The sequence below is a fragment of the Euprymna scolopes genome, chromosome 18 (genome assembly GCF_053919585.1).
Source record: "Euprymna scolopes isolate OS-2025 chromosome 18, ASM5391958v1, whole genome shotgun sequence".
Lineage (NCBI taxonomy): Eukaryota > Metazoa > Mollusca > Cephalopoda > Sepiida > Sepiolidae > Euprymna > Euprymna scolopes.
Window position 1 is genome coordinate 133,325,104 of NC_136499.1, and position 144,179 is coordinate 133,469,282.

Here is a 144,179-nt window from a genome sequence, read left to right on the forward strand (position 1 = left end):
AGATCATATGGAATCACTGGAAGAATTCATAACGTAATTAAATCCTTCTTAAGTAATAGAAAAATCAAAGTTGTCCTCGACGGACGTACATCCAAACAATATGACATAAATGCGGGAGTGCCTCAGGAGTCTATCCTTGGACCTCTATTGTTCCTGATATTCATAAATGACCTCCCTGATAATATTGTTTCGGAGATGGGTATATTTGCCGATGACACCACAGATATGAGGGGAAAACAAATGAACACATATCCAAGAAAATGGCAGAAACACTAGAGGATGACCTCCAATCCGTAGTGGAATGGGGACAAAAATGATTGGTCACATTCAATGCTGCTAAGACTAAGCTTGTTTCCTTCAATAACTACAAGAAACCTTCACTACCACCAATAGCAATGGCCAAGAACACATTGCCTGAAAGTACTTCTTTTAAACTCCTCGGCCTAACGTTTACAGGGAATATGAACTGGAATAGATACATTGAGAGCATTGCCAAGGCTGCTGCAAGGAAGGTTGGATCCATCTACCGTTCTAGAAAACTACTTACGCCTGCCAGTATCCTATACCTCTATAAGGCAACCATTCGCCCATGTATGGAGTACTGTTGTCACATCTGGGCTGGTGCATCTGCTTCTTGTCTCTCGCTCCTGGACAGGGTTCAAAAAAGAGTCGCCAACCTGATAGGTCCTGAACTGTCATCTAGGCTTCAACCTCTGTCCCATCGACGAGATGTTGCATCCCTCTGCCTGTTCTACAAATACTTCAATGGTGAATGCTCTGACGAACTGCAAACACTTGTACCTCCCGACGTAACTACCCCCGACAAACCCGACAAGCTACTAAGTCTCATCCCTTTACAGTGGAGATCCCTAGGTGCAAGAAAGCCTTTTACTCCAATAGTTTCTTCCCCAGAACTGCGGGTCTTTGGAACTCCCTTCCGGGATTCTGCTTTCCCAACTGCAATGATATGCAGAAGTTCAAGTGTAATGTTAACAAACATCTTTCTACTCTTCTCCCTTCATAATGACCCCGCTAATTAATTCCCTAATAGTAGCCCCCTGCTTCAAAGTGGCACTGTGCCTTGTTTGGGGTGAAAATTGAATTAAAAAAAAAAAATGTCCAAATTAAAAAAAAAAACGGTTTAAGGATCAGTGTGGAGATGTGTTTTCAAAATAATATCCAGCCTAATTCGCACGCAACGCGCACACGATGCACAACACCCTTAAGTTTGAAACATACAGTTATCGCCTCTTATTTCCAGCAGTTGTATGCTTCAACCAATAGGTCGCGATATCGGCCTCCTTCCCCCCCTCTCTCTGTCTGTATCTTACATCTGTGGCGCCAAGCGGCATGGGCGCGTTGAAAATATTATCTTTACTTTTCTTGTTAAACATGTCTTGTACTAGTTGCCCGTAATAAAATCACACGCTTTGTAAGTTACTCAATTAGAGATTGTTGTCTCTTCATTTGTAGTTCATCTATGAATGTTACTTTTCGACGTGATAGACAACATTAAACGACGTCCACTACAGCATCACTTCCACTAATCTTAGTTACAATACGCTACTGGTGATGAATTATCTTATTTCGAATTTGAAGAATTAGTAATAGATATGAGAACCATGTAGATGTATATAGGTTCAATGGATATACATACACACACATGCATATATATACAAATTATAAACACACACAAATACACATATATCGATATATATGCTGTATTGTCAGGTTTATATATAACTGTGATTATGTGTGTCTAGTGTATATGTGTTTTTGTAATCGATGCTCATGTATCGTCTAGTGGTTAAAAGTATAAGGACAATTACTTTTCTTTGTATATGGGGTGTCTGTACGTGTCAATATGTTGCGTGTATATCTAATAGTCTTTCTATATGTATGTGGGTGTTTTCACATAGTCACGACAATAATGAACGGGACAATACAACGAACAGTCTTTAAAAATGACGAATAACACCCTTGACACCTGCTTGACACCCGACATGGCTATATAACTTATTCATTGTTTCCCTCTCATCTTGCGGCAGACACCTGAAATAAAGGCATCTTTTTTTCCGAATAAAATACCCAAAATGCCAAGTTATCATTTCCAGATCTTTATTTAAATGTTCCACGTCTCGGGGTTTGCAGCTCTTAATGTCTTAATATCCTTTCTTACATCTTCCTTACTTAGTCCGTAGATGCTTTCATCAGACCACAGAGATAACCCCTATCCGCTAACTAATCAAGGGGCTGGCTACTACACAACCAGTCCCTTCGACTTCCCGTTACAGATTACGCAGATCAAACCACGTTCATTCCTTTAATAATCACAGTAATGAAAGAAAGAAACATCATTAACTACTTTAAAGATGTTAGTCAAAATCATATGCTGAAGGCTCTAAATCCTGTCGATTTTGCATATCAGTGGCAGTAATCATAATTACTTCTTAAGTCTATTTCTTAATATGCATACAAATATAAACATTACATCCTGGATTTTATTTGAAAAATATAGAGAAAGTGTTGTTATAGAGTGGAGAAAAAGAAAACGAATTAATATAATGTTGCATATGGAAGGGACAGATCCCAGTAATTAGAGAATCGATGTAAATAGGATTGAAAATAATATTTATTATAAGGAAGAGGATGGAATCGAAGCCAGTATTCAAGAGTTGAAAAGAATACATATCGCAATTGAGATGCAATCCTAGGAATGTGGAGAATTGTCCATTGTGTTAGAATAACGATACAACTAGAGGTCAAAGTTAGGACAATGGAAATCAATTTAGGAATTTTCTTTGTTGTTGCCAAAAAGCATGTTGGATGGATATAAAATCCACGTGAAAAAATATTTACGTGTCTGAGCACGTTTTGACGTCACAAAGAAAGATAGTATCAATATATTCAGTTAAAAGGGTTCGAAATCAGACAGAGTTCAGAGACACAGCTGGGAGTTACAGCTAGGAGACTCGGGAGAGAGGAGAGTTGCGTTAGCTAAGCCCTTTTGGAAGCGAAGTAACAAAAAAGGTAAAGACAATTTAATTCTGCAAGGAGATCGAATCCCTTATCATCATCATCATCATCATCATCATCATAAGCAGCTGGAAGAATAGTCTGTTGTTTTCGGGGTAAGGCAATCGACTTACGGTGTTGGCTAGAACCATTTCGTTACCAAATCTGCACATTAGTTCGTACACGTAGTTCTGGATCTTCTGTAGATCTTCGTTAGCCGGTGTGGTGACGAATGCAATGGTTTAGCACATATTGTAACCAGTGGCTTATGGCCTGTGATGACGGAAAAAGATAAGTCTGGTATCACTGAATAGAATACACAATTGCCAACATCTCTCGTTCGATGTTACTGTATCTGGTTTGTGTATCAGTTAATGTTTTGCATCCAAATGCAACAGGTTTGCCATCTTGAACCAGTGCTACTCACAAGCCTTTCTGCGAAGCATCCAACTTCAGTGATATTGGTTTAATCTGATCACAATATAAAAGGCATGTATCATTGGTAATCATTTCCTTGGGCTGATCGGAGCACATTTGATTGTAAGGATCCCAAATCCATGACGACTGATATTTTAGAAACCACGCAAATGGTGGGGCATTTTAGCAAAGTTTAAAATATATGGTGAAATATTATGTAGTAGGCCCAGAAAACGCTGTAATTCCCGTTTTGTTTTGCGGGTTTTTATGTCGCGCCGCTTATCTGAGTTTGATTTAATTCCAGTAAAAATGTATATATTACAAAAAGAAAAAAGATATTGAGTTGCTTTATGAAACACTTCTTACTGTCGAATACATGAATGTCTGGTTTTGGCTGTTCGAGCTATGAGATTCTGCAATTTTTTGTCATAGCCCGCATTGTTTTGGCCAAATATGCTAGCCATGCAATCTAGGTATTCGAAGATTTATTCCATTTTTGCTTGGAAGGTATTTTGTGAGACATTGAAATCAAACAGTAGACGCTTCCAACATACTCATCCAAACGGTTTCCTGTGGATTGTGAATAGTTGTGATACCTCATCCAAGTGGATCGACCAGTATCTCGTTTGGTATTTAGTTTACTGGACACCTTGGTTTTTGCAAGGACTGAGTGTAGCTTCTCCACTGTCGGTATTTAGTGCAGATCTCTTGAGACGGATGTTAAGTTTCTGTGTGTCACTGTATATTTGGAGGGATCGGTCTTTCTTTGAGCCGTTGAACAACTGTAGCATTTGTCTGTGTGGTCCTTAACTTTCCAGAACACATTTTCCTCAACGAAACTGTTAATTACCTCCTTCAATTTGTTTTTAAGTGGATACTAAATTTGTGTGTAGGGTCGATGAAAGGTTCTGCATTTTTTAGTAAGTGTTTAGTAGGTGGTCGACTTAAAATGTTCGAACTGCTTGGGAAATTGTGATATTAGTTTGTTGTTATAGAGATTGACGTATTTAAAAACGTTTTACATGTGTCTCGAGAAAGATATGTTATTTTTCTTTATAAAAATGAAAAATATTAAAATATTTATTTCATAATAGTATACATAATAAAATAATAATTAATAATATAATATACGTATTATAATAATTGATAACATAATTAATAAGTAATAAATAATTAATTATTAATTTTATAATAAGAAAATAATAATAGTATAGTAATTCATCATATATTTGTTAATTTGTTATAATAATTAATAACATAAGTAATAATTAATAAATTATTAATAATAAATAATCAAATTAAATACAGAATATATATGTTCTTTTTACTTAATTTTAAGAATAATCTAGGAAGACTCTCGAGAGAACAGGAAAGTGTGTTTTTTTTCAAATTAACAACAATTTAGAATACTCAGAAAATTCTGTATAAAGGAAGTGCTGCTCGCAATCGACTAAGTTTTCGTAAACAGTTGTTAATATGTGAGCTAACGACTCGTTCAAACTCCGACAATGTTTCTATGACGTCGTTCCAGCCGTAAGAAACTTAAAAAAGAGCATTCCTAGCATTAAAGAAAGAACTGAATGTCAAGTGATTATCGTGGTATCTAGGTTCCTGCTTCCCTGACCGTACTGACATGCAGAAGTTCAAATGTGATATAAACAGACACTTCGCTACATAGTACTCCTTAAAATTATGTCTTCCGTTTTCCTCTTTTCCAGCTGTCTTCAAATCCAACGTAAACAAGTTCTTGATGAGCCGTTCCACTTAAGTTAACAAATTTACCGAATTTCCATTACTAACGATTATTATATTGTTCAATTCACAACTGTAAACTATTCAGCCCTTATCCTCGAGTGGCCTCTTGGCCTTGATAAGTGATGATGCCTAGATTAAAAAAAAATGTCCCAGATAGTAACTCCCACATCAAAGTGGCACTGTGCATTGTTTGGGGAGAAAATGCAATATAAAAAAAATACAGTTTTTAGTTTTACAAAAACAATCATGACTGATCTGAAACTTTCGTCAGAAAATAAAACGAAGAGATAGTTATATATATATATATATATATATATATATATATATATATATATATATATATATATATATATAAATATAAGTTACAATAAGTTTACCATTTTGATTACCTTAGTAAACTTATTGTAACTTATATATATATATATATATATATATATATATATATATATATATATATATATAAAAGTTACAATAAGTTTACTAAGGTAATCAAAATGGTAAACTTAAAATATATTATAAATATTAAAGAGTTAATATTTACAAGTAAAATAAACTCAGCCAGATATAAAAAGCTCAATAAAACCGAAAAGGAAATAGAGCTTATAATATGAACAAATGATTAATAAAATATGTTAAAAGACATCTTGAAAAAGAGTTAAAAACATATTTAATTTTAAAAAAGGAAGCACAAAAAAAAGTGCAAAAGGAATGAATTCCAAATCATTAAAAGAAAAGTACTAGAGATAATATTTGAAACACGTCTGTCAAGGCTGGATGAATCAAAAAGATTTAAGGCTTAAACTTTTTTCCAAGGAACTCTGCCTTTTGGATGATTTTGGACCATTTGGAATTTACCCAGTGGATTGAAATTTTAAATTCGACCGTTTTGGATTTTACCATTTTTGGATTTTTACTCTTCACCGGACTATCCATTCATGTGAAATCTTTTTATTATTTTTCTTTTGCCTCCTGTTCCCCTTACCTCACCCTTTTTTTAACCAAGTAAGATCTTTGACTTACTTGTAGTTTCATTAAATACTTTTATATGCAAAATCCGATCCTGCATTTTGCTAATTCCTGCCCTCTGATGAGAAGGAGAGTATTTCTTCGAAAATCCGCGGATTAAGGACTATCCACTTATCTTGTGCTTCCTTTTTTAAAATTAAATATGTTTTTAACTCTTTTTCAAGATGTCTTTTAACATATTTTATTAATCATTTGTTTATATATATATATATATATATATATATATATATATATGCACACAGGAGATTCAATCAGAGGGAGTCAGACTAGGCAGATAATCGGAGAGATACTGTGTTGAGATCGACAGGAGTCAATCTTTTGAGGTGTCCTGGAACCATCCGGGTGGACAGTGGGTGAAAGATGTACAAAACAGCAGAGAAAAGCGTGCCAGCTCCTACGTTTCTGATCTAAAATGGAACACACATCAAATATTTTGCCAAGATACCTGGGAAAATGATTGAATAACCCTACCGGTAAAGAAGGTTTCTCACTGCCGATACAATCCTCTGTCTTTATAAGAGACGTGTACGCTCTAAAATGGAGTAATGTTGCAACATATGGACAGGAGCTGCTCGGCGCGCCTTATTCAGTCTTGATAAACTCCAAATTAGCTTCGAAACCTAGTAATTCAAGCCCTTTTCTCTTCTCTGCAACCTTTTTCCCACGGAAATAACGTTGCGAGCCTGTCTCTCCGCTATCTTTTTTTTTTTTCATGCAGTGCTCAACTGAAGTCCAATCTATGATTCTTCCTTCCCAATGTTTCACAAAAACATTCGATTAGCTACAACCACTATATAAGATTTTCCCCACTCTCTATCTGTGCCTAGATCTAAACCCAGATTCCATGAACATAGCTTCTTCTCCAGAAGTCCCCGTCTGTGGAACACTGTTCCGCTGGCCTGCTGGTCGCTTGAATACAACATAGTAGCCTTCAAATCCAATGTAAACAAGTTCTTGTTGAGCCATTCCCATAAATACTCAAATTCTACCAATTTTGCACAATTGACGATTACTAAACTACCGCCTTACATTCATTAACACTTATCCTCGAGTAGCCTTCGGGCAAGGATAAGTGATGACTCCTAAGTAAAAAAAAAAAATTCTTTTATATACACAAATTATAATATTTTTGTTTTGATGGCTTTAAAAATTGTAGACCATAGATCTCCTGTTGACAAGAAATTAGTGGTTATTCCTCAATCATTTTCGGATCGTATGGATTTCACGCAGTCTGATTAACCAACGATCACAAGGATACGTTTTTCATTCAGTTCAAATTTTTGCATCTTTTACTAGAAATAATAACGTTTCCATTAGTGATGGGACGATTCCAATATTTTTCTCGATTCCGATACAATTAAGAATTCCGTTTCAAATTTTCACTTCCCATACAATTACCGATTCCGATACAGTTACCGACTCCATATTTTTTAAATTGCTAAATATTTAGTTATAGAGTTATATTGCAGGAGTGTGGATTACGGTAATAACTTTCGTAGTATGTGTATATATTTTTGAAAAAGTCAAAATTCACTGGGCGTTATCTGTGGATTTTAGTTTTACTGAAAATTTTAAATTTATAAATATTTATCATTATTATCAGTAATGGAAAAATGAATTTAAACAAATACCAAGTTTAACGCCCTGCGGTCGTTTGTTCCACAAACAGACAGTTCTCAGAAATAAACTTTTGTCATGAAATTTTAGTTTAGCTATAGGCACAGACAGAAGATGAAGGGATTTATTGACAAGTGTTTTAGCTTGACGTTTCAAGTATTTTAATATATATATATATATATATATATATATATATATATATATATATATATATATATATATATATATATTATATAAATAGTTTGTTGCAAATATATATATATAAATATTTGCAACAAACTATATATATATATATATATATATATATATATATATATATATATATATATACATACATACATATATAGTTTGTTGTTAATATTTGCAAAAACAGGAGACCATAGATTTAAACTCACTTATGCATCTGCTATAAAAAACGATAGAGCAGAGATAGATTCGTAACATCTCTTCTGTGAGAAAAAGTAAGTAGGGAGGCCAAACGGTGTTATTCCACGTTATTTCGTAGCCTGTCATGACAGGAGACGGTGCTCATCCCCAGACGTTGCAACACTACTCCTCTAAGGACGTGTTTGGCTATTGTATAGGTAGATAATTGCATCGGGGGTGAAAAAATTTCTTAAGCAGTAGAATGATCCAACGACATTTCAGTGGCCTTGGCAAAGGTCTTCTACTTCATTTCAGGTCAAGAATGAAAGTCAGTCCCAGAAGTTTGTCAAAGCAGTGTGTTTACTCAAGAGAAGGTGTCAATCCTGGGCCCAACTCTCTTCCTGATCTACATCAATGACCTCCCTAAACACATACTTAAATCATTCGTTGACATCTATGCAGATGACACGACCATCTACAGCAACACATCAAAGGCTGTAAATGACAAAGTTCTCTCTGATTCTCTCTCCTCTGATATCGAGCGCGTGGTTCAGTGGGGGAAGATGTGGCTGGTTACCTTTAATGCATCCAAAACGAAACTCCTATCCTTACATCATCAACGCTCTGATCCCTATCTGGCATCAATAGTGATGGATGGCTCTCGTCTGGGTGAGGCCCCGTGTTTTGACAAGCTTCTGGGTTTGACCTTTACTCCTGATCTGAAATGGAACACGTACATCAAGTCTGTTGCGAAGGTCGCTGGAAAGATGGTGGGATCCTTCTACCGCTCCAGAAGATATCTCACTACTGATGCAATTCTCTATCTATATAAAAGCCAAGTACGTCCAAGGATGGAATACTGTCGCCATATCTGGGCAGGAGCTGCTAAAAACAGCCTATCTTGCCTTGACACTGCCTGGTGATCACTGTGTAAAAAAAAAGAAGAGATGTTAATTTCAATTAAGACCAAGTTGTGATCAATGCACAAGTAGGGAAACGAGATGTGTGCTACCAATTTAATGCCTATATGGACCATCTGCGCCACCTCTTTGTTTCCCAATACAACTCACACATAATAAAATTCGCATGTAATGACAAACAATGAAATTAATCAATGAATAATACATTCATTAAAGCAAGTCACACGTTCAAGTGTTCGTGACAAGAACATGATGTATGAGCAGGACTTCGTTATAAAAACCTTTACCCTCCTCGCCATTTAACAAACCTGCAAAGAAGAAACCTCCCAAGACGAACTGCATATGTTAAGCACTATTTAAAAAAGCAACGATACATTGAGACGACCAGCAATTCGCATTTCAGGTAGAGTGCACCATTCTTTCCTTTGATTAAAATGATTGTTTAAAATAACATTACAGCTGGCTGTCGGGCATCAGTTTGAAATAGTATTATCGTCGATCTGTCATATTTCCATTTGATATAGCATATTGTCGGTCTTTTAGGATAAAAGTTTCGCATTTTCGTTGATGTACCAGGTAAACTTTGAAGTAGCAGAGTCTAAAAAAAGTTTCAAATTTAATAGGTCTAGCACTACCAGTCAGCTTCCAACCTCTGTCCCATCACCCCAATGTTGCATTTCTTTAACTGCTTAAAAGTACTTTAATAAAATGTGTTCTGATAAATTCAGAACACTGGTGCTTCCCTCAAGATACACACTGCACAGTGGCGGCTCGTGCATGGAACTGTGGGACTGCAGCACCCCCAAGTTATTTCTACACAATATTAATGATAAAATTAAAAATAATACGTTTGTTTATTATTATTATTATTATTATTATTATTATTATTATTATTATTATTATTATTATTATTATTTTATTTTTTCTATGTGTACATTATAAAATCATTAACTTTAATGTCGGTATCTCCAAATTTATATAATAACAAAAATAAAACTTGCTTGAAGCTGTTAAATTCACAGTTACACTTTCTTAATGAAATTCTCTTGTACGCATGCGCGGATTAGACGCTTTAGGCAGCCGAGGATGCTGCTTGAAGAACTGTCGCTTGGCGCAGTTCCGTGTCGTGAAATTCGTTGTTTGCTTAGAGTGTGCGCCTGTATAAATATGATAACATTGTTATTGAAAAAAAAAAGGAGGTTTACTTATATTTTTTAAAATTATTATTAAAATCTGCACATAACGTGTTCTTGTACATAAAATATTGTGCTTTTTTTTTTTTTTAAATACGCACACTTTTAGCGTTGGGATTTAAGTCGGTAGCAGACGGAAATATATAATATGCAGAAACTGTTTATTTTTATTTATTAAAAGTATTCGGGAATTTAGCAGTGAAGCTAACACGCGGCCAAGAGTAAAAACCAATTATACAATAAATAAATTTTACCATAAAAATAAAGTTACTTTTCCATCTACCTGCCTTTTTGTTTGCTTCTTTAAAGTAGTTTTAAATGCTATTTATTTTGCAACAACTAAACTTTACAAAAACAACTGTTTATATTTTTTCCTAGAAGCAAAAAAGCAAAGAAACAGTTTATGTTGAAAATATATTTTAGTTAGAAATCTTTTTAGCGTGTATGTTTTAGATATAAAAAAATTAGCATTTATTTGCCTCCGACAAGGACAATGTTAGAAGTTTTACACTTTGAAAAATGGATTTTTTATACAAGATTTTTTAATTAAAATGTGTTTGTAAGTAAAAAAAATAAAACAGTTTTTTTTTTTAAATAATTATGCATTTTTAAACTTTACATTGAATTTGTGGGTTTGTATTACTGTACACATAGATTCGAAAAAGTTGTCAAAAAAACAAATATATAACAAATAAATGTTATCAAAAGCAAGATAAATTACTTTTCTACCAAACTGGATATAAATTTCGTGTTTTTATTAAATTTAACATGTTTATTCAGCTCAAAAAGCATATAGTGTTTACCGATGTATTGGAAAATTTAAAATGGCGGCCGACTCTCTCTTTAACACAATACATCGGTAAACACTGTATGCTTTTCGAATTTATGTGTACAGTAATACAAACCCGAATTTGTTAGTAGATGGGTCAGATAATACGCATTAAAAAAAAGTAATTAGAAACCCTTCTGGACTGAGACAATTTTAATTTTTTGTTTTTTGGGGAAGAAAGCTACATTAAAATTCGATGTTTTATAATGCTTATATATGACATCCTATTTTCTTATAATAACTATCCACTTTATGTCGATCTTTACCGGCATGGGAAGGTCAGTAAATAGCCAAATTTGTTCTTTTTATCTAAAAAGCAAGTTGTTAAAAGATTTGTAAATAAAATTTTGTATCTTTAAATATTTTTTTTTGTTTGCTCAATATATAAAAATGTAAACTGTTTTATTTTGCATTTTATTTACAAATACGTTTTGTTATAAATACATCTTTAAAAATAAATCTTGTAAATAAAACTGTTATTAAATAAAACGCTATTTTCAAATAGTAAACTCCTAAATTAACACTCGTAGGGAGGCAGATAAATTTCAAAGTTTTTCTTTTCTTTTTTTATAAAAAATAAGTTATTTTAAAAAATGTTTTTCGTTTGTTTGCAAAAAAAAAATAAATAAATAAAAACCCCGCAAACTTTTATTTAATCTGCAAAGGAATAAATATATATATTATTTTTATTCTGTAAAGTGTACATAATTTAAAAAAAATCTTTTTAATAAAAAAGTTTTTGCGTATTATCCATTTCTGATTGATTATTTGTCTTTGTTATATATTTTAATATTTATTTGAATGTTTGTTTATTATTTGATTAAATATTTATTTATATATTCGAATTTCTTTACACGATATTAAAAAAAATACGTAAAATTTTTGAAGCAGCACCCCCACTAATCTCGGGCACGAGCCGCCACGGACACTGCACACAAATTTGATAAACAGCAACATCCCACGCTTTTACTGTCGAGGTCCCTAGTTGTTGGAAATACGTTTACTCTAATACTTTTTTTCCCTCGGACTGATCAACTTTATAATTCACTCTTTTCTTCCTGTTTCGTACAGAAATTAATATATATAATGGGGGCAGATGTATTATTGCTCAACTCTCCACAGTTCTCTGTTAGGCACGATCCCAAATAGCAGCCTCTTACATCCCAACTGGCAAAATGCTTGATTTGGGGTGAAAATGAGTAAAACAAGCATATTCGACAATCTATTTCGGCTAAATTTGAAATAGCATTTCGTCTGTCATATTTTAGTTTTAGTATTTTCGTCGGACGATCATGCTTCCGTTTTAAATAGAATGCTGTAGATTAGTCGAGGATTGGTTGGTTGGTTGATTGTTTTTGTTTTACGGCATATCAACCCTTTTCGGGTTATTTAATGCCGAATCCAAATATTTTGAAGAAAATTTTTTTTAATATAATATATTTGTTGTTTTCACGTCGGTTTCTATTCAACCCATAGTTGGGACCTTAACAGGTACTACCACTCCGGGTCAGAGTGGACCTGGGAGCAATTGTAATTAAAGGGTGGCTCCACACTCCCCAAAGCCCACAAGCTGGGGCCTCACCACTGGATATAGTTTAAGGTCATATCCAGGACCCCCATTGAGGGACTTTTACCCTTTGCAGGGGGGCAGTCGGCGTATTCTAATGCCCCACCGACAGGGCCGGATTAGTCGAGGAATCTTTTTTAAATTTTGTTAAATTTTGTAAAAATATATAACCGCTTGGGAAATTTTTCGCTTTTCTAACGACCACTCTGTGGATTTAACAACCTATGGCTGATTTTATACAATTATTTTACATAATGGCTTGAATTTAAGTTTAACATCCAAAAGTCAAGTATCATGGTTCAATTGTACCCTAAAAAGCTACAATGTCATTGAACGCGCCCTTGCCATATCAAATAACCTTGTTGATTTTATCTGCCCGGTCCTCCTACTTGTGAGGTGATAAAACTTATCTAATGCACTTGTGCTGTTAGGCTGTATAAGATGTTAACTTTAGTCAAAATCGGCTGTTCCTTATTTCATAGGATTTATTTGATTACTGATACTCATCGAGGACATTCCGATATAAAACTTATCCAAAAACACTGCCAGACACATAAAGTACATTTGTGTGAAATTTCAAAACAATCGGCCCAGCCACAAGGAACGAAACCACACACATACAAAGTGCCTATTATATATTGTCACATACTCCTTAAATTAGAATTGTGTTTTAAGAAGAAAATGTAAAATTTTAATTTTAGGCCGACGAAGAGTGTATCGTTTTTTTTTTTTTTTTTTTTTTTTTTTTAATTATCGCCGAACCTACAATGAGAGAAAGAGAGAGTGTAGGAGAAGACAGAGGAGGATAGAGTTGAAGAAAACGTCCAACAGATATCAACACCACCTCAACCACTTGAGGATGAGTTAGCGAGTTGTCGAGGTCATCCAGTCAACACACTTTCTGACCCCTTTTAGTTCCGAGTACCAAGCGATAAAAGTGAACAAAGAAAGAAGGAGATAGGCAGGCAAAGTACGGAGAAGAAAGAGAGAGAGGGAGAGGGTGAGGGAAGGGAGAGGAGAAAAGAGACATTTTTTTCGACACACTCGGCAAAGCCGCCGTGCCGAGCGGGTGTGGAAATATCCCATCCGATAGCGAAAGAGAAATGGAGGCGAACCTTACAAATCAACATTTGAGTTGCGGACAAGTGTATAAACAGACGTTGAAGATAGTTTTTATTCTGAAACAACCGCCCGAAACTAAAAAAAAGTAAAAACTTTTAAGACCTCTTTATCTCTCTTTCTCTCTCTCTCTCTCTTTCTCTCTCTCTCTCTCTCTCTTTCTTTCTCTCCCTCTCTCGTATGATGAATTGGCGATTCCTTTATTTTGCCATTTTTTCTGTTGTTATCTATTGATATATTTTTCGTCGGCATTTTCAGACATTAGTGCAAGATACCCCTTCCACATTTTCATAATTTGTTTTTTTTTTTCATTTAATCTCACCCCCCCCTTTCTACCATATTCTGTTTTTGTAATAAAATTGATTTAAACTTTACTACTGGTGTTCGTGTTTTCGTTGCTTTCATAGGTTGTTCGTTCGTCAATTTTACATTTTCCGGGTTTCGAAAGAGTCTCCCTATTTCTGTCTTGTTCGGCAAGATATATAGAACCCAAGGGACATTTTGTCATTGTTCATTTGTTTTTCGTAAAAAGTCTTATACATATTTTTTGTTACCATACGTAATATATATATATATATATATATATATATATATATATATATATATATATATATATATATATGTGTGTGTGTGTGTGTGCGTGTGTGTGTGTGTGTGCGCGCGCGTGTGTGTGTGTGCGCGCGCGCGTGTGTGTGTTTATTTATTTATTTATTCCAGATTAAAAATAATTCGAAAGTAAAATACCATTGAATTTCAACGAGGTTGTTCAAAGTGCACAATGTGTTAAGCAAGAGATAGACGCTGGAGTGGGAAGGGACAATTTATCAATTTATCATTGCGGCTAGACTAACCCCTTTCCCTAGCCTGGGATTGAACCTACAACCATCCCATTGATAGTCGGCACTTCTAATCTCTTCCGTGGAAATATATTTTTCAATTATACTGCGCCTTTTATTTATAATAATCCTTAATTTATGAAGTCCGATGTAATTACAGAGCAAATAACAAATAAAAAACAAATATTTATATTCCAAATTTCATAATGTTGACCATCTTCCAATTAATTTCTGTAAGTACATTGACATTCACAATTTTTGACAGCCTCTGTTTCGTAGAGCAAAAGCATTCATTTAATTATTATATCAATCTATGAATTTATTCTAACCTTAACCCCTGTGAAGAAATAGCCCCTATCAATCCATTAAAAGAAAAGAAAATGCTTATGGGCATGTTTACAAAATTCGAAAATTGGGAGAGAAGTTGCAATTACCTTTTATTTGGTCCTTTATTACACTATTTTCATTATCTCTCTTTATCTCTCTCTCCCTCTCTCTCTCTCTCTTTCTCTCTTTCTCTCTCTCTCTCTCTCTCTCTCTCTCTCTCTCTCTCTCTCTATATATATATATATATATATATATATATATATATATATATATATATATATATGCGGGGTACAAAATTTCATTATTGCAATCATGACAGGAAGACCCGTTTTGATTTTCATGATTAAAAGTGGGAAATGAGAAGAAAAAAATAATGGGGGAGGCCTCACTTTTCATACGCTGGATTGAGGAATTTCCTTTTTTATTAATAAAATCGAATGAATACGTTTCAAATAAAATGATACGTTAAAAATAGATAGCGATATAGTGTATTAGAAAAAAAACAAAACGGGATAAACTATGTCTAAAATAACGATACGTATATCACCTTGAAACTGATCACATTCAAGCCTTAGGGACATTTTCTCTGTTTGGAGAGAGAAGGCTTCTTCAAGCGAACGTGGATAATCTCCAAGATCTTCAGGTGATTGTTCGAATGAGCACGACTCAGAATAGTGAATGAATTAGTGCTAAAGTTCGCGGTATATGCCGGGTTTTAAGCAAATGTTCAGCTATAGAAGACTTTGATGTGTTAACAAGAACGTCCGTTGGTAGTTAAGAACAATTCCTAATTTTGCTAGGTACGTGCTGTTGAACTCTATTATCAAGTCTTAACAACGTCCGACCCACGTAGTCAGCACTGAAACTACATTTAAATTTATAAATTACATTATTATTATGGTGAGAGGGTAAAACGTCTTTGCGTCAGGATACCATTAATGGTTTCGTAAAGAACACAACACGTACATTTGAAGCAAAAAAGCATCTTTCCACTGTTGAGCTGATTTGGTTGCAAATTTCTCACTAATTGATCCTAACCACGGTAAACGAATATAAATCGGACATTTAGTCACCGTACTGATTTTTATTTGGGCTAAAAAGAGTTATTTGCTTTTTGATGACTGACCTAATCACATCGAGGGATACCCATTATTGGATAATGTGTGAGTAATAATTTTCGATTCTTCATCTAATTTTGTTTATAGAACAAATCATAAGGGTTCGATGCGTTAGGGTCCAAATTAAACTAATATTTCGTTTGGGGGGGGGGGCAAAACGAATCCCAGCATGTATACACTCCTTTAAACCTGGGTTTACGATATATTGATGTAAGTTAATTTGAGGGAGTTTTTGCTACCAATACATCAAGGAAAACTAAAGATGAATTACACTCTGCTTCATACGTATAATTTAAAACAAGATGCATGCTATTTAATAAGGAGAAATATGATTTGCCTCCATTCCATTATTAAATAGGCAAAATGTGTCGTCTACATATCTAAAGTAGACTAAGATTTTATGGGTCCAGATAATAACTGTTTCTCCTGGAAACCCACGAAAATAATCGCCATTGTTGGACCCAGGCCTGAGCCCATTGCTACCACATCTATTTGCCTATACATAACATCGTTAAAGCTGAATTCAACAGATGTAGTGACAATCAATAATCAACCAATCAATCAATTTATTGAGGTCAATCAATATATCGTAAATCCACGTTTACAGGATTGCGTCTGATCTCCATTTTTAAATTTTAAATTATCAATCACATTACTTTATATATATATATATATATATATATATATATATATATATATATATATATATAATGCATCGTTTTTGTGGTTGATTTGCAAGAAACGGCGTTGATTCAATGAAGTAACATTCGATTTTAGTCTTCAGCATCAACTTGTTTCAAAAACGGAACGAAAATTCAAAAACGGAGAACGACATTGCCATGAAGAAGTCAATATTATTCAACACGTTTGTTACAACGGTTTTTCTGGTATGTAACTCTACCTTTCTTATCTTTTTTTTCTTCCACTTCCACGTGACTCTACTTCCTTATTTCTTTTATTTTCATTGTTTATTAGCTTTTTTAGAATTAAAGCACGAATTATTATGTTTTTACAACGAATCTCACATCGATAAAACTTTCATCTAGTAATTATATCCGGTTGTAGCATGATTCCTGGTTTTGGTCGTAAGTGCTACCTAGAACATAAACACAATTTTATAAATTAATAATTGGAGAAATACGAAATTTTATAATAAAATATTTGTATACAAGAAATAATTCAAAAATAATTTTTTTCAATCATTTATACAAACGCGTGTTTTGTGACGTCAGTTGGGTTTGTTGTCCCTAGACAAAATGTGTATAGGGCAGATATACACGCATTTGAGTATGTGGTAATGTGGAATTGTGTATGTGTGTGAATTTGCATCATCGCAACAGCCGCTTGCCATTGACACCTCGCTGGCAATGACCATTGGTCATCACGGAAATTGGGGTATCAATAAGCTTCCCTAAAGTTCCAGTTCTTTCCGCACTCATGAAGTGGAGATTGTGTTAGTGCTTTTTCTCCTCTGTCCCCCCATCCACCTCGGCCCTTCTCTACTATTTGGTGTGGTGCCAGTTTATGTTAGCACTACATTTGGGGTATTATTATTATTATTATTATTATTAGTAGTAGTAGTAGTAGTAGTAGTAGTAGTAGTAGTAGTAGTAGTAGTAGTAGTATGCCGGATTTGTGGTACGATTTGTCGTAAGACCTCAGAGTCAATTGCGTACCTTGCAGCAGGGTGCAGTGGACTGACCCAGAGAGAGTACCGCAAAAGATACGATCGCATGGGACTCCGGATATATTGGGAGGTGTGTAAGAGGGTTGGGGTGAAGTGTACTGGAAAATGGTTTGAGGAGGTGCGTGATGAAGTGAAAACAAGTGAGGATGGCAAGGTAGAGGTACGGTGGGACAAAAGTGTCATAACGACCAAGCAATTAGAACATAATCGTCCGGATTTGGTCGTCATTGACAAGGTCTAAAAAACTGGCAGGTTGTAGACTTTTCAGTACCCTTGGACAGGAATGTGAGAGAGAAGAACGAGAAGTGGAGCAATTATGCTCCATTGCCTTGGAGATAAAGGTTTAAACACAATAATCCCGGTCGTAGTTGGTACACTAGGAGTAGTATCAAGTCGTCTGGAAGGACAATTGAAAAAACTACAAATCCCCGATGTTTTAGGTGGCCTACAGACCACTGCAATTATAGGTGCCACCAACATCCTTAGAAAAACCCTTGGTCTTTGAAGCTCCTGGTTTGAAACCGGGATTAAGGGAAATCCTCTGGAAATGAATCCCATCCCTTTCCAGAGAGACGTTGATAAACGAAATCAGAATTATTATTATTATTATTATTATTATTATTATTATTATTATTATTATTATTATTATTATTATTATTATTATTATTGTCGTCACATTTTGTGTCTGGCTATTTTTATTACTGATTTTATTCTGATATGCAGATGATAACAAATGAGCATAGCCTTTCAGTATCATCTTTTCGCAGGCTTTCAACATTTTCCGAGAGATTCTGGCGGTTGCCAACAAGGCAGTCTTCTGCAGTACTCCAACATTGCAATTTATCCTTCTAACAGAGCACTGTTCTTCCACGTGTTCTTTATTTAAGAATTCCGTTGATTTGAGATGCAATCTTTCCATGCAAGTTGGTAGTGTTTTTAACTATTATCTCTTTAAATCATCCTGTCCGAAAGCCTTCTAATTTGGAATTTTGGGATTGACTGCTAAATTTCTCTTTGCTTACTTTTCCCACATCTTGAGATATTTGTAGCTTTGTATTTCATTCTTCACATCCTCCACAAATCAAACTCCTTATGTTTCTTTTTCACACGCCAAATATTAGCCAAAAATTTTTTTGCACGCTTCTGACTTTTGAATTTACGAAATTTGATCATCTATTAAGTCCTTCGCTCTTTCAACCCTCTTTCAAGTTCACATTCCTTCTTAATTTTTTACTCATTTTTTACTATTTTTATTATTATTTACTCACTAGGAGTATCATCAAAGATTTATTTCTCTTTGAGAACAATTTGTGATGTTCGTTAGAGTTTGAGTGACAACAAGTCTCTCCAGATTTCCAGTACTCTCCATCTCTTTTGAGAACCTTTGCAGATCAATTTTGTTATCGCAAAACCGCTTACCATTGATTTCTCGTTGGAAGCAGTGATTGGTCTTCATTGGAATTTGGTTGTCGAAAAGCCTCACCATAATCACAGTCCTTTTTGTGCTCACCCAGAAGAGGTCTGGCGACTGCTTTCTCTTCACAGTCTTTTCATCCTTTTTGGCCCTTCTCACTTATTTGGTGTGGCGCCAGTTAGTGAGGACATACGTACATAAAAAAGGGATGAAAGGCAGTGGCAGAGAGGGTTAACTTACAATTATACACTTTTAATGCATTATTATTATTATTATTATTATTATTATTATTATTATTATTATTATTATTATTATTATTTACAGGTAATTTGCAATCAGGCCAGTGGTGTTACAGGTGAGACTTTTCTATTTTCATTGCAATGTCGGGTATAACACATTTACTGTAGACGATGGGAGAATATGTACAACTAGTATAACTCTCATCGAAGCTAGTCACTTTGTGTGTGTGAGTTCCTTCTTCAAACAGCTGAGCTTATCTTTTGCAAATATCACACAAATATAATTTATATGTCTGGCCGTGTTCTTAGATATGTTTTACACAGAAATTCATCCAATAAGTATCGAAAATCGAAAAAATCCGATCTTTAAAATAGATTTTTTTTCTTATCAATGAAAAAATAATTTTTACAGGGGAATTTTTATGCATTGCACTTGCAAAGAAGATAGTAAAATCTTAGCAACGATTTCTTGTTAAGAAAAAGAATTATTTACGTAGCTCAGTTGTAGAAAATTCGACTGTAGATTGAATGATCCCGGGTGTACCTCACCATTTTATTTTATTTTTTTTCTTATCAATGAGTTCAATTTACGATAAAAGAAGAGACAACATTTAAAAAAAAAACATTTCGTCATTTGTATATATTTAGAAATAAACATTAATCAAAAGTGACTTTTCTAGACGATTAATCCTCAAACCCCAATATCAGCTGACATGATATTAAAGGAAAACACAGACGGAATTTGATGAACCATATTATTATTATTATTATTAATATTATTAATATTATTATTATTATTATTATTATTTTATCGAATTAGTCCAGAGGGCAAATTATTTCTCGTACATATAATAATCAATAGAAAATTGATTCTCTAATAATACATACGCAATTTTCATAAATTAAAATATGTTTATGCGTATTGTACGACCGGGTAACGCAAGGCGTCCAGCTAGTATATATATATATATATATATATATATATATATATATATATATATATATATATATATATATACTACACCGATGAAGACTGAAGGATCGGTCGACAATTATGTACTTGTAAAAAAAGTTTTTCATTTTTTTCATAACATTATTTTGTATTCCTGCACGTCACCAATTGGAAACGAATAAAGAAAAGTTATAAGCTTTTATACTTTTCGTATTCTTTTTTTATACATTTCCTTATATATATATATATATATATATATATATATATATATATATATATATATATATATATATATATATATATATACTAGCAATCGGTGCCCGGCGTTGCCCAGGTGTTTTGAAGTGTATGCTGAGGAAAAAAAAACGGTCAATTTTTTTAAACTTTGACCCCTATTATGACCTCTTAACATTTATTGTTTAGGGATCAAGTAAAGTTAATAAGTTAGATCCATGTCCAAGGAATCTATATATAAAATATCACGTGTTTAGACCCTAAATTGTAGGAGGAGTTTGGTAGAGTTCTCAAAGGTCAAATTGTTGAATATTGACAACTTAATCGCCAAATTTCTGTTGAAAACCTATCACATCGATTTTCCCAAATCTCCGTACCCTGTATATCAAATTTCGAATCTGTAGGCTTAAAATTGACAGAGTTTTAGCGTAGGGAAATGTACACAGACGCACAGACACACACATACACTATCACTTATATATATATATATATAAACATAAACATCATATATATAAGGATAATAGTACGCCATATATATAACAAAAGACCATTATTTACTGAAGTGAAAGGAAAACCCGGGGGAACTTTACCCAAAAATAAATCTATATTATTTTGTGTGTATTGATAGTCTTATCAACACCCCTTTTTTCTATTTATTTAAAAAGAAAATACAACTTTGTTATTTATGAGTCGTGGAATTGCATTCATCTACAAAAGATCTAGCTAATGTGCATATTTTTTATCGTTTTTAATTAATTCCCTATTAGTTTTTTTTTCGGTTCTCTTATACGATGATCATCTTTATTTAACTATTACGTGTAATTATATTCATACAGATATTCTATATGATTTATATTTGCGTAATATTTGCGTAGAAATGAAGAAAATCAAATTTACTGTGTATTTATCGTGTTGCCATAACAACGTGACGTAGCCAAGGACGGTAGTGGACGTGAGTGTGTGTGCGTGTGTGCGCGTGTTTTCGTGCTGTGTTTATATTATGCATATTGTTTCGTATCTTATCAACTTCTTCGAATCTATGTGTACAGTAATACAAACCCGTTTTTCGAGCTGAATAAATATGTTATATTGAATAAAAACACGAAAAATATATCCAGTTTGGTAGAAAAGTAACTTATCTTGCCTTTGATAACATTTATTTGTTATATATTTGTTTTTTGACAACTTTTTCGAATCTATGTGTACAGTAATACAAACCCGAAATGAAAAGACCACGAGTGAACGCGCGTTTTACATAAAAATAAGTATTTTTAAATTTTAACTTTCTAACTTTAAAAAAAAGTTTAAAAATTTTATCAGCCGGCATAATTTATTTTTAAATATTGAAAAATTTCAGGAAAATTAATTGTTGCTAGATTTTCAAAACATTGTTTTCGTGTTGTGTGTACGTGTCTGCGGCTAGCACCAGAATGGCGGCCGTGATTTCGTAGGTTGGATTGTAAGATTGTGTAAGTTTCGTATTTTTTTAATTTGTAAATAACAAGTTATGAAAAAATTAAACCCTTCCAAGATGGACAATAAATAAAGCCATAATATTTTATGGTAAAGGTAAGAGCGTAGGAACCATAGTTTTTTAGGAGATGTGATTATTGGATTAACCAATCAGAAATCGTCTGTGGCACACACATCTCTGTTTTTATATATATATAGGTGTTCCACTGAGACCCATTTTATCAATGGTTGGTTCAGCACAACATTCTTTGGCTCAGTGGCTTGTAGAAATTCTGCAACCTGTGCGTGAGCTATACACCACGCATTGTATCCCAGATTCCTTTCGGTTCGTTGATTGTGTACGTGGGTTGGATTCTAATGCAGAGACGTCTTTCATGTGTTCATTTGATGTCTCTAGTCTTTTCACCAACATACCGTTGGATGAGACTATACGCATATGTACCGACGCTTTATATGATGGTCACCTGACTGCTCCACGGTTTTCTAAAGAGATTCTTATTGAACTCATTTTAATGTGTACGAAATCCGTGGAATTTAGTTTTTGTGATATTATGTACTGTCAGGTTGACGGGGTTTCAATGGGGAGTCCGTTGGCCCCAACTTTAGCGTATATTTTCGTCGGGTATTATGAATCCGTTATGTTTCATTCTACATCTAAACCCACTGCATATTTCAGATATGTTGACGACACTTTTGCTATTTTTCCTTCGCAAAGTGATGCGTCGACATTTTTTAATAGGTTGAATTCTTTACATGGGGCTCTCAAGTTCACTATGGAAAGTGAGAAGGACAATTCGCTTCCTTTCTTGGACGTTCTTGTCGAACGCTCAAGGGGGGGCTTTCTCACTACAATTTATAGAAAGCCGACATTTACTGGACTATATGTGAACTGGTTGTCTTTTGTACCTAAATCACGTAAGGTCGGTTTAATTAATACTTTGGTACATAGAGCCCTCATGATTTGTTCGCCTAACAGATTGGATGTCGAACTCGATAAGATCAGGGAAATATTCATCAATAATGGTTATCCTGTTGACCTTATTGATGATTGTATTTTCAAAAAGGTTGCGGATTTTAAATCCCCTAAAAAGTTTGGACCCTTGAAATGCCCGGTTTATTTGAAATTACCGTGGATAGGGGAGGGGAGTAATATAATTTCAAAAAAGATTCGAAGAAGTATTTACGATTGCTTCAATTCGGTGACCTTGCGTGTGGTATATACTACGAGATCTGCTTTTCCGTCTTTCCGTAAGGATAGTTTGCCTTACATCCAAAATAGTAATATTGTATATCAGTTTAAATGCCAGTGCGATGCTGGTTATGTTGGGCGAACATCCTTGCACCTTTTGACTCGTATAAACCAGCATGTTCCATCGAAGATCAGACAAGGGAGGATGGGGTTCGGAGGTCTCCCTCCTTCTGCAGCCTTGGACTCTGCTATTGGCCAGCATTTGGTTGACAACCCATGCTGTGCCGATAGATATAAAATAGATTGGTTCGAGGTGCTACATAGAGCGGACTCCAAAAACCATTTAAAGATTTTGGAGGCTGTCTCTATTGCGGTGCGTCAACCTTCTTTGTGCCGGCAAAAAGAAACATCTAACGCATTGTTTCTCTTTGGGGAACTTTGAATTTTTTCTCCCGCTTTTTTTTTTTTTTTTTTTTTTTCTCCCTCGTTGTGCCAACATTTTTAATCGTTTTTTTAAACGTAAATAAATTTAATTAATGCCCCCGTACGTTGGCACATTAAATAAGTTCCCCTATAGAACTCTTTATTTTCGCCACAATATTATTTAGATTGCTATCGATTTGCTCCTGAAGAGATGATAGCCGAAAGAGCTCTCGAGAAACTGCCGCCTACCATTTTATTTAAAACCATATATAAATTCTGTACCTCTAAACATTTATTTAAATATTTACGGAAGAGGTATACACACCAACAAATAGAATTGTGTAATAATATTGTAAGATTAAGGAGTAGAATTAGATCTACCAATCTCTCCTTAGCTTTTTTGCGTTCCTGTCTGCAACAAGATGTAGCCCCAGCTTACATTAGTAAACGTATTGCTGCATCTAAAGTGAAGCCAAGTTTGTCTATGGAGCGTGCGTTTATACGTGACGATATGAATAAGTTGATGGAGAACCTTGAGACGTACATTAGTAATCGTCATCAACTTTGGTCCGTAGTTAAGGGGTTCCTGTCCTTTTGTGATTTTTTCCGTTTTTGCAAATATTTATCTATCGGTGATCAGTTTGCTAGGCAAAATGCTTCCAAAGATAATAGTAAACACCTTGCTCTTCTGGTTCGCAGAAGATATGGGTGTGAACCCACTAATGGAAGCAAACATATTTTCAATTTTTCAAAAACGGTCCTTACAGAAATTGAAAATAAAGTTTTGTCTAGGGGCTTAGATTTTTGTATTCCCCCCACGAGTTTAAATAAAGAGAGAACACTTTCTGCCTTTGAAGTTTTGTTCTCTCAACTTAGACATAATGTGCCTAATTCCCCAGAAAAAATTGTTGGGATGAAATCCAATTTAGTTGCCTTAGCTCACCGATATAGTAACATTCCTGTTGATCATAGCGACTTTGTCTGGAACATAACGCAATTTAAAACGATGAAAGCGTTAAAATCTAACACCGATATTTATATGTGTAAACCAGACAAAGGTGCAGGAGTGGTGATTTTGGATAAATCCGACTACGTTGAGAAAATGGCAGTGATTCTCAATGATAGTTCGAAATTCCGTAAACTCGGCGCTGTCGAGGTGACGGATAATACTTGCAAGAACGAGGCTAAAATGCAGAGACGTTTACTTGCATTATTTAAAAAGAAGGTGTTTTGCAAGGATGTGTATGACAGGATCAGGCCCTCTGGGTCACAGCGTCCCAGAATGTATGGTCTCCCTAAAATCCACAAGCAAGGTGTTCCACTGAGACCCATTTTATCAATGGTTGGTTCAGCACAACATTCTTTGGCTCAGTGGCTTGTAGAAATTCTGCAACCTGTGCGTGAGCTATACACCACGCATTGTATCCCAGATTCCTTTCGGTTCGTTGATTGTGTACGTGGGTTGGATTCTAATGCAGAGACGTCTTTCATGTGTTCATTTGATGTCTCTAGTCTTTTCACCAACATACCGTTGGATGAGACTATACGCATATGTACCGACGCTTTATATGATGGTCACCTGACTGCTCCACGGTTTTCTAAAGAGATTCTTATTGAACTCATTTTAATGTGTACGAAATCCGTGGAATTTAGTTTTTGTGATATTATGTACTGTCAGGTTGACGGGGTTTCAATGGGGAGTCCGTTGGCCCCAACTTTAGCGTATATTTTCGTCGGGTATTATGAATCCGTTATGTTTCATTCTACATCTAAACCCACTGCATATTTCAGATATGTTGACGACACTTTTGCTATTTTTCCTTCGCAAAGTGATGCGTCGACATTTTTTAATAGGTTGAATTCTTTACATGGGGCTCTCAAGTTCACTATGGAAAGTGAGAAGGACAATTCGCTTCCTTTCTTGGACGTTCTTGTCGAACGCTCAAGGGGGGGGGCTTTCTCACTACAATTTATAGAAAGCCGACATTTACTGGACTATATGTGAACTGGTTGTCTTTTGTACCTAAATCACGTAAGGTCGGTTTAATTAATACTTTGGTACATAGAGCCCTCATGATTTGTTCGCCTAACAGATTGGATGTCGAACTCGATAAGATCAGGGAAATATTCATCAATAATGGTTATCCTGTTGACCTTATTGATGATTGTATTTTCAAAAAGGTTGCGGATTTTAAATCCCCTAAAAAGTTTGGACCCTTGAAATGCCCGGTTTATTTGAAATTACCGTGGATAGGGGAGGGGAGTAATATAATTTCAAAAAAGATTCGAAGAAGTATTTACGATTGCTTCAATTCGGTGACCTTGCGTGTGGTATATACTACGAGATCTGCTTTTCCGTCTTTCCGTAAGGATAGTTTGCCTTACATCCAAAATAGTAATATTGTATATCAGTTTAAATGCCAGTGCGATGCTGGTTATGTTGGGCGAACATCCTTGCACCTTTTGACTCGTATAAACCAGCATGTTCCATCGAAGATCAGACAAGGGAGGATGGGGTTCGGAGGTCTCCCTCCTTCTGCAGCCTTGGACTCTGCTATTGGCCAGCATTTGGTTGACAACCCATGCTGTACCGATAGATATAAAATAGATTGGTTCGAGGTGCTACATAGAGCGGACTCCAAAAACCATTTAAAGATTTTGGAGGCTGTCTCTATTGCGGTGCGTCAACCTTCTTTGTGCCGGCAAAAAGAAACATCTAACGCATTGTTTCTCTTTGGGGAACTTTGAATTTTTTCTCCCGCTTTTTTTTTTTTTTTTTTTTTTTCTCCCTCGTTGTGCCAACATTTTTAATCGTTTTTTTAAACGTAAATAAATTTAATTAATGCCCCCGTACGTTGGCACATTAAATAAGTTCCCCTATAGAACTCTTTATTTTCGCCACAATATTATTTAGATTGCTATCGATTTGCTCCTGAAGAGATGATAGCCGAAAGAGCTCTCGAGAAACTGCCGCCTACCATTTTATTTAAAACCATATATAAATTCTGTACCTCTAAACATTTATTTAAATATTTACGGAAGAGGTATACACACCAACAAATAGAATTGTGTAATAATATTGTAAGATTAAGGAGTAGAATTAGATCTACCAATCTCTCCTTAGCTTTTTTGCGTTCCTGTCTGCAACAAGATGTAGCCCCAGCTTACATTAGTAAACGTATTGCAGCATCTAAAGTGAAGCCAAGTTTGTCTATGGAGCGTGCGTTTATACGTGACGATATGAATAAGTTGATGGAGAACCTTGAGACGTACATTAGTAATCGTCATCAACTTTGGTCCGTAGTTAAGGGGTTCCTGTCCTTTTGTGATTTTTTCCGTTTTTGCAAATATTTATCTATCGGTGATCAGTTTGCTAGGCAAAATGCTTCCAAAGATAATAGTAAACACCTTGCTCTTCTGGTTCGCAGAAGATATGGGTGTGAACCCACTAATGGAAGCAAACATATTTTCAATTTTTCAAAAACGGTCCTTACAGAAATTGAAAATAAAGTTTTGTCTAGGGGCTTAGATTTTTGTATTCCCCCCACGAGTTTAAATAAAGAGAGAACACTTTCTGCCTTTGAAGTTTTGTTCTCTCAATTTAGACATAATGTGCCTAATTCCCCAGAAAAAATTGTTGGGATGAAATCCAATTTAGTTGCCTTAGCTCACCGATATAGTAACATTCCTGTTGATCATAGCGACTTTGTCTGGAACATAACGCAATTTAAAACGATGAAAGCGTTAAAATCTAACACCGATATTTATATGTGTAAACCAGACAAAGGTGCAGGAGTGGTGATTTTGGATAAATCCGACTACGTTGAGAAAATGGCAGTGATTCTCAATGATAGTTCGAAATTCCGTAAACTCGGCGCTGTCGAGGTGACGGATAATACTTGCAAGAACGAGGCTAAAATGCAGAGACGTTTACTTGCATTATTTAAAAAGAAGGTGTTTTGCAAGGATGTGTATGACAGGATCAGGCCCTCTGGGTCACAGCGTCCCAGAATGTATGGTCTCCCTAAAATCCACAAGCAAGGTGTTCCACTGAGACCCATTTTATCAATGGTTGGTTCAGCACAACATTCTTTGGCTCAGTGGCTTGTAGAAATTCTGCAACCTGTGCGTGAGCTATACACCACGCATTGTATCCCAGATTCCTTTCGGTTCGTTGATTGTGTACGTGGGTTGGATTCTAATGCAGAGACGTCTTTCATGTGTTCATTTGATGTCTCTAGTCTTTTCACCAACATACCGTTGGATGAGACTATACGCATATGTACCGACGCTTTATATGATGGTCACCTGACTGCTCCACGGTTTTCTAAAGAGATTCTTATTGAACTCATTTTAATGTGTACGAAATCCGTGGAATTTAGTTTTTGTGATATTATGTACTGTCAGGTTGACGGGGTTTCAATGGGGAGTCCGTTGGCCCCAACTTTAGCGTATATTTTCGTCGGGTATTATGAATCCGTTATGTTTCATTCTACATCTAAACCCACTGCATATTTCAGATATGTTGACGACACTTTTGCTATTTTTCCTTCGCAAAGTGATGCGTCGACATTTTTTAATAGGTTGAATTCTTTACATGGGGCTCTCAAGTTCACTATGGAAAGTGAGAAGGACAATTCGCTTCCTTTCTTGGACGTTCTTGTCGAACGCTCAAGGGGGGGCTTTCTCACTACAATTTATAGAAAGCCGACATTTACTGGACTATATGTGAACTGGTTGTCTTTTGTACCTAAATCACGCAAGGTCGGTTTAATTAATACTTTGGTACATAGAGCCCTCATGATTTGTTCGCCTAACAGATTGGATGTCGAACTCGATAAGATCAGGGAAATATTCATCAATAATGGTTATCCTGTTGACCTTATTGATGATTGTATTTTCAAAAAGGTTGCGGATTTTAAATCCCCTAAAAAGTTTGGACCCTTGAAATGCCCGGTTTATTTGAAATTACCGTGGATAGGGGAGGGGAGTAATATAATTTCAAAAAAGATTCGAAGAAGTATTTACGATTGCTTCAATTCGGTGACCTTGCGTGTGGTATATACTACGAGATCTGCTTTTCCGTCTTTCCGTAAGGATAGTTTGCCTTACATCCAAAATAGTAATATTGTATATCAGTTTAAATGCCAGTGCGATGCTGGTTATGTTGGGCGAACATCCTTGCACCTTTTGACTCGTATAAACCAGCATGTTCCATCGAAGATCAGACAAGGGAGGATGGGGTTCGGAGGTCTCCCTCCTTCTGCAGCCTTGGACTCTGCTATTGGCCAGCATTTGGTTGACAACCCATGCTGTGCCGATAGATATAAAATAGATTGGTTCGAGGTGCTACATAGAGCGGACTCCAAAAACCATTTAAAGATTTTGGAGGCTGTCTCTATTGCGGTGCGTCAACCTTCTTTGTGCCGGCAAAAAGAAACATCTAACGCATTGTTTCTCTTTGGGGAACTTTGAATTTTTTCTCCCACTTTTTTTTTTTTTTTTTTTTTTCTCCCTCGTTGTGCCAACATTTTTAATCGTTTTTTTAAACGTAAATAAATTTAATTAATGCCCCCGTACGTTGGCACATTAAATAAGTTCCCCTATAGAACTCTTTATTTTCGCCACAATATTATTTAGATTGCTATCGATTTGCTCCTGAAGAGATGATAGCCGAAAGAGCTCTCGAGAAACTGCCGCCTACCATTTTATTTAAAACCATATATAAATTCTGTACCTCTAAACATTTATTTAAATATTTACGGAAGAGGTATACACACCAACAAATAGAATTGTGTAATAATATTGTAAGATTAAGGAGTAGAATTAGATCTACCAATCTCTCCTTAGCTTTTTTGCTTTCCTGTCTGCAACAAGATGTAGCCCCAGCTTACATTAGTAAACGTATTGCTGCATCTAAAGTGAAGCCAAGTTTGTCTATGGAGCGTGCGTTTATACGTGACGATATGAATAAGTTGATGGAGAACCTTGAGACGTACATTAGTAATCGTCATCAACTTTGGTCCGTAGTTAAGGGGTTCCTGTCCTTTTGTGATTTTTTCCGTTTTTGCAAATATTTATCTATCGGTGATCAGTTTGCTAGGCAAAATGCTTCCAAAGATAATAGTAAACACCTTGCTCTTCTGGTTCGCAGAAGATATGGGTGTGAACCCACTAATGGAAGCAAACATATTTTCAATTTTTCAAAAACGGTCCTTACAGAAATTGAAAATAAAGTTTTGTCTAGGGGCTTAGATTTTTGTATTCCCCCCACGAGTTTAAATAAAGAGAGAACACTTTCTGCCTTTGAAGTTTTGTTCTCTCAATTTAGACATAATGTGCCTAATTTCCCAGAAAAAATTGTTGGGATGAAATCCAATTTAGTTGCCTTAGCTCACCGATATAGTAACATTCCTGTTGATCATAGCGACTTTGTCTGGAACATAACGCAATTTAAAACGATGAAAGCGTTAAAATCTAACACCGATATTTATATGTGTAAACCAGACAAAGGTGCAGGAGTGGTGATTTTGGATAAATCCGACTACGTTGAGAAAATGGCAGTGATTCTCAATGATAGTTCGAAATTCCGTAAACTCGGCGCTGTCGAGGTGACGGATAATACTTGCAAGAACGAGGCTAAAATGCAGAGACGTTTACTTGCATTATTTAAAAAGAAGGTGTTTTGCAAGGATGTGTATGACAGGATCAGGCCCTCTGGGTCACAGCGTCCCAGAATGTATGGTCTCCCTAAAATCCACAAGCAAGGTGTTCCACTGAGACCCATTTTATCAATGGTTGGTTCAGCACAACATTCTTTGGCTCAGTGGCTTGTAGAAATTCTGCAACCTGTGCGTGAGCTATATACCACGCATTGTATCCCAGATTCCTTTCGGTTCGTTGATTGTGTACGTGGGTTGGATTCTAATGCAGAGACGTCTTTCATGTGTTCATTTGATGTCTTTAGTCTTTTCACCAACATACCGTTGGATGAGACTATACGCATATGTACCGACGCTTTATATGATGGTCACCTGACTGCTCCACGGTTTTCTAAAGAGATTCTTATTGAACTCATTTTAATGTGTACGAAATCCGTGGAATTTAGTTTTTGTGATATTATGTACTGTCAGGTTGACGGGGTTTCAATGGGGAGTCCGTTGGCCCCAACTTTAGCGTATATTTTCGTCGGGTATTATGAATCCGTTATGTTTCATTCTACATCTAAACCCACTGCATATTTCAGATATGTTGACGACACTTTTGCTATTTTTCCTTCGCAAAGTGATGCGTCGACATTTTTTAATAGGTTGAATTCTTTACATGGGGCTCTCAAGTTCACTATGGAAAGTGAGAAGGACAATTCGCTTCCTTTCTTGGACGTTCTTGTCGAACGCTCAAGGGGGGGGGGGCTTTCTCACTACAATTTATAGAAAGCCGACATTTACTGGACTATATGTGAACTGGTTGTCTTTTGTACCTAAATCACGTAAGGTCGGTTTAATTAATACTTTGGTACATAGAGCCCTCATGATTTGTTCGCCTAACAGATTGGATGTCGAACTCGATAAGATCAGGGAAATATTCATCAATAATGGTTATCCTGTTGACCTTATTGATGATTGTATTTTCAAAAAGGTTGCGGATTTTAAATCCCCTAAAAAGTTTGGACCCTTGAAATGCCCGGTTTATTTGAAATTACCGTGGATAGGGGAGGGGAGTAATATAATTTCAAAAAAGATTCGAAGAAGTATTTACGATTGCTTCAATTCGGTGACCTTGCGTGTGGTATATACTACGAGATCTGCTTTTCCGTCTTTCCGTAAGGATAGTTTGCCTTACATCCAAAATAGTAATATTGTATATCAGTTTAAATGCCAGTGCGATGCTGGTTATGTTGGGCGAACATCCTTGCACCTTTTGACTCGTATAAACCAGCATGTTCCATCGAAGATCAGACAAGGGAGGATGGGGTTCGGAGGTCTCCCTCCTTCTGCAGCCTTGGACTCTGCTATTGGCCAGCATTTGGTTGACAACCCATGCTGTACCGATAGATATAAAATAGATTGGTTCGAGGTGCTACATAGAGCGGACTCCAAAAACCATTTAAAGATTTTGGAGGCTGTCTCTATTGCGGTGCGTCAACCTTCTTTGTGCCGGCAAAAAGAAACATCTAACGCATTGTTTCTCTTTGGGGAACTTTGAATTTTTTCTCCCGCTTTTTTTTTTTTTTTTTTTTTTCTCCCTCGTTGTGCCAACATTTTTAATCGTTTTTTTAAACGTAAATAAATTTAATTAATGCCCCCGTACGTTGGCACATTAAATAAGTTCCCCTATAGAACTCTTTATTTTCGCCACAATATTATTTAGATTGCTATCGATTTGCTCCTGAAGAGATGATAGCCGAAAGAGCTCTCGAGAAACTGCCGCCTACCATTTTATTTAAAACCATATATAAATTCTGTACCTCTAAACATTTATATATATATATATATATATATATATATTTGAACACCTCAAACCTTTTATATATGTACATATATATAAATATATATATATATATATATATATGAATAAAATAAAGCAAGATATAAACGATGCTTTAGACGTTATGTGAATAAAAAGGAAAAACCTAAAAGGGTAAAAACAAAAATAAAATCAACGTTTCGTCCCTATTTCAGGGGACATCATCAGGATTTCTAGGCGAGAATGTATAGGAAGACGGTCATATCACATGCGAAAGAGAAGTTTAGTTCTCTCTCCAGTACAGAAAGAGAACTAAACTTCTCCTCTTTCGCATGTGATATGACCGGCTTCCTATACATTCTCGCCTAGAAATCCTGATGATGTCCCCTGAAATAGGGACGAAATGTTGATTTTATTTTTGTTTTTACTCTTTTAGATTTTTCCTTTTTATTCACATATATATATATATATATATATATATATATATATATATATATATATATATATATATATATTCAACATGAATAAAGAGTAAAACAATTCCAAATACACGGAACATAGAATAGAGAGACGTTCGCTTCGCATGTAGTACAGCTTTTAAAATGAAAACGCGTTCATAACGGCACAAATCCCCAACGTTCATGACGACGACGATGATGGCTGTTACGAATAGGTGAATTCAACATAAATAAAAGAGTAAAACAATTCCAAATACATAGAAGATAGAATATTCGTAACAACCATCATCATCGTCGTCATGAACATGTAGGATTTGTGCAGTTATGAACGCGTTTTCATTTTAAAAGCTGTACTACCGGCGAAGCGAACGTCTCTCTATTCTATGTTCTGTGTATTTGGAATTGTTTTACTTTTTTATTCATGTTAAATTCACCTATCCGTAGAAACCATCATCATCGTCATCATAAATGCTCTTTCATATATATTCTACATGTACGTGTACGTGTACGTGTACGTGTATGTGCATATGTATGTACATGCGTGTATGTATGAATGTATTGTGTATGTGCATGTTGCGTAGGTATGTTTGCGTGCACCTGTCTGTATGCATGCTTGTATGTGTACGTGTATATCTGTATTCCGATATGTGTGTGGTGGGCGGACTCCCAAAAGCCCTGTTAAGGCAACCTCTCTGGGTGAAGCAAATCTCTGATTTAAAAAAAAAAACAACATAAAGCGGGAGACCAGTACCCGCAATAAGCTGGTCTGCAGTTTGATTTGTTGTTAGCTATCTTGCTCATGCTTGTTGCTGGATCTCAACATTTTGAAACGAGAGAGAGACTTAGCTGTCGTACAAAGCTAAAATTCTGTAACATCATCTTTGTATAGGTACTTCCTCAGGCATTTGTCTACAAAAATTGTCCGTGGTAATGTAAAAAGTGTCACGTGTGTAGCCCTAAAATGCTGGAAGCATGTAATAATTGATCTGCCATTATTCTATATATGCATATGTGTGTATTTATGTATGTATACATATTAATATATGTACTAGTGTATGTATGTGTATGTATACCTATTTGTATATGTATGTATATATGTATGTGTGTATATATTTTTATTTATTTATTTATTTTTGTGTATATATGTTTATGTGTGTCCGTATGTATATACGTATATATATTTGTGTGTATGTATATGTATATGTATATATGCATATATATGTATGCGTATAAGCGCATATATATGTATGTGTAGGTATATGTAGGTAACTTTATGTGTATGTATGTATATGTACATACATGTGTACGTATATGTATGTATATATATGTATGTATTTGTATATGATATTATATATGTGTATGCATATATATGCATATGTGTGTGCATGTGTGTATGTGTATGCTTGTATGTATGTGTTATTTGTATTGTGTATGTATGTATGGATGTATGGATGTGTGCATGTGTGTATATTTATGGGTATGTATGCGTATATATGTGTGTATATGTATATGTATATATGTGTGTGTATGTATGCCAAGGACCGTCTTCAATGTCATGTCTGCTTGAGCGTGTGAATTCGCTGGCAGGACTAATAAAAAAAAAGGTTATCTTCGGGCTCATGGACTTTCAGTGACTGAGGGAGTGGCACTCGTCTGACAAGACGTGTCAATCATCATATATATATATATATATATATATATATATATATATACATATATATATATATATTAGAGTTTACATGTTCAAATTTTATTAAAAAAGAATCATTTTGCAAAATAAAAATGCATTGTTTGAACCAAAGAATACAATGTTTTAATTAAAATCCTTAATCCATGAATTGTCAATGTAAGTACATCTCCTCAGACAAAAAACTAGCAAAATACTTATACTGGTTCGAAATTATTTTGCTAAATAGCACGTACAGAGAAAATATTCAAGATGAAATGATTTTAACTGATATAGAGAATGGATTGTCTCATAGGAATATTCCTTCCGTTATTTTATAGGACTTGAAACCACTAGATTCACTAATCTGTAATCTAATTTATTTCAATACATTAATATATATATATATATATATATATATATATATATATATATAAAATTCAAATGATCTTGTAACGATGTATGTAACCCACTTTCCGGTTTACGACATCCGGTTGCGCATGCGCGCATTACCTGAACACTGAAATATTAACGCTATTATTTCGAAATTGATATTTAACATGGGATGAGTAGGGTTTAAAATAACTTAAACGTAATACAGAAATGAACGATGTCAAAAAAAAGCAGACAGTATTTACAATTGTTTATTTGGATAATTTAAACGCGAAAATACAAAACAAAAGAACAATTGGGACGTTGAAGTATTTACGTTATTATTTCGCAATTATTATTTACCATGGGAAGAGTGGAGTTTAAAAAAAAACAAAAACAAAAGAACAATTGGGACGCTTAAATATTAACGTTATTATTTCGAAATTAATATTTAACATGGGAAGAGTGGGGGTAAAATAACTTAAACGTAATACAGAAATGAACGATGTAAAAAAAAAGCAGATATATCAAAATTTGAATTTAACTATAATAAATATTATGGTATCTGTTCAGTGCACATTTACCTATAAGTATGGTCAACCACTTATAATTAAGTAACTGTAAATTTTGTTTTTAAAAAATAATCAATGATAATAAACAGAACGACTCATAGAAATCTATCTATATTCTTTTTTCATTTTAATATACTTTACTAGAAATGTTTCTTCTGTTATGTAAAAAAAAAACAACTATTTTCTTTATGTCACAAGTGTCACGCTCATACATGAATTCCATAGCTAATATAACATACTGACCCAGCGGGTCACGGGTAGTCTAGTATATATATATATATATATATATATATATATATATATATATATATATATATGTGTGTGTGTGTACATATATATATATATATATATATATATATATATATATATATATATATATATATATAAATGTTTAGAGGTACAGAATTTGTATATGGTTTTAAATAAAATAGTAGGCGGAAGTTTCTCGAGAGCTCTTTCGGCTATCATCTCTTCAGGAGTAAATCGATAGCAATCTAAATAGTATTGTGACGAAAATAAAGAGTTCTATTGGGGAACTTATTTAATGTGCCAACGTACGGGGCATTAATTAAATTTATTACGTTTAAAAAACGATTAAAAATAAATAAATAAATTTAATTAATGCCCCGTACGTTGGCACATTAAATAAGTTCCCCAATAGAACTCTTTATTTTCGTCACAATACTATTTAGATTGCTATCGATTTACTCCTGAAGAGATGATAGCCGAAAGAGCTCTCGAGAAACTTCCGCCTACTATTTTATTTAAAATCATATATATATATATATATATATATATATATATATATATATATATATAGCTTATAGTATACTATGAAAGAGAAATAACTTTATCTAATTCGAAATTCGCTCCAGAACTTTCTCCTTTTAGATATTATACCTAAACAAAACTAATTAAATAAATAATAAATATCTATATAAATAGTTAAGTACAGTTAAAAAAACAAAAAAATAAAATAAATCAATAGAACACTATCCAAGGGAAATAACTCTACTTATTTCCTATATTCGACACAGTGTGTTATTTCTTAGGATTCCACCGGATTAAACACAACGCAACGACCAATATGTTTCCACATGTGTGCGTCTTTATTCTCCACTGCAAACATAAGTCGTCACAAAGGGATTAAATCGAAGCGGTGAAAACCCTGGTTAGTTCCTCATGCAACATCCTTCCTCTTCTCAAAGACAAGAAAGTTTAGTTTTTTTTCTAATTTTACCTTCATATTGAGGTCGATCTGTTATATGTCTCTTCTGTATCCTGACCTTCATTCCTGGGTACCGCGCTCTGCACTTCATATGGTTGGTAGATCTATTATGTAAGTGTGGGTACATCTGCAGTTTTTTCAAGTCCACCCTATTCCGGGGATATAATTCCCCATCCACTTTTACATGATATTACCGCTCATCCAGTCTCCGCCATACGATTGCCTTGAAAATTCCTAGCTACTAAACTGAGGCCCATTATCAGTTACCACATGATCTGGTATTCCATGTCGTGCAAAATGGAGCTTAAGTTTTGTTAATATTGTCTTTGCTTCTGTATTTTGAAGATGATCAATTTCCTAGAAGTTGCTCATATAGTCAACAGTACAGAGATAGTCTCTATTTGCAAAGTTTAAAAGGTCCCACTTTCGCCCAGGGTCTGTCAGGAGCTTCATGTACCATTAATAGTTCGGCTGGATTGGCTACTACGTATTTTCTTCCTGTGGAGCATTTCGAAACATAGTCTCTGATCTCACTGTTCATATTTGGTCAATACAAGTCTTCTCTTGCCCTTCTGCAACATCCCTCTATTCATGGGTACGTGGAATGCAGCTTTTTTTTTTAGCATACCCCGCTGGGTCATCGGAACCACTACCCGATTACCTCTGAAAATTAACCGATCTTGTACTGTCATTTCATTTCGCATACTAAAGAATGGTCTCACCTCTGGGTCAAAATGCATCTGGCCATCTTTCGACAATTACTTGCTGCAATTGCTGCATGCTTCTGCTTTCCTTTGTAGCTGAGCGCAGTTCAAGCAGCCTTCTCTCTGTTACAGGAATATATTCAGCCTCCTTGATATCATCTTTATTGTCCATGTACTCGCTGTTCACTCTCTGGATGTATGCTCTTGATAGTGTGTCTGCAAGGAACATTTTCTTACCCGGATTGTACAGAACGGTAGCATCATAAGCCTGTAGTCGCATCAGCATGTTTTTTTGGCATTTTCCCATTCTATTTTCATGATCGCTTTTAATGTCCTATGATCGGTTAGTACTGTTATCCGTTGACCAAAAGTATACTGATGAAACCTCTCACTAGCATAGACTACTGCTAGCAGTTCTTTTTCAATTTCTGCATATCGGGTTTCTGTGTCGGTCAGCGCACGGCTGATATAGACTAGGGGTTGACTTTCTTGCAGTAGTGCAGCCCCAATACCGTTCTCACTTAAACCACATTGAATGACCAAAGATGTGTAGGGGTCATAGTATCTCAATACTGCTGCCTGATTCACTAGCTTTTAAATTTTTCTAAAAGCCTCTTCATGACTTTGGGGCCACGTCCATGACACATCTGCCTTCATTAAATTTCGAATTGGGTCCGAAACTTTGCCCGGTAATTTACAAATCCAACCAATCGTTGCACGCCTTTTACATCTGTTGCGTATGACATCTATTTTATGGTTTTTATCTTCCCAGGATCAGAAGGGAAACCCTCACTGGTTATCATGTGACCTAGGAAAGATATAGATGTTTGTTGTAGCTTCAATTTTCCAGCATTTAATCGCATCCCACGATCACGACATCTGTGCAACTGTTTCCTGAGTTTTATGTCATGATCAACTGTTGCTTCCCCCATTGTTTTACCCTTCCCAATTACCAGAGGATCATCTGCTTTGTTAATCACCCCTTCTAACTCAGATACATTGTTAATGAGGGTCTTTTGAAATATTTCTGGAACTGGAGCAATCCCAAATTGTAAAACTTTCCACCGAAACAGACAAAATGGCGTAGTAAATGTTGTCAAGCAATTGCTGGCTTTATCCACTTTTACATGCCAAAATCCATCTCGTAAATCCAGGGTGGAAATTCTTTGCTGTCAGCCAGTTCTGGCAGTAAATCATTCAGTGTAGGTAGCTGGAAATGTTCCTTTTTTCAGAGCTTTATTTAGTGGTCTTGAGTCTATGCAAATCCTTAGATTTCCATTTCTCTTCACAACCAGTGCTAATGCACTTACCCACGGAGTAGGCTCACTGACTGGTTCGATAACTTTCTTTTTAACCCGTTTTTCTAATTCGACTTTTAATTTGTCTTTAAGTGCCACTGGTACTTTTCATGGTGCTGCTGCATTTGGTATTACACCATAGATCCACCTCCAAACGTACCTCTCCCGGTAATTGGTCCAATTCCTCCTTAATTACCGCTTTGAACTCGTTTATAACGCCGTCCGAGTTCTGGCTGCTGAATTCATCCACTTGGGAAACTTTGGTGACTATTTTGAAATGGTTCTGGTTAATTGTGATGAGTTCCATCTTCTGAATTAAAATCCTCTTTCACAGTGACAAACTTGACTGCGTATTTTTGTTCAGTTTTGGGGTTTATCATTTTGACTCGACACTCTGTTAATAGCTTCACTTCTGCTCCATTCCACATGACAAGCGTCTTATTTGAAGGCTCCAGTGGTTTCCCCAACACGTGCATCTCATTCAGTATATTTACTGATGCTCCACTATCAAGCTGAAAATAATTGGCTTTCCTTCCACCATCATTTCCGCTTTTATTTCCTCCGAACTCACAGCATTAACCTTTTCTTTAATTGTTACATTGTCTACCTTTCCATAGTCTGAACAACTACCGTTATCGTTTTCCTGGTCATATTGTTGTGTTTTGACAGTCTGCACCTTCTTTTTTCTTGATAATTTGCATTTCGTAGCAAAGTGTTTTTTTTTTCTATTACAGTTATAACATGTCTTGCCAAATGCAAGACATAGCTCTTTACTCGGTTCATGTCGCAGTGCACATGCCTTACACTCTCTCTCAGTTTTTGGCAATGTTTTTTTCTTGGGTTTGAAATCCGCTTTATTCACTTCCTAGCGCCATAGGATTCTAGATTGTAATGTCGCATTTTTAGACAGTTTATAAATGTCAATGCATCTTTGCAAATCTAACTGTCTTACTTTTAATAACTCAGCTTGTCTCTAGGGGTTGTGTATTCCCAGCACTACTTGATCTCTGAGTACTGAGGGAACGCAATTGTAACAAAAATTGCACGTTTTTACCAACGTGCGAAGCGCCGTAATAAAGGATTCTACGGTCTCTGATTCTCTTTGCTTCCTCGTGTGAAAAACGTACCGCTCGTAGGTTTCATTTGTTCCCCCAATAGCATATTTATCAAACGCCCGAATAATTTCGGTAGGCGTTCTTTCTTCGGGCATTGAAAATTGAAACTCATAGTACACTTTCCAAGCTTCGTCTCCCAACGTGTGGAGCAAAAGTGTCGTTTGATATTGTACTGACGACCTCGTCAAATACGTAATAATTGCATAGTTATGCCATTTTCATTTGAATAACTTCCAGTTCGCTGACAAATTCTCCTCCATACATAGGAGTGGTGGTGGTCTTATGCCAGTTCCTGGTCTGTTTATTTTATCCATGGCCACTTCCGATATTCTTCTCTTTTTTTTTCCTTTGCCCGGCATATGTATAAATTTAAACAAAAAATAAAACGTTACTTATCGTTTTCCCCCCTTTTTTTCTCTTTATTGGACGTCGTTTTATACCCACGGCTATCACCATATGTAATTTCTTAGAATGCCTACGGATTAAACACAACACAACGATCGATATGTTTTCACAAGTGTGCATCTTTATTCTCCACTGTAAACATAAGTCGCCCCAAGGGGCTTAACTCCAAACGGTAACCCTGGTTAGTTACCGATGCAACACACAGTTGTTATTTCCCTGAGATATTAGCACTTAACAATACAGAAAGATAAGATAATATTCGTACGTACGTCTGCATACGTCTAAGTAGAGTCATTTTGTTATCTTTTGACTCTAGTTTCGGTTTCTCCATTTTGATGTTTTTTAAACATTCAATTAGAGTAAAGGAGAAAAAATATTTTCCAAGTGTTTTTTGACATATTTCTTCTTTAGCAATATAAGTTTAAATTTATATATATATATATATATATATATATATATATATATATATATATATATATATATTATAAGATCAGGGTTGTAAAGTATAATTTTACAAAAAGTTTTTATTACTCGGCAGAATACTTCAAAGCAAAGTGCTCTTTAATCCGCGGAGTTTCAAAGAATGCTATTTCTTCTCATCAGAGGAAAAAATTGTTAGCGCATTAGTAAGAAAGTCACGTTAAAAGCTTTAACGTTTCTATGTATTTGCTGGTTGCTGCAATTGGGTGAAATTTAAATTTTTATGATTAGTAGTCACAAAACTTCAAAAAACATAAGATGTAAATATGTAAAACAGTTCATGTGGACAATTCATTCAGAGTTCAATGTTACAATAAAAATAACTAACCGTGTTAAAAGAAGCTCGGTGTAATGGAGGTTAAAAAATTGCAGGTAAATGAAGCAGCCGGTGTTCGCCTCAATGGTTGAAAAATGAAAAACAAAGCGTCAGAAACTAGAGTTCAGAGAGTTTGAAGACAGCAAAAAAAAAAAACGCTTCCATTTTGGCTGGGTGGAAAGTTTAGAGCGATTAGTTAAAAAAAAAAAAGAAGGGAAACGTAGGGTTAAATGTGGACCATGCGTTGTCATGTGTTGTGGACTTGTGGATATATTATATATATCTCCCAGTCGTATAAAATATGAAAAATGAATTGAATTAAGAAAAGAACGAACAACGCGCTTATTGAATTAAGCGAACTAGGATTTATTTCATTAAAAAACAAATGAAAGAAAAGGGTACAGCACGTGTTTAGTTTGGCGTGCGTCTCTCGTTGTTAACTGGTGAGAAGGAAAGTCAATTGTTGTAGAGAGAGAGAGTGAGAAAGTCAATCCAGTTTGGCGTGTGTTTCGTGCAATTAGCTGGTGAGAGGGAAAGTCTATTGTTGTAGAGAGAGAGAGAGAGAGAGGGGGGGGCAATCCAGGCCATGGAGATAGAAAGCGTGTAAGGTGTACGTACTGTCTGTTGACTCTTGCCTTACACATAGTAGTAGGTCACGTGACGCGCACGGGCGCACGCGCCCCGAAAGGGAGCGGATGGTCCGTCGAACGCTCAGATCGGGAGCTGAGTCGAAAAAGGAGGAAACAGCTCAGGTCTCTTGCTTTTATAGTTGTTTCTGGTGGTCTTTTGCGCATGTGTGGATTTCCTTCAAAGGGGAAGTGACGTTGCCCATGTGTGCGTACGTGTGCGTACGTTAGCGTGTGTGTGTGTGTGTGTGTGTGTGTGTGTATGCACGTGAATGTGAGTGTATGTACGTGAACATAAAATATATCTACGTGTGTGTACGTGCGCGCGTATGTTTGTGTGCGCGTATGTGTATGACAAGAAAAATGGCTTGAGATGTGAACGTGTGTTTTTGTTCGAGACTAGAAAGGGCTCGTACACATGGCAATGATAGTCAGACGAGTGGAAATGAAGCGGACAGATACAGTTTGACATCTGGAGTCGTTAAGGTAAAAAAGGATTAAAATGATAAAGAAGGGAAATAATTAGGAGCCATAATATCGACCGTAATGGTAAAAAGACCAATAAGGGCAATGATAAAAATTAGTGTGCGGGGATGTATTCCTAGCAAGTAGGGGTATCTTATATAGACAATGGATTAGACGTGAATTAGCGAAAGGACTTTTATTGAAGTTAATATCAGCGTTTGTATAAGGAATAAAGAAATAGCCCACTGGCAAGAATACTATAGTGCAAGGAGCTAAAAAATAATTATTATGAGTAAAGAACTGAAGAAATGGGTGACTTAATATACAAGGGATTTACTATATCGCATTGCCTATGTGAAGGGAAAATAAAGAAAATTACAAATAAAGATGGGGGATCACTGCAGTGGGAAGCTTGACGGTATAGCAGGCTGTGGAGGTTGAGTGATCTGGAAGTTGCTATATTTATATTTGGCTGTATGTTTACATTGGAAAATCAGCTCATTTTTTGTGTTTATTAAATTTTTACCTGTTGGGGCAGTTATTATACACACTGCTTCGGATAAGCATAGTTGGCATGATTTGGAGCCTGGGGTATAGGATTTAGACTTTTTAATGATATCCCATTTAATAGATAAATTATTTTTTTCACATCTAAGTTTGCTGATTAGAATCTTTAAAGATGTACCCTGATTGATATCTGTACTAGTTTTTTTGTTTTGTTTTGAATAAAGAAGTGTGGTTGGATATTTTCAATTTTACGAAAGTGGAAGTAGAACTGATATAAGTGTAAGATTTGTGAGCCGAACTATTGGTATTGGCAGCATTGTTGAAAGGGGCCAGGGTTGGTACGGGAAGAGCTAGAAATAGAAGGGAATAATTGGTTCATCTGGCCGGAGACTGTTAATATAGCAGTAATTGCGCCAACAAAAAATATGCTTTTTATATGCGTGGTTGCCAAAAGAGCACCTTTAAAGTTGGCGCAATGACCCTGGACTTGGCGCAATGACTTGGCGGACAATGTATGGTTATATATATATATATATATATATATATATATATATATATATATATATATATATATATAGAGAGAGAGAGAGAGAGAGAGAGAGAGAGAGAGAGAGAGAGGGAAGGAGAGAGAATAAATGACAAAAATTTATATTCCAAAATTCATGATGTTGACCATCTTATAATTCATTCCTTTAATTCAGTTGACTTATACCATTCTTGACAGTATCTCTTTCGTAGCGCAAAATCAATCACTTAATTATTATATCAATCAGTGAATCTACTATGCCCTTAACTCATCAGAAGAAATAGCAGCAATCAATCCTGATGGGATCTTTCTACCGCTCCAGAAGATATCTCACTACTGATGCAATTCTCTATCTGTATAAAAGCCAAGTACGTCCAAGGATGGAGTACTGCTGCCACATCTGGGCAGGAGCTGCTAAAAACAGCCTATCCTGCCTTGACAGAGTACAAAATAGACTTTGTGGTTTAGTGGGGGATTCCCTTTTCTCTTCCCTGCAACCTCTCTCCCATAGAAGAGACGTTGCGAGCCTGTCTTTGTTTTATCGTTATTTCCATGGCAGGTGCTCGTCTGAGCTCCAATCTCTCGTCCCCCCTCGCCAATCTTTCACGAGAAACACCCGTCTGGCTGAAACTACTGTCAATAATTTCCCCACTCTTTGTCTGTGCCTAAATCCAAACGTAGATTCCATGAGCAAGGTTTCTTTCTTAGAACTGCACGCCAGTGGAACTCTCTGCCGCTTGCCTGTTTCCCACCTGACTACAACTTGGACGTCTTCAAGTCCAACATAAACAAACTCCTGACAAACCGCCCCTTTAAGTAAGCCACTCTATCAAAACCCCAAATACTAATGATTACTACAATACTATCTCATTGATTACTGTACACGCAATAAACCTTATCCCTGAGTGGTCTTCGGGCCTTGATAAGTGGTGACCCCCCCCCATGTAAAAAAATCCGTCAACAGGAATTGAAATGTGATTTGACATGGAAAAATCCGAAAATTAGAAGAGAAGCTGCAGTTACCTTTGTATTTTTCCATTATGCCATATTGAATTTTTCATATATATATATATATATATATATATATATATATATATATATATATATATATATATAATGAAAATAATAGAAATAGTATCCTGACAAAATAAAGAAATAAAAAGGAACAAACCGTATTATGTGTTCATCAACGTTTCGTCTTTATTTCAAGACTTCCTCTGGATGAATGAGATTAAGAAACAAAACAAAAAAAAAAACACCAGTACAAAATATTTGAAAATGTTTCACATGCAAAGTTTTCCGTTTTTCTGAAATAGGACAGCGTCACACTTTGCACGTGAAACATTTTCAAATATTTTGTATTGGTGTTTTTTGTTTCTTAATCTCATCAATCCAGAGGAAGTCTCGAAATAAAGACGAAATGTTGATGAACACATAATACGGTTTATTCTTTTATATATATATATATATATATATATATATATATATATATATATATATATATATATATATATATATATATATATACCGTACATTGGGATAATTGCGCCAAGTCCGGGGTAATTGCACCAACTTTAAAAGTACTCTTTTGACAAACATGCATATGAAAAGCACTTAGTTTAGTTGGCGCAATTACCCCATAGTATGGTATATATATATATATATATATATATATATATATATATATATATATATATATATATATATATATATATATATATATATATATATGTATGTAAAAGGAAAAGAGAAAGATCAATTCCGTAAAAGGAGACTTAACCGGATAATGCCGAGCTCAACAATAATTTTTGGAGCTTATATAATAGGACAACAAGAGTATGAAATGAAGACAGAAAACTATATATAGGTAGATATAGAATGGATCAGTTATTGAATAATGGAATACAGGCCGCCGCCATTCTCTCTTGCTCCTTCTGTCGGGAGACACTATTTATTGGCAGAGGGGGATTTTCTAAATTACTTTGAAGCGGAAGAGGGAGGGTTTCTTTAGCAGTTTTGTTTTAAACTCATGTTATGGTCATGGTGGTATGCTTTCCATCTAACGTTGATTATGAATTTATTGATAGCTGCTATTAATTTAGAGATGTAGGATTTCCGGGATGGGGTAGGGATGTTTTTGGATGAGAGGGGGATGTATTCCTTATTAAACATATCTGGAAAAATCAAATAAAGCTCAACCAAGAGGGAGCTTATAATAGCTCGATAAGTAGCCTATTGTTTAACCATCAGAACACAATACATTGTTTTTATACACGTCTAATCCTAACCCTAAGCAGGTTACGTATCGAGCTGTGACGAGTTCGATCTTTGTTAAATTTTAGCTATGCTGACGACAGGTGATGCCCAGAAACACTCGTGTCCATGTATAACTTTTATGTGCGTAAAAATATTTAATAGATATTTGAATAAAATGGTGTTGCCGTTCCCCATATGCACCTTACACGCTTCCCCTAAACCCGTGCATTTTGGGGTGTTTGTTTTCCATGTATGCTAACATAATTTGACTGGGCCACTATTATCTGACAGGTTTGAGGGTACCAGTTTGACAGTTTCTCTGGCTGCTGTATTTCGACCGATAGTACAGGTGCCCTAACTCTTTGTTTTCCTAGTTTTGTATATGAATTACAAAATATCTGATATTTCCCCCAAACCTCTGGCCTTGAGGGAGGGGAGACAAAAACTTGTTCCAAATGATCTGGAGATCTGATCCCTCCACGTTTTGGTTTTCATACATAAAGTAAATTTCAGAGTGTATAAGGATGATTTGATACTGGAGATATTCACAATTGGATCCTATTTTAAAAATAGTAGAGATATAACATATGAGAAATATTTCGAATCAAGTCTCCCTTTGCTGTTATTTCAGAACATTTGAAACCATAACAGCAAGTTTTAGTCTCCCGTCTATTAAAGCAATAGGTTTTGTATAATAGGTTTTTATATACTAAATTATATACAATCTCTCACATTCTGAAAATCACACACACACACACACACACACACACACACACACACACACATATATATATATATATATATATATATATATATATATATATATGATTTTCAGAATGTGAGAGATTGTATATAATTTAGTAAATACAATCTCTCACATTCTGAAAATCCTATCATAAGTTGCTCGCTAGGTTAGCATTGCTGGATGCCATCGTCCTTTCGAGTTAAAACTCCTACTTGTGAGACATCGGCTTGGAGTTATTAGCTGGTTGGATGACCGCGTCCCTTGTTGAGAGGAAGTAGGTTCATTTCACAGTCGGATTTCGGCGCGGTTTGCTTGATCTGTGTTGGTTAATAGAAATTGTTGTGTGCGGGGTGTTTGCTCAGTTGGTAGAATGCTTGCCTGGCATGCAAGATGATCGGGTTTCGAATCCTGAGTTCGGATGTGCCCAAATAAGTGCGTAACTCGAGTCTTGGACTTCCAGTTCTTTGACTGGCATGGCTCTTGTGGGCAGCGACGTTGTTTGGCTGTGGAATTTATAATATATATATATATATATATATATATATATATATATAGGGAGAGAGAAAGGAGTACGAGGAGGAAGAGAAATATATAATTAGAAAAGGTTTTAAATATTGAACCCGCATAAAAATTTATAATTCTTTTATTTTCATAAATATAAGCCTAATATTACTAAAATATATATTTTTTCGGTAGGAGCCGAATTAATTTGTACAGGGAATCCGATAGATATGGTGTTTATCCTCGATTCGTCAAAAAGTATTATTTACATGGATTTCAACAGGCAGTTAGAATTCGTCTCATTCATAGTTAACCACAGTGACATCGGCTTGGGTCCTAAACAGGTGCGTAAAATTTGCATTTTCATTTTTAAAAAGAAGTACTCTTAATACAAAGAATTAGAATATTCGTATCATTTATTGTGAGCCACGCGACATCGACTTGGGTTTTTATAGTTAGCTGCGCTTGGCCGTGTAGTGTGGGTTAGCCCTGTCTAGCCATGTAGTGTGGGCTAGCTTTGTGCTTAGCCGTATAGTGTGGGCTAAGTGTGTGCTTAGTCGTGTAATGTGGGCTAATTGTGTCTAGCCGTGTAGTGTGGGCTTACTGCATGCTTAGACGTGTAATGAGGGTTAGCTGTGTGCTTAACCATATAGTGTGGGCTAGCTGTGTGCTTAACCATATAGTGTGGGCTAGTTGTGTGCTTAGCCGTGTAGTGTAGGCTAGTTGTGTGCTTAACCAAGTAATGTGGGGTAGCTCTATTTGGAAGCCCTGTGCGTGGGTTTATTCGAGATGCTCCATAAGGATCATGGAGGTGTGTAGTTAGGTATGCATTAATTGCATATTATCGAATCTACAATCCTAAAAAGATATAAAATAATTTTCCAGACTTTTTTCTTATGGGCAATTTTATTGATAGTGCACACATGAAACAGTTGTTCCCTTTGAAGTAATCTCCTTCGGTTGCAATGCATTTGTTGTACACTTCAAACAACGTCTGGTCCTGGATATGACCTTAAACTATATCCGATGGTGAGGCCCCAGCTTGCGGGGTTTGGGGAGTGCAGAGCCACCCGTTAATTGCCTTTACTCCCAGGTCCACTCTGACCCATAGTGGTAGTACTTGTTAGGGTCCCAACTATGGGTTAAATAGAAACCGACTTGGAAACAACAAATATATTCTATTAAAAAATTTTCTTCAAAATCTTTGGATTTGGACATTAAATAACCTGAAAATAGTTGATACGCCGTAAAACAAAAACAACCAACCAAACAACTCCTGGAAAGCTCCATAAACCTCCTCTTGTATGAGCATGTCAATGACCATCATCACTGCCCCTCTAGTCTCCTCAATTATTTTATAACGACAATCTCTAGGGTTTTCCTTGAGATTAAGGAATAAATAATAGTCACAGTGAGCAATGTCTGGACTATAAAGAAGATGAGGAACTGTCTTGATGCCCATCTTGGTCAAATAGTCTGTGAGAAAAATGGAGTTCTAGAGTGGTACATTCGCACAAGTCTTCAGCATCTTCAGTTTCCCGCGAATACTTTTGTGTACAGGCATACAAACTCTGTACACGTATAGATGCACGGCGGTCTTTATCCATGAAATTCTTTATTTGGCCAATCAACTTTGATGTTCTGAAATTTCACACCTCTCATCACCTCTAAGAGATTACATGACTTCCTTGAATCTCTTATGTCATTCAGAAACTGATGCTCGATTCATGCAAGATGGTCCAAAAGCAGTCTGAAGGGTTCCATACGTTTCTGTCTTATTTTTCTAAGTTTAAAACAGAATTTTATTGCATATCGTTCTTCTAAAGTGTCCTCACGTCCAGATTGCATTTTCAAAATTCACCAGTTGTGACTATTATGCTTTATTAAGGTGTATTCCAATTCCTGCTATAGCTGTTCATTTCGATCAGAAATCATAACAAGTGGTTAGTCATCTCATAAAATATACATCAATAACATACTAAATTTTCAAGAGTTTGCAACAATTTTAAATGCCTATGCAAAGAGTCTGGAAACTTGTTGGAGGCACCTCGTACATATGTATATTTTTTGCTGTGAATACTCTTAATTTTTTTTTTTTCTCTTTATTTTTGTTGTACTTTAGGTTCGAGTGGGAGTTATAACCTTCGGTGACAAAGCAGTTACTAAAATCAACTTGAAAGAATCCGTGAATAAAAAAGTATTGAATGAAAAGATTAACAAAATAAATCAGGCTCCCGGTGGAGGGAACGCTGCGGATGCCCTCAACAAAATGAGGAATGTCATGTTTCAAAGAGAACAGGGTGCGAGGTCGGGTGTGAAACGAGTCGCTATAATTCTCACGAACGGTTACTCAACAGATCCAGTTGCGACCCGTAAAGAGGCCAAAGCATGCCGGGACGAACACATCGAGATTTTCGCCGTTGGAATAGGAAAAATAATCTTATTTTCCGATTTATACTTTATTGTCAGTAAACCGTCGATCGAATTCGTATATATGGCACCAAACAATAAAACCCTGAAAAACATCAGGAAGAAAGTTGCTCAACTGGCGTGCAACAAAGGCGGCTGTTGAATAGAACTGTAGAATTTCAACATCCTCCGGTTAGTTTTGCTCAATGCTGTTCAATATTATCGAAAGAATAAAGAAAAATATTAAAATGTCTGTTTTATTGTTATACTTATTTTATTCTGTTTTTTTTTTTTCGTGTGTACACTAGCAGGGAGACACGACGTTTCCAGGGATTTAATGATGGTAAATGAATGTTTCACACTCCCATGTTTTTATTGTAATTGAAATTGATGAAATTTCCATTTTACAATCAAATTGATAGATTGTCTACTCTAGTTGCTGCACCGGGAGGAAGCGTCACATGCCTCTTGCAGTGACTTCGTTCACAATACATTGCACTGTAGAGAACCTACTGTTGATTTTATAAAATTATTTTATATATTATGGCTTGAATTAAAGTTAAAATTGCAAAAGTTAAGCATCATCTTTAATTGTGCTTTAATCAGAAACATTCATTTCGAAAACGCCCCTGTCATATCAAAGAACATACTGTTGATTTTATATTTCTTCTCTTTTCAGCTTGTGTGATAATAAAACTTCTCAAATTCACCCGTGACGTTAGGCTGTGCAAGGATTTAACTGGCCCAAATCAACTGATTTTTCTTTTATTTTCAATTATTGATTATCGATACGTATCGAAGACACTTCGATACAAAACCTTTCTAAGAACACTACTAGGCACATAAAGTACCTTGTTGTGAAATTTATAAAACTCGATCCGGGCCGTTTTCGAGTCCATAGGGAAACAAATCAGATACACTGACGCACACAAAGTTTCTTTTATATAATAATAGAGATTTATCTTTTGTAAAAGTTTTCCTTTATGTTATTACAGCATTATTGTTAATCCGTTCTGTGCGCGTTCTCTAGACCAACCGATCTGGAACATTTGTTTCTTTATGTTAAGAGTAAACATGTTGAACATAGAGTAAGCATGTTGAACGTCATACCTAACCTTCAGATCGTATCGTCGTGTTATTTATCGTAAAACTGTTTTATTTTCCAAACTTCATGTCACTTCGATCCGTACTTAGTGTTACCCTTTAAATGTTTACATTAGTTAAGGTAATCGCTCTCCCATAAAAAGGTTATACATTATGTAACTCTATGACAACCAAAAAGACGATTTTAAAATTTGAAACACGAAATTATGCATATATAAATTGTTACGAGAACAAGTCCCCTGTTCTTGTAAGTAAAAATGAGATAGGAGACCGAGAATTCGAACCTGGAAAGCTAGGTTTGGAATTAAGATTCAGGAGAATTCCGATTGTTAGTTTTAAAATAAATAGCAGATATGTTTGTTTGAAAATAAATTCGATTGTTTAATTCGATGATTCAATTCTGTTTATGAAAATTAAATTGAAATAAGGTTATCTAGAAGCGAACAATAGAAAATAAAAAAAACATATTGAAAATAGGTAAAACCAAAAATAGGTTAGAGAATTCTTGTTTGAAGACATGTGTGAGCAGTGCACGTGAGTTTAGACCACGTGAGTCGAGCACATGCTCGGGCATGGGGGAACGAGACACGTGAAACATGTCCAGGCCATGGGATCGATGCACGTTTTTGACAATGTGATGACGTCATGACTGGAAGATGAGTTCTCAATACAGGGCTAGTTTTTAGAACAGAACGGAGAGAGGATCGGACAGAGTCGGACAGACAGAACTGACATTGGTCAGAAGGAATCCATCTTTGGAAGCGAAGGGTTAGAAGTTGAAATCATGTAGTGACTTTGAATTCCTTGATGTGAAATCAGTGACCGGTCGAAGAAATAATGGACGTCATCATTTTGTAACTGTGTCTTGTGTTGTATCATTCTACCAAAACAAAGGTAAAGTGAAATTGTATTTATATGAACTTTGTGTATAAACCCCATCCTTAAGAAATGTGTCTCCCTCAGCTATCAAGAAATAATGACTGTCCCCTCATGTTATAAAAGAACTGATAACCTTCATCTCTAAATATATGTAATAGACACATTCACAGAATGTATAAATGTATCTCGTCTATATATCTCCCCTCATCAATACAAATGCCCCCATCCGTCTCTGTATTAAAATGTACCTCGTCTCTCTCCAATACGCAACTCGTATGATATAATATCTCTCTCTAAATATGACACCTATATAACAAAATTAGCTATGTGAACATAGCGAGTATTTTTACCTAAGCATTTAAGTAAACTACATTGTTTAATCAACCTATGAATACCTTATTTGTCATTTAGAAAAGGAGAACAAAAAAGTTCTATTCAGTATTCACAGCATGATTGGCGATATGTCTGGCGCCACACTCGTTTTTCTCAAACTCGTTATTCGTGACGTTATGCGTCATATCACCGACATGCCTTTGTTTTACTTTACTTTGTATCTAATCTAATCTTACATGACATCCGCCCAGGTTATATTTCCCTAGGAATTACTTTATTCCCCATACTTCGAGTCACTTCGATCTGTACTTAGTGCGGCTTTTGTCAAGGTTAATATTAGTTGATGTCATCACTATCCGACACAGGACCATTTACATTCCGACCTGTTTAATTCAGTTCCAAGAACTCAAGTTCCGATTTTTTTATGTCTGGTTGGGGGCGAAGACTCGTTGATATGCAAACCAATACATATCAAACTAAATCCCCTCATGATCTTTAAAGATCATCTTATTAATCCGTCCCAGATCGGCAATCACATAAATTTCAAACACCGCAAGATACTTCTAGCTTCACGAACACCGCTAGATACTACTTGCCTAACGAATAGATACTATTTGCCTTACGAGCACGGATAGACTACTAGTCTCTCGAGCAACGATAGATACTATTTGCCCCATGAGCACCGATAGACACTACAAGGCTTTCGAGCGTCGCCAGATTTTATTAGCTTCTCAAGCAATGCTAGACTTTAGTAGCTTCTCGAACACATAAATGTCAGTTGAATCGTAATTCTCCATTATACGACGACAATAAGAAAAAGTCTAACTTGAATCACATTTCAATATTTCCATTTCTCGATGCTTTATATTTTCGAGTTCGATTCGAATCGTTTTAATATTTCGATTTTTTTACGCTTTCAATTTTCAAAGTTCGACACGAATCGCTTAATATTTCGATTTTTTAACGCTTTCAATTTTCAAAATCTGACGCGAATCGTTTAATATTATCATTTCTCGTCGGACTTTGAAAATTGAAAGTGGCGAGAAAGGGGAAAGATTAGACGATTCAATACGATTAATTACAAGCTGTTCTTGCATAAAATATAAAGCCGAAATAGCTTGTAATTAATAATAAAAAAAAGATTGTTGGCAAGGAAGGACCATAAAGGAAAAGGATAAAGAAAAAATGGCTTCTCCTACTATTTATGTACTGATGGTCACGTGAGGTAACAAGAGTTGAGGAACTATGTAAATGAGATGCAATCGGTTTTTAAAATTTAAAAAAAACTGTGTTCCAGAGAGACAGAGAGCGTGTGCGTGTTTGGCAGAAGTAAGTTCTGACAGATGTGCGCTGGTGTGTGATACCAAGAATTGCGAGTAGGAGAACATAACGATAGAAAAATATTTCTTTGGACTTTACTTTCTAACTATACCAATATATTTAACTGCATAAATCAGCTGTTAAACACGTAAATCTGTATTCACATTTTGCGATCGCGTCGTCATAGGAATTAAGTTTATGTAATATAGAGTTAAGTTTTGGGCGTTGCGTTCGAAGGATCGAAGAGAGAGACTCGTTTTGAGACGCTGGAAGCGGAGTCAAGGCAAGTCTTCATGATGTAGTAAAATGATATTTGTGGTTCTGACAAAGTATTTCGGCCATAAATAATAAATGTATGTATGTTTTTTTTTTAACCTGGTCTTCGTGTTCGTCTTTTAAACTCAGGTACGTAATTTTGTCTTGTGATCACTAACACAAAGAACATTGTCCTCCCCTCATATATGTGCTCCCTATCATAAACATTAACTCTTAAGTATATAATGTAATGACACAAACAGCCATTATCCAACATATACGCGCATATTGGTCCTATACGTTATCTTGGCCTTCCCTTCTATACTTCTTCTGCCATGTAACATCTAGTCTCTCTTCTGTGATCCCCGTATACTGTTTGGTGCCGTTTCAAAACCCCATTATATTACATAGCCCCGTTTTTAATACCCCGCTACCCAACATACACCCTTCCTCGTCCGCAGAAATAGCAAGGTGTCTGTGATATGATCGATTTCATAAAAATTTGATTTTCTTCTGTGAAAAAAATCTACTGGATCAAATTTAGCGATTTTTTAATTAGAAATCTATTCCATAGTACAAAAAATTGTTGTGATGCAATGGTTTCAAAACTGTTTACAATGCACCATCTAATTCTCATGAATAATTACCTTGATTCGATCTCTTTTCCTTTCTTTTATATTTTTAAATGTTCACAGAGAGTCTATGATCACCTCTGTAAATCATACGGAAGTTTAACGTCCTGCGGTTCCACGGAGAGACAGTTCTTGGAAATAAATATTTCTCATGGAATTTTCGTTTAGCTATAGGCACAGATAGACGGCGAGGGAAATTATTGATAATGGTTGTAGCTAGACGAGTAGTAGTTGTTGGAAAAAATCACTAGAGGATGACCTCCAATCTGTAGTGAAATGGGGACAAAAATAGATGGTCATATTCAATGCGGCTAAGACTAAGCTTGTTTCCTTCAATAACTATAAGAAACATTTTCTACCACCAATAGCAATGGCTAAGAATACACTGCCTGAAAGTACTTCCTTTAAACTCCTCGGCCCAACGTTTACAGGGAACATGAACTGGAATATATACATTGAGAGCATTGCCAAGGCTGCTGCAAAGAAGGTGGGTTCTCTCTACCGTGCCAGAAAATTACTACGTCTGAAAGTATCCTGTACCTCTATAAAGTCACCATTCGCCCATGTATGGAGTACTGTTGTCACATCTGGGCTGGTGCATCTGCTACTTGTCTCTCACTCCTGGACAGGGTTCAAAAGAGAGTCGCAACCCTGATAGGTCCTGAACTGTCATCTAGGCTTCAGCCTCTGTCCCATCGACGAAGTGTTGCACCCCTCTGCATGTTCTACAAATACTTTAGTGGTGGCTGCGCTGAGATGAACTACAAGCACTTGTACCTCCTCGACGTGACTACCCCCGACAAACCCGACAAGCAACTAAGTCCCACCCCTTTACAGTAGAGATCTCTAGGTGTAAGAAAGCCTTTTACTCCAATTGTTTCTTCCCCAGAACTGCAAGTCTTTGGAACTCCCTTCCAGGATACTGCTTTCCCAACTGTACTGATATGCAGAAGTTCAAGTGTAATATGAACAAACATCTTTCTACTCATCTCACTTCATAATGCCCCCGCAAATTGTCCCCGATAGTAGCCCCCTACTTCAAGGTGGCACTGTGCCTTGTTTGGGGTGAAGATTGAATAAATATATATATACATGGTGACCTAAAAAAAAAACAGAGGACATTCAATTGTTTTCCTGAGCATTTTACAGTCAACGGAGAAAAAAAAGGCCAAAGACCCTAGTATTTTGATATGATGTTTTGAATATAATAAACTAGTTATGACCAAAGTTTCATTTCCTTCGGACAAAACACTAAGAAACGGTGTCTAATTAGAGTTGGTGCCCGTTTTTTTTTGTTTTGTTTTTTTGTTTTTTTTGGTCACCCTGTATATATATTTTGCAAAAAAAGTAGACCATAGATTTAAACTCAGTTATGCATCTGCTGTGAACCTAACGGAAAGACAGAGATGTTTGCAACATCTCTTCTGTGAGAAAAGGTAAGTAAGGAGGCGAAACGGTTCGTTTCCACGTTATTTCGTACCCTGCTATTGCGGGAAATGCTGCTCTCTCCAGATGTAGCAATAGTACTCCATCTTAGGACGTATTTGGCTATTGTATAGGTAGATAATTGCATCGGGAGTGAAAAAACTTCTTACGCAGTAGAATGATCCAACATTTCTGGATTTTTGGCAAAGGTTTTCCACTCCGTTTCAGGTCAGGAATGAAAGCCAGTCCTAGAAGTTTCTTAAAGCAGTGTGCTTGCTCAAGAGGAGGGCTGTTCATTTCTATTAAGACCAAGTTGTGATCAAAGAGCACGTAATGAAACGAGATGTGTGCTGTTCCTACCCATCCAATTCCTATATCAACTATCTGCGTCACCTCTTTTCTCCTCAATCCAACTCACACATAATAAAATTATCAAGTTACGACAGACAATAAAATAAATAGTTGCATAATACTTTTATTAAAGCAAGTCACACGTTCAAGTGCTCGTGACAAGAATGGTGATGCATGATCAGGACTTCGTTATAAAAACCTTTACCCTCCTCGCTATTTATTAAACCTGCAAAGAACAAACTTTCTAAGACGAATTGCATATGATCAGCACTTGAAACATTGACGCGACCAATAATTCGCATTTGAGGTAAGATGCACCATTCTTTTTATTTTTTATTAAAATAATTGTTTGAAATAGCATCTTAGCTATCTTATCGCCGGTCGTATTTCAACTTGAAATAGCATATTGTCAGTCTGTCATGCTAAAGGTTTCTCATTTTTATTGGTATGCCAGGCTAAACTTCGAAATATCAGGATCCAAAAAGAGTTTCGAATCTAATATGTCCCGCACTATCGGCCAAGCTCTAACATCTACCCTATCGCTCAATGTTGAATCTCTATACCTGTTTTACAAGTTCTTTAATGGAATGTGTTCTGATGAACTAAAGTCACTTGTGCCCCTTCGAGGTAAATACTGAAGATAAACTTGACAAACATCAAAATCCCACTTCTTCATTGTTGAGATCCCTAGCTGTTGGAAAGTCTTTTACTTTATTAGTTTCTTCCCTGCTGGACTTGGGATTTCCTTTCCGTTTTCTGTTTTCCTGGCTGTACTAACCACAGAAATAAAAATATAATGTGATCAGATGTATCAGTGCTCAACTCCCTACAGTTCTCTATTAGGCATGATCCCAAATAGTTGCCTCTTATGTCCCAATTAGCAATATGTCCCAATAATTCTCCTTTTCTTCCTCTCTTCTTTTTTATGTTTCTATTTTTTCTATTTTTATTTTGTCTCCATTTTGTTTTCCATTTGATTTCCATTTACATTAAATGACTGGCATCGAATTAGACGAGAGGTCTCTTATTGCCTGACGACATCTTTTAAGACAAAAACAGTAGATTTATTGTAGCAACTTATGGTAATTGTGTTTACCGAAATTGAGTAACATAATTATATATATATATATATATATATATATATATATATATATATATATATATATATATACATTTTTATTTGTTTTACGTACGCATTAATATGTCGCTAGATGTTCATGAACATAGGTCGGTAAGCAAGTTACAAGTAACTTGAGACCTTTTCAAGCGATATTGCTTATAGACACCTGGAATTATATATATATATATATATATATATATATATATATATATATATATATATATATATATATATATATAGTAGCAAGGAGACCCAACATTGCTCAAGATTGAATAATAATCAGCGAATGTTTCTTATGTTCAATACTTTTATTGTCATTTAAATCGGTGAAATTTTCCATTTGACACACAAATCGATTATTCTATATATAGGAGACCCCCCTCCACGCTGTGTACCGAGAGGAAGTTTCAGATTCCTCCCCGCAGTGATTTCGTCTACAATATATTATAGTCTACATTGCACTGTAAAGAACTTACTGTTGATTTTATACTATGACTTGGTGGGGGTCACATATTCTGAATCACGCCATCAAATATGACATGACCTAGTCCGGTTGGTAACAAATATGAAGAATCTTTGATCACGAGCACCAATTATGATATGTACAAGTCTCGATCCGCCCAGTCACTAGAATCTATAGTATCCTGAGTTGGACACCAAATATGACCTTCGTGATCCGCTCACGTTGTGTTAATTAATCCAAGTCACAGGTCACTTGGTCTAAAAGACCCAAAGGGCTCTTAACCGGACAGTTCCAGTTGCCGGTTATTTATATGGCAAAAACATAATTACTCACTTTGCGTCTTGCTGTGCAACTATTGTAAAAAAGAATACTCGTCCACACTGTTTGGGTTGCGGCTCAGTCGTCTAAAGGTTCACTCGTTCACATGGTATGTGTTGCGTCTCTGGTGTATATAAGATCGCTATAAAAGATCTTCGCAAAATGAACATTCTAAATACCCATCTAACTGAAACTACTATATATAATTTTCCCCGTTCTTTATTAGTGCCTAAACTTAAACGTAGATTCCATGAACAAAGCTTCTTTCTTAGAACTGCACGCCTGTGGAACTCTCTTCTGTTTCCTTACTTTCTAACTGACTACAATATGATCTTCTTCAAGTCCAACATAAACAAGTTCTTGAAGAGCCGTCCACTTAAGTAATCCAATTTACCAAATTTCCACTACTAACGATTACTACGATATTGTCCCCTTGACTATCATGCACTCATTTACCCTTATCCCCGAATGGCCTCCGTGATAAGTGATAACTGTAAGCAACAAGAAAAAAGAAACGGTGTTGATTTCATGAAGTAACATTAAATATTGTGTCTTCAGCATCAACTTGTTTCAATAACGAAACTAAATTCAAAAGAAGAGAACGACATTGCCATGAAGAAGTCAACATTATTCACCACGTTTGTTACAACGGTTTTTCTGGGATGTAACTCTTTCTTTCTTATCTTTTCTTTCTTTCATTTCGTCGTGACTTTACTTCCTTCTTTCTTTCCTTTTTCATGATTTAATATCCTTTGCTACTTTTAGAATTAAAGCACGAATAAACATTAAATTGTAATATTGCATTTTCCTTTTCCAATCAATCACACATTGATAAGCCGCTCGACTAGTAATCGTACCCGACTGCGGCGTGGTCCCTGGTTTTTATACAGACTATCTTGATGCATCTGTGTATATACCCAAGCCTATTCCTGGTTTTTGTAGTAAGTGCTACCTAAAATATGAATGAAAAGTTGGAGAAATATGACATTTTCAAACAAAACTATTCTAACTTTTTTCTAATTTTTAATTCAATTTCCGTATTTTTCATTCAGTAGTTTGTATTTTTTGTCTTCCTCGCACCCAATTGTTTTCTCAATCATTTTTCAATCAAGGTAACAATCTTTCTTGATTTTTATGTCATCTTTTATTATCTCATCATTATTTACTCACTAGGAGTAGTCGTATTGACCAGCATCAAAGACTTTCTCTCTTTGAGAACGACTTGTGTTCTCTAGAGTGTGAGGGACGTCTCTCCAGATTTCCAGTACTCTCCAGCTCTTTCGATAACCATTGCAGGTTAATTTGCATTATCATAACAGCCGCTTACCATTGATTTTTTATGTCAGCGACTATTGATCTTCACTGGACGTTTGGTCGCAATAAACCTCCTCAAGGTCGTAGTCCTCTTTGCACTCATCCAGCAGAGGCCTGGCTTATGCTTTCTCTCTTCGGTCTTTCCACCCCCCACCCTTGACCCTCCGTACTTATTTGGTGTAGCGCTAGTTTGTGGTGACATACCCACAAAAGGGAGGCGAAATCAGAGCACAGAAAAGTTGATTACAACTCAGATTATTATTATTATTATTATTATTATTATTATCATCATCATCATCATCATCATCATCATCATCATCATCATCATCATTATTATTATTATTATTATTATTATATTGCTCACAAGGAGCTTTCACACAGGTCATCAAAGATCTCTTTGTCCTCTGGAAGCTGAGTGAAAACATGTCTTCCCAGGTTTCAAGTACTCTCCATCTCTTTTGGTAACATTTGCAAATGAATTTACGTTATTGCAGCAGCCGCTTACTATTGATTTCTCGCTGACAGCGACCATTCAGTACCGCTGAAATTTTAGTGGCAATAAGCCTCCCCCAGGCCCCAGTTCCCTTCGCACTTGTCCAGCGGAGGTCTGGTCAGTGCTCTCTCGTTGGTCTTTTCATCCTCCTTGACCCTTCTCGGCTATTTGGTACTACTCTTTTGAGGCGGCAACGATGGGCCAATGGAGGAGATGGGGGAGGGGATAGAGAACTTATAGATACGCTGTTTTCTTGGTTCCATGTAACACCTTTTCATATTTTGCTTCTGCAGCAGTTTGACTGGTCCGTTCACTGCGTATTTTCTCCGTTTTTCCTTTTCTTTAATATTCACACTGTAGTCAGTTGGAACAGCAAAGTCTATTATTTGATAGGACTTTTCTTTCTTGCTATTACGACATCCGGTTTTCTTGCTTAGATGGGTTTATCTGTTTGTATGTCCATTTTCCATAGGATTTTGTGATTCACGTTTTCAAGTATTGTTGCCGGTTTATTCTTGTACAGATTATTATTATTATTATTATTATTATTATTATTATTATTATTATTATTATTATTATTATTATTATTATTATTTACAGGTAATTGGCAATCAAGCAAGTGGTTTAGCAGGTGAGCACTTTATATTTTCATTGCAATGCATATTTGTTGAGTGTGACACTAACATTTACTGTAGATGACAGGAGAATATGTAAAACGAGTTTAAATCTATTCTAATAATAAACATATATGATAGATTCGCAAAAGCGAATATATATATATATATATATATATATATATATATATATATATATATATATAAGCGAAAATGTGTGCATGTATGTATGCTCGCTTTTTCTGTATGTCCAAGACAGGATTTTTTTTCGGTGGTCTCTCGAGGCCGTCGCTCATTTTTAAAACTTTTTATATCACGTCGAAATCATAATATCTACGAGTTACGGACTGGGGGCGCGTGTGTATTTTATTTGTCCGACTCTCGAAAGCTAAATATTTTCGATCGGCGCGTGTAGATTTGCCTTTTTCGTATAATAAAAGCGAAACTAATACGAAGGTTTTTACATCGTTCCCAGCACGATTCGCCAAAAGCAATCAGCTTTGATCAATGCGGTGTTTTCCTTATATCAGACAATTGCTATTTAATTTGGACAATCCCCTTTCTATGGGGAGCTGGTTTCCCCCACCCCAACATCTTGGGGAAACAAAAAAAAATAAATAAATAAAGCGTTTCCGCGGTAAATAAAAACTGCCCCACGGTCAAAGTTGACCTCATTAAGTCATTAAAACGGACACCTGCCAATTCTAAATGCTTAAAAAAAATTCAAACGTGTTTCCGTTAGTATTTCATGGTGGCGCAGTGGTGAACGACGCACTTTTTTTTTCACACTTTAATTTCCAACTTTGCCTCAAAGGTTCGGGTTCGATCCTTCATACTTACCTACCAAAACTTTTTTATTTTAACCCCCCCCCTACACAAACACCCGGGTGCCCACACACACCTCCAAACACCCGGGCAATGCCGGGAACCCCTGCTAGTATATATATAAAAGGCAAAATTGCCGTACGCGTTTTTGTATGTCCAAATAAGGCCTTTTTCACAGTGGTTTTCGACGAGGTTAATTTATTTAGAAGTTTCCTTATACTTCCTAGATTATAATATCTATGATTTGCGAACGGACGTCATCTCGACATTTATTTTGATCGACTTTTAAAAGATCCCCTCTATTCCGTCCTTTCGCATGTTTGCTTTTCTAGTGGGGTGCCCGGCGTTGCCCGGGTGTTTGGAAGGTGTAAAAGTTTTGATAGGAATGTAGGCTCAAACCCGAAGCCTTGACGCGAAGGTGGACAAGAAAGGGAGAAAAGAGACTGGTATCTTACCTGCTCGGCAACGAAGAGAGAGGAATGAAGCGTTTTATTTTAACAATTAAAAAAGTGAAATGACAGGTGCGTGAATTTAATGAGGTCAAACATCACGCCATATGAGGAAACTTTATTTTGGCTGCAAACCATTGTCTGCGTTTCCCTCCAAGATGTTGGGGAAAACCTCCCCATAAATAGGGGCGTGTCAAAATTGATAGCAGTTGTCTGATATGACGGGTTTAGGCCGCATCGATCAAACCTCATTGCGTTCTGGATGTCCCAACCACGAGTGCCAGGGAGGTTCATTTTGCTACAGATTCAGTTTCGCTTATATATGGAAAAACCAAATAAACACGCGGAGACTAAGAAATACTGCGAAAATAGTGTGTAAAAGTCGGACAAATAAAATCTACACACCACGCCCTTTAGTAAATCTTAGATATTATAATCTAGGTATCATATAAAAAGTTCTACGAAAGACTAACCGCCCGGAGCGCGTTCCCCCTCCAAAAGCTTTTGCTGAATATACACAAAAAATGCACACACACACATTTTCGCTTTTATATTAGCGAGGGTACCCAGCGTTTTCCGGGTGTTTAGAGGTGTGTGTGTTGGGAGCGGGGGAATCAAAACAAAATGGAACATAAAAAATAAGTGAAGTAATAAACCTGTTTGAATATTATATATATAAAAAAAACAAAGTTAAACCTTCTTAAAAAATCGTAAAAAACAGCGAACGTGATGGAAAAAATACGAACATTATGCAAACAAACGATATTAAAATTTCTTTAAAAAATCGGAAAAAAAAAACATTGCCCATATTGAAAAAAAAATACGAACGTGATGCAAAATGAACGAGTTTAAAACTTCTTTAAAAAAATCGAAAAACAAAAATTTAAAAAAAAAACGTGAAAAATCGCATAAATAACCTTGTTTCAATATGAAAACTTTAAAAATCGAAAAACAAAATAATATTATATCACCGTTCGAACTTGCAACCATAAGATAATGACGCCGGTCCTTTACCCACTGAGCTAAGAGCGTGTCAGCGAAATTGAACCGGTTTTTTATAAACTTTAAACTAATTCAAGAAACAACGCTTTTTGCGCATGCGTATTTGGCTATCTTGTCATATAGGAACGATTTTTGCTACCCCTCCCTGTAGAAAAGTGTCAAGTTGAGAGTGAAGGAATTAATGCTTTTAGCCAACTTTTCAATATTTGTCGTCCGAACGATCGAGTTTCAAAATGATATCAATCTTGTGAAAATCCGTTGCCTCTGTCGAAAGTTTTTGCGAGACATACAAACACACACATACACAAACACTCACACATTTTTCCTTTTATATATATATAGAAGAAGATAAAGCGAAAGTAATCGAAGCGAATGAGATCGCCGGCCTTCCCGGCCGGAACGTCCAAAAAGGCAATTAGCTTTGGTTAATGTGGGGTAAACCTTTCATATCACACAATTGCTATTAATTTGGACACCGTCAAAGATCCCCTTTTCTTGGAGGAGCTGGTCATCCCTCACATTATGCATGACCTCGTGGGGAAGCAAATAAATACCACGACAAAGGGGAAAGCTTAACTGGCCTCTGTTTTAATTCTACATAATTTAACTCAGAATTAACACACACGCGCGCGCACACACACACACATATAATCTAGCTGATGGTGACCGTTATATATTGTATATAGTTTAAATCTCTCAAATTATTAGGTTCACTATAAAAATCGATAGAGAATTGTCTCTATAATAACAAATGCGTAATCTGTTGTAATTAAAATATCATATTTAATGGCCGGTCGGCATGCTAGTATATATATATATATATATATATATATATATATATACTAATTTCATAATTCTTTTATATACATATATATATATATATATATATATATATATATATATATATATATATATATATATATATATATATATAAGAATTATGAAATTAGTATGCGGATTCTATTGTTTAAATCTTTTCTAATTATATATTTCTCTCCATCTTATTTATCTCTCCCACACACTCTCTCTCTCTTTATATATATATATATATATATATACATATATATATAGTCATCGACATACAGTCCTGTTTCGTTGTATCACAACTCATCAGTGCCGCTAGACTAGCATCTCTCCCAAGCCAAGGATTGAACCTAGAACCGTCGTGTTGACCGTCGGCAGTTCTCCCACTTGACCATGGAATTGACGCCCGTAAATAACCCGTCGGAATGTCTATTTAATTAGACACCCGCCACCACTTCTATAGAGCTCAAATCGCATGTTCATAAACAAACAAACAACGAGCTTCGCATTTTCAGCCAATTAAGTAGCGGGTGAGATTATTTACGACAGTGCTCTACCCAAAGAGGAGGGCTTAAAATATATTCATAGTCATCGGCATACAGTCGTGTTTCGCTGTATCACAACTCATCAGTGCCGCTAGACTAGCATCTCTCCCAAGCCAAGGATTGAACCTAGAACCGTCGTGTTGACAGTCAGCAGTTCTCCCATGGAATTGACGCCCGTAAATAACTCGTCGGGATGTCTATTTAAATAGACACCCGCCACCACTTCTATAGCGCTCAAATCGCATGTTCGTAAACAAACAAACAACGAGCTTATATGTATATATATATATATGCAGCTTAATTGCCATATATATTTTTATGTGTGTAGCTTAATTGCCATATATATTTTATAACTTACTATATCTATAATACAAGGTGTTTCAAAAGTCTTGGGAACATAAAGATTTTTAATAACTCAAAAACTATTAGGAGTTAAAAAATGAAATTGGTACCGTTGGAAAGGTTAAAGTTTCAAGTTTTGTGGGGAATCTTCAAACTTGCTCAATATGAGCACCATTCGTCACACGGCAGACATCTAGTCGATAGTCCATTTCCTGCCAAACGCGTTCCAGCATCTTGACGTCAATGGTTCCCACAACTGCCGTTATTCGAGCCTTTAGTTCGTCAATATCTCTTGGAAGGGGCGGCACATAGACTTGTTGCTTGACAAAGCCCCAAAGGAAAAAGTCACACTCAGTACCCCATATGCGAGTGCTATGCTTGTTAACTTTGCCATTCAGATAGAAGGGTCGCCTCATCGCTAAAAACAAGCCGGTCATCAAAGCCGTTATCTTCCAACTTCTCTTGCATTGCAATGCAAAAGTCACGGCGAAGTGGCTTATCAGTGTCCTTCAACTTTTGGACCAACTTGAGCTTGTAAGGTACCATTTGCAGTCGTTTCCTTAAGACACGCCAGACAGTTGCTGGAGCAAGCTGAAGTTCCCTGCTGGCTCTTCTCACTGATTTACGGGGGCTCTGCTGAAAGGCTTCCGGACTTGCTCAACTGCATCTTCTGAAGTTGAAGGGCGACCTGTTCGATTACTTGGGCACAAACACCCATCTTTCACAAATTTAGCATACCATCTGACAATGGGTTTCCTTTCAGGGACTTCTTTTTTAAATTTCCTGCGAAATGCACGCTGAACACATGTCCACGATTCAGTCTTTGCAAATTGGAGGACGCAAAACGCCTTGTCTTGTTTAGAGAACGCCATTACTGCACATGGAAAGATAAGGCGAAAATCATTAGTATGACCAAAAACTTGATTAAGCAAGCTTTAAAATGACACCAGTTTCATTTTTCTACCTGGAATAGTTCATGAGATATACGCATTTGTAATGTTCCCAAGACTTTTGAAACACCCTGTATAATACTGATTGTGTGTGTGTGTGGTGGTCACGAATAGGCTCCTATATGGTTGACTATTTAAAAAAAAATGATTACATATAATGATAGAAGATGTATCGAGACAAAGGAATGGGTATGTTTGATTTGGCAGAACGGTGGTTCATTGAAATTGTGGGGTCTGCGTTCGCGCCTGGTCCACTAAGTATGGAAATAAAAAATTAAAAAATTAAAAAGAAAAGTGTTTTTACAAGTGTTTTTTGATATAGATGTACATAATAATACTTTGATAAGTATGTTTTAACTTAAATAGGGATGATATAATAAAATTGTGGGGTCTGCGTTCGCGCCTGGCCTCCATAGAATGGAAATAGACACAAACTTTAATAAAGACTTTTCATATCTATCTGCGTAAGTCTACTTTGATAATTATGTTTCAGTTTGTAGAAATATGGTATAAGAAAATGTAACGAAAAAGTGTAAGGAAAAATTCAAGATGGCGCCCGACTCTCTCTTTAACACGGTAAGATATCCTCACACGGCACAAGAAGCAACAGCCACACGATTCCCCAGCCAACTCAATCGTCACTCGCCCACGTCTTTCCCCTCACCCGCTTTTATCGTCGTTCTAGGCCGGCTAAATTTGCATATTCCGAGAATTCGTGTGACTTTGCGAGACATCATACTTTACAAAAGACGGCGGCCGCCATCTTGGTCTTTCTTTTCTATTTTTGGTCGGTAACGCTGAGCTGGTCTCGAGGTAAGTCTTTTTCCCCTCATCCGTCTCTCCCACGTACCCACACAACACGCAAACACGCGGGCGCTTATCTCCTGGATGCACGTTACACTCCCCCCTGATCTGATGATCACATAGAGAGCACTGGGGGGGCCTTTTAGTGCGTGTGCTTCTGCGAAGAGGTACATTCACTGTTTCAGATTCGGGCTCTGGATCTGGTTCCACCTCATCAGATGAAGTATAGCTATCAGTCTCTGGAAGAGGGTCACTGAATCCGTGCATCGGCAGCTCATCGCTAGACGCTTCACTGCTTTCTTCTGTAGTTGTGTGACGCACCTCGGTAGCTGGGCGAAGATCTCGCACATGTCGTGGGGTTCCATCAACCAAAACAGACTGCTGGCTAATCACTCCAGATATTTGTCCTCGCTTAAACTTGTCGGTGCACCGATTTCCTGGAGGCCGCACCAACACTGGATCTCCCACTTCATATCTGTTATATGTTCCCTTGTCGGTTGGCTGCGTAGTGTTGATTCCCTTCACTCCGACTCGGTACGTGTAAATAGCATTTGCAGGTGCGGTTGAAGGGGACGTCCCGTCCTTTGGCGTAATGTTGTACCAATATGTTGCTTCCGCAATAGTACATCGCTTCCTGGCAGCAATTCTCTTGATGCTGCGATGGCTTCTTTCAGCAATGCCATTTCCTGGTCGGACGCCCCACTCATCTAACAACTGCCGAACTTGCTGGCTACAAAACGCTGCATCATTGTCAGTCAGGAGCTCTTCCGGCGCACCTCGCTCAAAAAAAATGGATGATAGGTGGCTAACAACATTTGCTGAATTCTGTCTGGTCATCTGCCGCCACACCGCAAATCTCGTAGGCCCGCAATCAATGAGAGTTAGAAAGGGCTTGCCACTGTAATGGGTAATATCCATGGCCAGCCGCTGCCACACACTCTCAACTTCCAAGCGACCCTTCTGCCATCGCTCTGGTGCAGGATCAATAGACTGGCAAGCCTCACAATTTCTGACGATCTGTCTGACATCCATCTTGGTCACTGCTGGGTATGCACGCCTCACAAAATAAAGGGTCCTCTTGATACCCGGATGTCCGCTCTGTGCATGAATTTTTTGTATTTGACATGGGTCGATTGCAACTGCACAAGATCGAGTAGTAATCTCCATTCCCATCTTCGCGGCTTCATACCATTTGTGAGGTACACGGGTCAGTTGGTCAGCACGATTACAATGTGATGACACCAGAGTGACGCTCAGTGATAGCCCATACTCAGATACCAGGTTTTTTAGCGTGTCTAGCCTTCTCCGTATTAACATTTCGCTTGCTGCCTTGGTACGGATTCGTGTCCGTCCTGAAAGTGTGTCAGACACCCAGTGGTAGACACAGAGAGAATCTGTGTACAAGGTCAACTTCTTAGACTGCCACTGCAGGGCCAGATTTACCCCCTTTACAACAGCGTCCAGCTCTGCCAGGTTGATATGCTGAGAATCTGTTACGGGCCGCAGCCAACACGCATCCTCGAACACGTTTCCTCCTTGCTCCAACGATACTCCCAACGCCAAAGAACTGGCATCAACCCACACACCTACGTTGTCTCCGTTAACACACCACCGCCCACAGGCAGGGTCCTTCTTGTTCACTCTCTCCAGTGTCTCTTTAATCATCAGAGTTAGTAGGACATCATCGGATATGTCATCCCAACCCGTGGTTGTTAAATTTGCTCTGCGTTTAATCACACCAACAGCTGCGCGGAGCCGGCCACAGACCGGTAAGTGACCAACAAGTTTTCCACACCAAGAAAAAACAGTCCGCCTTGTAACGAGGTTGGGGATGCTTGGAATTTCACTGCCACGCCTCCATTGTAGGGTGCCATCTTCTTCATAAACATCCAATCCCAATACACGTGCTCCTTCCCTTAAACGTTCGGGATTCTTGCATTCCAGACCAAACTGAGCCAACTTTTCTTTGACACACGACGCAGACTGTACATCTTCATTGACGTATACGTCATCAATGTAAGCTGACGTTGAGTCCCTCATGGGCTTTTCTTGGGACAATACTGTGTTGACAATAGTCTTCATGATCTGTGGTGCCACATTTAGGCCAAAGCCAAGGCGTGTAAGGCAGTACCTCTGCCCCTGGAACCAAACTGTCTGGAACGGCCACAACATCTCATCAACTCGCACCTGTAAATAGGCTTTTCGCAAATCCAATATCGAGACATTAGTGCCTTTCTGACGCCATTCCCTCAACTTACTGGCGCATACGTCAGCATCGGCAGTGTAGGCTTCAATATGCTTGTTAAGCTCCCTATAGTCCAGCACGGGCCGGACTTTCGACTTGTTATGCTGGACTACTCCCATCAAGGGTATTAGACCCTTGGGAGGCCCAAGCTTGTCCTCAGGGTAGGGGATTAACCAGCCATCTTGGATCCACGCCTTTAGTTCCCTTTCGTATTCTGCTCGGGCCTCACTGGGTATAGGGTACTCTGCAACCCCATTCTTGAGTTTAGTCGGTGCCATTCCCTCGGTCCACTTCCAAGATGCAATCCAGGCCCTCTTGCGCGAGTCGTAGTCCACTGTAAAATCCGGCCGATCGATATGGAACGCTGCACACACTGGGGCCTCTAAGAATCGCACCTTTCCATCCCGATGAATTGCGACTCCCCCCAGCGCCTTGATGGCATCGTATCCGAGCAACAGGTCAAACCCCAGGAGATTTCCTTGGGTCACGAGCACATTGATCTTAGTGGCTGCACCGGTGTCCGAGTAGATCTTGACAGTTCCAGCTCCACAGCATGTCTGGGTCTCGCCTCCTATCGTGGTGACTTTGATCTTCCTCTTAGTCCAACTTGGACACAGCCTGGTGCTCACTATAGTATGCGAACAGCCTGAGTCGAGAAGTGCTGAGCAGGGTATCCTGTTTACGTAGACGGTCATTACTGGTTGTGCCTTGTTCAAATTTTGCTCGGGGAGCAGGGTGACGCTGATGTCCTCTCCCCTGATATGTTTCCCGCACAGTTTTGGGCTAGATGCCCCAAACCGCCACACTGAAAACAGCGCACACGCCCCCTGTTGGTGCAATTCCTTGCAAAATGTCCGCGTCGGCCGCAGCGAAAACATTTCCCATTCCTTGCAGGGTTCTGATTCGGAATCTCCCGAGCGCCAATCTGGCCTGTCTGTGTCGCCATCACAACTGGTTCCCCCAGGTCCTCCTCATCTTTGATGATGGCTCGAGCACGTTCCATCAAGTGTTCCATGGTTGTTGTTGAAACGCTGGTTGAGGCTCTCAGTAGCTGCTTCACCTGAGTGGGAAGGCCCGCCACAAACGCGTACGCGAGCGTCCGCTCCGACACCCCTCCACCGAATAGAACTGCGAGTTTCTTTAACTCAGCGAAGAAAACGTCCACGCTTTCCTCCGGTAGAAGTTTTCGGGAAGCAAATTTTTCATAGACCGTACAAGGATCCATGGCAAATGCCTTGTACAGCGCAGCTTTAATTGCGGTGACATCTCCCTTTTCGGCAGCACTGAGTTGCTGATATACACTCAAGGCACCCCCAGTCAATCTCAGGGGAATCACAGTGTGTACCCTTTTCACCTCACAAAGGTCGCACGTCAGCTCGACCCTTTCAACCCAGTCGACGATGGACTGGACCCGTCAAACTCGGGTATGAGCTTTAAGTCAAATTTCGACTCGGTCATAATCCTAGAGGCCAAATGGCCGGAATAGCTTGTAACGAAAAAGTGTAAGGAAAAATTCAAGATGGCGCCCGACTCTCTCTTTAACACGGTAAGATATCCTCAACACGGCACAAGAAGCAATAGCCACACGATTCCCCAGCCAACTCAATCGTCACTCGCCCACGTCTTTCCCCTCACCCGCTTTTATCGTCGTTCTAGGCCGGCTAAATTTGCATATTCCGAGAATTCGTGTGACTTTGCGAGACATCATACTTTACAAAAGACAGCGGCCACCATCTTGGTCTTTCTTTTCTATTTTTGGTCGGTAACGCTGAGCTGGTCTCGAGGTAAGTCTTTTTCCCCTCATCCGTCTCTCCCACGTACCCACACAACACGCAAACACGCGGGCGCTTATCTCCTGGATGCACGTTACAGAAAATTATGGGGTGTTCGTTCGCGTCTGACCTCCATAGAATGGAAATATGTCACAAAGTTTCACAAGGTTTTTTTTAATATAGATCCACAGAATATTGTGATACGTGTTTCAGTGTGAACAGGTATGGTATAATAAATTATTGGGTTTATTTATTTTATTTTTACTTTCATCATATTTTGCTTTGGTTTTGATACCCCCCCCCCCAAATTCGAAGCTATCTCTTTACAACCTTTTCTTTTCATAACCTATCATACTTTCATAAATCAGAGTCCATTTTCTGTAGGCTTTTTTTGAACCCAGTCAACGACGGGGTACTTTTGCTAGTATATATATATATATATATATATATATATATATATATATATATATATATATATATATATATATATATATATATACTAGATACTATGGATATATGTGTATATATACTAGATACTATATATATATATATATATATATACTAGATACTATATATATATATATATAGAGAGAGAGAGAGAGACAGACAGACAGACAGACAGACAGACAGAGAGAAAAGGAGTGGGGGAGATAAATTAAATGGAGAGAAATATATAATTAGAAAAGATTTAAACAATTGAATCCGCATATTAAATTTATAATTCTTTTATCTTCATAAATATAAGGCAAATATTTCTACGATTTTTGGTTTCTTTCAGAAGAAACCGAATTAATTTGTACAGGGAATCCAATAGACATCGTGTTCGTCATCGATTCCTCAAAGAGCATTTATAACATGGATTTCAACACACAATTAGAATTCGTCTCATTCATAGTTAACCACAGCGACATCGGCTTGGGTCCTACACAGGTGCGTAGAACTGTTACATTTTAATAAACAAAACAAATTGTTACAACGAACAAACATTAAACAATAGGAACGCATGCGATTTACAACAAACGCGTACTCGATGCACATGTTTTGGGTAACCAATCACCTATACTTAAGATGTATTAACTAAAACGACATCGGCTTGCGTCCTACACATGTGACTAAAGTGTTGTATTTCCATTAAACATAAACAGTAATTTAACAAATAATTAGAACATTCGTATCATTTATTTGGTAATTACGCGACATCGACTTGGGTCTTTGTAGTTTGCTGTGTGTATAGCCGTGTAGTGTGGGGTAACTGTATCTAGCCATGTAGTGTGGGCTAGCTGTGTCTGTTAGGAAATAGGTCGAACATAAGAAAGAAATATGGTAAATCCTATTGTAGACACGTTTTACCGGAAGTGAGGATCAGCTGATCGGATCTGCGTGTGAGTCACGTAATCAGGTTAGCTGGAGTCAGTGGGTTTGGATTTGGACGTAAAGAAGAGCGGGCGGCTTAAAATGTCGTCTCCTCGCCTTCACCGGGAGAGTGGGAAGCATACGTGTGTGAAAATAAGACCTTGAAGTAACCACGCAAGCAAAGATATTCACTTTCCATTCTTCTGCGATCGACACCTGGAAGGTGAATAAAAGAAAATAAATAAAATCAATCATTGTCTTGGATGAATGAATATTCGTTCAAAACAGGTTTTCAGTCTCCCCTCCAAGAACAAGATGAATTCTAGGTGGACAAGATCAACGACGCATGAAGTTAAGGTATGTCCAAAATACATGTACCACACACACACAACTGCATATGAACAATTAGATATGAATATATCACAAGTAGACAACAACATTTAGACGATCATACAACGGTACCCCTTTTATGATGCCAACAATACATGTTTAGACGTGTAGTGTAAGCTAGCTGTATCTAGCCGTGTAGTGTGGGCTAGTTGTGTCTACTCGTGTAGTGTGGACTAGCTATGTCTAGCTGTGTAGTGTGGGCTAGCTCTGTCTGGAAGCCCTGGGCATGCGTTTATGTGAGATGATCTTTAAGGATCATGGGGGAGGGGTGTATTTAGATATGCATTAATTTGTATATCAACGAATCAGCAACCCTAAAAATACATTATAAAAAGACGTGGTTAGCACGAAAACGGAGATGTTAAACAATAGAAACACGTACTTGTTTCACATGTGACTTATTCCTGATGAGCAATCAAGCAACAATTCAATTAAATAAAGTTATCCTTATTTTATAAACGGGTGTCATTTGGTTTTCTTTCATGATCATCGCCATCGTGTGATTAGGTTGATCTGTATTGTTACATCGCCCAGTAGCTGTTTAAATCAAACGAATAACTCATATATGGAACACAAGGAGATTTGTTGGCAGTTTTAAAGGTTTTATTAGGGGTGAGTTTAATTCACAAGGAACGGGACAGCATACTTTTTTCTAAAGGTTAAATAAATTCGTTCTTACTAATGTTCTTACTTAGCTTAAAAGATTTCCGACGAACGGACATGTATCGATGAAATAATCTTTTACATTTCTACATTGTCCATAAATCTGGATAGACTGCTTCAAACTCCCGGAAACTATGTGGCGAACGGATAAAGCGATTTGTATCTTATTATTCGACACCTGCCTCTAGCGTTTTCCTTTTTATTGTTTTGTTGATGTATGTGCAGGAAGCTCGTCGGCTCAGATGTTCATACTTCAGACTTGATTCTTTTTCCGTTGAACGTTTCCCTCTAGTAGTTTTCTTGCTAGGATGACTGCGAATGGGTCTACTGACATAGACACAAAAAAAACAGGCTTTCACGTTTTCGTGTACGTTTGGTATATTCGTTTAGTTTTTTGTCGACGAACAGGGTTCGTCTTAGCGCCGCCATTTTCTCATTATCACTGCCCCTACTGATTTTGTTTTTTGTTTATATATATCTAGAGGGATATGCGAGATAACCATAATACACACATGAAACTCTAGTCATCTTCAAAGTAATCACCTTCAGCTGTAACGCACTTGTAATGTTCCAACAACTTCTGGGAGGCTCAGTGGAAGTTCTCTTGGGTGAGCGTGGCAATAATCTTTGTCACAACCTCTTTCAACTCCTTAATTGTCTCATAACAACAGCCTCATATATTTTCCTTGAGCTTAGGGAATAACCGAAAGTGACAGGGAGCAAAGTATGGGCCAAAGGGATAGTGAAGGACTGTCTTGATGCCCATCTTGGTCAACTTGTCTGTGACAAGGATAGAGTTGTGGGCTGGTGTGATTATGCAAATCTTCCGCTCTTTAATTCCTCGCGAATAAGGATGTACAGTTCCCACACTGACATCAAACTGTGCACTCATTAACTTTATAGACATACGACGGTAATTATCTATGAAAATTTTATTTGGCCAATCAACTTTAATGTTCTGACTTCCTTATACTTCCCACATTTCGCACCACCCATCACACACTCCTTACCTTCATGAATGTCTTATGGCACTAAAAAACTGATGCTCGATTTATGCACGATGGTCCAAATGCAGTCTGAAAGATTCCATACGTTTCTGTCATATGTTTTCCAAGTTTAAAACAGAATTTTATTGCGTATCATTTTTTAAAAGTATCCTTACGTCCAGATTGCATTTTCGAAATTTACCAACTGTGTAAATCAGGCTTTAGTAGGGTGCATTCCAGTTTCTGTTGTAGCTGTTCATTTGAATCAGAAATCATAAAAATTGGTTAGCCATCTCATAAGATGTATAGCAATAACATACTAAATTTTCAAGAGTCTACGAGAATTTTAAATGCCTGTATAAAAATGTCTGGAAATTTATTGAGTGCACCTCATACATATGTACGTATTTTTGGCTGTGAATTATGTTGTTTTTTTTTTTAACTTTATTTTTCTCTTTATTTTTCTACTTTAGGTCCGAGTGGGGGTTATAACCTTTGGTGACAAAGCAGTTATTAAAATCAACTTGAAAGAATCCGTGAATAAAAAAGAATTAAATGAAAATATTACCAAAATAAGTCAGGTAAGCGGTGAAGGGAACACTGCGGACGCCCTCCATACAATGAGGAATGTCATGTTTCAAAGAGAACAGGGTGGGAGGTCGGATGTGAAATGGATCGCTATAATTCTTACGGACGGTTACTCAAAGAATCCTAATACGAGCCATGTAGAGGCGGAAGCATGCCGGCGCGAAAACATCGAGCTTTTCGTCATTGGAATAGGTAACTCGGTCTTTTTTACCGAGTTATGGGTCATTGTCAGTAAACCGTCGACCGAATTCTTATTTATAGCATCAATCTCTGAAGCCTTTAAAAACATCAGGAAGAAAGTTGCTCAACTGGCGTGCAGGAAAAGTGGCTTTTGAATAGAACTGTAAAACTGCCACACCCTCAAGTTAGTTCTATTCAATACTGTTCAATATTATCGAAAACATAAAATAAAAATATTAATCGGTCTATTTAATTTTTATTATTATTTTATCCTTTCTTTTTGTGTACACTAGCAGGGTGACCTGGTGTTTCCAGAGAGTAATGGAAAATAAATGTTTCTCACTACCGTATATTTATTGTCAGTGAAATCAGTAATTTTTTTTTTTGATTGATTGCCCATTCTAGTTTAGGACCTCTCGCCGTGCACCAAGAGGAAGCTTCGCGTACCTCTCACAGTCAGTTAGTCACATTGCAGTTTACGTTGCACTGTAGAGAAAATACTGTTAATTTTATAAAATTATTTGTATATATAATTGCTTGAATTAAAGTTTAGAATGCAAAAGTTAAGCATCATAGTTCAATTGTGCTGTAAACAGAAACATTCATTTCGAACGCTGTAACATAGTGCGTATACGCTCCTGGAAAACTATCAGCAGCAGCGAAGAGATTAACAGCAACAGCAGAAGCCGGAAAACGCGCATATGTAAAGTATGAAGCGTGCGCGAGAAGAAAGCAGAAAACAGTAGAAAATTACAGCATTTGCTCAAGGTAGAACCAAAGTGAACGTTTAGGAGAATGGACATGTAAATAGTGAGGACGAGAATTGGGCCAGCAGTGACCGGCATGCGGTCGGAAGAAGGAAAAACGCTTGCTAGGCATGTGGCAACGAGAAACTTTCTAAGTGGCGTTGGGAATTTCTCAACTTTGCATGGTAACAAATATGGTGACGTCGACAAGAAGAAAGGAACACAAACACAAATGGAAATTGTTATAAAACCTTGTACTGATAGGAAAGAGGGTGAGGAAATAATGTTTCCTGGCAAAAACCAGTCGCGTTTTGCGGAACTTATCTGAAGGATTCGTCCTGTTCACGATGTATGTTTTCTGTGGAGTTTTGGCCGGGTTGAAAAAAATGGGAGCCTTGAGCTTTTCTGAGTTGCAGTTCCTGTCGAAAATCGTCACACGTGTCTGGTATTAAATGACGGAGAGAGCTGACAGGTACGTGTTGTCTTCGAGGCCCCTATAAGCAAAAGAGGTAGAGAATTTTAAAAAAAAACGGTTCTCGTTGTGTTGGTGAGAATCTAAAGTGAAGCCTGTGATTGGTTGCTTTTCATCCAATCACAGAGCACCCCGTTAGTGACATTTTAATAATTCCAGTAATCTCTCCCAAAAGAAAATTGCAATATGAAATCATTGCAACATATTTTTTTACAGAATTGCAGGTTGTTTGTTCTGGAGACAGAAAATGGTCAAAACTGAAAGCACGTAGGAAAAATTTGTTTTTAGGCAAAAACAGCTCGGATGAAAATTCACAGGAAACGTTTTTTAAGGCAAAAATAGCCAAATATGAAATGTTCTCAGAAAATTGCTTTTTTTTAAATTGCAAATATAGCCAAAGATTTACGTTAATAGAAAATGTACTTTTTTAAGGCAAAAATAGCCAAAAATGAAAACTTCTCAGGAAATTGATTTTTAGTGACAAATGTAACCAAAGATAAAAGTTCACAGAAAATGTTTTTTAAAGGACTTTAAATAAGAAAGTAGAAGGGGTGGAGATTAGCTTTCATAAAGAAGTCCAAAGTTTGAAAGAAGTGAGTGTCGTATTTTGTTTGCAAGTGAAGAAAGTCTTATTTGGTGCACTAATTGGACTACAGAAATTTCATCCTTTCAATAATAAAGTAGGATATCATTAACACTTTTTTGTTGTTCCATAATATATACCTATAAGCTAAGGCATGTGAAGACCATAAGTTTTTGATAAAACTGAACTTAGTCGTATATATATAGAGTATTGGAAGAGTTTTTCTATTTTTGTAAATTTTTAGCTCTCTTATGGCATTGTTTTATTGGAATATATGTACTCTTAGTATCTGATACATCGTTAGAAACTTTTCATTTTGCAAAATCGATTTTTTTATCACACACGCACCATTGGAGTCTATTCTAGGATGGTGGACATGAGTTAATGATAGTTCTAGAGAATATAACAGTTTGATAGATGACCCATCACCTCTCTTAAATTTTACGGAACGAATCTTTTTCTCGTCACCGACAATTAACCAAAAAACTCTTCCCAGCAGCCAATACCTAGACTTGGCAGAGTTCTTAAAAGAACCACATTATCAACATTGATCCGGTTCTGAAAATTGACTTCATGCAAATCTTTACGCTGTTAGCTAAAGCTCAACAGATAATATTGATAACAAGGCTCACGGAATCTAGTCAACATAAAATCATGAGCTTCGATAGATTTTACCACTTTTAATCTTGAAGGGGGTCGGATTTCCAAACATCATGATCATCCAATTTCACTAAAAATCCCAAATTAGCGTTAGGATGAAGAAAACAATATGGAGTTATTACTCCGAGTTCTGAATCCGAAGAACATCTATAAGTGACAAGTATGTGGTTTATAGCACTTTGAACATCTGAAAGTACAGTAAGGAGAGCAAAATATCTTATTCGGGAACGCCCGATTGTTTTATTCAAACATGATTTAATAGTCCTGATCATACGTTCCCATGTACTCCCAACCCAAGCAGTTTATTGAGGTATTCTGATGTGCTTAATATTATGCACTTGGAAATTTTCATTGAATTCGGAGGAGGCAAAAACTTCCTCTATAAGATTGCAACCAGCTATAAAGGATCTGGCATTATCGCTGTAAATATGAAATGGGATTCCATGTATATTAGTAAATTTAATCAGAACTAGAATAAATGAGTGAGTGCTCATGTCTTTACCCAATTTGCTGTGAACAACTCTAATACTGAGGCAAGTAAATATTAGCATGTACATTTTATTACCATCTTCGTCACCCTTCACTCAAACATATCAAGTATATTCGATTTCAGTATGTAAAAAAGGTATAATGAGATTCACTCGGTGTTTTGGAAGATTGGTACCTTAGGATACTTGAATGCAAGTGTTATATTGTTGGGAGTTGTATATAACATGGACGCATGTATATGGCACTAGAACGTATATGTTACATTGTAAGGGTCCATGTAGATGTAGGGAGTGTATATAAAATGTTCCTCTAATGACTGTGTGTATACAGAGTGTATATACGTCTTGAGGTCCATACAAATGTAGTGAGTGTATAGACGTTTGTATATACGTGTCGTCATCGTGTGTATATACGTGTGATCGATAATTCATGAGTGTCTTTGAAATCGACATACATCATAAACGTTGGAATGTAAAAACATCAAATTGGATCATACCTTTTTCCAACGGTGTCCATGTTCGTTAGTTCAGCTGTTTGTATCACTGGACTGAAATAAAGACTTTCAACTTCTTTGAAAAAGCGATTAACCCGAAACGTTGATAATATATACACACAAGTCTTTATTCCGGAATCGACTCATCTCCCAGAAGTTACAACCACCGGTATAAATCACATCTTCAATTATGTTGTTTCGACCTGCTTCTTCCGTCGTTTTCGAAAACCCATCTTCTCTTGTTGCCTCCAAAAACTTGACTGAACTAAAACTCTCACTGACCACGTATCATCCTAAGATTCACGCCAGCTTAAAGTCACCTCTATGTGACATTTTCGAGGTTAAAACTATTTTTAAATTATTGTTATTCCAAAACTTATTTGTTTATATTATTTATTGTAAACATTGATTTTGCTTGTTTATTCCAATATAAACATTTATCTCACCAACAATTTTTAATCTCAACAACTAATCTATCCTAACTTGCATGGTTATCAGGCATTGTCCGGGATTGCTTTGTGCAATATTCCTTTCTCTGCCATTTTTGAAAAAATGCCTACATTTTTTCAAAATGTTCGTACATTTTCCACACTAACCCCTCTCTTATTTTCTTCTATAACATATTAGACTACTTTTGCACACTCATACTATTTCCTGTAAACATTTCTCGTTCAGCGGCCTTTTCATTCCTTTCCTTTTTTACTTATCCTGATTCGCTATCACAGCGACTTCTCTTCACTTGTGGCCACCCATGCCTGTGTTGTGGAAACACTCCTCCCCAAACTGGTTACAGCAGCTTGTTCTTAACCCACAGAACTTCATCCACATTTTTAATCGCTGTGTTGAGTAACCATTATAATCGAAGTCAGTATCCGTAACCGGACCCGTTTAGAACTCACAGCTCGCGGAAAACGATATTTTTTAACTACAGGAGCACTTCTGTGCTTTCCTACCAATTTATTACAATCGGAAAACAATCGTGACGAAAAAATACTTGGGCGAACACTCTCGAAAATAATAATATATTTGACCGCGTGCGTAAATTCAACATCGTACTACCTCTCTCTATTTATTTTTCATTTGACGAAACAGAAGTAAATTAATAAAGAATATTTTTCAATATTGTAATTTGTAACTGGAAAAAAAGTAATATCTACACTTGTGAACAAAAAAAAATGGGTCATGATTAAAATTGGAACAAAAAAAATGGGCCATGATTGAAATTGGAAAGAAAACAATTTTTAAAATTTTTATCGCTTGTTTGCTAATAATTAGCTGTTATTTAGTATTTTTCAGATTATTAGTATTAAAGATGAGTCCAAGAAAAGTAAGACGACATCTTGACGAAAAAATTAAAAACCGAATTGCAGGATTACGACAGGCAAAGTTGACTTACAAGCAGATTTTCGACATTTTGAAAGAAGAAAAGGTGGCAAAATCTCTTTCAGCTGTGAAGAGAATTGGGCAAAGGTTCGAAATTGAAGGCACAGTGAGCAGGAAAGTTGGTTCTGGTCGCCCCAGAGCATCCACAATGAAGGACGATCATAGGCTTAAAATGACCGTTTTGAAGGATCGCAAAAAAACTTATGTTGACCATAGCAAACAATTCGAAACAGCAAAAGGAAATTCTCTTTCTAGAGTGACAATATCCAGAAGGATGAAGGAAATGGGATTTTAATCAAAAAGATGTGCAAAAAAACCTTTGTTAACTAAGAAGAACATCAGCGACAGAAAGACATTTGCATCATGTTATGGTACGAAAGATGCAGATTGGTTTAGAAATGTTTTCTGGTCGGACGAATCAAGATTTTGCCTTGCCAGTGATGCCCCTGAACGTTGCATCCGAAGATCCGGAGAAAGATTTTCACCGAATTGCATAAAAACCACAGTAAAACATGGAAACGGAGGAATAATGGTATGGGGGACCTTTTCTGCTGCAGGAGTTGGGGAAATTATCAGATGTGATGCGTCAATTAATGCCAAAGAATACATTCAAATATTAGAAAGAGGTCTATTACCAAGCATCCAGAAGTTAGAAATGAACAATGACATTATTTTTCAACATGATAATGCCCCTGCACACACAGCAAAAGTCACAAAGAAGTGGCTTACTGATAATTCAATTGATGTGATGTTTTGGCCTGGCCAAAGCCCAGATTTAAACCCAATGGAAAATATTTGGGCTATAATATCTCGTGCATTAGTTAGAAAAACTTTTTCCAACAAAGAAAAATTATGGGAAGCAGTACAAAGAGAATGGAATAACATCTCCTCTTCACAGTGCTCCAAGTTGGTTGAGAGCATGATAAAAAGAATTGATCTTTTAAAAAGATCTAAGGGGAATTCCATTCCATACTAAGTTTTTATTAAAGTAAATATCTTGCTCTTTATATTTTTTACTCATTTTCGTTTATTATTTAATTGCATTTTGTGTAATGCAGCTTTTTGTGCAATAAATTGTAAATTTCTTTCCTGGCCCATTTTTTTTTGTTCATGAGTGTATATTAATTTTATTAAATTCCTGTTTATTCTAGAAAATAACAATTATTAATTTCTATATCTAAGCACTATTGAAAAGTGCCTGCGTGCTTTCATGCAGCCATGTTTTTTATGTAATGAAATCAATTGAATTTTAAAAGTTATCTTTTTTGTTGGAATTTTTTGTACCAATAATGGTGCATCCCCCCTGTTTACATTTATTATTGTTTATCTGGTTCTTATATATGATTTTTTGTATTTTGTATGCATTATGATTTTAGTTTCGTATATTTTGGGTTTGTACGAAACTCCCTTTAATTTGGAGAAAAGAGAAATGCTAGCTCTGTAATGACGTCACGAGCTCAGCGCGTATTTCGTCGTCTTTTGAAATTCTGCTGTCGTGGAGAGTGAACGTGCTCATTGTCCAGCGCTGAAAATGGAATTTTGACGAGCCCTCCTTCAAAGAAGTAAACCCGGCAAGAAATTAATACCCGGCTGTGACGAGACAGACTTCTGGAAACTATTTACGTGACTACGGTTCTGCACATATTTATTTTACAAGGGGTGGAATTTAAAGAAAGTACCTTTTACGCGTGACAAGGTATTATGGAATTTCCTATCCGGACAAGCGACGAAGTCTTGCTCCTGTAATACATGTGTGTCTACGGTTATCATGCAACATGAAGGGATGGAAAATTTTAAAAGAACTTTAAACAAAAAAAAGAAAAAGGCACGTGCCTAACAGGCTTTCAATTGTGAGTACGCTCGTAAAATTAATTTCATATGCGAGTGTGATTAGAAGATACTACCAATTTTGTATATTCTTGTTGTATTCGTTAATGGATACACACAACCAACCAGCAGTGTTGTTATTTTTTTCATTACATGTTACTTTTTTCATATGTTTTTTTGTTTTTACACAGTGATCACCACTTATCAAGGCCCGGAAGCCACTCAGGGATAAAGGTTATTGCAAGAACTTTACGTTAGTGTGGAGATTTGATGAAGTGTTTAATCAAGGGGGAGGTTCATTAGGAATTTGTTAACATTGGACTTGAAGACATCCAAGTTGTAGTCCGGGGGGAAGCACGCAGACGGAACAGAGTTCCACAGGCGTCCAGCTCCAAGAAAGAAGCTTTGTTCGTGGAATCCGCGTTTTGATTTAGGCACAGATATAGTGTGGGGGAAATTTTACACAGTGGATTCAGCTAGACGGGTGTTTTTCGTGAAAGATTGGCGAGGGGGGGACCAGTGATTGGAGTTCAGACGAGCACCTGCCATGGAAATAACGATAAAACAAGGATAGGCTCGCAACGTCTCTTCTGTGGGAGAGAGGTTGCAGGGTAGAGAAAAGGGCATCTCCTACTAAGCCACGAAGTCTATTTTGTACTCTGTCAAGGCAGGATAGGCTGTTTTTAGCAGCTCCTGCCCAGATATGGCAACAGTATTTCATCCTTGGCCGTACTTGGCTTTTATATAGATAGAGAATTGCATCAGTAGTGAGATATCTTCTGGAGCGGTAGAAGGATCCCACCATCTTTCCAGCGACCTTGGCAACAGACTTGATATACGTGTTCCATTTCAGATCAGGAGTAAAGGTCAAACCCAGAAGTTTGTCAAAACACGGGGCCTCACCCAGACGAGAACCATCCATCACAATTGATGCCAGATGGGGATCAGAGCGTTGATGATGTAAGGATAGGAGTTTGGTTTTGGATGCATTAAAGGTAACCAGCCACATCTTCCCCCACTGAACCACGCGCTCGAGATGAGAGGAGAGAGAATCAGAGAGAAATTTCTCATTTACAGCCTTTGATGTGTTGCCGTGGATTGTCGTGTCATCAGCATAGATGTCAACGAATGATTAAGTATGTGTTTAGGGAGGTCATTGATGTATATCAGGAAGAGAGTTGGGCCCAGGATTGACCCCTGAGGGACTTCAGCATTTATATTGCAGGCCTCCGATTTTTGTCCATCTACCACTACTCTTATGAGCCTATCGGAGAGAAATGATTTAATGATTGAGAAAACATTTCCCGTTATACCGTAGCTGGAAATCTTGTGAAGTAGACCCTTATGCCATACCTTGTCGAAGGCCTTTGATATGTCAAGAGCAATTGCCCTAGAAAGGAAGCCTTTGTCAAGAGATATAACCGTCAGCACATCTGCGGTAGATCTTGCAGATCGGAAACCATATTGTGTGTTACTAAGAAGGTTATTCCTGCTGAGGTGGTTGACTATTTCTCTATTTAATATGGATTCCAGCAACTTACTCCTAACACACAGGAGACTTATAGGTCTGTACTGAGAGGGAGATGACTTATCACCTGAATTCTTAAATACAGGGCAAACTGATGAGGTCTTCCAGGGAGTCGGAAAGCACTTCTCCTTAAGGCAGCGCTTAAATAGTTTCGTAAGTATGGGAGCAAGTTCTGGTTGAAACTTTTTTAACACTATAATTGGGATGCCATCAGGGCCAGTTGCTTTACTGGAATCAAGATTCTTTATTAGCTTGGCGACCTCATGCACGGATATTTGTATGTTACCTAGCTTGTTCTGTGTTATAGGAGAAAATATGGGGAGTTGATGGCCTTCGTCGCATAGGGTAGAATTAGCTGCAAAGTTCTTTGCAAATAGTTTGGCCTTGTCTGACGCTGACGAGATGACCTCTGGTCCATTGATAATGGTTGGGATAGAACGCACACTTCTGTTCAGGATCCTATTTGTTATTTGCCAAAACTGGTGGGATCCAAACCGCTGATCAGCTACCTTGGATTTAACAGACTGGGCATATAGCTCTCTTGCATTTTTTATTACTCTTTTACAGTGGTTGCTGGCAGACCTGAAGGCAGCTTTAGTCTCAGTGCATCTATTACGTTGGTAGCTATGGAAAAAGTGATTTCTGTGCGCGATAGCAGCAGCACATTCTGGGGAGAACCATGGCTAGCTGTTAGGTTTTTGTTGGAATTTTTTAGATGGTATGAATTGGTCTATGCCTACAATTAACCATTCGGTCATATCTGATACTATAGAGGACACTTCCTTTTTAAACATGGAGTGCAGAGGTAAATCAGATATGAATGTACGGAAGCTATCCCAGTCAGCCATAGAGTATCGGTATACAGTACGGTGGAGAGATACGTCTGGGGGCTTCTTACATTTCGTTTTTATCTTAACTGATACGACGGAGTGGTCGGAGGATCCTAGAGGAGAATGAATGGAACATGAACATAGCTCAGGGGAAGTTGAGAGAAAAAGGTCTAAGAGGCTTGCATATTGACCGGGTGTATCGGGTACACGGGTGGGTTCGCGAACAATCTGAGTGAAGTCATAAGCAATGGCAAAATCATGACAGAACCTCCCCTCATCATCTGTCTTATTTGAATGGGTCAGCCATTCCACGTTATGGACGTTGAAGTCACCACAGATGTGGATGTTAGCCGAGGGATGTGAAGACAGTATGTGGTCTATTGTCTCAGATATGCTCTTAAAGATAGTAACTCCGCTGTTGTGGGGCCTACAGAGGGCAAATATAAATGCAGTGGTGTTAGCAAGTGCAACCCTGAAGCACATATAGGGTAAATTAGGATCTTCTCTAGAGATATCCCTGCCACACGGGAAGCCACCATTAATGTAGGCACATATTCCATGCCCATGGCGATCTTGGGTGTTAGATTTAGCTGTTAAATTAGAGTATCCGTTAATTATGAACTCATCTAGGGAAGTTGTCGGCCCTATTCCAGTTTCACTTAGAAATAATATGTCCGGTTTCGTCTCCTGTAATTGTGTTTCAACCTCTGGAAGGTTGGAACGTAGACCTCTGATGTTGGAGAAGGAGACCTGGTAGTAGGGGTCTACGTTGGAGGATGGGGTTCTAGGATTAATCGAGTTTTTATTCTGGAGATATTTCATGTTGAGGTTTTGGGATTTGTGGAATAGGTCAGCATCCTTGGTTAGAGCAGTACAGAGAGGGAAAGTAAGAGAGAAAAAGACAGGAGAATTTTTTTGTAGCACACGAAAAGGTAAAGCCGTAACAATTACCCACTAGTATGGCATCGAGAGGCCCCACCAGAGACTACTGCATGGTCCAGATCCACTCACCAAATGGCAATACAGCAGTCCCAGTACTTTGCGCCTGCTGATAGGACAGCCTCCTTAGTGGTTAATCCAAGGTTCGGGTCCCTGACTATCAGGCGGATAACGTCAGCCCAGACAAAACGTTTACCTCCAGCACCCTTACTAGTGACATGGCCACAAGGACAGACAGAGACAGAAAAATTTCCGACATCTCAAACTACTGGTCACCAAGTACTACCGACCTTTAAGCAGCTTTTTCTTCACCCTTTGTCAGAAAAATCACTCATTGAATGAGCACTGAATGACAAAATAGGAGAAGCGAGAGTTACTGGAGCTGCCGATAACACATCCACTGTATTATCTGCTCTCCGTGTTACGTTGGGGTGTAAGTTTAATGCCCGCAAAGGGAAAAATTTGCAACTTATTGTAAATAAAGTTCTTCTTCATTTCAAATCAAGACTTTTATATTTCATTTTTACCCCCTCCCCCTCTTTTGTTTCATTTTTTTTTTTCAGTTTAGTTACTTTAGCGTCGAATTTATCTGGAAGCAAGATAAATTCCGCATTTTGCAAATTTTTCCAGTTTATGTAGAATTGGTTGAAAAATTAATGATTTTATTTATATTCATTTTGCAAATTATTCTTTGTTTAAGAGTAGTTGTAAAATTTCTGCCTTTATTTGTGGGCATTTTGCAAATTGTTTTCCGACATTTTGCAAATTATTCTTTGTTTAAGAGTAGTTGGAAGATTTTTGCCTTTATTTGAAGGCATTTTACAAATTGTTTTCCGACATTTTGTAAATTTTTCTTTTATTTAAAAGTTGTTTGAAGATTTCTGATTTTTGCTTTTATTTGAAGGCATTTTGCAAGTTGTTTTCCGACATTTTGAAAATGTCTCCCCTTTATGTAGAGGTAGTTGGAAAGTTTCTGCTTTTGTTTGAAAGCATTAGGCAGACTTTGTCCCATATTAAATGCATTAGGCAAATTTATTATCCCTTTTTTATCGAGATACGCTAGTTCTCTTTCGGTAAATGCATTTTGCAAACTTTGTCTATATTAAATACATTTAGCCATTTTTTTGTCCGTTATTGTGTGCCCTTTTCATCGAGATACGCTTTAATTCATTTTCTTTCAAGTTAGGATTGAATTTAACCTCTTGAAATTTCTGTTAACTTCGCTACCTGACGCTATCAATGTCACTTAGATTCGTTCGACCACTATAAATTGCTTCCGTTATTTGAAGGCATTGTACAAGCTCGTATTCCTTTATTTCAGAATACTTTTCAAATTAAGTGGTCTGTTATTTCGAATAATTTAGCGAACTAAGTTACTATACGCATTGTATGATACGACGCGTATGCCCCCTTCTATTTCGAGACGCGTTTCTGTTACTTCCTCGTCCACAACACGCCTTATTAATACCTTCCCTTCCCACTTGTAATTTAGCGCGTCTGTTAACGCTCTCCTTAAAACATTCGACGACTGCTATGTCATGAATTTAGAAAGCGTGTAATGTAATTTAGTGTTTCCAACATTCGACTTTCGCTTAATAAAAATTCCCAAATTTAGCATTTATGTACGGCTAGTGTCTTTATTTATATCTGAGTAATATTTTACGCACAACTTTTCATAAATATTTTTCTTAATAAAAAGATTAAGCGATAAGTATACACTTTCCTTTTTTCTACTCTTTAGAATTAAAGTTGTAACTTTCGTAACCCTCTTTCGAAATGTAATTTATATTTTACCTGCTTTAGTTGAATTTCCACGGGTATTGCGATTTACGTTGGGAGAAACTATAGCATTTTCTGTATCTAGTCAGCGAATAAGAAATCCTACTAGACTGAGGTAATTTTATCTTTCGTCCTAATTCAGCGTGTTAAATATTTTTCGGAAGCTGGATTTTCCCCACTTTAAGAAACGACTTTTGTCTAATTATACCCTCGTGGGGAGCCTAGTAAATAGAGACGCTGTGTCCAAAACCGGTGTCAGTTATATGTTGGTATTTTTCCTCAATATATTAGAAGAAAAGGAATAAGTATATACCCCATTACTTTGATTTAATGAACACGTGCGTTCTCTCACATGTGTTAAATGTTTCCGGGTTGTGAATTAACCGGACAACATTATTAGAAATATTATATTATTCGTTGAAAATATTTATTATAATTTTCTATGAAGAATTTATACGCATGTGCTTTGCGGACTGTGTTATTCTAAGAGTTTGTGAAAAGACAAGCCCCCCCTTTTCTTTCTTAGCCCGTATTTGCATTTGGTTATTTGGATTCTTGTAAGATACACATGTGACATAGTGGTACGTAACCTCCCCCGACGTAGTTGTAAACTCTCCACTTTTTTCTAGGTTACATTTCAGTGAGGATATTGCTATAAGAGTGTTAAACGCTATTATTAATTTTCCAGTGAATTAACTTCCGTATAGAAATTTGAATTTTAAATTCACTTAATTTTAATTTTGAATCATAGTGACTCTTTTAATTAGTAACTGGGGATTGTATCCCTTGATATTTTCACAGCGCCATATGCTGTATTGGTCTTGTTTTGTTTGTGCTATGAGGAAGGAATTTTATGCAAATACCCTTGTAACCTTTGTGAGTGCATTTTTTGTGTATAATTCTCGAACACCTATTTTTTGTATTTGTTTGGATTTATTCCATATTTTTGAGAAAAAAAAACGCTGCACGATGTTGGTCACTCGTTCTTCCGAATTCCTTGTAAAGAAACGAAAGTTTTATTTGGGGAAAATTATCGCCGTCTTGGATTTGTTGTGGTTACAGAGGGAATTACCTCAGCCTTATTTTATGACGATGAAGGCCGATGTCGATGAATGGTTGTCATCGGTAGATAATATTACAGAGTTGTTGGGTGATCGTTTCTTACGTGAGAACGTGGACTGTTCGCTTGTAGAAGCGGATGATGTTAATGTTGTAGTGTTCTCGTCCCAGGTTCGATTAATTCTTTCGAGGTTGGCAGATGGTGTAGAGTGTGATTCCTTGTGCAACACTGAGATATTTGAACCCCCTAGGGAGATGCTTGGCGAGTTTCCGACTAAGCCCTAATATCCAGACTCTGAAAACTGTTTGCTGAGTGCTGGCAAGTTTGGCTTGGAAGATGTTGCATCACAGTCTGAAAGCAATGTTGCAAGTGCCACTTCAGAGGATCTGCGTAGTCAGGCGCTGAAGCTTGATTTTTCTGGCGGGCAGTTTGCCTGTAGTATTTTAAAGAAGGTATTGGGAGTGAGATTCCCAGGTATCATGAATGATACCACTCGTGTCCACGACTTGGTAAGTGTGGGCATGAATATTATGAAATTTATGGAGGGATTTCCATGGGATGTTGGAATTGTTTTGCCCTCTTACCATGTGAGTTCGAAAACTCGCATGTGTGGTTATCTTCCACAGCCTTGTCAGAATACCGAGGAACTTAATCATGATGGTGGGATATTACGCCGATCATGTGGTTCTGACAATGGTCAGTGGTTAAAGGACAGGAGTCTATCCTGCGTGAAAGTGCAAGCTTTGTGCACTTTAAGTGCAAATGTTAGAACTGGGAGAGAGATTCTCCATCAAGGGTATAGGGCAGAAAGCACTATATCCACTTGTGAACGTGAAAAAACCAAGAGGAGAATGGTTTTTGAAGAGTTACGTGAACTCAAGTTGGACTGGGGCGTCCAGATTCAGGTTGAGTGTAACTCGATAAAGAATCCCATGAGGGATCCTGTTGAATTTGCTGACTACATGGTGTGTAGTTCAGCTTCTCCGAGTTCCTACGAGAGTGTAGGATATGTTGTGCAGAAATCACTTGCAGAACCTTCATTCTGTGAAGTTGCTCCTTTAAGTAGGACGGTTCCTGCTTTGGAGTCACATGCAGGTGTTTTTGTTTTTGAATATTTTGTGGAGATCTACCTTGACGTAGCCTACTGCAGTATGGCAAGAGCTATCGAAGTCAAGCTTGATTTGTCAAGGGGTATTTCTGAGGCGCTCAGAACCATCCTATACTTAGTTAGAAGTGATTTTTCTAATTCTGAGATGTTTGTTTCAGTGCTGAACACAAGAAGATTGGATCTCTCCTTGATAGGAGTCTTCCATAAATATTACATCTCCAGCTACCTAGGTGTTTCTGACACCTATACTCAACTTTGTTTGTTTAGCTATATGTATATAGCTATGCAGGCGTTTAAAACTGCAATTGCCTTGCATAATTTGTGCAGAATTTGGGTTTCAGTTTTACTTAATCCCACCAAGTTGAAGAACTTATCAGGGGATAGGGTTGATTGGATTCGCCCCTCTTGTAGCACCGGTGTTGATCTCACTGGGCTCTTGTCGTTACGAGGGAGCTGAGATATTTTGGTGTTCGCCAGAGATAATAGAAGGATGAGGAGTTTGGATGGTAAGTGAACTTCTCAAGCCTTTATACTCTTATATGCAAATAGCCAATTACCTGGCATAATATTCTCAGTTCAGACTTCTGTTGTGACCTAGCATCGTAGCATTAGTTTTGAATTTTTGAATTTGGTTATGTACTTCTCTGTTCTAACCTAAAGCATGAATGTTTTCATGTGAAATTTTATAGCTATTTTATGAGCCTATTTTAATTTTTCTGCTTTTTTGTTCTAATATGTGTTTCCTGGAGAGCTCCTGACCATACATTGTGTAGTATATGTATATATAAAGAAAAATTTTTTTTGTATTGTAAATTTTACAGGTGTCACCCAACTGTAGGTTGACTGCCATTTCCTGTTGGGGGGAGAATGTTGGAATTTTTTGTACCAATAATGGTGCATCCCCCCTGTTTACATTCATTATTGTTTATCTGGTTCTTATATATGATTTTTTGTATTTTGTATCCATTATGATTTTAGTTTCGTATATTGTGGATTTGTACGAAACTCCCTTTAATTTGGAGAAAAGAGAAATGCTAGCTCTGTAATGACGTCACGAGCTCAGCGCGTATTTCGTCGTCTTTTGAAATTCTGCTGTCGTGGAGAGTGAACGTGCTCATTGTCCGGCGCTGAAAATGGAATTTTGACGAGCCCTCCTTCAAAGAAGTAAACCCGGCAAGAAATTAATACCCGGCTGTGACGAGACAGACTTCTGGAAACTATTTACGTGACTACGGTTCTGCACGTATTTATTTTACAAGGAGTGGAATTTAAAGAAAGTACCTTTTACGTGACAAGGTATTATGGAATTTCCTATCCGGACAAGCGACGAGGTCTTGCTCCTGTAATACATGTGTGTCTACGGTTATCATGCAACATGGAGGGATGGAAAATTTTAAAAGAACTTTAAACAAAAAAAAGAAAAGGCACGTGCCTACAAGCTTTCACTTGTGAGTACGCTCCTAAAATTAATTTCATATGCGAGTGTGATTAGGAGATACTACTATTTTGTATATTCTTGTTGTACTCGTTAATGGATACACACAACTTCTTTATAAGAACCAGCAGTGTTGTTATTTTTTCATTACATGTTATTTTTTTTTCATATGTTACGTTGGCGTTTAAGTTTAATGCCCGCAAAGGGAAAAATTATTGTAAATAAAGTTCTTCTTCATTTCAAATCAAGACCTTTATATTTCATTTTTACTCCCTCCCCCTCTTTTGTTTCATGTTTTTTTTTTTCAGCTTAGTTACTTTAGCGTCGAATTTATCTGGAAGCAAGATAAATTCCGACATTTTGCAATTTTTCTATTGGTTAAATTTTTACGATATTTTCAGGGTTAATGTAGAATTTTATGCTCTTTCTAATAAACCGAATATTTTATTTTAGACAAATGTTTTTTTTTTAAATTAACCCCTTCCCCATTTAGAAATGTCTATTAAATAGTAAATCATTAATTCATGCACCAAAGTTTTATATATCACAAATTGAAGATAAAAGATCAATAAATAAAATTTCTAATTTAAAACAAAAAAGAAGTGTTTTTTGAAAAATACTTGCAAAGTCCAAAGTGTAAAACTTAAAAAAAAAAACACGTTGATTTTTTTTAAGTGAAAGCTCCTGTAATGCTTACATAGTCAAGTAAATATCGGATGCTGACGACAATTTTTCTATCTCATTCAATGTTTTCTTTTTTTATATATTAAAAAAATTCACTCGATAAAGTAGAAATAAAACATATTATTTAAAAACTCATGTATTTCATTAAGAGAAAAATCGGTAGAGTGGGTTTGTTTTTAAACGGCAAAAGCTATTGAGTGAATGTGTTCAGTTACCACATACGGTGGCCCAAAAATACTAATTTTGGTTTACAGCACGCAATAGAAAGAGACATTAATTGTGACGCTTAGAGTCGCCGAAGATTCAGCGCGAAAAAAGCAGATATTTGTCTCCCTTTATTTCAACTGTGAAAAACATCTGATCGCGTGTTTTTTTTAATACTTGCTTAAAAAAGTATTTTATTTAAAAAAGGACATAGAATATAAAATATAAATATGGATAAATTATTAACAATGAAGAATGGAAGTACTCATTGAATAATATTTTTTATAGGTAAGTGATTTTTTGGAATTTATATATCATTTTTATAATCGAAGTAAGTAAAATTTCGCTTATTTTCTTTAAATCTTTTTAAATAAAACGGATTTTTAAAAACAAATATTGCATAATTTGCTATTAAACCTGCTATTTTTTTTTAATTATTGAAAAAAAAATTAGGGTTTGAATTAAATTTTCCAAGTAGTTATAAGCTTTGAAAGATAGTAAGTTGAATTATTAAAGTTCTTATCACTCATTTATAATGGCCGCTTCTGATACACCTATCGGCTCACCAAAAATGGCTTCACTCAGAATAAAGTGGACATACGACACAGCAGTAAAGAACGAGTCATTGTCATCTCATGTGTCAATGATTTAATTATTGCAGCTGATAATAATGATTCACTAAACACTACCAAGCAGATGCTGATGTCCGAATTGAGATGAAAGACCTCAAAAACTCTGGTATTTCCTAGGAATAGATTTCAACATAACCGAAAAATATATATTAATGAGCCTGGAACGGTATGCGACAAAAATACTGGAAAGGTTCGACATGCCCGACTGTAAGCCCAGGACAACACCATGTGAGCAGAAGTTGGACTTAACCGACAATAACTCTAACGACACGATCGACCCCAGAAAATACCGTGAAGTTGTCGGTAGCTTAATTTATTTGATTATCTGTACGCGACCAGATATAAGGTATATTGTCGGAAAATTATCCCAGTATTTATCCAAGCCGTACGAACAGCACTGGAACGCAGGCAAGCATGTACTGAGATACATAAAGGGTACTGTGCGATATCAATTATGCTATACAAAAACAAATGACCAACTCCAGCTAATTGCGTACAGCGACGACAACTGGGCGTCAGGTCAATGCGATAGACGCAGTACGTCTGGGTACTGCTTCAGTTTGAAAAAAAAACGGCCCACTCATTTTATGGAAATCAAAAAGACAACCTACGGTAGCATTATCTACATGCGAAGCCGAGTATTTGGCATTAGCGAAGACCACTCAAGAAGGAATATACCTCTTACAACTACTCACAGAAATGGACCTATGCAAAATTACGGACTGATTAAGATATTCGAAGATAACCAGAGTGCAATAGTACTTTCCAGGGACCCTGTGCACTGACAGAGGTGCAATCATATAGACATAAAATACCACTTCATCAGGGACGCCCTAAACAACGGCGACATAAAATTATCTATTGTCCTACAAATGACATGCTAGTGGACATTTTGACGAAACCTCCAACCCGAGCAAAGTTAGATAGAGTCAAAGAACTTCTTTTTGGACTTTAAATACGATGCTCTCATATAATATACACAATTACATTCTAAGAGCAAGCGGGGGTGTTAGAACTCTTCCTGTGATTGTCTCCCCTTTATTGTAAAAAGCCCACAATTCCTTTTTTTTTTTTTTTGCCCCAATAATAAAATGTTTTCTCTCTATCCTTTCACACGTGCTTATATTTCCTCTTTTGAATCTTAACACATTTTCTATCTCAATTCCACCTAAAATGCACCACTCAACAACCACTTTTTCGTTTTGTTGACTATACTGGAAAATGACCACCAAAATCACTGTAATAAATAAAGATTTTGCAGTTAGTTTAACTGCTAAATTTTTATCGGAAACCTATTTCCAATTCAAAATTTTTGTATGGAATTATAAACCAAAAGTAGTTCCTTTTTGGGACGCAAAATTTCAATCCGCCATTTTGTTACGCCAAAAGTTATTGCGTATCATTTGCTGTGTCAAAATAAAACTTCTATTAAGAAAAAAAGTTGGGTTTTTTTTACATTTTTTTCTAGAAAATAAATACAAATTACATATGTCAAAACACGTTTAGTATTTTTTTTAAAAATTCAACTTATGTTGCATACTGGGGGTGTTCATATTGGAGGGAGAGACGGGGTACATTTTAAAGTCGGGTGTCCATATTAGAGGGAGGAATATTATATCGAATACATTGTGATACAGAGACGGATATATATAAAGAGAGACAGGGTACATTTTAATACAGACGGAGACATGTAATACAATTCTGATGAGAGAGAGATAGAGAATGGATAGATTTATACAGTGTGTGAATGTTTCTATAACATATATTTTAGAGCGGAGAATCGGTTCACATGACACAAGGAGGGGACAGTCATTTTTTATGATTGGGAGAGATACACATTTCTTAAGATGATGGAGAGAAACATTACTTAGATAGGTTTATACACAAAGTTCATATAAACGATTCACAATACCTTTGTTTGTAGAATGACACAACATAAGACGGCAGTTACAAAATAATGATGTTACATTATTCCTTTGACCGGTCAATGATTTCACATAAAGGAATTCGAAATCCTACATGATTTCAACTTCTAACCCTTCGCTTCCAAAGGGAGATTCCTTCTGACCAATGCCCTCTCTGTCTGTCCGACTCTCCCGACCCTCTCTCTTCTGACTCTGTCTCTTGACTCTGTCTGTTTTCTCACTAAAACTAACCAACTATATTGAAAACTCATCTCTTAGCCATGACGTCATTGCATGGCCAAAAACGTGCATCTCGATCCCATGGCCCAGATATGCTTCACGTGTCTCGTCCCCCCATGTCCGAGAAAATAGACCACATCTTGTCTGCACATCCCTCGGCTAACATCCACATCTGTGGTGACTTCAACGTCCATAACGTGGAATGACTGACCCACTCAAATAAGACGGACGATGAGGGGAGGTTCTGTCATGATTTTGCCATTGCCTATGACTTCACTCAGATTGTTCGCAAACCCACCCGTGTGCCTGATACTACAGGTCAATATGCAAGCCTCCTAGACCTTTTTCTCTCAACTTCCCCTGAGCTATGTTCATGTTCCGTTCTTTCTCCTCTAGAATCCTCCGACGACTCCGTCGTATCAGTTAAGATAAAAATGAAATGTAATAAGTCCCCAGACGTACCCCTCCACCATACTGTATACCAATACTCCATGGCTGACTGGGATATCTTCCGTACATTTATATCTGATCTACCTCTGCATTCCATGTTTAAAAAGGATGTTTTCTCTATAGTATCAGACCTGACCGAATGGTTAATTATAGGCATAGATCGATTCATACAATCTAAAAAATTCCAACAAGAACCTACCAGCCAGCCATGGTTCTCCCCAGAATGTGCTGCTGCCATCGCGCACAGAAATCACTTTTTCCATAGCTACCAACGTAATAGATGCACCGAGACTAAAGCTGCTTTCAGGAACGCCAGCAACCACTGTAAAAGAGTAATAAAAAATGCAAGGGAGCTATATGCTCAGTCTGTTAAATCCAAAGTAGCTGATCAACGGCTTGGTTCCCACCAGTTTTGGCAAATAACAAATAGGATCCTGAACAGAAGTGTGCGTTCTATCTCCATCATTATCAACGGACCAAAGGTCATCTCGTCAGCTTCAGACAAGGCCAAACTATTTGCAAAGAACTTTGCAGCTAATTCTACCCTATGCGACGAAGGCCATCAACTCCCCATATTTCTTCCCATAACACAGAACACACTAGGTAACATACAAATATCTGTGCATGAGGTCGCCAAGCTAATCAAGAACCTTGATTCCAGTAAAGCAACTGGCATCCCAATTATAGTGTTGAAAAAGCTTCAACCAGAACTTGCTCCCATACTTATGAAACTGTTTAAGCGTTGCCTTAAGGAAAAGTGCTTTCCAACACCCTGGAAAACCTCGTCAGTATGCCCTGTATTTAAGAACTCAGGTGATAAGTCATCTCCCTCTCAGTACAGACCAATAAGTCTCCTGTGTGTTATGAGTAAATTGCTGGAATCCATATTAAATAGAGAAATAGTCAATCACCTCAACAGAAATAACCTTCTTAGTGACACTACCAATTGTGGCAATATGGTTTCCGTTCTGCAAGATCCACCGCAGATGTGCTAACGGTTATATCTCATGGGATTAGTGAATCTTTTGACAAAGGCTTCCTTTCTAGGGCAATTGCTCTTGACATATCAAAGGCCTTCGACAAGGTATGGCATAAAGGCCTCCTTCACAAGATTTCCAGCTACGGTATAACTGGAAATATTCTCTCTATCATTAAATCATTTCTCTCTGATAGGCTCATAGGAGTAGTGGTTGATGGACAAAATTCAGAGGCCTGCAGTATTAATGCTGGAGTCCCTCAAGGGTCGATCCTGTGCCCGACTCTCTTCCTGATCTACATCAATGACCTCCCTAAACACATACTTAATCATTCGTTGACATCTATGCTGATGGTACGACTATCTACGGCAACACATCAAAGACTGTAAATGACAAAGCTCTGTCTGATTCTCTCTCCTCTGATCTCAAACGAGTGGTTCAGTGGCGGAAGACGTGGCTGATTACCTTTAATGCATCTAAAACCAAACTCCTATCTTTACATCATCAACGTTCTGATCCTCATCTGGCATCAATTGAAATGGATGGCTCTTGTCTAGGAGAAGCCCCATGTTTTGAGAAGCTTCTGGGCTTGACCTTCACTCCTGATCTGAAATGGAACACGTACATCAAGTCTGTTGCCAAGGTCGCTGGAAAGATGCTGGGGTCCTTCTACCGCTCCAGAAGATATCTTACTACTGATGCAATTCTCTATCTATATAAAAGTCAAGTACATCCAAGGATGGAATACTGCTGCCATATCTGGGCCGGAGCTGCTAAATCAACCTATCCTGCCTTGACAGAGTACAAAATAGACTTCGTGGCTTAGTGGGGGATGCCCTTTTCTCTTCCCTGCAACCTCTCTCCCACAGAAGAGACGTTGCGAGCCTATCCTTGTTTTATCGTTATTTCCATGGCAGGTGCTCGTCTGAGCTCAGATCTCTGGTCCCCCCTCGCCAATCTTTTATGAAAAACACCCGTCTAGCTGAATCCACTGTCAAAAACTTTCCCCACTCTTTATCTGTGCCTAAATCAAAAGGTAGATTCCATGAACAAAGCTTCTTTCTTAGAAGTGCACGCCTGTGGAAGTCTGTTCCGTCTGTCTGCTTCCCACCTGACTACAACCTGGATGTCTTCAAGTCCAACGTAAACAAATTCCTGATGAACCGCCCCCTTAAGTAGACACTTCATTAAATCTCCACACTAATGTACTGTACATGCAATAACCCTTATCCCTGAGTATCAACCACTTTGCTATCAATATGACTAAAAACGTGTTACCAGTTTCGAGACAGTATTGCTAATCCTTGTTAATCCTTATTATAAATCTAAATTTCTTATCTAATAATCTATGGGTTTTATTTCTAAAATATGTTTATAATGTACAATGTTGGGATCCAGATTTGCTTGCTAGATTTGAATCATTCATTACAACTAATTTACATCATTCTTTGCTATTTAACGCTATATAAACTTGGCTCTGCACCTAAGAACCTTTATTTTTCCAAGAATTTTTTTCTTACTTTTTTCTTCTTTTTTTCTTTATCTCAGCTACATTTAAGACGTGATAGCAAAAATCTATTCCTGTGAAGACATCCCTGTATAGCATCCAGCCTTTTATTTAATATTTCTTCTTTAGAATTGACTATGTAGAAGGCTTCCAATAACCACAGATTGCACTTTTTTGATTTCCCATGTCTATACTTACACCCCCTATCTACTATTGACCATTTCAATTCAAAATCTTTTTTGTTTCTATGAAGTTCCCTGACCCAATCACCTAATACAGTTGTATTCCTCTTTTTATTTCTAATTATAATTCTTGCACCATCCCCCCTTTTATCATTAACACCTTCTCTATTAGTTTCCATCTCCGGTTCAATATGGTTTCTGTATCTTTCCTTAAATGTGCACTCAGTGGCCCCAAGATATACCTTCTTAATATTATCGGTCTTAATCTCACATTTGTATATTATTTCTGAGGTTAAGCATTTACCATCCAACGGACAGTTGCCAGGTATTCTGCAGTTACAATTTCTCTCTAAGACATGTTCATCCGATGCTGACTCGTTATTATTAATTATTCTGCTTATTTTCCTGTTATTAGAGCTTACAGTGTTAGCTAAGTTGGCTAAGGTAGAGAAAGATAGTTTTGCCGAGTTCCTGTTAATTATTTTGCTTAATCTATTCTCAGGTGGAAATTTTTATCAATTATTCTGTAAAATTCCCTAGGTATATAATTTTAGATATGCACGCTGAACAGCAGATTAAAACAAATTTGTTATATATATATATATATATATATATATATATATATATATATATATATAAGCTACGGTTATTTTTTCCAGAGGTTAATAACCAATAAAGTTTAACGAGGTTAATACAAGAGTGCTCATCAATACCGAAGTAGAGCAAGGTATACTCTTTATTCGTTTTTACATAAGCAGTAAACTGTTGCTACACAGTCATGAGTATATTTCGGTCAGCTAGTTACCAATAACTAGATACCTCTTAAGGCAATACAGCTTATACAAAAGCAAAGTTTGCAATGAAAATATCACGTCCTCCTCGTCACATGGAGTTAATATCATAATTATATTTGAGACTCAATTATGCAGTTATCTTAGCTGTGTTACTAGGGCTATTTTCCAAATAGATACAATGCTTTAAGCCTGACCTAAATGACTGCCTATAAATACGGAATACGAATCACCATGAACCAATTGTTTCTCTTATAACTGAAAAAACAGCTGACAGCTAGATAAGAAATCCCAATATACATTTTACCTCCAAGGCTTCTTCTTATTTGTCCCTCAGTCCTCATTTTTAATGAGTGATTTTTCTGACAAAGGGAGAAGAAAAAGCTGTTTTCTAGGTTGGCAGTATTTTGCGCGAACAGTTGGCAGAGATGGCGGAAATTTTCTGTTTCTATGTCTATCCTTGTAGCCATGTCACTAGTAAGGGTGCTGGAGGTAAACGTTTTGTCTGGGCTGACGTTATCCGCCTGATAGTCAGGGACCCGAACCTTGGATTAACCACCAAGAAGGCTGTCCTATCAGCAGGTGCAAAGTACTGGAGTTGCTGTATTGCAATTTGGTGAATGGATTCTGGACCATGCAGTAGCTTCTGGTGGGGCCTCTCGATGCCATACTAGTGGGTAATTGTTACGGCTTTGCCTTATCATTAGCTACAAAAAAAATTCTTCGTTTCTTTTTCTCTCTTAGTTTCCCCTCTCTGTCCTGCTCTAAGTAAATCTGACGACCTAGTCCACAAATTCCAAAAATTCATCATGACAAGTTTCAAGAAAAAATACACGATTAAACCCGGTTCTCCAACTTCCAACGTAGACCCCTACTACCATGTCTCCTTCTCCAACATCAGGAGTCTACGTTCTAACCTTCCAGAGGTTGAAACCCAATTACAGGAGACTAAACCAGACCTTTTATTTTTAAGTGAAACTGGCATTGGACAGGCTATTTCCCTAGAAGAGTTCGCAATTAAAGGATACTCTAACTTAACTTCTAAATCTGACCCCCCAAGATCGCCATGGGCATGGAATTTGTGCCTATATTAGGGATAACTTTCCATGTGGTAGGGACATCTCCCGGGAAGATCCTAACTTACCCTATATGTGCTTCCGGGTTGCTTTAGCTCACACTACGGCATTTATATTTACTCTCTATCGCCCCCATAACAGCGGAGTTACTATCTTTCAAAGCATATCTAAGAAAATTGACCAAGTCTCATCTGCTTATCCTTGAGCTAACATTCACGTATGTGGTGACTTCAATGTTCACAACATCGAATGGTTGACTCACTCTAACAAGACCGATAATGAGGGAAGGTTCTGTCATGATTTCTCCATTGCCTATTACCTCACTCAGATTGTTCAGGAACCCACCCTTGTGCCCGACAAGGATGGCCAGTATGCGAGCCTACTAGACCTTTTTCTCACAACTTGCCCTGAACTATGTTCAGTTTCTGTTCTGTCGCCTCTTGGCTCTTTCGACCACTCTGTTGTATCAATTAAGATAAAAATGAAATGTAATAAGTCCCCAGACGTACCTCTCCATCGTACAGTATATCGATACACTAAGGCTGACTGGGATAGCTTCCGTACATTTATATCTGATCTACCTCTGCATTCCATGTTTAAAAAGGATGTGTCCTCTATAGTATTAGACCTGACGGAATGGTTAATTGTAGGTATTGACCGTTTCATACCTTCGAAAAAGTTTCAGCAAAAACCTAACAGCCAGCCATGGTTCTCTCCAGAATGTGCTGCTGCCATTGCGCACAGAAATCACTTTTTCCACTGTTTCCAACGTAATAGATGTATGAAAACTAAAGCCGTTTTCAGGACTGCCAGCAACCATTGTAAGAAAGTAATAAAGAATGCAAGAGAGTTGTATGCTCTATCTGTTAAGTCCAAAGTATCTGAGCAGCGGCTTGGTTCCCACCAGTTTTGGCAAATAGCAAACAGAATCCTGAACAGAAGCGTGTGCTCCATCCAAACTATTATCAATGGACCTGAGGTAATCTCGTCAGCATCAGACAAAGCCAAACTCTTTATCAAGAACTTCGCAGCTAATTCTACCCTTTGCGATCAAGGCTGCCAACCCCCAATATTTCCTCCTGTATCAGAAAACATGCTATGTGATATACGTATATCTGTACGTGATGTTGCCAAGCTAATCAAAAAACTTGATTCCAGTAAAGCAACTGGCCCTGACGGTATTCCAATTATTGTACTCAAAAAACTTCAACCTGAACTAGCGCCCATACTTACAAAACTGTTTAAACGTTGTCTTAAGGAGAATAGTTTCCCATCTCCCTGGAAAATTTCATCAGTATGCCCTGTATTTAAGAATTCAGGTGATCGCTCATCCCCCTCTCATTACAGGCCAATAAGTCTCCTGTGCGTCATGAGTAAGTTGCTGGAATCTGTATTAAATACAGAAGTAATCAACCATCTCAACAAAAATAACCTTCTTAGTGACACTCAATATGGTTTCCGTTCTGCTAGATCTACAGCAGATGTGCTTACAGTTATATCTCATAGGATTAGCAAATCTCTCGACGGAGCAACCTTTCTAGGGCAATTGCTCTTGACATATCTAAGGCCTTTGATAGGGTATGGCATAAAGGTTTACTTCATAAGATCTCTAGCTATGGTATTGCTGGAAATGTCTTCTCAATTATTAAATCATTTCTTTCTGATAGGTTCATAAGAGTAGTAGTTGAGGGGCAAAAATCAGAAGCTCACAGTATTAATGCCGGTGTCCCTCAGGGGTCCATCCTGGGCCCAACTCTTTTCCTGATCTACATTAATGATCTTCCAAATCACATCCTTACATCATTTGTAGACATCTATGCTGACGACACTACCATTTATGGTAGCACATCTAAGACAGTAAACGACCAAGTTCTCTCCAATTCTCTCTCCTCTGATCTTGAGCACGTAGTACAATGGGGTAAAGAATGGCTGGTTACTTTTAATGCATCTAAAACCAAGCTTCTCTCTTTACATCATCAACATTCTGATCCACATCTGACATCAATTGAAATGAATGGCTCTCGTCTTCAGGAGGCCTCAAGTTTTGACAAACTTCTTGGCTTGACCATTACTCCTGATCTTAAATGGAACACGTACATCAAATCTGTTGCCAAGGCCGCTGGAAAAATGGTGGGATCTTTCTATCGATCCGGTAGATATCTCACTGCTGATGCTATTCTCTACCTATATAAGAGCCAGGTACGTCCAAGGATGGAATACTGTCGCCACATCTGGGCAGGAGCTGCTAGAAAGGACTTGGCCTGCCTTGATAGAGTTCAAAATAGACTTCGTAGCCTCGTAGGAGATGTCCTTTTCTCTTCCTTACAACCTTTATCTCACAGAAGAGATGTTGCGAGTTTGTCTCTGATGTATCGTTATTTTCATGGAAAGTGTTCGACTGAGCTTCAATCTATGGTCCCCCCTCGCCAAACTTTCACAAGAAACACTCGTCTAGCTGTAAACACTATCAAAAATTCCCCCACTCTTTATCTGTGCCTAAACCTAAACGTAGATTCCATGAACAAGGTTTTTTTCTTAGAACTGCACGCCTGTGGAATTGTCTTCCGTTTTCCTGCTTTCCGGCTGACTACAATATGGTTGTGTTCAAGTCTAACGTAAATAAGTTCTTGATGAGCCGTTCCATATAAGTTATCAACTTTACCAAATTTACATTACTAATGATTACTATAATGTCCAATTTCTACTGTACACTCTTTAACCCTTATTCTTGAGTGGCCTCTTGGCCTTCATAATGTGGTGATGCCTATGTAAAAAAAAAGGCGACTGCGTCTGTCTAACTAGCATGCTTAAAAAAAAATTCCCCTCCCAAACCAAACCTTACTTGAAACTCTACATCCTAATGGAAATCTACTGTTATTTGTAAGTTAATAAGTCCCCTCTCTTGAAAGCTAACAATCTGCTCTACCCCCCCCCCCCCAAGCTGCCACTAAACTCCTGTATTGCACACACCTTTATAGTGGAATTTAACTTCCAGCTCTTAACCTTCATATGCTAACTGCTTAATAGTTATCACTAAACATCTATACATTCTATCTTTAAGACATGCATTATAGTTCATTCCTATCCAGTTTGGCACTAAACAACCAAAGTATATACTCAGAAGCAAAGCGACCTGTATTAAATAACCATGTCTCTTCCTAGATAGTTTTGCAACGATTAATACGAAACTGAACCGATACTCCTTGTTATGCAAAATGTCCCATGACTCTTAATTGAAAGCTGAAATTATCTTCCTTTAATAATAGACACATACTTAATCCAACTTCAACTTATTCGCATCTATTGAAAACCAGCCCATATATCTATTTACCAAATTACACATGATGCAAAACTTACCTGCTGTTTTATCCGTACTGTATTGCACTTACGTCTTAACCCTCCTAAAATATACAGAGATTAGACACAACTCTTAGTTCACTTTTTAATACCTACTCATACTGTAACATTATCCTAGACCTAAGCTAACATATAAATAAAATAAAGGAAAAGCCTCCAACCACATTAACTCCTAACAAGCCTGCTTACAAACTTAGTTGCTTACACTGCATGAGCTTTACTTACCCTCTTTATCCAGTAACAATGAAATAGCAATGTCCCTTAATCACTTCGAGGAGTGTAACTATTCAGCAGATATATATTACATCTACAAACTAACCCAGTAATACTAACTAACAACGCGGGGTCGCAGAAATACCTGGATTAGGACGCAGGTGCGGAGCAAACCCTCTCAGTGCTGACAGACCCAGTAGATCTTCCCAGATCGTCCATCTAGGAGAAAGAAAACTCTCAAACTAAACCAAAGGGGAGGGAGGCCTTTTCAGTCTTGGATGACAACCTTCCTAGAGCTGGTGACTCAAACAAATTACCGGTTTGCAAATATAAACTGCTTAAGGAGTAGATAGGCTCTGTCTATTGCCCGGCTTCCATACTCCTTCTTTGCCTATTAGTCAGGCGCAGAGACGATATCACAGTGATTCGACAGAAACACAGTGTGGTAGATCTTGTTTCTTATCTAGGGCAATGAACGCCATTTTCCCAACTCCCGGCACATCCCACCCCTCAAAACTGGGCACTTGGAAGTGCTTGAGTACCACATATGCCTGTGCAATTAGATTGGGTTGACCTTCTTCTGATGGGTTGAGGGTACCGGATTGGCAGTTCCTGGCTGCTGTTTCCGACTGGTAGTACAGGTGCCCTAACTCTTTGGTAGCGCTTAGAGCGGCTGCTCCATCAACAGTTGTATAATATCGGAATGTTTGTAATGCCATGACGCGCATGGAAAGGGACCCTGCACTTATCCTCGGTGGGCTTTCCTGAGGCCACAATCCTAGTTGAAGAAAGGTCAGCTAATGGTCTACTTGTGTTGCATGTGTGATATTCTGCATAATCTTTTGTTCAGCTCCCCCTTACTTAAACTGAAACTCTTTGAAAAATATGATGACAGTACAATCTAAAAATAAGCTTAAACCAGGCTTAAGGTCAAACAAATCCAACTTGCCTCCTCCCTTGAGGCTTGCATTCACGAACATCCGTGGGCTTAGAACTAATTTAGCTGATGTAGAAGCATTTCTCCTAACAAATACCCCGGATATCTTAGCACTAAGTGAGACTAGCCTACACTCCTCCATCCCCTCTAACTACTTTAACATGCCTGCATATCTCCCACTCTGCCGTAAGGACATTGACAGACATATGCACGGACTTGGAGTTTACATTCGTAATACCCTTCCCTTGACTAGAGAAACAAACCTAGAATCGGACGATCAAGCCTTTATGTGCTTTAGACTTAACATGCAACACAACATTAGCTACTTTTATTTTCTCTACCAATCTCCCTCGACCCAGGACTGCACCATAATAAACAACGTCTCTGACAGCATAGATACAGCACTTTCCCTCGACACTAGCACACAAGTACATGTATTTGGTGACTTTAATGTCTACCACAAAAACTAGTTGGGATTCTCTACTTACAGACACAGTGGGCAGCACAACACATAGCTTTTCTATAGCTCACTCCCTATCACAAATGTTACATTTCCAACCCGTTTCCCTGATCAACAAGAACAACACGCATCACTTCTAGATCTGTTTTTGACCACAGTTCCCGATGATTGTATAACAAATGCCGACAGCCCACTTGGGAATGCTGATCAAGCAGTGATAATGGTTGAAATCACCCTAAACTCTAGAGCCAAAACTGAGGAGCTAGTGCTCAAAGCAACGAGATATTATAAAAAGGCTGACTGGGAAGCCATCAGAAGTCTTATCAGAGATACCCATGGGAAAATATTTTTTCTCTTCCTGCTGAACAGTGCGCAAATGAGACCACTGAATGGTTCAAAACTGCAATTGACGCACATGCCCCCATGTGGAAATTTTACAGCAAGCCCTACTCTCCTCAATGGTTTACTTCGAATTGTGCAACTGCCATTGCTCAAAGGCAGCATGCATACTGCAGATTTAACCGACATAAGTCCAGTTCAAACAGACAGAAGTACATAGAAGCCAGAAGTAATGTTAAGAAAGAAATAGCGACAGCTAAAAGAGAATTTACTGAAACCACTAAAAAACGCATCGAAGCACAGAAATTAGGAACTCATGACTTTTGGAAAATCTACAACAGTGTAGTAAATAATGGGCAATCAACAATTCCCCCACTAACCAACAATCACGAGGTTGTTTGCTCAGCAACCAAGAAGGCTAACATGCTTGCCATTCGGTTTGCCTCAAACTCGACACTGGACCCTCTCAACCACCCCCTACCTGACTTTCCTATGTGGACAGACGCCATACAGGACGATCAGAAAATCATCCCTGCCAAGGTGCATGCTATCATAAAAAACCTTGACACTTCAAAAGCATGTGGACCCGATCTTATTCCAGCTGTGCTATTAAAAAGTACTCAGCTGAAGTAGCTCCAGTTCTCTCCAAACTCTACAACAAATGCCTTAATTAATCTTGCTTTCCGGGCTGTTGGAAAACTGCTTCTGTGGTACCAGTATTCAAGAATTCTGGCGAAAGACCCATTAAATTATCGCCCTATTAGTCTCCTCCCACTTTTTTCCAAAATATTTGAGACCTTAATTAACCATGCTCTAGTCCAGCACTTTACAGATGCTAAACTTCTTACTGAACAACAATATGGATTTAGACAAGCCCCTTCCACAGCAGACATCCTTACTGTAATCTCTGAACGTATATACCACTCACTGGACAAAGCCGGGGAGGGCAGAGCGGTAGCTCTAGATATATCTAAGGCTTTTGACAGGGTGTGGCATGAGGGTCTCCTCCGGAAAATCATACGGTATCACTGGTAGAATACTAAACTTAATTAAATCCTTCTTAGATAAGAGAAAAATCCAGGTTGTCCTCGACGGTCGTACATCTAAACAATATGATATAAATGCGAGAGTGCCCCAAGGGTCTATCCTTGGACCTCTGTTGTTCCTAATAGTCATAAATGACCTCCCCGACAAAATTGCCTCTGAGATGCTGATGACACCACACTCTATAGCAGGCACGACAGGAAAACAAATGAACACATATCTAAAGAATTGGCAGAAACACTAGAGGATGACCTCCAATCTATAGTGGAATGGGGACAAAAATGGATGGTCACGTTCAATGCCGCCAAGACTAAATTAGTTTCCTTCAATAATTACAAGAAACCTTTTCTACCACCAATAGCAATGGCAAACGACACCTTATCTGAGAGTACATCTTTCAAACTGCTTGGCCTAACGTTCATAGGAAACATGAGTTGGAATACATTGAAAGCATTGCCAGGGCCGCTGCAAAGAAGGTAGGCTCTCTCTACCGTGCTAGAAAATTACTAACACCCGAAAGTATCCTGTGCCTCTATAAGGCCACCATTCGGCCATGTATGGAGTATTGCTGTCATATTTTGACTGGTGCATCTACTACTAGTCTCTCGCTCCTAGACAAGGTTCAAAAGAGAGTTGCCAATCTAATAGGCCCTGAACTAGCATCTAAGCTTCAGCCTCTGTCCCATCGACGAAATGTTGCATCCCTCTGCCTGTTCTACAAGTATTTTAATGAAGAATTCTCTGACGAACTGCAAGCACTTGTGCCCCCACGATGTAAACACCCTTGAAAACCCTTATAGACAGCTAAATCTCACCCCCACACAGTACAGATCCCTAGACGTAAAAGATCTTTCTACTCCAGTAGTTTCTTCCCCAGAACCGCTAAACTTTGGAATTCCATTCCAGGTCCCTGCTTCCCCAACTGTACTGACATGCATAAGTTCAAGTGTAATGTGAACAGACATCTTGTTGCCCAAATCCCAGCATAGTACCCCAGTAGATGTTACCCCTGATAATTGCCCCGTACACCAAAGTGGCAATGTGCCTTGTTTGGGGTGAAAATGTAATAAAAAAATAAATAAAAAATAAAAAAAAGTTCCATCAAATGTTGTGTAAAATAAGATTTGGTTTTATGTAAATGAGATGCAATAGTGTTTGAATCTGTGTTTAGATATAGGAATGAATAGGAAAGGATGGGGGGGTTAAGGATCGAGATAGAAGTAATGTATGGTTCGTGGTTTGGGGGCACAACCTAAGAAAATAATTAATTCAGCACATACGACTAAAATAATGGACAAAACAACTTCCATAAACGTTATAAAAAGGTTTATTCTGGAGAATTTTTACAGGGAGATATTATTCTGGGTCCAAGCTAGGCTCTGGCCACCTGGTGCTGTCATGGTAGTTATTCCCAGTGGGAATCGTCGATACCGGATGAGATGACACAGAGATAGAAAGAGCGAGAAAAGGGTCCAATCTGGTTGGCGTCTCTATCGGTAAAAAGTTTTTTTTCCTTCAAACCGGAAGCTGTCCAAGTTCCTTAGGGGAGAGAAAAGATCAATGCCTCGTACCCCTGCTTGGTTAGTATGTGGCTGAATCACACAGGGGAGAGGCATTGATTTGCGAAAGAAAAAGTTCTATTTGTTTTGGCTACATAACCCCCTGCTTAGGCTGAAATGGAAGACTAGAAAGAATAGAATTCGTATGCATATGTGATGGTTGCCCTTAGTCTTAAACATATTAGTGTGTATAGGGTCAAACAGTAGGGGAATGTGGATTTGGGATATTTATGCGAAAAAAAGGGTTTCAGATTTAATCGGAGTTATTCAGTTATAAAACTGCTTTTAATTTGACCAGAATTTTTATGTAGTCACAAAATGTACGACTTACATTGCCCTCTTGTATATCCCTGCCCCATCACTATCATCCCTACACACATTAGTGGAGAGGTTAAGAGATAAGGAAGAAAAGGAAAAAACGGACAAGTTTTCCGTGGACGAGTTTTCCGGGCACCATGAAATCAGTTGATTGTAGAATATATTTCCTGCCTATCCTTTTTATTTTATTAATATTTTTCACTGATCAGCTCGCCTGTTATTTTATTTTAAACTCTCATATTTTACTTGAGTTTTAATTGTCATAAATATGGTAGAACATTTGCATCCGGGAATGAAAACAAGTCACGAATATTTAACATTAACTTACGATGCAGGCGGGAGTAATTATTACATATCCGCCATGACAGTTCATCTTTACTTGGGATGGGAGAGTTGTCCAACGTAAAGGTACCGATTTCCCGTCAAGGGCATACAACTGAGACATTTTATGTTAACATAACCCAACCTTTATTTAACGTATGAATAATGAATTTCAAATATATTTATAAGCTTAATGAAATAACCATAAAAATTGAGTATATTGCAGAAGAAATTATCTTTAATAAGACAAATTCTTATATAATTTTAAAAAATAATTACACTTAGTTGTGTTTTTTTTTAATTAAATTATTTCCAAACCTATTCGTTTTACGCTAATTTTTTGTGGCGGTCAAAAAAATATCCAGCTCATTTTGGGGAGAAAGGAGGGGGCCAAAAATAGTGTCATTTTGCCACCGTCACATGAGATCGCCAGTTACCACTGACCTGTCTGTGACTCTTCAAACTTACCAATTAATATAGTTTGCATTCTGAGTATTTTTGTTTCGATTTTTTTTTCTTCATTAAAATATTCCAATAAAAATAATGAAAAATATCTGTTTTATTATAAATTGTTGATTTAGATTTCTTTTTTGTATTTTCTGCGAACCTGCTATTCCGGTCGCCATTTTGAATGTTGATTTCTATTCGTTAGTTTTTAGTTAACAAAATAATTTCTTTCTTTAAAGTATATAAATCGAAAACAGATTGACAAACAAAAAGTAAGTATTAATTCAATTTACTTACTTATTTTTAGAGATATGGGTCTATTTTACTGCAGGGACGCGTCTGAAACGTAACGAAATCACTAGAAACCTACTAGATTACCGAATAAATTGTCATTCTGTAACTACGCTAACATTAATTTGGTATATAAGTATATAAATACGGAATACATTAAGAAATATAATGAAATAAACCTGATGAAGGGTTTGTACACATAGATTCGAAAAAGTTGTGAAAAAACAAATATATAACAAATAAATGTTATCAAAGGCAAGATAAGTTACTTTTCTACCAAACTCCAAACTGGATATAATTCACGTATTTTTATTGAATTTAACATGTTTATTCAGCTTGAAAAACATGCAGTATTTACCGATGTATTGGAAAATTCAAAATGGCGGCCGACTCTCTCTTAAACACGGTAAGTTCGGGAAAAGATGTTATAAATAATAAACTAGACAGAATACTATTAAAAAAACACCGAATATATGTCAACCTATGTCACGGTAATATATATTGAGCGAATTTCTAACAGTATTTTGTCTAGTTTATTATTTATAACACCTTTTCCCGAACTTACCGTGTTTAAGAGAGAGTCGGCCGCCATTTTGAATTTTCCAATACATCGGTAAACACTGCATGTTTTTCAAGCTGAATAAACATGTTAAATTCAATAAAAATACGTGAATTATATCCAGTTTGGTAGAAAAGTAACTTATCTTGCCTTTGATAACATTTATTTGTTATATATTTGTTTTTTCACAACTTTTTCGAATCTATGTGTACAGTAATACAAACCCCTGATGAAATAAGCAAAAACAATTTGTTTCAATTAAAATGTTTGAAAAGTTATTCTTTTTGCGGTAATTTTGGGTACCAAGCGAAAATATTCTAGTGTATTATTATTTTTTTTTTTTTTTTTATTGTTAAAAATAGTATCAAACTGCTGCCATCAGATTCGGAAGACACTGACTTGTACGATTCTTTTAAATTATCTAATTATATATTATGTCACTGTGCAGTTTAACATTCCCACGAAATTGTTTTCATTTCAGAAGGGTTTCATCCAAGCAAGCAAAAAGTTATGTCAAAAATTTCTCCGACACAAAACTAGTGAATAAATCAACTTGGGTTTGGTTTTGGTTTTAAGGTTGTGAGATATTCCTAAATCGCGATTCTCGGCTCTGGCAGAAGTAAAAAATCACAATATTATGAATCATAAACTTGTGCATTGCATCACTGCATCAGAACTCTAGTGAAAGTTCTCTAGAAGCAACCGTCATCAGGACTTCTCAAAACATCCCAGAAGTAAGCAACAGAAGAAGCACCTTACCCACCCAAATAGTTTGCTGTGTAGGTAATGAAGTACACCAAGATATTTTCTGGCGCACAAGATGCCCCAAATAGACCCACTTGAAGACTGCCGCTCAAAGGAAGCAATGTTCTTAAATAACAGCTGTCACATATGTAAATCACCTCCAGCCAGCAAAACTTTACTCGGTCTTGCAAAGTTAAAAGAGAACCCGACCCTCCTCTGACCTCCACTTCTAAAGCCAAGAGAGTTGTTTAACTTATTTTTCTCACAGTTAACAAAGCCTCCCCCTCATTTCATATGTTAAGAATAGCTTCTTCAAATTTGATTGAGAATGTTAAATTGAACAAGTGCTTATATTTTTGTCATTGTTCATTTTTTAATTTTTTGACAAATATTTATGTTTGTATTTTATTTTCTTTATTTTAATAACAGTCGTTGTATATTGTCCATTTCTTGTTTATTTTTAGTTGATAAGTCAAAGAAGACTGTATTTAACATACTCTTTATGTTGTTTTATATTAAAATATTAGGTACTTATGCATTAACGACTTTTTTTTATTTTGGAAATTGTTTAAATTTCTGAAGAATGCCTTGGATAGGTAGACAATTCAAAAATACCCTATCCAAAAATATCTAACTTTTGCATAACTTTTAGTTAAAAAATAAAACAAATACGTTAAAATAATACAAAAAATTATCAGAACATTAGGTACCTCCAATGTACGCCACAGATTCATCCCCCATGTAATTCGATGTAACTGTAATTTAATTTAATATTACCATCGTAACTTGTGTACCATTAAATGAAGCTTCAAATAAACTGCTAATATTTTTTAAAATTTTTACAGCATATGAAAATAATGAATATACAAGACTAAAATCATGTTTACATTATCGATGACTTAAAAAAACATTTCTATGTAGTGATCATTTTGATGCCGTAAACATATCTATGTTTAAAAAATCTAACAAAAATCAACTAATGGTCAGATTTTCATGAAATTTTCGATACTTATTCATTTTTAATTTAATTTACATATTTAGAGTGGATTTCGTTAAATATATAAGGGTAAATATAATTTTATAGCTGTTCTACTCCCTATATTTTATGTCACGAAAACTAAACAAAATAAATTTAGGTCCATAAAGTTGCAACATTTTATAAAGCTGAAGTGTTTATATATATATATATATATATATATATATATATATATATATATATATATATATGTTGCTTTAAAGAAAATAGCCAGAAAAACCCGAGATGCCGCTTTCATTAACAGACTCATCAGGAGTTAATCGTTGATCATAGAATAAATAAATAAATATCTCGCAAGAATAGACTTAATGGGGTGTGTGTGTAAATTTTACCGAGGAAGAGAAATAAAAAAGGAAGGACAAGTGGGAATATGAATAAAATAAGATATTTACACTTATATAAAACTAGCAAAAGTACCCATCGTTGACTGGGTTCAAAAACAGCCTACAGAAAATGGACTGATTTATGAAAGTATGATATGTTATGAAAAGGAGGGGTTGTAAAGAGATAGCTTCGAATTTGGAGGTATCAAAACCAAAGCAAAATAAAATAGACAAACCCCATAATTTATTATACCATACTTGTTCACACTGAAACACTTATCACAATATTCTGTAGATCTATATTAAAAAACCTTGTTAAACTTTGTGACATATTTCCATTCTATGAAGGTCAGGCACGAACGAACACTGCATAATTTTATTATACCATATTCTTCAAACTGAAACATAATTATCAAAGTATACTTATGCAGATAGATATGAAAAGTCTTTATTAAAGTTTGTGCCTATTTCCATTCTATAGAGGCCAGGCACGAATGCAGACCCCACAATTTTATTATACCATCCCTATTAAAGTTAAAGCACGCTTATCAAAGTATTCTTATGTACATCTATATCAAAAACACTTGTAAACGTTTTCCTTTTTAATTTATTTCCATACTTTGTGGACTAAGTGCATATGCAGACCCCACAATTTTAATGAATCATCATTATGCCAGATCAAACATACCTATTCCTGTGTCTTGATACATCTTCTATCATTATATGTGATCAGTTTTCTATAATAGTCAACCATATAGGAGCCTATTTGTGACCACACACACACACACACACACACACACACACACAGACGTTCAGCTTTTTATTACAGATATATGTACAAGTGGGGGCAAAAAGGAGAATTAAAATATATCCCCAATAAGTCTAATTACCTAACAAATTCTTTCTGTTGACAGAGAGAAGGACTGCATAAGAGAATGGAGACTGACTCCAAAATCTGCAAGTGATTTTGAGAGTCAGCCCGGTTCAAAATTCTAAAACCTACACAATCATCACTGAAGTAAGTGATTTTGTTGACACGGGCCAGTAATGCATGGAAGTAGTGAACTGTCATTATCAGAACTGATTCACAAATGCGGTATTTATGGATGTTAACATAAAAATAAAACAAAGATGCTTCAGTATTTCATCATAATCTTGGTAGTAAAGCACTATAGTGTACGAGTTGCAAATTTTCTTGCTTTAATGAAAACTTTGGAGTTTGTCTTGTATAAGAAATTCATAGTTTTCTGCAGAGTCTTCAAGGACAAGAACCTTATCTGAACAAAGATTCCTTTTTTTATTAAAGTAATAAGTTTGATATCTTGCGAGATATAAGTGTCTTGTGTACAGTATTACCACATTGACACACTGGGTCTCATTAGGTCACTGGATTTAAACAATATTGGGCCATGTCAGTACCAGATGGGTGACCATTTTGGAATACCAAGTGCTATATTTGAATGTGAGAATCAAAACACCTTTGCAGGAACTACAAAAACCTAACATCATCATCTCCTCTGAATTTTGAGATGTGAATTTAATATTCCATTGGCAGAAAGGAGGAAGCAGGTTCAAATTGCCCAAGGAAAATGCTGCTGGGATTGAAAATGTCTTGTGAGATTGTTGATTGTGTCAATCAAAAAATCTTTGTATTCTTAATATGCTGTTGTCTGGATAGTTAATGTGGCACATTTCTGTTCTATTGACTAAAATGAAATTTATCATCTGCACCCATATCAATCAGTTCTTCATCCAAGGACTTCTTCTGCCAGAACATGCCTAACAATGGTGCATTATGCATTCTTTGTTGAAAGAATCACAAAATAGTTTTGAAATCAAATTCTAATCAGTGACATCCAAATCATTTCAATAAGTTTGTATTCTGATATATGCTACACACACAGAATGCATCTAGTTAAAATGCACCTCTTTGAATGCAACTCAGAAAAGTTTGAAAACTACTTGATAGTGAGATTTTTCTATTTAAAAGCAGTGTACGGTTCTTTTATTACATAGTATCAAATACTTTTCTTCATGAAAACCCTTTGCAATATTAACATAGTTCTTTTTACCTGGTATTTGATGGTTGTATTAATCATTTTCATACACATGTCTTACCAATTCTACAGTCTCTTTTAGACGCAGCTTGTGAGAGAATGCTATTCACCTTGTTTACTGACAGTTTGAAAGGCGTACTCTAACACCTTAATTTAGAACAGTATTCACAAGATAACAAATCAAGAGCTAGTGTTACTTTAGTTTTACAGTTGAAGCTTTTTCAATTTCTCCTTCATCAGATCATGCAATTTCTCTTTGATTTCTTATTCAGCAATTCTGACACCAATGCTTCAGTGGCAATTTTGCATGCAATCAATAAGTCACTTTTGAATGTTCCAATAACTTGTCCTAATTTTCTTTTGGCTCCATTAACATGACTATGAAAAGCAACACTGTAAAACAACAGGAAAACAATCATGATCTTAGGCTAATATGAAATTTTATTTAGGAGGAGGTCTAAACGTTCACAGGTATGGTATCATGGTTCGTACAGGCTTGGAAAGTCATTAAATTTTGACTTTTGCTTTATTTCTATTATTACCTTGAAAAATCCTTGAAAATAGGGAAAATTTCTTGAAAATGTCTTTGAAAATTGTATTCTTTTTGTCCAATAAAAATCTGTGTTGAAATAATCTAAACCAAAATAAATACTATTAAATTAAGTTTTAAATGTTGATAAAAATGACATCAAAATATTTTTTAAATATTGAAAATAAAATCAAAATACATCGTTCTGAAGTTGCATAGAAGTATTGTGGATAGAAGAGTTACATCCCTTTTATCACGAAACTACCTCTTTTCTTTGCACAAACAGGACTCTCCAATAGTGAGCTTCCCCGCCCCAAAAATATTGTGATAATTTAAAATTATGCTGGCTAAAAAAAATGGACAAGACAACAGGCATCTTGGTTGGAAATTAAAAGTCGTAAAGAAAGTTAATATTTGAGATGAATTAAAAAGCATTTAAAACTACTTAAAAAATATGATACAAATAGATTGCAAAATAACTTTTATTGGATATAGTAATATTTATTGTATATTTGATTTTTCACCATTTTTCAAACCACTGTGGATTGTAAAACAAACCCCAAATTTTGTTTTGAAAAATTAAATTTTGTCTGGGAAGGCCTTGAAAAACTTTGAAAATGCATATTGAATATCTGTATGAACGCTGAATATGCATCAGTCTTTTCAGTATCATCAATCATCTTACATATTTCTTCACACATTGATGACAAAGAATATATCCTGGGGTTACACTATACCCTCTCCGCTCCAGCTTTTATGACTGATGTTTGATGTTGACAATGAGACAAAATGGTGGCTGCTTCTGGTTCCTAGCACTGTGTTTCACTTGGCAAATCTGACTCAAGAGATGTTCTCACTTCCTTCATAGCTTCCATACTGATATTAAAGAATTTGATTACAGACATCTTCAGACAGACTTTATAATTCAGGATCTGACTTTTAAAAGAATGTGTCCTGCTGTTACATCCAGCTTTTTTGCCATCACCAATGATATTAGCCAATCACCTCTTTGACTTGATTTTTATGTTGTAACAATCCAGGACTACATTTTGAAATCTTTGCTTTCTGAAGTTTGTGATGAAAACAGATGGTGGATAACTTGCCTTCTTTTCTCTTGAGCCAAGCTTTCCACAAAAATCTCTCAATGTCATCTTTTCTCATTTGACAAATTCTCAATTTTTTTCCAATTTTCTTATATTCAAAATTTATTCTCAGTTTTAATTGATAAGAAATGACTTGTGTAGATAATGTTGGTGTATGTTGGGTTTTGTTGTTTTGGTGTTCATGTGAAAAAATGGAAAAATCCAATTAAATCAGAAAGAAAGCTACATTTTTTTAGCAGATCAGATGCCATATTTGGATTCTTTGGATCATGAAACTTGGATGATTGAATTTTGAAGCTCATTATATTCCAGACTGAAACTATTCAAGAAAACGTAATTATTTAAGGGTTTTAAGGGCAATTTATGTAAAACAGGAAATGCTCTAAATGGGCAATTGCTAGAGTCACATGCTCACATATTCAGAATTTGTTAGTTTTTAACTATGTAGTGTAATGGCTGATGACATATAATGCTACTAAGACAAATATGCTTTACTTTAACAATTATAAGAAACCTTTACAACCACTGATTCCCATAACTAATTGCATGCTGCATGAAAGTCAGTCATTCAAACTATTTGGCCTTTACTAAGCTATTATTTTTCCAATAAATAATTAAATGTTTTAACAATAAATAAGTATAGAATACTTGTTTATTTTTTCAATTTTCTTATCAGTTTGTCAGAGCTGTGTATGGGGTATCATAGCAAATACCAGAAATTCACCCACAATATAATATATGCAGACCAAGAGATCTTCTTAAGACTGTCCATTTAAGTGTACTGTTTGAATCTCTTGCATTTGGTTCATCAGATATATTTGCCAGGTAGTTTTTTACATTTTTTTCATGAGGCCAGAGATTCTTATGCTTACTGGTATGGTAGGGATCTTCCTAAGATTCTAGTTTCTGTTCATGTCATTCCTAAGACCTTGATATCTTGTTATCTTTCCCCTCTCAGCTCAATTGGGGACACTAACTTCTCAAGCTTATTTCTTTCCCCTTGTTCCATATCACTACTAGGTGTAATAGCTTTGTTTTCTAGGTATGTAGCTTAAGAATTGCACAGTCATAGTGGATGGTGTACGACTTATTTCCAACTGTTCTTTCTGGTAAACATGTTCCTAGGACGTTCTGCTACATTCTATGTTCAGTTTGTAGTCACCTATCTCCTTTAAACAATTTGGCAAGTAGAATAACTTGTATTATTGGATATGAATTTTCTACAATGAATTTTTACTAGATGTATAAGAAACAAACGTGTTGCTTAAGTGTGCATTTAAATATGAACCTTTTCATTATTTGCATTTAAATGAACTTAAATTTGATCTGAATTATTTAATTTTTACTATTAGAATAAATCTGCCCTTCAACTGTATTTTTAAGTATTTGGGAATAATCATACATGTTTTTTAGAAATTCTTAGAAATTCTAAAACGCATATTTCAGAAATTAAGTTTTCCCACTTTATAAAATGTTTTTAAATGTGAATCATGAGCAATATTTTATAATCGCTAGAGACAAATCCTGTATACTGAAAGCATCTTTTGCATAAATATCAATTTTGATATATTTCCAACAAAATTGATTTCAGACTAAGCCTTTTTCTATGTTTATAATATAATATTTAAATGATATATCTAGTCATGAAAAGAAAGTTGTGATAGTCTGTTGCTGTTTAATATTAATTATTCCTTATTATTAATTGTTCAGATGCAATGTCGAATGAAAAATAAATTTGTATACATTAGCAATGAAACAATGGTAATCATACAAAAAAATGTGCATAAAATATTTTTTCTATTTGCAGATGTTCCTGTTTTAATTTGCCTCTGAATAAACCTCCCATTATATTGTGAAGATTTATGATAAAGTACATTATATTCTAACATGGAAAATAAATTGAAATTTACAAAGTTTACGAAAATACTTGGTAAGATTTATGTGGAATGCAATGATCTATAAAAACAGATTTGTTAGTTTTACCAAAGCCAAGTTTATATAGAAACGAACTTTAAAGAAATTTATTTTAATAAATTTCTATTATAAACTTGAAAAAAAAAACGTTTGTAAACATTAGGAAAGGCACATTACTCCTAATACAAATGTAATTATTTAAAAGTACATTCAAATACGGCATGTAAAAGGAAAATAATGCATATTTGTGTAAAGTATCCTAATGAGGATAATTTTTAAAAATTATAATCATACATGTTATATGCTAGAATTTTTTATATAAATATCAATTTATATTTTCTGCAAAATACATTTCAGACTAAACATTTTTTTGTTTTAAAAAATGTCATAATTTAGGTTGTATAAAGTCAGAAATAAGAATGGACCGTCTGTTGCTTGTACATCTTACATTTCAGTTATATTTGTGAAAGGCAAATAATTTAAACGTACATTCATATACATTAGAAAAGAAGCACCATTTCTAATAAAAACCTTATTCATTATTTGAACATACATCCAAATCAGAAAAGTAAATGGAAAATAACACAACAGATGCGATAGATTCTTTTAAATGTTAACATATTTCCAACAAAATAGATTTCAGGATAAACATTTTCCTGTTTTCAAAAATGTCATAATTAAAATGATATATGAAGTCAGAAATAAAGAACAGGTAAACTGTTTAATGTACATCTTGCATTTCAGTTATATCCTCACAAACTTACAAACATTTACATTAGAAAAGGAACACTATTCCTAATAAAAACATAATTCATTATTTGAACATATATCGAAATCGAAAAAATAAATGGAAAATAACACATCAAATAAGACATATTCTTGTAGCGTGTGTGGTCGTTATTGTTCTCAGAAATATCATTTAGTGCGACACATGAAAACTCACACTGGAGAAAAACCCCATTCATGCGAAATATGTGGCTACGCTACAAGTCAGAAAACACAACTTGTTATTCATCTACGATCGCACACTGGTGAGAAACCATTTTCTTGTGATGTTTGTGAATTTTCGTGTTCTCAAAAATCAAGCTTAAGGATGCACATGAGAACTCACACTGGTGAAAAACCAAATTCTTGCGAAGTGTGTGAATCTTTTTTTACCAGTAAATCTGATCTAGTGCGACATATGAGAACTCACACTGGTGTCAAGCCATATTCTTGTCTCGTATGTAAAGCTTCATTTAGTCAGATCTACAATCGAAATGTTCATATGCGAATTCATAGTGGAGAAAAGCCATTTTCCTGTGAAGTTTGTGGACATTCGTTCATGTCTAAAGCAAATTTACTTCGACATATGAGGACTCACACAGGAGAGAAACCGTATTCTTGTGATCATTGTGAATATTCGGCTTCACATAAATCAAGTTTAATGATACATGTGCAAACACACGGTGGAGAGAAGCCATATTCTTGTGAAGTGTGTGAATATTCTTGTTCTCAGAAATCAAGGTTAGTGACACACATAAGAACTCACACTGGGGAAAAGCCATATTCTTGTGATATTTGCGGATATTCTTGTTCTGTTAAATGCAGTTTAGTGACACATATGAGAACTCACACGGGTGAAAAGCCATTTTTTTGTGAAATGTGTAAATATTCTTGTTCAGTTAAATCTAGTTTAATAAAACATTTGAAAACGCACAGTAAGGAAAATTCATAGTTCACAATAAACATCCATAGCCATAGTTCATCATATGTTACCAACATCACGAAGCAAGAGTCATAGTCTTCATGGTACATCAATATCACGAATCAACAGCAATAGTCCATCATGGTACATCAATATCACAAAACAATAGTCATGGTACATCAATATCACGAATCGAAAACAATAGTCCATCATGATACATAAACATCACACAAAAGAGCCAGCAGAATAACCTCCATTGCAAAATAAATGAGAATTAGAAAATTAATCTACTTGAGGCATCACACTTGAGAGATGTCGATATCAATCTCCATGTGACATCAATCCATGCTGTCTAGGATTCGGTTTCTACACTTCCAACCTTTCCTGCTGACTAATGTCCTGCATTGCTGTCCATCCAGTCCAAACTGCTGTTAAGATACAACATTTCTTGTCTTTCAACCTTCTTGTTTCCAGAATCATCATTAATGAACTTCCTCATGTTTTTCTACATTTTTTTTGTGAAATAAACTCCACGTTTCTTTTTACAAATGTCCATTTGCATTGGTCCTCTCTTCCTAGCCACTTGCCATATTTTATCTGTGTCTACTTTCTTAGTTTTATGGCTGATCAACATCCAATGATCTGTGCCTATCAACAGGATCATTTTTATGATGAATCAGCATCACATTTCAAAACGCACACAACATTATATTTTATATCTATTTATAAGTAATATGATGCAGAACGAAGGTTCAACTAAATTTTAAAAAAAAAAAAATACAGAAAATACAAAAAATATGGTGTAAATACTCTTCATGGAACGAAATGTCATACTCAAATAATCACATAAATTTATCAAACAGTTTTTGTATCTAAGACAAATTTTATGATAAAACGAGTATCGTATATCCTAGTCTGCCATCTTAAAAATTCATTCATCATTAATTGGCTTCATAACCTGTCCAGAAATAAGAGATTTGTTTATTTATTAATTATTATCATGTAATAATTATCATTAAGTTATATGTATATATATATATATATATATACTTTTTATCTCAAAGTAAAATTATTTTGTGTATAAATACGTTTGCTATTCCATTTCTGCAGTTTATTAAATTTTGTAGTTGTTTAAAATTTAGGAAAGCTAATTTCTCATTTATACATTGTCTACATGGGCTGTCTAATTTTCTCCATCTACTGGCTTGCTCTATTTCATCCAAAAACGAACAAAACAAGAGGTGACTTAGAGGTCAAGTGAAACTGCTTGATAAACGTGCATATTGGCTAATGTGTGTGAATAACAAATAATCTGATTGTCTAACTTGCAAACTCAGCACCAAGTGAATATATAAAAATGAACAGTAACATTTCCATGCAGTAGCCTGTTAAATTTCCATGAATAAAACACAGACAATTATGTGCAGCTTCAATGCAATATATATATATATATATATATATATATATATATATATATATATATATTAAGTAATGTGATTGATAATTTAAAATTTGAAAATCAAATTATAATTAAATTAAAAATCCGTTTCATAAGAAGGAACAACAACAAAATCAATTATCTGTATGATCGTACAGATAATTGATTTTGTTGTTGTTCCTTCTTATGAAACGGATTTTTAATTTAATTATAATTTGATTTTCAAATTTTAAATTATCAATCACATTACTTAATATTGAATTAGCTCTAGGATATTTACCTATCGAGCTTATTATATATCTAAATTACAACGAGCACTTTCTCTTTCCTGTATTTTAATTAAACTAGTAATTTCACTGTTACATTGAAATACACTCAGCTCTTTAGACTATTGTTCTAATCTCCTTTATATATATATATATATATATATATATATATATATATATATATACTAAATTTAAAACCGAGGATCTGAAACTGATGGGCAAACTAATCATTTGCAAACTTTAGAATTCCTCAACTAATATTAAATAAAGAGCCTAAAATATCCACATTTAAATTGACGACTGAAAGAATCATATAAACTATCCAAAATGATGGAGAAAAAATTAAAGAAAATCATAAATATATGCATATCACATTACAAGTACGTATAACATTATTAAACAGTTACCTACACTGGAGAAAATTTTTAATTAAATTTTAGATATTGGATTTACGGTTAGTACTAGGATACAGTGAGGGCAGTTTTAATTTTTTTTTTAATGTCTTTTTACAAGTTTATTTTATTTTTAAATGTTATTTAAATGTTTCTTTTCAATGTTTTTTTCTAATTTCATTTTTGTCAAAAATAACTCATTTTAAAATGATGAAAAATTTTGTTTATAAGTAACCTCTCATACTAACTGCCACAAAAACGCACTTAATTTATCTCCCGCATTAAAAATAAAATGATTATATAGCCTTAAAGTGTAACTTCTAACTACTACTGATGGGGAGGGCGAGGAACTGTCTTGATGCCCTTCTTGATCAAATTGTCTGTGACAAGCATGGAGTTGTGGACTGGTGGATTGTTCTGGTGGAAATGCCACTGACCTGATTTGAAGAGTGTTGGCCTCTTCCGAGGGAATCTCTTCCTGAACTCCTTTAAAACCTCAACATTATATTCCTTGTTTACTGTCTCTCTAATGGGAACCCAGTGCATGTAGATCATGTCCGTATTGTCAAAAAAGGGATCATTATAAGTTTCTGGGTGGATTTGCTCTGTCTGGTGTTCCTAGGTCTAGGAGAGTCGGCAAGCTTCCACTGAGAACTCTGTCTCTTGCTCTCTGGGTTATAGCAGTAGATCAAGCTTTCATTGTAAATCTCCAGAGCATTAAGAACTGCAACATCTGAAGTGCTCAGCTTGATCATCTCCCTGCTTTCATGATAATGTCTTTCTTTCTGATCTTCTCTGGGCACTCTTGGGACAAACTTTGTGCAAATCTTCTGCATCTCCAGTTCTTTGTGAATAATTGTGCCTGCAGTTTCAACACTGGCATTAAACCTTTCACTTATTGTCTCTATAGACACACAACGGTCCTTAATCATGAAATTCTTTATTTGATCAATCACCTCTGGTGTTCTGACTTCCTTACTCCTCCCACACCTCTCATCACCCCTCGCAGACTCCGTGTCACTCAAAACTGATACTCGATTCATGCAAGATGGTTCCAAAGCAGTCTTAAGGATCCCATACGTTTCTTTGACATTTTTTTCAAGTTTAAAACAATTGTATTGCATATCGTTGTTCTAAAGTGTCCTCATGTCCAATTTATATTTTTAAAATCCACCAGCTGTGACAATCAAACTGAATTTTCAAGAGTCTACAGCATTTTTAAATGCCTGTACAAAAAAACATCTGAAAACTTACTGAAGGCAGCTACTACGTCACAAATACAACATATTATGATTTAATGCCACGTATTTATACATCCATTATAAATCCCATTCTCTTAAACCTCCGGCTAACATAACAGTTAGTCTGCTGATGCTGATGGTATCAGTTCAATATACCATTTGTTTACATCAGAACATTTCATATTTAATGACATTGTTTGTTCAAAAGCATAGGAGTTAAGCCATGCCTCCTAAAAACATTGGAAAGACTTGACTCCTGCCGCCACAATTTCCTTAATGGTTTTTATTCTGACAGTTACAAAATACAGCTGCATTTAATCTTTTTACATTTGTTTCTCACACTTGGGCAAATGCCAGCATCCAAACGTTGACCAAAAACTATAGAAATAAAATCAATCTTTATCTCAAATATTTTTTACCGCAATTCAGTCCTTCATTAGTTATAGTTGTTTGTTTGTTACTCAGCATAGTAATATGCCTAGCAGCCGGCAACTTTTAAGAGACTACTTCACCGGGGGTTCAGAAGGCCTCCATTTCCAACTGCTTGTCCTGTCATCCAGTCCAAATGTAAGAGGATTACAGCATCATCAGAAACAAATAAAACGGCCCTTTCCATGCTATTTCATACTTCTTAATGTGATTTATTCACACCTTGATGCTGCCCGTTTCATCCACCTGACTCCAACTCTTCTTTCCAGTTCCTGCTTCAACACGTGCAGTTCAAGCTTTTGTTCCTACTGCAGCTCCTTCTCCTCCAACTCACTTTTGCAACCCCAATTTTCCAGCTCCAACTTCAGTGTTTCATACCCAAACAACTTTCAGCAGGTCCTTCTTGCACCAGGCCCTCCTAGCAGTTTCTGCTCCAGCTCCTTCAAGTGGTTCTTGCTTGTAGCGGCTCCCTGTTCCAGTACCTGTTAATGCATGTTTCCAGATCCAGTGCCCGCTGACAACTAGCACATTCCTATAGTTATTTCCCTACAACTTCTGTTCCTGTTGATGCAGCCGTTGACCACATCCACATGCATCGGCTCTACTTGAGACATCTCATTGCACCTCAAACACATCCACGTCAATCTCTGTGTGACGTCTTTCCATGCTGTCCAGGATCCAGTGTCCACATTTCCAGTCTTTCCTTCTCTTCAGTTTCCTACATTCCTGTCCATCTACTATCCTCTGTAATCCAGGTACAATATTTCCTGTCCTTCCAACCTTTCTGCTTCCAGAATCATCATGGATCGATTGTATTTATTGCAAAATTAATAGAACTATTTTCAAAAAATGCATTTAAGAGAAAAACATTATTATGTACTTATGTCATGCCGAAATTATAAATTCCATAAATTACGAAAAATAGTCCAGTAAAAAAATAATTTTAAATAAAAGCAGAATTTTTCAAAGTTGCATTTTCACTGTAAATTAACCCTTTATATGCTTGAAATCAGGGGGAGATAACTGCTTTCCAGTCGGCCATTTTGATTATTCTCGATAATACTGCACGCTTTTGTCCAAATATTAACTCTAGCACGTCTTCTGCTGGACGATGTTTCGTAATTTTAAAATTTAGGTAGCGATTAACCTCGAACCCAAAAACAATCTAAACCAAAAGCGAAAGGGACACAAATGTCGAGTCACCGGTTTGTATCCCTGGAAACAGTGACCATTTTTATTTACATTGCAAGCATATAGAAATAGAACTTTTTATAATTTAAAAATTTAAATAATACGAACAAAATTGTTCTGGTACTAACAGTTTAATTTTCTTTCTTTTTTTTTCAAAAGCCATTTTTTTTTTTTTTACAAAAACAATTGAAAAAGAGAAACTGAAAAATGCAATAAGTGTTTTTTCAGTTTCTCTTTTTCAATTGTTTTTTTTAAACAAAAAATGGATTTTGTAAAAAAATATTAAAATTAAGTTGTTACTTGAAAGTACAGAATAGTTGCAAAACAATTCTGCAAGTGCAAGAGTACCAGAACAATTCTGTTCGTATTATTTAATTTTGTTTTTTTAATTATAAAAAGTTCTATTTCTATACGTTTACAATGTAAATAAAAATGGTCACTGTTTCCAGGGATACAAACCGGTGACTTGATATTTGTGCCCCTTTTGCTTTTGGTTTGGGTTGTTTTGGGTTCGAGGTTAATTGCCACCTAAATTCCAATCCTGTCCTAAATTCGACATGACACGTAAGTACGTAATAATGTTTTTTCCCCCTAAAACGCCTTTATTCAAAAATACACTATTAGGTTGAATGGATAAAGTTGCACCATTTTTTTTTTTTTTTTTTTTTGTTCATCTTCATTTGAGGTGTAACAGAAACATGGGCGACCATAACTAATGTCAGGTGGAAATTTATTACTGATTTTGTTCCACTTACTAAACCGGACTTCTTGTTTTAGTTTCATTTCGCATTTGTTTTTATGGTAACCGAATAAAATTTTTACAGAATATGACGAAAATAATGAAGATTATTTTGCAAAAAGAACAATAATGATCAAAGAATTTATTAAAATTTAAATAAAATACTATTTTTTTCTATTGTAATATTTACAAATACCTTTATTATATGTTCTAATATATGAATTTCAACTCGCAATCTGGCAGTAAAAATTGTAACATAAAACTCCAACTAATTTTGCTGTATTACTTAGAAACATTTGTTTAGAATTTCCTAAATAAAACAAGTGCAAGTCCAGAATTCAATTTATTAAAATAACAAAAACGTATTCATCACAAACCGAAAATGTCATGTTCCAAAAACTATATAAATTGATCAAGTATTTTTTTTAATATCTAGAAAATCATTTTTAAATGAGTTTTAACAATTAATAGTAAATAGTAGCCATTACAGGGCTGATTTTTATTTCTGGGGAAGTTATTATGGGTGAGGTAATCAGTAGTGATTCATAAATATGGCGCAGTGCGACATAGTTGTCGCTTCTTCATAAAATTGTGTTTTCTTAGTTAAAAAATAATTGATCAATTGACATGATTTTTGTGAATATGATATTTTTCATCTTGTGACGAGTATGTTTTTATTTATTTGCGAATTGTTATCCACATCTTCATTGTTGTTTCATAACGTTTTGTACAACTCATCCTCGGACATTCTTCAGGTGATTAATCACGATGGGATAGGAATGCGGAGTCTTGTAACTGTATCCCAGTAATTATTGCCTTCCAGACTTGTTGTTGTGTCACTACATTTTAGCCAACAAAACCGCTTGCCTGCTTTGGGTAGGATTGAAACCGCTATCTTCAGACAATGCTAACCCATCACTGTAGAGATTCAGCACCTCTATCCACTGTGCCATGGACATCATCTCAAAGTTTTCCACTTTTACCAGCTTTTTGGATCTTACCGTCCTTGGATGTTCACCTCGTCATTTGAACTTCCATCCACGTAAAATCATTTTTCATTATTTCCTCATTCCCTCTGCTTCAGTGTTCTTTACTTTTACGCAAATATGTTCTACAGCTTACTTGTAATTTCATTAAATACTTGTCTTATCGTTATTTCCATGGCAAGTGCTCGTCTGAGCTCCAATCTTTGGTCTCCCATCGCCAATCTTTCACGAAAAACACCCGTCTAGCTGAAATCACTGTCAGTAATTTTCCCCATTCTTTATCTGTGCCTAAATCAAAGCGTAGATTCCATGAACAAAGCTTCTTTCTTAGAAGTGCACGCCTGTGGAACTCTCTTCCTTTTGCCCGTTTCCCACCTGTATACAACTTGGATGTCTTCATGTCCAACATAAACAAATTCCTGATGAACCGCCCCCTTAAGTAAGACACTTTATCAAATCTCCATTACTAACGATTACTACGATACAATCCCATTGATTACTGTGCATGCAATAACCCTTATCCCCGAGTGGCCTCCGGGCCTTGATAAGTAGTGACTTCCATGTAGAAAAAAAAATACTTTACTAGTAAAATTTGATTCCGCATGTTGCTAACTTCTCTCCTCTGATGAGAAGGAAAGTATTTCTTCCGAAACTCTGCAGATCAAGAACAATTTACTTTATTTGTGTTTCCTTTAAAAAAAAAGTATTTTTTTTAACTTGCTAAATTGTTTATCAACATATTTTATTAATTCTTTGTTTCTATGTATATCATTCAAACACTACCGTGTTTGAATATATGGTTAAGTGGCAGTTTTATTCATTTAGAACTGCTTTAAAGCTTCACCGCTCACTCATTTTTCGACCAAATTTCAAACAATTATTACTGTTTATAGATAACTTTCTCAGCTATATTATGAAAAAAAAATTCAATTTTCGTTCAGTAAAACAAAAGTTATGATGAATTTAATGGTGTTCAAAATCGTAAAAAACGTAAGGAGGTGAGTGACGTTTTTATGACTGGTTCCCATAGCAACCACGTCACTTTAGTGACTAGTGTTGCTACTAATTCACTGCTGTTGCAAAAAAAGAGAAGTAACAAGTGAAACATACAGAATAAAAGAATGAAAGGGAGATAATCGGGGGATTTTATTGGAGTAGACAACTGCCGTACATTATTATTATTTTACATATGTGTATGTTATGTTTATGGGGGCAAGAAAATAAGACTGAAATTAAACAAAGAACAGGTGAATTTATTAGAAGCCTGGAAAATCATGAATTACAATAGAAAAATGCGAGCATTAAAAGTAATATGGTTAAGCTTAAACATGGAAAAGTAACGGACTAGTTGTTAAAACTGGAAAAGAAAAGGACAGGATATTCTAGTAAAAAATATAATAAATTTACAACTTATCTTGTCCTTTTCTTTTCCAGTTTTGACAACTAGTCCTTTACTTTTCCAGGTTTAAGCTTAACCATATTAGATTTCATGCTCGCATTTTTCTATTGTAATATATGAATATGTTTTTATTATTATTTTAATGTTGAATTTATTTATTTATAATTTGTGCATGTTTATAACTGCGACATAACAATTAAATCGATACCATTGGTTTTGTAGCAGTCACCATAAAAATTATTTCCTCTTGTGAATTAATGCCCCCTTCTGGCTGATGCAGCCATGCACTGACTAGTCAGCTGTTAGGGCACATTAATCCTATATGTCCCTTAAGAAACTAATCACTTCTTGTCAGGAACTAGCTAGCAGAGGAGCTCGGGCCACTAAAGAAGACAGACCTCTCTCCTCTCACTTTCTTTCCACTGAATTCCATTAAGCTGCAAGTATTTCACTGAAGACCTCCACTGGACAGCCTCGGGCCACTTCAAATTTCTAGTTCCTGCCACGAGAACATCCTAGAACTTTCTATTCCTTTTTTTTTTCTTTAACTTTGAATGCAGTCCTTCCTTCTCCTTGCGAAATAACCCCCCCTTTTTTTTTCTTTTTTTTTTTTTCAAAAAAGAGATTTGATTAATTACTCTATGCTTTTATGTTGCAAATTAATATTTTATTAGGATTTTGTGTTCTCACACATAAAATTTACCAAAAGTTTGATTTGGAATTCAATATTTCGATTTTTTAATTCCACTCCAATAACAAAGAAGCCGCAATAAATAACAATTTCATGTATGATGATATGCTTCCCTCCCCGCCACCAATATTAAAATAGTCAAATATTAAAACAAATAAAATTAAATAAAACTTTTTTCGATATTTATGCAGAATACAGATCGTCCTTTTTTTTTTTTTTTAGGTGTTTATTTTACATCTTTTTTATGACATTGTTAAGTGAAAATACAGAATAGTTTTTAAAAAAGCCCCCACCATCTCATTATGTTAAGAATGGGTTCCTAAATAATAACGTTATTATTTCAACATGGTCCGTATTCTGCATAAGTACCCAGGAAAGGGATTGACGCCGTTGGCGAAGTAATTCTCTTTATTTTTTAAACCTCTGTAGTTTAAAGCGTTGTCGTCTTCATGTCCAAGGTAAATATCCAGATCCGCTACAACAGAACACCGACCACTCTAATTTGTTTTCTTCAGAGGTATTCGAGGTCGCTGACAACGAATCTGATAGTCAAACTTGGGGCAAATTTACTGTTTGCATGGTATTAACCCCTGAACCCACAAACTACTTTCTACCATTTTGCAGCTTCCGTTTATGCTACGCGCATGCGCGCTGTAGCATAAACGACAGCTTTACCATTTACCAAGCAAACTACGTTGGGGGGGGGGGGGTCCAGGACATGGAATTTTCTAATTTTCAAAAATACATTATAGCACTTTTGGGGTGGAAAATTTAAAATTAGGTGAAAAAGAAATAAAACAAGAAAAGGAAAGCACTACAAGTTGGGGAGAGGGGGGGGGTAATTTATTTGAGGGTTTTTTTCATGGAACATAGAATTTTCAAATTTTCAAAAAGTAACGCACCGGAAAATGTTAAATGGTGTTCTAATTGGTAAATGTCGGTGCGTTACTTACGGAAAAACGTTTAACTAAATTGCAGAAGCACCTATTAAGCCACATAAGTTCTATAAAAAGAATGAAAAACAAAAAAAGAATGAAAAACATAAAGATGTTTGATGTTTATGCATTTGTAAACCACATTAAAAACTACATGAGACAAAAAAAAAAAAGGTCCGTCAATTTGTTGAACTTTTCTTTAACTGTAAGTCATTAAAAAAATTTCAGTCCGTAATTTTTTTATTGGTACGCCATGTGAGAAGGCAGTTTGCTAGGTGAAGCAAACCGTCGTTCATGCTGCAGGCACGCGCGTCGCGTAGCGTAAACGGAAGCTGCAAAATGGTGGAAAGTTATTCGTGCGTTCAGGGGTTAATACCATGCAAACGGTAAATTTGCCCCAAGTTTGACTATCAGATTCGTTGTCAGCGACCTCAATTACCTATAAAAAAAAAAAAAAATTAGAGTGGTCGGTGTTCTTGTTGTAGTGGATCTGGATATTTACCATGTCCAATGTAAACAAGTTACTGTTGAGTGTTGAGTTGCTTCCTTAAATAATCAAACTCCGCACACAACTACCGATCACTAGATTGTTGTCTCACCACCGAACACTTTACACTTATGAACTCTTATCCTCGATTAGTTTTCAAGCCTTGATAAGTGATAAGTTCCTCGTAAAAACAATTTATGAAATCTGTAATACCTAGTGTGATATTGGTTGGGCCTTGCTGCTGCTGGCTTCCTCCGAAAAAAGAACTTTACTGGGGATATCAAATCCACAAGTCATGACTGGATGACATACAACGTAGAGCATTTCCAAATGGTCACCCATCTGGTACTGGCCAGGCTTCATGTTGGTTAACTTCCGTGTTAATCAAACAAGAACTGGAGTGTCAACACGATTAGACTGTACATGGCGAACAAAAGGCAGACTTAAGGAGCAATGTAAGGGAAGCAACTCTTTTTGAGACAACAGAGTTATTTCCCTTGCACAACAAATTTAAATCTTTCATGTTGTTGCCATGATGATTTTTTGTCACATTCTCACCATCACTAAAATAATTAAATATTGAAACACATAAAATTACATTACATTTTTTTTTTCATTTTGAAAGTGATTAGCGAAGTAATTATCTTTAATTTTTTAACCTTTGTAATTTTCTGCGAATCTACTTTCTGGTCACCGTTTTTTTTTTTTGTTTTTTTTTGTTTTTTGTTTTTTTTCGTTCACTGCGACTTCCTTTTATTCTCGACTTCTGTAAAAGTACGTCGTATCTTTCGATTTTCAAATGCAATCGAGTTTTTATTGTTATTAGTTCTTTCTTTAAAGCTGACAAGTAACATATGCAAGTAAGTATACTGCCATTCGAGTTTCTTTATCATTATTTTATTAAATTGTTTTATTTTTCTTATCGGTCCTTATTAATTACGTTTTTTAAATTTACACCTAGAAAACAATCAAACAAACAAACTGATTACCATTAAAACTGACGCTTATTCAGGATTTGGTCTTTATCTAAGGGAGATAACTAGCATTTACTGAGGATATAATGTTATTTTGTTGCAGATAATTTTAGACGATGTTTTCGGTACTTGTATAGTTTGGTCAAGACATTAAAAAATGAAAATGTCGAAAAAAAAGTTTAAATTGTATGTATCCGTTATAGAACGAAATTCTCCGGAAAAAAAATTTCACTTAATTTCATCCAGTAGTTTTTTTGTTTTTTGGTTTTTTTTACAGCAGAAAAACATGTTTTTATGAGAGCGCGTTGAAGGCGGCCATCTTGGATTAAAAAAAAATTTGTTTGAATTTTATAAATGACAAAGGGAGATAACTCCAATTAAAGCGCTGACACTCTCCATCTCTAAATACTTGCTTTTCTTCCTAAAAATCGAAAATTTTGCTCGGTATCATAAATTGTTTTTTCGCTGTAAAAAAAAAAACTACTTGATGAAATTAAGTGAAATTTTTTTCAGAGAACTTCGTCCCATAACGGATACATATAATTTAAACTTTTTTCGATATTTTCATTTTTTAATGTCTTCACTTAACTGTACAAGTACCATGTTTTCATCTAATAGTCTTAATAATCGCGTTAAGACTACATTTTGTATTATTAATGTTATCAACTTTGTTACATTAAAAAAAAAATTCGTCGCAGCTTTCTTTTTTTTAATGTTTTGATTTAAAAATATATCGCGTCCTAAATTATGAGATGAAAAATGTATGAATCTCTTAGTAAACGAGAGTTGTCTCCCTCTGCACAGTGACAAATTGTAAAACAGCGCCATTTTTCGATTAGCCAAAGAAAAATATTTACTTAAAAAATATACTTCGTTTTTAATGAACTTTTTTTTTCTGTATTTAATGAAGAAAATTTCAAATAAAGCAAATTCGTAAATGTCATTTTTTTATATGAAAAATACTTAATTAAAATAAAATATTTTGTAATTAGAAAAAAATTACAATTAATTTACTTATTGTCTCTTTTACAAAAATGTCTTGCATCTGTTCGGTCCTCTCTGTATTTACAGTAGAAACCCGAGATATGGCATTAAAAATTAGTAACAAAGTACAGTACACTACACATGTATATAATCACATAACATTAACACCGTAAGGCGAGGCCAGAAAAACATTGTATTCCACATTGTAATCTGAAACAAAAACGTATTCTAGGGTCATCGTATTCCGGGGTTCTACTTATTTAACAAAGAAAATTAGAAATTAAAAAAATTATTAAATTTCATTTTTTAAATATGAAAAATGCGTAATTAAAAAGAAATACTCGTATTTTTTTACTACTTAACCCAACATAGTTTACCCCTTTAAAAGGAAATCCAAATCTACTTTGTAGGGCCTTCAAAAATAACATGAAAGAATGAATTAAAAAAATAATTTAAATTTAACAATTTAAACTGGGGGATCACTTTTCTATATAAATTCAACGTAAAATGAGCATCCATTTCTTGACCATGTAGCGGTCAACGAGAAATATAATCGTTAGCATTTTTTAAGTTTGGTGCCCGGGAGGGGGCAAAAGGAGGAGACGAGAGGGAATTATAAGGTCCACGCATTTTAAACCCACGCAGAAGCATTCCAAACATGAGGAGGGAGAGCTTAAAATTTATAATTCCACAATTTCCACTTTTTGAAAAGGTCTCACCGTTAATTACTTAATTAATAATTATTTTCTGATATTTTAAAGGCTGTTAACACACACACACAAAAAATTAGGCTGGATCTGTACAATAGCAGTGTCAGAAATTTCGTGAAAATAGTGAATAATTCCACCCCATCTTTCCAAGCTTATAACTCCTCGAAAAATGTAATTCAAGCCCTAATTTTTTTTTTCAATTAAAGGAGTAAGGACCAAGGTTTTATTTAAAAAAAAAACAAAACAAAACAATGTGTTTTTTTTTTTTTAAAAGGTTTTAAACTTCGGACTTTACAGGTAAATTTCTAAAAAACTGATTTTTTTTTTTTGTTTTAAATTTGAATATATTATTTATTGACCTTTTCTCTTCAATTTGTGATATATAAACCTATTAAACATAAATTAATTATTTACTTTTTAATAGACATTTCAAAATGAGAGGCGTAAATTATTCGACCCCCTATCTTTCTAAGCTTATAACTCCTCGAAAAATGTAATTCAAGCCCTAATTTTTTTTTCAATTAAAGGAGCAAGGACCAAGGTTTGATTAAAAAAAAAAAAAAAGACAAAAAGAAAAAATGTGTTCTTATAAAATAAGGTTTTAAACTTCGGACTTTACAGGTAAATTTCTAAAAAACTGATTTTTTTTTTGTTTTAAATTTGAATATATTATTTATTGACCTTTTCTCTTCAATTTGTGATATATAAACCTATTAAACATAAATTAATTATTTACTTTTTAATAGACATTTCAAAATGGGGGGGGCGTGAAAATGGGGGGGCGTGAAAATGGGGGGGCGTGAATTTAAAAAAAACGTTTGTCTAAAATATTATATTCGGTTTATTGGAAAGAACATAAAATTTCACATTGACCCTGAAAATATCGTAAAAATAGAATCAATAGAAAAATTTTGATAGATTTTTAAAATTTAAAAATTTAAAAATATTGAGTTTAAAAATTGAAAAATATTGAGTTCGGAAAATTCATTACTGTTTTAAAAAAAAAATAAAAATATTTTTATTACTTTTAAAACAACTGTAATAGTTTATTTTGGAAGTATAATCCATAAAGAAAATAAATAACCCACTTTTAACAGAGAAATTACGAGATTTTTATATTGTATTCGCAGTTTCGTGTTAGGGGTGTCAAAAATTCCTACAAAAATTCTGATACTGCTATCTGTACAATGGTACCCTTCTCTTGTATTTTTTTTTCTTTTGCTCTTTTTCCAATTTTTTTCAAAGGAATATTATCGATTGAACACTAAATCTAGTATATTATCAAAAAAGCAAAATTTTCAATATTTATAAGGGGTGATCAGTTTCTAAAACAACATGTTAATCAATCATCATATTAGAACCATTCAAGAACACGCAAATTCATCTTATATGAAAAGTTTTTCATTTATTTATTAAAGGGCAATGATATTAAGACTTTTATTTTCCAATATAATTCGTATTGTTTTCATTGGTCGCCATGTTTGTTTTCGCATGCACGATAATATAGTAGATAACTATCTAATCGATAATAATTCATTGAAAAAAAGAAAAAGTACAAGGCGGTGCCTTGTGTCGGTATATCCTAATTCTGTGTTAACAGCTTTAAGAAAATCAGGAAATATCAGTTAAAATTTGATGGAGAGTTTTTCCAAGGAAATCTTATTAAAAAGAGTGGAAAATGTGGATTTATACATTTAAAGGCATCTCCAATATTGTTTTAAAATTTCTTAGAACGTATGACGCCCTTTTGTTCCCTCCCGTAACGCCACTAAACTTGAAAAAATGTTAGTGATTACATGTCTCGTTCATCGCTATGTGGCTATGAAGTGGGTGCTCATTCCATATTAAATTTATATAGTAAAGTGATCCCCGACTCTAATGTTAATGTTTATTAATTAAAAAATATTTCTTTCATATTGTTTTTAAAGACTGTTGAAAAGTATTAGCAACAAAGAAAAGTATATTTGGATATTTTTAGGAGGAATGCTACGCTTAGTTAAGTAAAAAAAATACTGAAATATTTTGTAATTAGAAAAAAAATTACAGTTTATTTATTGGGGGGGGGCATCTATTCAGTCCAAAAGGGAGATGTATTCTCTTGTGACATTCTAGCAGTCACGGAGCAATATGTGATATGATTTTCTTTACGTTAATTAAAAATTTTATTTACTTTTTATATTTGTGTAATTAACATTGTTTCATTGTTACACTTGATTTACTTTTGTTTACTTAAAATTTTCATTTCAGTTTATTATTTCACTCATTTATTATTGGTTATTTTTTTCACTTTCATTACAATTTTTACTAGTCGCATTATTTCGTTGTTTCCTTGTTCTGCTGATCATTTCAGCGTTGTTGTTCTAAAGATGAACTTTATAGTTTACATAAAAACATCTTGCTTTCCAGCGCCCAGATAAAATTGAATTTTAAGAAATGTGTTCCCTTTTCCTACTGATTATTTCAGCATTTTAAGTCGCCCTAAATTATTTTCAACAAAATAACATTCTTACCTTAGTAAATGCTAATGTTGTATTGTTATCATAAAAGGGGCACCATTGTATGATCGTCTAAATGTTGCTGTCTATTTGTGATATATTCATATCTAATTGTTCATATGCAGTTGTGTGTGTGTGTGTGTGTGTGTGTGTGTGTGTGTGTGTGTGTGTGTGTGTGTGTGTGTGTGTGTGTGTGGTATATGTATTTTTGACATACCTTAACATCATGCGTCGTTGATCTTGTTCACCTGGAATTCATCTTGTCCTTGGAGGGGAGACCGGGAACTTGTTTTGGATGAATATTCGTTCACTCCAAGACGAAGATTGGTTTTATATAGTTTTTTTTTTTTTATTCACCTTCCAGGTGTCGATTGCAGAAGAATAGAAAGTGAATGTCTTTGCTTGCATGGTTCTTCAAGGTCCTATTTTCACACACGTCAGCGTCCCTCCCCCTAGTGACGGGAAGGGGACGACCTCTTAAGCTATTTACTCTTCTTTACGTCCAAAACCCAACTCACTGACTCCAGCTAACCTGGTCACGTGACTCACACGCAGATCCGATCAGCTGACCCTTACTTCCGGTAAAACGTGTCTACAATATAATTTTCCATATTTCTTTCTTATGTTCGACCTATTTTCTAACACTAGTTATCTCCCTTAGATAAAGACCAAATCCCGAATAAGCGCCACAAATCTGGTATGAGTAATATTTATATAAATGTTAATTGTCCTGAAACTTTCATATAACTAGTGGTTTTTTGAAACTTCGTCCTTTTCTTACAGGTAAATGTGTTAAAAATTTGCACTTGAAAGTTTTTTTAATCACCATCTGAATTGAGATAAAATGTCTGTCATTATTAATATATGGGCTAATTTCTTTCGAAACATTCATATGAACATTGCTGGGAGAAGTGCATATTTACCCAAGCAAACGATTTTCTGCTGTGAAAGCAGTCCATTCTAAACCATGTAGCTTAAGACAAACATGTTTTTGACAATATCGTCGACTGTTTATTAGGAAGTTTAATTAATTATTTTGGATGATTTTTTGGCAGTATTTCCTAATGTATCTTTGGCAAAACAATATTTTCATATAAATATCTACTTGTTCAACTGATGAAAAGCATTTAATTTATTATACGCTATTTTTTTCAGCATAAAACATGGCCAAAATTTTTATTCCGCGAAAAACATCAAATACGCATTCTATATTTGTCCCCCTCCTCCAAAAAAATGTTACATATCCTTAAAAATTATCTTTCGGGTCCAGGAGCAGATAATCAGTACCACATGGTTATACTGGCAGTAGGTGATTATTTTATGCTATGTTTATAACCAAACCTGCCCCCTCTTTAATATGTAATAGATTTATTATTATAAGCTGCAATCCCTTAAGAAAGTAGAATGATTTGGGATATGTGCGATTAGCATTGGGTGTTATGTCTTTCATTTTATTATTTGTTCAAGATAATTTTAACATGATGAATGCACTTTTTCTTTAATGATCACAATGAGTTTTGCATGCATTTATTTATGTTTTGAAAAATATGAGCTTTTTCAATATTTATTTGGTCATTTTTTACGGACGAATTTCTTTCTTTCTGTGTATATCTGCGAATCGTGTTTCTAGAAAATTAAGTTGTTTTTTTTGTTATTTTTTAAATATGTGCTTATTATTATGCTTTTGAAAAATCGGAACCTCTTCCGGTATTTACCCACTTCTTTCTGTGTAAAATTGTGAATCATGTTTCTAGAGAATTAAGTTGGGGTTTTTTTTCAACTATTTTAGATTGAAGGATCACTTTTCAATATAAGTTTAACGTAGAATTATCACCGATTTTGAGAGCATCACAAATATAGATCACCAATCCACATTGAGCCTGGGCAATACTAGAATGTTTGATCATTTATGAATACCAGGTTCTGCCTGCGTTCTCCGCTTATCTTAGCAGTGTTTTCAGCAGTCCGGAATGTCTCATTGCCATTAGTATCAAGCAATTATGATTCGGAAAAAAGTGTAGTTAGGGATTGCACAATCCTTGCTTCATAATCACATGCACAGTACCCCTTACCGGTCTTATCTACTTTCTCTCACGTTAACGTTAACTTGGGTGGGTAACTGCATGTTAACTTGGTAGTAGCTGATCTTAGTTAATATGCATTTTGTTATTCTGACATGTACAGTATAGAGTTAAAATGACTTTTTTCAGTTTTATATTTAGTTTTCTTTGTATTTACTTTTCGAAGCATCTAGTATATTTTAACATTTATTTATTTGCTATACATCTAAAGATGAAAAATTAATGGGTTGTGTGAGCAAACTAGTTCGTTTGCGGTTTATTTGATCATTGTTTTTAGCACTGCTTGAATATTTGGGCCAAAGATATGGCAAAATGTATACATGTAAAGGATAAATGTTTTTAAATACAAATCGCAAAAAGAAAGAAAAACATGCAATACGAAAATTGTGGAGCCAAGCGTGAATAAAATATATCAGTTACTGTTTTACAATAAATTTACTAAAATTAATATAAAATGAAAAATGCAAACAAAAATATTTGTTCAAAATGTTTACTGTTGTTACAAAAACAAAATTTAAAAAACATTTGTACTTTTCTGAATATTGCAGATGACCAAGAAATGATTAATCATTTTACGTTAAATTATATAGAAAAGTTATCCCAGTCTATAATTAAAATATCAAAGCCTAATTTGTATTATATAGCAATATAATAGGTAAATAATTTGTCCATAAAATTCATAGGTTAATATCGAAAATTGCATTTGTTTTAATATATAAATCGATGATTATAAATAAAAAAATATTTGTTCAAAACATCTCTCCTTTTTTATAAACTTTGATAGCAAGTGATTTTCGAAGTCAGCAAAGAATGGAGTAAAATTTTAAGTCTATTTTAGATAACAGCTGTCATATTTTACTGTAAATATGCAGTTAAATCTCACCCCCATGCAGTAGAGATCCCTAGATGTAAAAGATCTCTCTACTCCAGTGGTTTCTTCCCCAGAACCGCTAGACTCTGGAATTCCATTCCAGGTCCCTGCTTCCCCAACTGTACTGACATGTAGAAGTTCAAGTGTAACATGAACCGACATCTTGCTGCCCAAATCCCAACATAGTGCCCCTGATAGTAGCCCTCTGCACCAAAGTGGCAATGTGCCTTGTTTGGGGTGAAAATGTAATAAAAAAAAACCTGATCAGTCTTTTAAGATAGTCCTAGAATTTCTAGAGATCTTTTGGGAAGAAGAATGCAAAAGAAAAAGATATACTTAAAAATTGATTTGCATTTAAAACAAAATCTTTTCTAAAACTGCATGTGACCACAGAACGAAGCAAAAAAAAAAGACAGTACGGAAAAGTTGCATAAAATTAGTATGTCTTTTTGATACAGGAAACGAGGATCAATAATTTTTTATTCTTGTGTCTTTGTTTATATCATCTGTTTTTTTTACAGGTACAAACTCTGATAGCAAACGATTTTCCAAATCAGCAAAGAGTGGATTTAAATGTTGAATCTGTTTAAGATAACAGCAGACATATTTTACCGTGGAAGAATGTAGAAGAGAAAAATATACTTGAAAAATTGATTTGAATTTATGATAAAATCACTTTTAAAGTAGCATTCGGACATAGAACGGCGAAATCTTGTTCTTGTAAAGTTAGAATTACCATCTTTAAGTGATAATCTAGGTAAAACAAGAATGGAGTAAAATATTGACTCTGTTTAAGATAACAGCTGTCATATTTTAATGTGAAACACATGTTCAGTCTTTTTAGACAAGTCCAAGAATATTTTAGGTCTCCTCTATAACGATTTTGTAGAAGAAAAAGGTTATACTTAACAAATTGATTTGTATTTAAAAGAAAAATATTGTTCCTGTAAAAATTAGAAATACTATTTTAATTTAAATGATAATCTAGATATGAACACAAAAACATACAATAGAAAAACATTTTAATCAAGTCTAGTTATTAACATGGAAAAACATCCGGTAGTAAAAAAAAAATATTGTCAAATTTGTGGATTATCATTTCTGGATTATTCTACGCTAAAAGCCCACATCCGAACACATACAGGAGAGAAACCATATTCATGTCAAATTTGTGGCGATGCTTTTTCACAAAAAGGTACCTTAAAAATCCATATGCGAATACACACAGGAGACAAACCATATTCTTGTCAGATTTGTGGATCAGCGTTTACAAATAATTCAAATCTGAAACGACACATACGAAGCCATACTTCAGAGAGACCATACATTTGTCAAGTGTGTGAGTTTGCATTTCAAAATTCCACCCATCTAAAAGATCACATGCGAACACACACAAAAGAAAAACCATATTCGTGTGAAGTGTGTGGATCAGCATTTGCACAAAATTCTGATCTGAAGAAACACATACGAACTCACACGGGTGAGCGTCCATATTCATGTCGGGCTTGTGGGTCAGCATTTTCACAGCTCGGTCATCTAAAGTATCACATGCAAAAACACACGCAGAAGAAACCTTTTTCTTGTCAGGTTTGTGGATCTGGATTTTCGCAGACTTCCCATCTAAAACGTCATATGCGAACACACACGGGTGAAAAACCATTTTCTTGTGAAGTGTGTGGTTCTGCATTTTCAGAAAATTCGTCTCTAAAGCATCACATGCGTATACACACTGGGGAGAAACCATATCGTTGTCAAGTTTGTGGAGACGCATTTACACAAAGTGCTCACCTAAAATATCACATACAAACACATAATAAGGACAATTGATTGCATAGTAAACATGTTTTTTTATATTTTGGATTTCTTTACTGCCAGTAAAATACGTTAAAACATTCTCATGAGGATATATTACTCTATAACTTAAAGTTGACCAGATATCTAAAATGCTAGACTATTTAAAACATAAAGCACATTGGAAAATGAGCAAATATAAAAGACATAAAATATATTCTGGATTTCCATATTTATATTTAAAAAAACTGGATTTGCACTTAAAACAAAATCCCTTCTAAATCTGTATGTGAACTAAGAATTGGGAAATCTTGTTCATGTAAAAGTCTGAATTACCAGTATCATCAAATCTAGAGTTGAAAAACGATATTTTTGTCAAATATGTGGATTATGATTTTTATATACTTTTATCCTTAAAGCTCACATCCTTGCATGCCTTTGATCTCTTTGAAGACAATCAGATACGTCAAAACAATGTAATGAGGGTATTTTACTTTATAAGTTAAAGCTGATCGGATAAATTTATCGAGAGGCATTTACACAAAGTGCTCACCTGAAATATCACATAAAAACACATAAATGCTTGCATAGTAAAGATAATTTTCGCATGCCATTGGTCTTTTTGTACAGAGAGCTACAGACAATCAGATACGCCAAAACATACTCATGTGGATATTTTACTCTATAAGTTAAAGTTGACCAAATATTAAAAATGCTAGACTAATCAAAAACACAAATCATATATATCTATATATAGAGAGAGTAAAAATATATTCTGGATTTTATGGATTTGCATTTTCTCCGAAGTTTTTTTCTGCAAATCATATTTTTAAATATCAGGAACACACAAGAAGGATAATTGATTTCATAGAGAATATTTGAAGCAAATATTAAATAGAAAATATATGCTGGTTTTGCATTTTCATATAATTTTATATTTATAAATACGCACATACAAATCATATACTTTAATATCACGAACTCAAAAGATTACATACGAACCATCTGAAGCAAATAATAAAGAGAAAATATCTTCTTGGTGTTATAGATTTGCATTTTAATATAATTTTATATCTATGACTACATAAATACACTAAATCATAATCTTGTCACGTTCGTGGGTAAGCATGAAAATATTATGACACACAGAATAATCTATTCGTTTGCATAAGAAAATATTTCACTGCTGATTTCGATTAAGCCAGGGGATATCTGCTTTTTAATAAGGATTATTGAATTTTGAAATAGAGCGGTAATAAATGTGCGGATAATTCAAGGTGAAGTTGGACAAGTGCTGAAGTATTACATCAGCTGTATAAATTTATACTACCTTTTCCTTAAATAGCAAATGAAGATGATTTTTTTAATAAATAAATTGAATTGAAAGTCGAAGAAGCAATATAAGTATTAAAGAAAAGATATATTTAAACGATTTCTGATTTACATTTCAAAGAAAAACTATTCTAAAGCGATATAAGAAATACAAATTGTCTGTTTATAGGAGTAACTGTATTAATAAACTTTTACTTAATATTCGGAAACAATCTCTGGAAGATCAATATGTAACGAAATACAGATAGCAGCCATAAAATGATATCATCCAAAGCAGCATATAGAAACACACGAAAATAAATTATGAGTTTAATAGATTAGCATTTTCATAAAATTATCATCTATGAATATAATTCATAAATAAACTAAATTAAAATAACTCTTATCATATGAGACAAACTTTTCTAAATTGATTTTTTTAAAAATCTATACTAAATCCATATGCGAGCACGGACGGAGAAATAATATCTTATCCTCGAGTGGCCTCTGAGCCTGAAAAGTGATGACTCCTTTGTGAAAAAAAGAAAAAAACTAACAAATATAATACACGTGGATATCATGTAAAATATTCCCAAAGTAATTTTTCTGCGACGCCAGAGGAACTCCTCAACCAGAACTAGTTCTTACAAAGCTTTTTAAGTTCTTACAAAGCTTTTTAAGCGTTGTCTTAACGAGAATTGCTTCCCAACACCCTGGAAAATTTCATCAGCATGCCCTGTATTTAGGAATGCAGATGATCGGCCATCTTCCTCTCAGTACAGCCCAATAAATCTCAAGTGCGTCATAAGTTGTTGGAATATGTGTTAAATAGAGGAGTCAACCCCTCAGCCAAAATCACCTTCTTAGTGACATGCATGGCTTCCGTTCTACTAGATCTACAACAGATGTGCTTACGGTTATATCTCATAGGGTTAGCGAATCTTGACAGAGGCTTCCTTTCTAGGGCAATTACTTGTGACATATCAAATACCTTTGATAGGACATGACATAAAGGTTTACTTCACAAAGTCTCCAGCTGCGGTATAGCTGGAAATGCTTTCTCAATTATAAATTATTTCTCTGATAGGTCGATGGGCAGAAATCAGAAGCTCACAGTATTCATGTGGAGTCCCTCACAGGTCCATCCTGGGCCCAACTCTCTTCTGATCTACATCGATGATCTGTAGCAGTCAAAAATTGCCATAATAACTGGTAGAGGCGAAATCTACCGGTTCGAAATTTAAATCTTCAGTCTTACTGGCTTGCCCAATCACAAGCTAGCTCCCAGTCACGTGACCTAGTGTATAAAAGGTAAAACCGACAACACTCTTCCTCTTACTCTCTTTCTCCCTAGTTTTTGCTGGCAGCAGATATTCACCTGGGCCTTTGACCTCAGGCTAACAACAAGCCAACATGGCTATCTTCAAACACCCACTTATTTCCACGTGCGGTACCCACACCAACGTTCTTTTTTATGCTACAGAACTAGGCTCGTCGATACACCGATGCACACTCCTAGTATCCACTGCAACACATAAACACACTGAAGGCTTTTCTCTTTCTTTCTCCTTTAACTTGCCTCCTGTGTCCCCACAATTACTGGCTACAACATGTGTATAAAGAACTATTCTTTCCTTCAACAAGCCGCCATAATATTAAATCCATCTTTACACACAAGAACACTTTCAGCTACTAACCAGTTTCTCTCTTGTACGCTCTACTAACGCAGATGATAAATCAAGTTGTTTTTAAATGTTAAAATAAGATTTCTTCACGTTGCCTTACTTTTACAAATCTCCCAAATCATCTCCTAAAATAATTCGTAGATATTTATGCTGACGACACTACCATCTATGGCAACACATCAAAGGCTGTAAATGACTAAGTTCTCTCTACTCTGATCTTTAGAATGGGGAAAGTGGTGGCTAGTTATTTTTAATGCATCTAAAAGCAAGCTTCTATCTTTACATCATCAACGCTTTGATCTGGCATCAAGTGAAATGAATGGCTCTCATTTTGAGGAGGGTTCATGTTTTGTCAAGCTTCTAAGCTTGAACTTTACTCCTGATCTGAAATGGAACACGTACATTAAATCTGTTGCCAAGGTCGCTAGAAAAATATTGGGATTCTTTTACTGCTTCATTAGATATCTTACTGCTGATGCAATCCTCTACCTATATAAGAGCCAGGTACATCCAAGGATGGAGTACTGTTGCCACATCTAGGTAAGAGCTGCTAGAAAGACCTTATCCTGCCTTGACAGAGTTCAAAATAGACTTTGTAGCCCAGTGAGGGATGCCCTTTTCTCTCCTCTGCAAATTTTTTCTCACAGAAGAGACGCTGTGAGCCTGTCTCTGTTTTATCGTTATTTTTATAGCAAGTGCTTGTCTGAGCTCCAATCTATGGTCCCCTTCGCCAAACTTTCACGAAAAACACTCATCTAGCTGAAACCACTATCAATAATTTCCCCCACTCTTTATCTGTGCCAAAACCTAAACGTAGATTCCATGAACAAAGTTTCTTTCTTAGAACTGCACGCCTGTAGAATTCTGTTCCGTTTCCTGCTTTCCAGCTGACTACAATTTAGTCGTCTTCAACTCCAACATAAACAAATTCTTGTTGAACCGTCCCCTTAATCTAATTTACCAAATTTCCACTACTAACGATTACTACGATGTTATCCCATTGACTACTGTACACTCATTAACCCTTGTCCTCGAGTGACCTCTGAGCCTTGATAAGTGGTGACTCCTATGTAAAAAAAAAAATCTAAAATACTTTATTTGAACTAAGGTTGTTATCCAATAATTTATTTATTATATGTGTGTATTTCTTTATTGAAATATTAGGTTTGTTTTACAATCGAAAGAGTAACAAAAAGTGGTCAACAATTCAAATATATAAAAAAAATAAATGTCAGCAAAAGCAAGATAATTCACACTTCTACCTATCTGAAAAATGTTTTTGCGTTTTTACGCACTTTAAAACGTTCAATCGGTTCCAAAAACATGTAGTGTCAAGCATTAAATCTGGAGGTGAGTTGACATCTATGTGAAGAATGGATAATGACTTAAACATTAAAAAAATATATAGAATACTGTTAGAACCCCACTCTATATATGTTACTGTTGTTATGTGTGTAGACATGCATATAATATGGACAACAAACACGGATGCTAGGGACAAGATTCATATCGTAGTTTATTCTCCATAATGGCTATCTTACAGACACCCCACACCAAGGTGAGTTATGCCGGCCAAGGGAGGTAAGTAGGGGAAGTGTACCTCTACTAGGAGAGTTACACCTAAAGGGGGGTATTGTTTTTACACGTAACATCTCCCTCCTTACAGGGGAAGAGAGAAAGTGTGTCCTTTTCAAAATTCAGGTAGATCATTCACAATATCTGACAGGCTTTCTTATGACTCTGCCCGATCTTGTCTGTATTGGTGATATTGGTCTCTCGTTTGGGTCTTGTTAATCTGCTGGTGTTTCCATCTCATTTTGTCTATTTGTTGCATTGTCTGGGGTGAGTCTTTCTATGTCAGAGTGGTTGTAGATGGTGCCTCTTGGTTGGTGTATGGAGAAAGAGTGTTTTGGTTGTATTGTTTGGCGTATGAAACGACGGTTGCGGCGGTATCGTTGTCCGCTTGCATTTTCAACTTCGTACGACCGACCAGTCAACCTTTTTCTTACCGTGGCTTCCTCCCACTCTCTTGCGTGAGGTCTTAGAGGCTGGATCCAGACATTGCTGCCCACATGAAGTTGGCTCAGTTCTCTGCCTTTGCCCTGTCGCCTCAGCTTCTTATCTTCTTTCTTTTGTGCCTCATAATGTGAGTACGTGTAGCTGGGCCTCAGTAGGGCCTCGGTGGTTGGTACTGTTGCCTTTGTCCATCGGCCTAGCAGTCTCTGTGCTGGACTAGTATTGAGACCTTCAGTGGGTATATTTCGCATGTTTAGTAGCCCAAGTAATAGGTCCTCTCCCGAAGCTTTGCACTTTCGCATTAGACACTTCATAATTTTCACAGCTGCCTCAGGAGCACCATTTGCTTGACTGTTCCCAGGGGATATTGTTTCGTGAGTAAACGCCCAATCTTTTGCGAACTTCCGAAACACGCTAGATGAGAATTGGGGTTCATTATCAGAAATGAGGATGTCTGGTATACCATATCTAGCAAAATGGCCTCTAAGACGACTGATCACTGCATCTGACGTTGAGCCATTCAACTTGTCCACCTAAAAAAAACTGCTATGCTGGTCCACCGTGACCAAATATTCATTTCCACCCCATGAGAATATGTCGGTAGCAACTCGTTGCCAGGGTCTCTTTGGTACTTCTGTGATTATGAGGGGCTCCGCTGGTTGATAGTTTGCATATGTTGCACATGTGGCACAGGCTTGGACATATTGGCGTATTTCAGCGGACATACCTGGCCAAAACAATAGCTCTCTCGCTCTTCTGAGACAAGAGTTTATACCTAGGTGGCCCGCATGACATTTTTGTTTCATTTCCGCTCTCATAGATTGAGGTACGACTATTCTTTGTCCTCTTAGTATTAGTCCATCTTGTGCTGTCAACTCGTCCCTGTAGTCAAAAAAAAGTTTTACTGAGTCGGGCAATAGTTTTTTGTCACCGGGCCAGCCTGTCGCAATAACCTCGGCTAATATCTTCATGATAGGATCCTCCAGTGTCTTGAATCTGATCTCAGAAAGTCTGCGGTATTTGATGGGATGCATCGTCAAATTATTTACAGTCATGAGCTCTTCTGATTTTGGTTCGTCTATGGGCACACGTGAGAGAGTATCTGCTAAGTGGATTTCTTTCCCTGGCTTGTATCTAATAGAGAAATCATACTGTTGAGCCCGTAGCAGCAAGTTTTGGAGTCGTTTAGGTGCTTTCGCTAGTGGCTTCTGGCAGATCGCCATAAGTGGTTTATGGTCAGTGAGGACATTCACTTTCCTTCCATGCGTGTAATGGTGAAATTTTTCCAGACCATATACCACTGCAAGCATCTCTTTTTCAATTTGGGCGTATCTTCCTTCGGTGTTCGATAGGGAACGGCTTGCATAGGCAACTGGTTGCCCTTCTTGGATCAGGGCTGCTCCCAACCCATACTCACATGCATCATTCTCAAGTGTGAGTTCTTTAAGTGGGTTGTAGTAAGAGAGCACTGGTGCTTTGCATATCATATCTTTGACTGTCTTGAAAGCCGATTGCTGTGACTCTGACCACGTCCACGTGACATCTTTTTTTGTTAGGTCTTGGAGGGGCTTTAAGATTGTCGTCAGGTTGGGGATAAATTTCCCAACATAGAAATCTACGTAGGTCTCCAATAGTTTCTGGTGCTGGCATGTCAGTAATGGCCCTGATTTTTTCTGGGTCAGCCATTATACCTTCCTTGGTTATGCGATGCCCCATGAAAACGATAGCGTCTAGGCCTATTTTTAACTTTTCCGGGTTTAATTTTATCCCTATTGTCTGGCATTTTTTTAGAAGGCTGTAAAGTCGTCTGTCATGTTCCTCCTGGTTAGTTCCATAAACCACCAGGTCATCAGCAATGATAATGACTCCTTTCATGTCCTGGAATTGCTCTACCAGCTTCCTTTGAAATATTTCGGCTGCCGAGTTTAGACCAAAAGGTAGTTGACGCCAACTGTATCGGCCGAAACATGTTTGGAATGTGGTCAAATTGATGGAGGCTTCATCAAGTTCAACATGCCAATATCCTGAAGATAGATCCGCCTTGCTGAATATCTTTACATCCCTCATATCGTGGAGGGTATCCTCGAGGATAGGCATGATGTAGTGTTCCCGCATGAGTGCTTTGTTGAGCTCATGCGGGTCCAGGCATATTCTTAAGGCTCCATTCTTCTTCCTTGTGAGGACTAGTTGGCTAACCCATGGAGTAGGTTTATATACTGGCTCGATGACTCCCATTTTTATCAGTCTGTCTAGTTCCTTCTTTAGTTCTGGTCGTACCACCACAGGTGTCCTCCTGTTCGGCATTATAGCTGGAATAGCATCTGGCTTGAGTTGTAGGGTTGTAACTCCTGGTAGCCTTCCCAATTTTCCATCAAACACTTCTTGATAGTTATTGTCGGTGTTAACTGCTGCAACACGGTGGAAATTCTGCTGTTTTATTTCAACCAGGCCCATATGCGTACTTGTAGGTAGGCCCAATAAAGGTTGACAGTCGTATTCG

The 144,179-nt window shown here is 36.1% G+C and overlaps 2 protein-coding genes and 1 long non-coding RNA gene across 4 annotated transcripts; all 3 read left to right on the forward strand.

Annotated features, from left to right (window-relative positions):
* The first annotated feature begins 9,321 nt into the window (after positions 1-9,321).
* LOC145297841 (matrilin-1-like) lies at positions 9,322-49,084 on the forward strand. Of its 2 annotated transcripts, XM_080144171.1 has the most exons (5): positions 9,322-9,519; positions 16,883-16,992; positions 19,531-19,561; positions 46,618-46,766; positions 48,545-49,084. In XM_080144171.1, exons 2-5 carry the CDS (start codon positions 16,945-16,947, stop codon positions 48,992-48,994), a joined length of 678 nt encoding a protein of 225 aa, XP_080000297.1. In that variant the 5' UTR covers positions 9,322-9,519; positions 16,883-16,944; the 3' UTR covers positions 48,995-49,084. The 2 variants fall into 2 exon arrangements, with proteins under 2 accessions (XP_080000297.1, XP_080000298.1); XM_080144172.1 differs by lacking the exon at positions 16,883-16,992 and having other exon boundaries at positions 9,423-9,519.
* Positions 49,085-55,230: 6,146 nt separating this feature from the next.
* On the forward strand, positions 55,231-73,696 carry LOC145297840 (matrilin-3-like). The gene is made up of 5 exons (XM_080144169.1): positions 55,231-55,437; positions 57,590-57,690; positions 59,438-59,469; positions 69,969-70,120; positions 73,056-73,696. The coding sequence occupies exons 2-5, from the start codon at positions 57,644-57,646 to the stop codon at positions 73,503-73,505; spliced, it is 681 nt and encodes a 226-aa protein (XP_080000295.1). The 5' UTR covers positions 55,231-55,437; positions 57,590-57,643; the 3' UTR covers positions 73,506-73,696.
* Positions 73,697-106,492: 32,796 nt separating this feature from the next.
* On the forward strand, positions 106,493-117,120 carry LOC145297842 (uncharacterized). The gene is made up of 2 exons (XR_013870339.1): positions 106,493-106,596; positions 114,774-117,120. It is a non-coding gene; the product is annotated as an uncharacterized LOC145297842 (long non-coding RNA).
* Positions 117,121-144,179: the final 27,059 nt, after the last annotated feature.

What these genes read in the sequence shown, in the direction of transcription:
- LOC145297841 (XM_080144171.1), top strand. Translation starts at nt 16,945, where the DNA reads ATGAAGAAGTCAATATTATTCAACACGTTTGTTACAACGGTTTTTCTG. An exon ending in TCAGGCCAGTGGTGTTACAG is followed by an intron (nt 19,562 to 46,617) that starts GTGAGACTTTTC and finishes TTTTTTCGGTAG; the next exon opens with GAGCCGAATTAATTTGTACA. An exon ending in TCGGCTTGGGTCCTAAACAG is followed by an intron (nt 46,767 to 48,544) that starts GTGCGTAAAATT and finishes GTTGTACTTTAG; the next exon opens with GTTCGAGTGGGAGTTATAAC.
- LOC145297840 (XM_080144169.1), top strand. Translation starts at nt 57,644, where the DNA reads ATGAAGAAGTCAACATTATTCACCACGTTTGTTACAACGGTTTTTCT. An exon ending in TCAAGCAAGTGGTTTAGCAG is followed by an intron (nt 59,470 to 69,968) that starts GTGAGCACTTTA and finishes GGTTTCTTTCAG; the next exon opens with AAGAAACCGAATTAATTTGT. An exon ending in TCGGCTTGGGTCCTACACAG is followed by an intron (nt 70,121 to 73,055) that starts GTGCGTAGAACT and finishes TTTCTACTTTAG; the next exon opens with GTCCGAGTGGGGGTTATAAC.